The following is a 126,518-nucleotide window of genomic DNA, read 5'->3' as shown; positions in this document are numbered from 1 at the left end:
GTTGACGACGTTACGCGCGGTCATTTCAATACACCTCTGCCTAGACCTAATCAAGCATAATGTTATGTATGTATGTATGTATGTATATCTAAATTACGTAAATAAAGCTCCCGTTTTACAGTACAATAGCTGATTCGCGCAACTTCGCTTGCGTCACAATATAAGCCTTATATTGTGACGACGAAAAATTTTTCCCCGCTTTTGTAACATTTTTTACTGGTACTCTGCTCCTATTGGTCTTCGCGTGATGATATATAACCTATAGCCTTCCTCGATAAATGGGCTACCTAACACTGAAATAATTTTTCAAATCGGCTCAGTAATTCCTGAGATGAGCGCGTTCAAACAAAGAAACATACTCTTCAGCTTTATAATACTAGTATAGATATGTAAATTACGTAAATAAGGCTTCTATTTTACAGTACATTTCAGTACAGGGTACAATGTAATTAGTAGCGCGTCGGTACAAGTTTGTGAGTACCACGCGCCCGCAGCGATGCACTCTACGCCGTGATCCAATTACAATGCCCATATTGTTTCGTGTCAGAGCCTATTGTTGCACTAACGAAGATACCTGGCTTTGTTCTTTTTGAAACTCTGAAATAGGCAATTTGTCATTTTTAACAAACATACTCAAAATAGATCGACACAACTTCAAGAGACAGAATTCAGAATTTTTAAAAACAATTCCTGGTGGAATCAATGTCATTGTCAATTTTACGGCTCGTGAATTGATTATTATGAATCTATGCTTAGTAAGTAGTAACTTGGGGAAAAAATTGTGAATATACTTGTATAATGTAGAGGTAGATCTTGATAATAATCATATGATATTGTTTGGAAGGTACCAAATACCAAAGGATTATTCCTTACTAGCTGACCCGCGCAACTTCGCTTGCGTCACATAAGAGAGAATGGGTCATAATTTTTCCCATTTTTGAAACATTTTTTACTGCTTCTCTGCTCCTATTGGTCGTAGCGTGATGATATATAGCCTGTAGCCTTCCTCGATGAATGGGCTATCAAACACTGAAAGAATTTTTCAAATCGGACTAATTGTTCTTGAGATTAGCGTGTTCAAACAAACAAACTCTTCAGCTTTATAATATTAGTATTGATTAGTATTGATGTTGTGTACAGTCCGGGCGAAGTCGAGAAAATCGCTAGTACATAAAAAGAACACATAAAATTTGTGTACATTGTGTTTCATAAACGATGACAGTCGGAAATGTACCAGATGTAACACAATAAGTTCCACGAAACTATCAATAATATGTCCGTGAAACATAATATATGTTCAAGAGTTACGTAAATAATGGAAAATGACGGACATTACACGATTCAAATAGATTTTGTGGAATTGTTTTATTGTTTGTTTATGCAAATTTGTTGCTTATTACAAACAACTAATTATAGATGATTTGTCTATTTTTAGAATACAACTTCGATTATAAGAATTGATGTCGTGTCATTTACATCATACAAAACGTTACTACAAAGTACAACCAGATTCTACACTAAAAGAAGGGTTTCTTATACAAATACAACGCATAGTTGTAGCAGCATACAGTATACACATCAGTTTCCAACTACGAATCACGTCGAGGTTCGATCCCTGTGTCAGACAAAGTGCTACTTACGTGACTATTTCTAATTTATATTAGATAACGCAAGAGTCTCATATTTATTGATTATTCTTAATAGTAGTCCGGACTTCCGGAGTGTGGTAACGTGCTCGGTATTCTTTCTTTTTTAGTAAATGTAAGACAACTCCGCACTAAGAATTGCTCTTATGTCGCGGGGATTTTACAAACATACAAACATCAAACATAAAGTACAAAAGTAAAATATGGCAATAGGCTCGCCCTCAATAACATAAAACTAGATTTTTTAATGGCGAAAAGCGGGCGTATTTCATACAACTCGGCCTACATGGGTATGACAGACATAACGTTATGTGTATATGCAAGTAGGAACTGAAACAATCATCGCAGTCTAACTAAGAATAGCGTAATCGTATGTTTCACAAGAGAACTAATCATAAAGTATTTTTACACCGTACTACTTGACCGTCGTGATTATTGTGGCATAAACACTTTACTATTGTTCGAGGCACCACTGAGAGCGAGCACTTTACTTGCATTTGTTATACCTAGCCGCTGAAGTCAAATGTGTTTGATATACGGCTGCTCAAACTTTTAGAGATAGAGAGATAATTAAATTGAATTGTACACAATTACGCTTAAGTTATCTACTTCTAATATATATTATGAATAAGTAAGTTTACATATTTTTCACGTTAGTGTACAGGCTAGTTGCTGTCAGTAAGACCTGTTCCTCAAATAACGATATACTAGCAGTACAGCCGGCTATTAACGACAGTATAAACGTTTACGCTCTATAAAGACACAAGTTTGTGTTTTACAGGTTGAGACTTACTCATATTTAGTCAACTAGGACTGGGACTTGTAAAAAAATACCAAAACACTCATACTTTGTAATATTTTTGGTAATAATTTTGAAATTAAATTATAAACTGAAACGTTTTAAGAGACACTTGTTTGATTCCAACGAAAATACAAGATTGTTTTATAAATGACATTTAAAAAGTAATTAAGAATAAATTAATAACAATAAATTTATTTTATTATTATATATTTTTTTTTTTGCTCATTTTGTTTAAATAACTGCATATTCTCTTTCTTCCATGCTATGAATACCATATGGTAGTGGGGTCAAGATTTCTGGTCTTTCTCCTCCACTTCGCTCTATCCTGGACATGGTCTTCGGAAACCTCACACTCACTCATATCTTTCTGCACTATAGTTTCCCATCTAGTTTTGGGCCGTCCTCTGGATCTACGTCCGGGGAGGGAAAGTTGTAGTGCTTTGTTTTTTAAAGAACTACATATCGTATTTCTAAATATAGTAAATAATTATGATTTCGTAAATATCGATATTCGTATAAAGTAGCCACCTGGTCATAATAAATAGCTAGCAGAGTCCAGTGCAATATAACCTAAAAATAGCGGCTTCAAACGATCGTTTGCAACGTGTTTACAATCAAACATTTTGTTTATTTTGCTTCGCTACTGTACTCCTAAGGCTTTACGCAAACTAGTGGAGGCGCGGCGAAGATACTGATATTTTAACCCACTGGACTCAATGCCTAACCCCTCCCCCTCTTGCGGGAGGAGACCCTTGCCATGCAATGGGACAGATATGGGTTGAGAAAAAAAAGAAAAAACTGTCCCACTGCTGGGTAAGGGTCTCATAAAGGAGGGGGTAAGGACTTGTCTCCACCACGCTAGCCTAGTGCGGGTTGGAAACTTTGAGTGCCCTAAAAATATGTATTTAACAATTTTTAGGCATGCAAGGTTTTATTACGATGTTTTCCTTCACCGTTAGAGCAAGAGATAATTATTTCTAATACACTATTTCAATAATTACTTTTAAAAGTCATTGGTGTGTTGCCTTGGTTTAAACCGTCGACCAACTTATACCACTCGGCTATCACTACTACTTACAAGGCTTGCTTTGAATCGATTTATTAATAACATGATTTATTTATTATTCAGTAATTGAGTACATACATATATTCACACATATTCCGACAAAATTTTACGGTTTGCCTGTAGGCATCTCGAACTAAATATAATTAAAAACACATGTAATAAAAAGCTAACTACGTAATACTAAATAACAAAGAATTATAACTTATTATTAGTATCTTCGCCGCGCCTCCTCTAGTTTGCATCAGGCCTTATTTTATAGGTGAACTGGAAATACAAACATCAAGAGATAATGCACTTTGTATACTTTACAATACGGTTGGATTTTGTTTGAGTGAACAAAATTAAATGTTCATACAGTCTTTCGTAGCAATGACAGTCTGCAGCAAACTTGTTGTGTTTTAGAAGTGTTCACTACCTTTCCAAGTTTGTACCTAAGGATTGTTTTCAAACAAAATGGCAGTACAGAACAATTTTTCTAAGTGAAGTCTGTTTTAGAAACAAAATCTCTTTGGGATCGCAACGATGTCTATTGCGGGCTAAGTAATATCGCATTGGTATTAAATAATATTCATGGATTTATTTAAAAGGAGATTGGAATGATTTTAAAGTATTTATTATTTTACCAGCACTTGTTTGTGACTTCGTCTGAAATACGACGACGTACCGGCAATCTGTTTAGTAGCTTATCACATAATTTGTCATTAAAATGGTATTTTTGGTTATACACAATCACAAGAAAAATTTTCAGATAAAGTTAATAAAATCACGCAGGCCTAACCTAACAACTAAAATGAAATAATATATTTTTATATGCTGCTGCATGGGTTAGAAAGTTATTCTAGACACCCTTACAACTATACACTAAACTACCCTCCGGAATAGCTCTTTCTTATTTGTTAAAAATTGCATAAAAAGGTGACCGAAACAGACAGAGAGGCGGCGAGGGGACTTCATGTTAAAGTACAGTCAATATGGGTAACTTTAAATCATTTGGGTAACATATTGAACGTGGGAATTTGAACTAGTTTCGATTATTTTTTCATATGAAACCAACACAATTGATAAAGATTTATTTTAGTTTTGCAAACTTTTATCAAGTGTGTTGGTTTCATATGAAAAAATAATCGAAACTAGTTCAAATTCCCACGTTCAATGTTACCCAAATGATTCAAAGTTACCCAAATTGACCTTAGCAATATTTTTTCTTTTTCTGTTATTTAGAATTTGAACAAAATTAGACACTACAATTCCACCGGTCTCCGTTACTCAACACAACACAATACAAATGTAGTAAGGTAAAGCGCTTTAATTTCGTCGACTGTTTACGGTTAATAAAATTTCGATTAGGTACGATTCAGGAATTAATTCCAGTGGTCTGTGGTCACCGGTTTGTTGTGTAAATCGCGGACGATCGTAAATGTTGTTTTGCTGCCGATATTTGTACATTTTGATGTAATTTAATTGTGGTATGCATTTGAATGTTATTGAATATTTATATTGGAATTTGAATACGAAATTAGTGGAGTGCTTGTGTTGAAAATTTAGACAATGTTTGTACGTAGAGTAAGTTTTAAAACTGCTATTTCCTGATGACTATCTCTGTAATCTAGGTGGTAGTAGTACAATAAATACCAACCATTTCAATAGTTCAAACTAGTTAAAATACCTTCTCACAAGCCTGCGCTGAAACCGTCAGAGCTTGTTCTCTTCATAATCGAGTTACATCGGGTGCTAACGCAATTACTCTCCGAACTGTGCAGAGTAAATGGAATCTTTGTTGCACTAACTAGTTGCTCGCTGCAGTTTGAGACGAGTTGCAAACTTGGATCGAACATTTCGTGTAAATTTTCGTAAGTCAGAAGTGATAGCCGAATGGTTTAAATTGGTACTTCCAACGTAAGTGGTCGACGGTTCGAACCCGAGGCAACACACTAATGACTTTTCGAAGTTATGTGTGTATAAGAAATAAATTATCACTTACTCTAACGGTGAAGGAAAACATTGTGATGAAACCTTGCATGCATGAAATTTGTTTAAAAATAATATATATCGTCAGCTGTAATAGATCAACGATTTTGTCAATAATCTTGCATGTAAAGTATGACTTGAATGGAGGTATATTTAGAATAGCCTGAATCAAACCCAGGACACCGTCAGCAGACAGATACACTACCAACCGAGCTATAGAGTCATAAACAAACAAACATTCTAATCTAAGATCGGACAAAGACATATAGTTCTTTACTCATTATTTTATTATTACGTCGATAGAATACGCCATTAAGGTCGAACATAAACAAAACAGACATAAAATTGATTATCGATGTCTTAAGTAACGCTATTAGGGTCAATAACCTATAAAAATACAAATTCGTAGACTATATTTGTTAGAATATTTGTGCCCTACTTGTCACATTGAACCTATAAGTTTGGGTGAATAAATAAACAGTGTAGTGATGTGCTGACTACTGTTTAAATATTGGTATATTTAAATAGTCGCCTGTAGCGGTACTGATTTCTTACGTGCCCTCCGAAGCACGGAGACGCTTAGATCTAATACCACAATTCTGTCACCTATCTATGGAATGACCGCGCCAGGGTTTGCTTAACCCACAGATCGTGATTTTTATAAGGTAAGAAGCTTTTAATAAAGCCGCATAACAGTAACACATACACGTTTTAAATTAAGCTTTAAACTGTATATAAACAACAAGAAACCACATATTCGCAAGAGATTTTATTTGTCGCCTGAAATCTTTTTCCAATAATATTCCATACACAGGCACTACACGTTGCACTTTTGCTGAAATTGCACGAAAATCGTTCTGATCCGTGCAACTGCGGGAAATGCGAGCGAAGTCGAGTGGCGCGCAATATTCATGAGAGCCTTGTTACCGCTAGCGGGTACTAGCGACTCGACAAAATTGCAGCATTTTGTTTTATACGCTTTTATTGTATTTTCCGGTTGAAGAATAATATTTTAAGTTTGGTTTCTAGATTTGTATTTTTGGATTTAGTATCTTTTACTTTACTGCAAGTTTAGGGCAATGGCTAAAGTGTTCACCTCGCCGCAATAACCGTAGCGCCGCGTGTGGCGGGTTCAGATCCTACTCGGAACCAATCCTACTAATAATATTATAATAGCGAAATTTTGTGAGTATGTATGAATATGATACTCTTTCACACAAATAATACTGAACCGATTACCATTAAATTTTGGGATGTAGGTAGCTGAAGAACCAGAATAACACATAGGCTACTTTTTATCGGATCGGGATTTCCACGGGAAGGGATTCCACGTGGACGAAGTCACGGGCAGCCTCTAGTTTATTTATTTATGTATATATTTAGAAGTATTTAAGTATGTTTATTAGATTGGTTACCACAATACAAGCTCTGCTTAGTTTGAAATCAATGATATTTATTTATTATTTATTTATGTATAAATAAGGTATAGCCACATCACTACTTCGTCCTACAACGACCACAATATCTTCAAGTAGCAGACGGAGAGATAATAAAAGTGTTTACAGGAAAGAACTAGTTCCAATGACACTATTTATTGTAATAATAAACTATTGACGATCTCTGCTTGTTATTGAACTTAGATATAATGTTTCTAAAAGACCAATTAAACTAGAATAAGTAAGGTTGTATTGTTTTGTATGACCTTTGGTTTCAGGACTTTACACAATTAAACACATAATATATATTTAACACTAAGACACCCAATAATTTCGGTTTCAGTGTAACCTTACAACATTTTTTTTACTAAAAGTAGTCGAGTGCTCTTAACTGCGCGTCCTACGTAAGTGTCAAACTAAAAATAAAGCTAAGAAATTGTAATTTTGATTCAATAATTAATATTAATTCAGTCCTGTAACTATTAGTTATACCCAATATTGAATATAAAATTCTTGCAAAATACATGTACATTGAACATAGAAACACTGTCCCACATTGACTGCTATACATATCTACGTCAGCAGAGCGTATAGTGAATCACAATAAAGCGCCCTCTGCAGGCCGTTGCGGTCTGAGTGGTCTGTGATTTGCCCCGCACCGCGCAATTAGCCCGCACTCCCACACAAATGCTTTTTACATAAATACGCTACAAATGGCGTAATTAAAACTAGTGATTTTTATCACTATTATACATTCACTGTACATGGACACAATACTTGCTTAACTTAAGTATAATACTGATACTATTGTATGCAAGATCTGACAAAATGTACGAGTATATGGAGATGAACAAATTTGTAATCTATACTTCTATACTATACCAAATATTATAAAGCTTCAGCTTTATAATAGAGTTTGTTTGTTTGTTTGTTTAAACGCGCTAATCTCGGGAACTACTGGTCCGATTTGAAAAATTCTTTCAGTGTTAGATAGCCCATTTATCGAGGAAGGTTATAGGCTATATATCATCACGCTACGACCGGTAGGAGCAGAGTAACAGTAAAAAGTGTTACAAAAACGGGGAAAATTTGACCCATTCTCTTTTATGTGACGTAAGCGAAGTTGCGCGGGTCAGCTAATATATCAATATACCTAAAGCGAAAGAGTGTGTTTGTTAGAACGCGCTTATCTCAGGATCTACTAGTTCGAATTAACTGCCTCTATGGCGCGGTCGGTAGTGTATGCGATTGCCGCGCAGAAGGTCTCAGGTTCAAATTCTGGATCGGGTCAAAAAGTCTTTTCTGAGATTTTCTGTTTAAAAATTCTCAGAGATTGCCCGGAGTTAGGAAGTTGAGGTCTTAGACCTCCGTGCCTCGAAGAGCACGTGAAGCCGTCGGTCCTGCGCCTGACCTCTCTCTGGTCGTGTCGGTTTAGCCGTCCCGCCAGACTAAGAGAGTAAAGGAACAGAGAGTGTACCTGTGTATTGTGCACACACTTGGCCACTATAAACAAAGTCCTGCACAGTTGTCTGGTTTCAATGAAATCGGCCAGGACTACATTAGTTCGAATAAAAAGACATCTAGTGTTGAATAATCACTTTATACATACGCACATTTCCTATTCCTCACCGCAATAGCTATAGGATTCATATTTACTTCGCAGCCGAGTTTTAATCATCTTCTGGTAGTAGTGTGAGGGAAAACTTGGTGCTTTGTGTGTTGTTGGCACGAAAAGTAGCTGAACTTGCCGTAACATTAGCATAATCACCACGCTTCACTTCACCCGAGCAAAGTTTGTCTTAAAACGCAAATACTCGTAGTAATAAATACCTACATACTCTTTCTTATCTATACTAATACTATAAAAGCTGAAGAGTTTGTTTGTTTGTTTGAACGCGCTAATCTCAGGAAATAATGGACTGCCTCCGTGGCGCACTGGTTTAGGCCGCCATGCCGATACCACTGCAACGCGAGGTTGTGGGTTCGAATTCCACACGGAGCAATTATTTGTGCATTCCACTAATAATTGTTTCGGGTTTGGTTGTACTTTGTATCCGTTGTTTGTATGTTTGTCCCCGCGACACAAGAGCAATTCTTAGTGCGGGAGTTGTTTTATAAAAAAGATAAATTTTGTGAATTACTTGAACATTGCATACAAGGCACGTTTGGCGCAGTGGTTAACGTGGTCCCCTCGCCGCAATAACCGTAGCGCCACGTGTAGTGGGTTCGAATCCCACCCGGGACAAATATTTGTGTGATGAGCATGAGTAATCTGTTCTGAGCCTGTTTGTCAATTTATCTATATATTTAAGTATGTATTTAGAAGTATATAAGCATGTTTATCAGTTATTTGGCTACCATAGTACAAGCTCTACTTAGTTTGCAATTAAATGACTGTGTGTGAGTTGTCCAATACTAGTTATTTTATTATTATTAAGGTTGTCTGCTGTGTAGTTGGACTATAGAAAGAGTTTTAAATTTGTTTGTTCACCTGAATACATTTCTACTCAATATTGAAATGCATACAGTTTGGTTCAATGCAATTTGTTTTGTTTTGTACGCTATGGATAAACACATACGGGCTCGAGTGATCCAGCGTTTACTATGTAAAGCAGATGTACATATTTACACTAAAGGTTTAGGTACAATGTAAAAAGAAATATCCCTGTATGCAAAAATATTTTTTTTTATTATAATTGGAATATTATTATTTACATAAGAATATTCACAAATAACTGTTATAGATACAAAATCTGAAACAACAAATAGGAAAAAAGGGAAAGTGCCCTTTGCGTCGAAGTACTCCTCCGCATCGCCGTCCACCGGGAACGTTCCCAGAATGCTGGCAGCATTGCCACGTTGTATGGCGATGCTGATCCCAAAAAATATAATTATTTTTATATTTTAATATGCAAGTATTGAAAAAAAAATGTAAATAAGAATTTAAAATTATGATAAAAGTAGATAATATTTAAGTATCTTAAAAATGATCTAATTATTATAAGATGCTTAACCAGACAACTTAAAGACATACAGTCTACATTTTTTAAGTGTTCCCAAAGGAAACGATATTACTGGGACTCTGCTGCTTATCCATCTATCATCAGTCTGTAATCTGTATAGTATACCGTGATAGTTAGAGAGTTGTTTTGTAATATTAGAGCGAAGCCGTTGCCATAAAAATAAACGTGTGTTTTATGTTAAAACATGAAATTATATCAAACATATTATATCACAAGAAATAATGTCATCAAAGCCTTTCATTGTATTAATAAAATACACCCTGATTTAAATGTTAACATTTTGACGTTAAATCGAGCGTTTGATAACTTTCATAGTAAATATTCTAGGATATTTTAACTGCAATTTGTCTGAGCGATAGTGCTTACAACTGCGGAACTCGAGGTCTCGGGGTCGATTTCCAGGTCTAGCAAAATATATTAGTTTTTTTTTAAGTTTTCTTAATAGCAGCTCAGAGGTCAGTAACCTGTATATGCTATAAGGCTAATAATAGCTTGCCCTCTCTTACATTATACCACCGAAACAAATGGTGAAACGTGTGTGTTTTTCATACACCTCTGTCTTCAACTTTGGAATTAACAGGCGTGATAATATAAGCATTTAAACCTATATCCTTCCACGAGATTATCTATTAATAAAATTTTATCCAAATCGATTCAGCCGTTTCTAGATCATAGAAGGACTAACTAGTAAGTTGGTGCAATGCAGAACATATCTAACGAGAGAGACCTAGCCAAGGTTTTATTTTTATTGCCTACATATAGGCGTGGGACGTACATTATATAATAATGTCTGCTAAACATGATTGTGCTGTTTCAAACCATTAGGCTTTAGTTCTGATAGATAGCGGATAGCCCATCTAATATATAAAGTTCTCGCGTCACAGTTTTCGTTACCGTACTCCTTCGAAACGGATTGACCGATTCTCATGGAATTTTGTGAGCATATTGAGTAGGTCTGAGAATCGGCTAACATCTAATTTTTCATACACCTAAGTGACACAATTTTTTTTTATATGGCAAAGCAACGTTTGCCGGGTCAGCTAGTAATAGTATAAAAACAGTCATACAAAAAAAAATTGTTTAGGCTTTGATTCATTAGCTTGCTGTACACATATTCGGTTCGGCATTAGTCGGCCTTGCCGAACGGCAAAAGCAAATATGTGTAGTATCTTTGAATGTCGCTTTATGCGCGGTGGCTTGCCCGACGGCCCTGCCGCCGCCACTGTGCGTAGGAGCCTGTAAGTGGGAGCGAGAGGTGAGATAAAAATGCCGTATGACGTAATTAGCCTGTGTTTAAAAATAATTATTATTATCATTTGCTTTAGCGTTAAAAGAAAACATCGTGAAGAAACCTTGCATGCCTGATAATTCGGTAAACAGTTTTTGAAGGAATGTAAAAAATATATAATGGGATTTAAAACCTGATTTTGTTGTCATTCAGGGAGAGATTTGGCCAAGATGATAACGATTTGATTAAAAAAAAATATATAATTCTTTTTTGAAAGACATTTGCCGCACTATTTGCTCCGTGAGGGAATTGAACCCACGTCCTCCCGACGCAATGCAATCAAAATTAAAAGAAATATCTAATATATAACATTCTCGCTTCACAGTTCTCGTTGCCATACTCCTCCGAAACGGCTTGACCGATTTTCATGAAATTTTGTGAGCATATTGAGTAGGTCTGAGAATCGGTCAACATCTATTTTTCATACCCCTAAGTGACACTTTTTTTTTACTTAATGTGGCAAAACAACATTTGCCGGGTCAGCTAGTATAAATTATGATATACTTGACTTGTATAAAAAACCTCGCATGTACACATTTTCATATCCGTTTTTCTACATAACTTCATAAAACTTATGTTATTTGATATAAAGTAATTTGTCACGCTTCGACAGGGCACTGTTGATAAATAATATTTGATTCTAATCTGTTATTTGACCTCTAGTATCTACGCACTTACGTAATACATTTCCTAGATACCGATTACTAAAAAATATACTTTTATAACTAACTAATTAATACCCGCAGAGCCGTGATAGCCGAGTGGTAGTTGCTACCTCCCACGCAAGTGGTCGCAGGTTCGAACCCGAGGCAACACACAATGACTTTTCGAAGTTATTTCAAGGAAACCCGTTCAGGTCTATAAGAAAACAACATGTTTCAAGTCTGGTGGGACGTAAATATAAATATGCTTTATAACTGGGAAGGCAGTGAGGCACTTAGTCAGATTGGCTGGAGGCAAGCGTTCTTGCCACTTTGTCATAATCAACGTATTTTTCTTACACTTGGGAAGTTACGAGTATATTGGTATACAGCAAAATGTTCGCTCATTTTTGAGGCGCCCATAGCCAGTTGCGCTCACCGGTCGGTAAACGATCGGTTTGGTTAAGCAAACCTTAGCGCGGTCGTTCCATAGATGGGTGACCGCGTAGTGATATTTGAGCTGAGTGTCTCCAGCACATAAAAAGTCGGTCCCGGTTGTTGTCAATTAAGATAACAGTCGTTAGCCACGTCAAAGGCCATTGAGTGGCTTGAACAACTTAAACACTAGGTTGACCACTAACCATACGATAAGAAGTAAGAAGAAAAAAAGGTTATTCATATAAAAATTAAAAGACCATTAAAATCGAACCGCAAGCTCATAATCAGCAGTTTTATACAATGCCAGTACCATAAACCATATTCATAGAATTTCTTACAAGAAATAGTTTATAAAAAAAAAATACATAACAAATACAACCTTCCACAAGAATGTTTCCGATTCCCTTCTTTGTGTAAAACTTTCCTACATTATATAGTGCAGCGAAGCAAAGAGATCGTACTCGGCTTACCGTCCTATTTAGATCTATTGTGATGCAAAATAAACCGATTGCTTATACCAAGGCTCTACGCCGAAGGACTCGTAGCTTACGTAGCTATGTCTACGGCGTAGGCGGTCTACGAGATTTGAACAAAGATTTGTGTAAATAAATGCTGCTTATTTTGCTATTTTTGGATTATGTTAGTACGTTTTATGATTTAAAGAGTTAATATACCTACTTGAATCTGTAGATAGTGTATTAAAAAATACGTACGCAGTTTTTAATTTCGTCCAAGGCGTTTTAAAGCCTTTATCAATGCTTAACAACTGTTATCTTAATTGACTAGCCGGGACCCAGAATTTAACGAGCTTTCCGAAACATGGAGGAACTCGGAATGTATAATATGGTCACCCATCCACAGAAAGACCTTGGCAAGTGAAGCTTAGCCTCAGAGATCGATCCGCTCGGCTGTTGTTACTAAGTCCCGAGCATCCCGAGTTAAAAAATTCCTGATGTTATAACATGCCTGATGTTATAAATAAATAGATACGAAGGCCATTTTACATTCTGTTCTAGAAAATTCTCTCACGGAAGCGATTTTACATCTCAAAAGATACGTAATATAAAGAAGCCTTGAAGTACAAGTTATAATAAATATGTGAATCACGTATCGCTCGTATCCCTACTAATATAATTGTGTCTGTCTGTATGTCTGTCTGCTTCTTGTCCATGCCTAAACCACTGAACGGATTTGGATAAAACTTTGTACAAAGTCTGTTTGACAACAAAGGTTTTTATTCCTATAATCCTATGGGAGCAAAAAGCCATGTAACTAAAGTCCACGCGGGCAGAGTCGCGGGCGGGAACTAGTAAATATATATTTTTTTACTTTTAAAGTGCGGACATTTTAAACGCAAAATGCATTACGGAAATGTCCCCAAAATTTATAGGAGAAGAATTCAAGAATTGTGGAATAAGTATATTTTTCTTACACGTGAAAAAGTAATTTCCCTGTTACTCGTCGAAACGGCTGCATCGATTAGAATATTTTACAGGCTGATAGAATATCTGCTAGTAAAATATGTAGAATGTTGAATTAAAATATTAAATATAAGTAATGAATATAGGTAGTCTACTATAATTTGTTGACGTTTTCAAACTACTCAAAATGAAATAAATTAAAATTATTGGAGGCGAGTAGTATTCAAGTTGATATTTCATTCAGTATTCTTTAATCTTACTATGTTATTTTAAACATCTAACACCATAATAGGTACAACCTTTTCCAGAGTTCCCAGAGGCAAATCAAATACTAATAAACCATGCCACAATGAAATGACTACTTAATTCAATAAAGAGCCCTAATATCCATTTTAGTATCATCATGATCGCTCCATTTCGTCAAACGTCTCATTTCAGTACGTGTACCTCGGACATACCACAAGAATGCACACAACACTATACGAGGGACATTTCGTGTTTTATGATGCCACGATTCTGCGAAATATTTCAATAGCCGTCTCAACGATAAATATAAAACAACCCACCAAATTAAGTAACACACAGTTTTATGCGAACATTTAAAAGGCATATAACTTCTAAAACGGGTAGGTTGCTCACAGAATCATGTAGAGTTTTCCACAACACGACAAAATTGAGAAGACAGTTTTTTTATAGTGAATTTTCGAGGATAAAAGCTCTCGTATTCAGTCGGGTTGTGTCGTCCGGAGCAGCCCCGCCCACCGTAGCAACCCCTGAATTCATTCATTCCTCATTTGGGGCTCGCCCGCGTCGGGTGTCCGTTACGGTCGAAAGTCGCGAGTTTACGTCAAATATAAACAAATTGTTGTTCACAATTTCAACAAATACACTCGGAATAAAGGTGAGTCGTTTTACTATTATAGATAATAATCTTTTTAATATTATAATGTGTGAATGATTCGTCAACGTGGTTTTATTGTCGTGAAGCGCGTGTCTGTGAAAACAGGTTGGATGTCTTTCAGTGCCTTTTGAATTTAATTTGGAATTTTCCAAGGTGTTCTCTTAGTCCTTGATAGATTTGGAAGGATGTTTAAATATGTAGTGTATTTACGAAGGTTTTTATTTAACATTGTTTGTTTTTGTCCTGGTTTCAAACAACGTTAATATGGTGACAAATGAAAGGTTGAAGAATGAGAGATCGTTAGAAGCAATCATTTTCACTGGAATGTCAGACAGTTGACTAATGATTTCGCCATTCAATATTTTATTTTCTGTTGGGATGGAATTTATTTCTAATTGCTTTGATGTTCGTTTCATAAATACGAGAGGAAATATAATGATTTGTAATATAAAATAAAATTGAGCACTAGAACAATATAAAATGCTTTTGAATAATTTAAATCTCGAAATAATTGTTAAATTAATACCTTTAAAAAATTATTTACTCCAAATTATTACGTGTGGTAACACAAATAAATTTTTAATTCAATATATTTATGACACTAAAATTGAAAACCTAATATAATTATATCGTTTAGATACATATTAATATTGTACAAAAACTTAGCTATTATTGGACATTTCTAAACAAAGATAAATGCGTATTTGTAATAGTAACAGACGGTCACGTTGAGCCGTCGAGTTAATGAGAAACAAAACATGAAAGACTCTACCGAAATACAGAGAGAATATTGTATATTTTTTCACGAAAATAGTTTCATATCTTGCATACATAGCTGACTCACGCAACTTCGCTTGCGTCACATAGAAGAGAATGGATCAAAATTTTCCCCGTTTTTTAAACATTTTTTAGAGGTACTCTGCACCTATTGTAGCGCGATGATATATAGCCTATAGCCTTCCTCGATAAATGGGCTATCTAACACTAAAATATTTTTTCAAATCGGTCAAGTCGTTTCGGAGGAGTACGGTAACTAACATTGTGACATGGGAATTTTATATATAAGATTAATACTGAATAAAATATTATGATACACTAGCTGACCCGCGCAACTTCGTTTGCGTCACATAAGAGAGAATGGGTCAAAATTTTCCCCGTTTTTGTTACATTTTTTACTGGTACTCTGCTCCTATTGGTTGTAGCGTGATGATATGTAGCCTATAACCTTCCTTGATAAATGGGCTATCTAACAATGAAATAATTTTTCGAATCGGACCAGTAGTTCCTGAGATTAGCGCGTTCAAACAAACAAACAATCAAACAAACAAACTCTTCAGCTTTATAATATTAGTATAGATTGCTATTACATGTCTATTTACATTATTTAAAGCAGTGGTATAAACTGGCACCTCCCACGCAAGTGGTCGACGGTTCGAACTCGAGACAAGTTATCTGTCAATTATAACTTACTCTTACAGTGATGGAAAAATATCGTGATGAAACCTTGCATACCTAAAAAGTTCTATAGCATATTCATTTCTTGAGGGCGTACAAAGTCTCCAGCACTTGATGATGATGGATGATGGACTCAAGACCTAACTTCTCCCTTAACCCGAGACACGAGCGCAGCAGTGGGACGGACATTTAAAAAAATTACTGTACAAATTAAATGTTATAAAACGTTGTCGTATAATATGTTATGTTATACCACCTCCCAGGACGTGACGGTTTAGCTATGGCAAGCACCGGACTATGAGAGTAAAGTAAAAGCGAGTGTACCTGTATACTGAAAACTAAAACAATTATTATAAAGCTTCCCAGCTTTATAATAATTGTTTTTTCTCTTTATAATAAGAGTTTGTTTGTTTGTTTGAACTTGCTAATCTCAGGAACTACTGGTCCGAATTTTGTGAGCCTATTGAGTAGGCTCGTATGTTATTTAATGCACACACCATTCGGTTTTGGCAGTCACATTACCCCGCAGCCGAAAAAAAACTTGATGATCAAACCTTTTCATAGCCTTCATAAAAAAGTCTATGTTAAAAACCTTTATTAAACTGAAAATATGTCTGAAACATAATAGATTTTATTTGAGAATAACTTCATGAAACGCCGTAAATATCTTGGAGTAATAAAAAGGTTTTATTCATAGAACGGGCGAAAATAACCTGAACTTTAGCGAGACCTTTGTGAAATAGCTCACGTTGGAACTTGACTTAGGCGAATTTTATAAAAGCAATAAGTACCTATATGTATATTGGCTTAGCCTTTGTTCCAAACTACGTTGGAGTCGGCTTCCAGTCTCACCGGATGCAGCTGGATACCATTGCTTTACATGGAGCGACTGCCTATCTGACCTCCACAACCCAATACCTGGGTTATAACACGATACCCTTCGGTAAGACTGGTTGTCAGACTTTTAAGCTTCTCACTACTGTTAACGACTTTCAAAGATCTTCGAAAATGACAGCCGGGGCCCATAATTTTACGTACCCTCCGAAACACGAAGGAAGTCGATATGAGTAAGATGGTCACCCATCCACAGAACAACCTCGGCAAACGTGGCTTAACATCAGAGATCGATCCGCGTGCCTGTCGTTAACTAAGCCACGAGCTTCTCTCTATTAATATACTAATCTAGTACAAAGAATATACCAATAGTTTAGTTCAGTTTCCTCGATATTGTTTGTCTGCTTTATGTAACTTTGTACCGGTACCGTGCATGGAATACATTTGGCGCGGTGAAGCAACGTCGTCGAGGTCATATTGTAGAAGGCTGGCCGTTTTATTTGAATAAATTATGTCACAGTTGTCAAGAAGGTAGTAATAGTCGATTGATGGGCGTTAGTATAAATATTAGGTCGGGGAAAAAGTCTTTTCGCATTATAGTATGTATGAACTGGTAATAAAATCTCTTTGACTTCAAGAATCACAAATGAGTACACGGTTCATTAGCTTTCTTCCAGTGCGCTCGTGAGGTACCCATAAATATCGAGCTTTTTTGTGTAGAGAAAAGATTTTATTACAAGTTCATACATACTATAATGCGAAAAGACTTTTTCCCCGACCTAATATGTTTTGTATTAATTTTAACCTTGACTTACGATTCAGTTTCCGAAAAAATCTTTGAATTAAATGTCCGTCTAGGCGACTACTACTCGCCTATCGTTGTGGCAATATTTTTTAAAATTTGGTATAGCATTTAAGCAAGACTAGCTATAGTCCGACATCTTATCACAGTGCACGATACATCTAAAATGTAGTTTAGAAGTTAGTTTACCACCCACGTTTCGCCATTAACCTTAAAATTTGAACAAGTATAACAATTGAAATCGTATAGCAAGCTATTATTGCTGATATTTTACTTTATTCATTCTTAAACGACCTTACGTTTGAAACTCGACCTTACCTTGACGTTTTGAAAGTTTTAAAAATAAACTTGCTTCTAATTTACCACTTATAAAAAAGCACAGTAATCCTAATGATATGTACAATAACTTTTTTAATACATTTTGCACTGAATTTGACTCGGTGTTTACTTCCAGAACGGTTACGGTCCAAGATAGCGCTACCTTTAGTGAATGGGCTACTATAGGCATATATAAGAGTAGGAGAAAACTTTTCGAGCTGTATGAGGAAAGGAATCACAATAGAAGTGAACATTTTCAAGAATATGTAAAAAATTACGCAAAATTATTTAGACAGGTCTGTAAATTAGCTAAGTCTCGTTACTTGAGTTCAAAGATTAAAAATAGTAATGACAAAATTAAAATGACTTGGAGAGTAATAAATGGTGAGACTGGAAATGTAAAGGGCCATGATCGTGAGTTTAGCTTGAATGTTGGTGGCAACACCATCTCAACGGATTCCGATGTGGCCACAGCTTTTGAGGAGTTTTTCACTGACATTCCAGTCTCGACTACCGAATCTTTGAACTCGTCACCTACTGTTGCTGAATCAATTCTGAAAGAAAATGTTAATATCTGTAATGCAATTTTTAGGTTTGACTATGTCTCGCATGTAGACATTATAAAAGCTTTTAATACTATAAATGTGAAAAATACTGTAGACATTTGGGGTAATTCAGTAGTTATTACAAAAACTATTATTGACTTAGTTGCACCCCAATTAGCTGTAATATTTAACGAATGTGTAAGTGGTGGTGTGTTTCCTGATCGAATGAAAGATAGTAAAGTAATACCACTCTTCAAATCAGGCAGTACATCTGACCCCACTAACTTTAGACCTATTTCTGTACTGCCAACATTCAGTAAAATTTTTGAAAAATTAATATTAGATCAGTTACTTAGTTTTTTTAGTAAAAATAAATTATTACATAGCAAACAATTTGGTTTTACGAGGGGTCGCTCCACTATCGATGCTGGTGTTGAGCTTGTAAACCATATTTTTGATGCCTGGGAGGACTCACACGATGCTCTTGGCATCTTCTGTGATTTATCCAAGGCGTTTGACTGCGTCCCGCATGAAACATTAATCAGGAAGCTACATCACTACGGTGTACAAAATGCGGCTCTGAATCTTCTTATCTCCTATTTGAATAATAGGATTCAGAAAGTCGACGTAAACGGTGTACGATCTGCTGGGTCGGTGGTTAAAATGGGTGTGCCACAAGGTTCAATACTTGGCCCTTTTTTATTTTTAATCTACATTAATGACCTACCTCATCTTGTTAAAAATAGTCACGAGATAGTATTATTCGCTGATGATACATCACTTTTATTTAAACTTAAACGACATCAAACTAATCTTGACGATGTGAATAATGCTATCTCTAAAGTGGTACATTGGTTTGATGTCAACAATCTGCTATTAAACGAGCAAAAAACTAAATGCATAAAATTTGTAACACCTAATGTCAAACCAGTGAAAACTTTGATAAAGATTAAGAAAGATGAGCTGGACCTTGTGGACACAGCCAAATTTCTAGGCATTACAATAGATTCGAAGTTACAGTGGGGTCCACATATATCACAATTGTCGAATAGACTTAGTTCTGCAGCCTTTGCGGTCAGAAAAATTCGCCAACTCACTGACATTGAAACAGCTAGGTTAGTCTACTTCAGTTACTTCCATAGTGTCATGTCTTATGGAATTTTGCTCTGGGGTAATGCTGCCGACATCCAAACCATCTTTGTGCTGCAGAAGAGGGCTATTCGTGCAATTTATAACTTAGGCAGTAGACATTCACTAAGGGAAAAATTTAAGGAGATAAATATATTGACGGTGGCAGGTCAATATATATATGAAAACCTAATTTATGTACACAAAAATATAACACATTTCAAGAAAAAGAGCGATATACATAGCATTAATACACGAAACAAAAATAAACTTGTTATTCCAGCCACTAGGCTCCAAAAAATAAACAAATCCTTCAGAGGTCAATGTGTGCGATTCTACAATAAAATCCCTAGTGAAATCAAAAATTTAAGCTTCAATAAATTTAAATTAGTTATTAAACGCAACTTATGTCTAAAAGGCTATTATACTGTTAAAGATTATTTGGACGATAATAAAGCTTGGGACTGTGCTGCTTCTACCAAGTCTGTTTCAAATAATGTACTAATGTTTTAATGTACAATGTTTTACTGTGTCCTACCAATAAGTTTCCTTTTGAAGATTATTACAATTTTTATTAGCTTAAATTTTAAATTAGATTTATTTACAGCTTTTTTTTGAGTGTACACAGTAAATCATCAAATCATCTTGTATCAAGCAAATTGACATTTTAAAAGAGCAAGCCGTGAGTTTCTTGCCGTTTCTTCTCACGAGCAACCAGCTTTTCCGAAACGGACAAAAGAAATACAAATACGTGACTATTTCAAATACTTTGTAAAAAGTTTACGAAATAAAGGATATTTTGAATTTGAATTTGAATTTGACCTGAATATGCCAGCAAATGAGGCTAAAAAGAGGAGAGAAAAAAAAAAGTGTTTCAAAGTAATTCTTGCGTCAATATTCTTCGCAATAAATAAGAAAGTAGCAAATAATACCATAATCCGTGGGCTCTGTCGTCTTGGGCCCGAGTTTGTTTAACTAATGACTTCTTTTGTGGGGAGTTTGTACGTATTCAGTAGGTACTGTACGCCCCCAGCGACGGCAGTGAACGAAGGGACATATTTAGTGTCTGTTTTGATGAAAAATCGTGTGTGAATGATGCGTACGCGATCTTTTGATGCCTTTAGTGCTTTGGAGGGCACGTAAAAAGTTAGTTCCGGTTGTTTGTAAAAGATAACAGTCGTTTTGCCATGTCAACGGCCTTCGGGCGGCTTGAACAACTTTGACACTAGGTTGACCGGTTAGTGGTCAATCTAGTGTCAAAGTGTTTCAAGCCGTCCGAAGGCTTTTGACATGATGAATTAATTAATAAAGCTTTAAAATAAGATATCACTGCATACGCTTGCTGTGTCAATACATCGAACTATACAAACATTTACAGCAAGGACTCGCATGAATGAAATTAACCTTTGAAAATAATGTCACGGTGTACGCTAGTTTCGCGGCTGGTGGATATATGTATACAAATTCAGAATAAGGTTAAATGTATTTATTAATTATTATATTACTAGCTTACCAGCGCAACTTCGCTTGCGTCACAGGAGCGAGAATGGGTCATAATTTTCCCCCTTTTTGAAACATTTTTCGTTGCTACTCCGTTCCTTATGTTTGTAGCGTAATGTTATGTTATCTTTAGCCTTCCTCAATAAACAGGCTATCCAACAGTTAAATAGATTTTCTAGATAAAGAAACAGCAAATATACAAAAATAGCTGCAAGAATTCCATCTGATATTATCCCAAAATCTTCAAATTAGTACCAGCTCTTGCTTTTACAACGTTAAGTAAGATTTAATATCTCTAGTTGGTATACTTACAGGTTTCGTGGAAGTTAATACCTCATAATATATTAATGGTAACACTGAATAATGTCTAATTTGTCGGCTAGAGGGTACTCGAGCTCATTGCGTATTAATACCAGTAATGGATGTTAATATAATCACGTCATTTTGCGTGGGAAGTGTAAACTGCGGCAGTGACTGAATGACATTTAATTGAATACGACTAATAATTATAATTTCCTTATAGCCGATATCCGGCTACGGTCGCTAATTTTATGGAAGCCGACCTATATGCATGACTTTGTTTATAGTGTCCAAGTATGAGCGCAATACACTACATTTCACATTCTTTCACTCTCATAGCCCCGTGGGAAGCTTACGGACACGACCAGAGAAAGAGTTCGGGCGCAGGACCAACTTTTACGTGCTCTCCGAGGAACGGAGCTCTACGACCTCAAATTCCTAGTACAACTATTCAGTCAGGTCACGTATTGACAACTGTTTGAAAGCCACTATGCGGTACGATGTTTTCTCCCGTAGATTGTAGTGATACGTTACGTCAAAGCAGCAATATACTGAATAATTGTTTTTTCTTATAACGGGAATCATTTTTCGTAACATAGTAGGTACGTAAACGACAACTTCGTTAATAATTCCGTAATCCATAACACGAAGAAAATAAGATTATCTTAACACAATCTAAAGTAAACATACTTTTCAATAATATTTCGGAAGCAAACAAAAACATTAAGGTTTTATCACATTATTTGTTGAGAAAGGCCCTTCGTAGTCAAGGCTACACAAATCTTTGATACTCAACGAATTTAGATTTTAACCTACTCCCCCATACTCATTAAATAAATAAATATTATTGGACAACTCACACGCGGTCATTTGATTCCAAACTAAGTAGAGCTTGTACTATGGTAACCAAATAACTGATAAACATACTTATATACTTCTAAATACATACTTATATAGATACATTAACATCCAGGCTCAGAACAAATACTCGTGCTCATCACACAAAGATTTGTCCCGGGTGGGATTCGAACCCACCACACGCGGCTCCACGGTTGTTGCGGCGAGGTGACCGCTTAAACCACTGCGCCAAACGTGCAGTTAAGATAACGCCTAACGTGCATTCATTGAGGTTAGTACACGAATGGCATCTTTGATTCGTTCTGCGACTTGTAAGTTAATTCTCTACCACTTTCTACTGTCGACAACCGCCTAGCTATCGAGAAACTTTGTATAATCTGACTAGCTAACTCGCGAAGCTTCGTCCCCGTTTGAGTATGATTTTTTGCTGGTACTCAGCTCCTATTGGTCGTAGCGTGATGATATATAGCCTATAGCCTTCCTCGATAAATGGGCTATCTAACACTGATATAATTTTTCAAATCGGATAAGTAGTTCCTGCGATTAGCGCGTTCAAACAAACAAACTCTTCAGCTTTATTATATTAGTATAGATATAAATATATTAATATAGAATATAGATAAGCGCCTCTAACGGACGTCGTAGGAACTATTTTGGCAGTATATTTTAAATGTCAAACTTTCAATACCTACTCGACAGTACCGATTGTAGAGAATCGTGATTAGTATAGCGGTAGTCGCTTGGAGACTGCCACCGCAGTGGTTTAGGTCGCCACGCCGATACCACTGCGTCGGGAGATCATGGGTTCGATTCCCACACGGAACAATTATTTGTGCGATCCACAAATAATTGTTTCGGGTCTGGTTGTACCTTGTGTCCGTTGTTTGTATGTTTGTAAAAGTCCCCGCGACACAAGAGCTATTATTAGTGCGGGAGTTGTCTTTTTAAAAAAAGACTAACATCATTGAGTATATAGGTTTACGTAGCCTTGTGTACGAAGGGCCAATGGCCTTGAATTATACTCCTAGCCTTCTCGGCGTCCTTTAAATTAAATATCACAATAAGATTAACTAAATGGAACCTTTTGAAGGTCGTACGCTATCAAAAGAGGTAAATATTTGGTGTATAAGTGGTGACGTGGAGGCACGCGAGTTCAACATGCGATGTCATGGGCAAACGTAGAAATTGAGAGCTTAGCGACTGACGTGACGGTACTTCAGTGTACGCCAGGGTTTAGTGTATCACGTATCTCAGCTGGCAACCATTTGAAAGCCGCTACCAACCATTACTACCTGCTTGGCAACCATTTGCTGTCCATTGGTCCCCCCTTAGATTATAGTGTCAGTGGTCACAAACCACGCGGACGAAGTTGCGCGCAAAAGCTAGTTAATATATAAACTGTGTCTGTGCTATAAATTTTCACCGGCACGATTTGGCCTAAAATGTCTACATTTTAATACAGCATGTTAACAACCTAAATTCTTTATTATAAGCTCTATTTAATGAGTAGTTCTGACTTTTTGCGTGTCCATAATTATATACTTAGCTCATTTAGTATATGAGTTTAGCACGAAAATTAGTAAGTCACTAAAGAAATCGGAGTTACCAAATAAAAATGAAATTTATTACTTAGTTAATACGCAGTAAATGGGAAAGAGCTAATGTCTAAAAATGTTCACTTCCAGTAGCTCGATTCTCTGCCACTATCGACTACCGTAAACCGGCTAGCTATGGAGTTGTTTTGTATGAAAATCTGATCAGCGCCTCTAACGCACGTCGTAGGAACTATTTTGGCAGTACATTTTAAATGCCAACCTTTCGATACTCGATAGTACCGACTTTAGAGAAGCGCGCTACAGTACTTGACTTCCAGTCAAATCAGCAACTCTTTACGAAATGTCAAAAACACATTTTAGTATAGAAATACGGTGTAGTGACGTCACAGACTCGTGTTTTCGTTGGCATCAAATGAGTACCCAATAAAATGTTTCGAACTGTAAAAATTATAATTTTGAAAAAAATAAATTGGCCTGATCATTTAAACTTTTACGAGTATAAGTTTTGTCATTTCTCGTTAACCCAATACTCCCATATTGTTGTGTATCTGTGCGAAATTTCGTTAGCGTGTAAAATTTAGGGTGAAAACAATCTGTAGTTTAAAATTATTCTGAATGGGAGCTTTAATTTATCCACTACTTTCAATGACTTTTTTTTCTATGTTTACGCGAATGCTGAAACATATAGTATACGGATAGTATAAAATAAAACAAATTTATGAACAGTTATGAAATTGTAATTCTAGTTCTAGAACACACATAAAATCAAATTAAGTAGTGACGTAAAAGAAAAATTGGAAAACTATTTAATTAAAGAAACGTTTAATTTAAAGTTACCGCAGTACGTCGAATAAGTGGAAAGTTATAAATAATTATGAAAGGGACTGTCACACGCACTCGCGCGTAATTATAAAACTTTGTAGCGCTAAAGTGTGGCTCAATCTGTAGAATATTCCAGTTGCGTGAGGGCGCGTTCCCACAATGTCGTAACGACGACACTGGACGACTGTCGTCTCTAGCTGTTCCCAGTACAACGATTGTTTGTCGTCAAATTTTTTTATTTTTAGTGACTGTCGTATCTAGCCGTCCCCACTGTCACGATAATCTGTCGTCACTGCAAAAAGTGTAGTAGACGACAGTAAGTCGTGTCGTTCTATATGTGAACACCTACATTTAAACATATAAGCCACGACACTTTAAACTACACGATTATCTATCGTCACGACATAGTGGGAACGCGCCCTCACGCTGCGTGTTGCTACGTATCACCTTTAGTATAACGCTCATCATCAGCCTAGCATTTCTTCCAACTATATTGGAGACGGCTTTCGGTCTCACCGGATGCAGCTGACGAGTATTTCACATGGAGCGACTGCCGGACCTCCACAACCCAGTTACCTGGGTTTTAACTCGATACCCTTCCCTCTTCGCAAACGGACTTAAGTTTGTACAATTTGAGTCTTTTGTGGCGCGGTGGGCTCTGTATCCAACTGATGATCGATATCCAACGAGGTCTGAGGTTCAACTCCCGAGCCGGGCAAAGTATTTTAGGTTTTTTCTAATTTATGGTAATATTTCTCAATAGTAGTCCGGTATTCCATAACATGGACGGTAAAATAGGCCTGTCCTTTATTACATCGGACTAACATTTAAATCGTGAAACGAGATGTATTTCATGTACTTTTGCTCACGCCTTCGGGTATAAGAGGCGTGATTTTATATATGTACTAGCTGACCCGGCAAACGTTGTTTTGCCATGTATATTAAAAAATATATATTGTCACTTAGGGGTATGAAAAATAGATCTCAGACCTACTCAATATGCTCACAAAATTTCATGAGAATCGGTCAAGCCGTTTCGGAGGAGTATGGCAACGAAAACTGTGACGCGAGAATTATATATTTTTTTTTTTGTGAATCTAAACCATTCTCAGATCCCCTTGAACACTAACAAAAATTTCATCAAAATCGGTCCAGTCGTTTAAGAGAAGTTCAGTGACACACTTACAGAAGAATTATATATATAAAGATGTACGTTTGTTCAATTTTTCGTAGACATCCTGAAAGACAACTATATTTATAAAACGTATTGATCGTATAATGGTCAGCCGTGAGTAAAGGTATTTACGTCACATCATAGTTCGAATATACTTCACAAATTATACCTACATAACAATAATTATCACGACTTTTACCCATGGGGATAGGCAGAGACCTTACTCCACTAACTCCAGTCCCTTCAAACTTATTTGCTTCCTACGCCCCCAAATCTTTCAAAAAGATTCTAGTTTGGTTCTTATATGACAAGTAATTAAAAGTAACTAGGTAAGCAGCGCAGCTCCACTCACGCCATTTTTTGTTTATTTTTCGCCTATATAATCGTGGCTTAGTTTACAACAGCCACACTGATCGATCTCTGAGGTTAAGTTACGCTTGCCGAGGTTGTTTGGTGGATGGGTGACCATCTTATACATATCGAGTTCCTCCGTGTTTCGGAAGGCACGTTAAATTGTGGGTCCCGGCTGTCATTTTCGAAGATCTTTGACAGTCGTTAACAGTAGTCAGAAGCTTGAAAGTCTGACAACCAGTCTTACCGAAGGGTATCGTGTTATCCCATGTAACTGGGTTGTGGAGGTCAGATAGGCAGTCGCTCCATGTAAAACACTGGTACTCAGCTGCATTCGGTGAGACTGGATGCCGACTCCAACATAGTTTGGAACAAAGGCTAAGCGAATATATATATTTCGCCTATATAAACCTTTTATCGTGTTTTAAATACAATTTTATAAAATCTATAAGTCAAATTGGTTGAGCCTCTTTTCAGTTTTGCGCTTGGCAACACATTTAGCGATTATTTTTTTTTGTGTAAAAAATAAAAGTGTCCTATGCCTCTCTCCTAGTTCTAAGCTACCTATCCACTTATTTAATATAAAACTCAAACTACTACTAAATAATAAATAATAATAATGTCCTCCTAGCCGATTACTGGCTATAGCTGTCAATTTCATTAAAACTGGCCTTCTGTGCAGGACTTTGTTTATAGTGTCCAGGTGTGTGCACAATACACAGGTACACTTTCTATTCCTTCACTCTCATAACCCAGTGGGACGGATAATTGACACGACCAGTGAGGGGTCAGGCGCAGGGCTGATGGCTTTACGTGCTCTGCGAGGCACGGAGGTCTATGTCCTCACCTTTCTGACTCCGGGCAATCCCTGAAAAAATCTTGACAGAAAATTCCAGGAAATACTTTTTGGCCCGACCGAGGATTCAAACCCTGCCTCTTGCGCGGCATTAAGCAGCTCTGTATTCAAAGTTTAAAATAAATAAATAAAATATAAAACTCAAAGGTAACTGTCTGACTGACTGACGTAGTGATCTATCAACGCACAACTCAAACCACTGGACGGATTGGGCAAAAATTTGACATGCAGGTAAATGTTATGACGTAGACACCTGCTAAGAAAGTATTTTGATACAAAGGGATAAAATAATGGATGAAAGTATAAACGCGCATTTAATATCCAGCAAGTGACACCGACATTGAAACTAGTTTTATTAGAATTTCTATATTTATTGTTGGTGCATTTACAATCGATCTACTTAACATTATTGCCTTCGCAACAAAACAAAATACCAGCACTGTATAAGTTGAACACGGGTGAACAGATCGATAGCTGCAATAAATAAATTATTTCCATGCCACGTGGAGCTATTTCTTTAATATAAATGCTATTTTGGGCGCCTCGGCCTTTGTGTATTGTCTATGTGTAGCTTATTATGGTGACGTTATATGATGTACAGAGGAACTCTAACAACAGCCGTGCGAATCGATCTGTGATTTTCATTTGTGATTCTTGAAGCAGAAGAGATTTGATTACAAGTTCATACATACTATAATGCGAAAAGACTTTTTCCCCTACCTAATATTATGCATGTAGACTAACCAAACGATTACACGTTTATATGAATAATAACTTTTGCCCGCGACTTCGTCCGCGTGATTTGTGACTTTAGACCAAATTTTCATTAAAAATTTCATCCCCTATTTTACAATAGGGGTAGAATTGATAAAAATCCTTTCTTAGCTGCCTACGTCATAACATCTTCCTGCAAGCCAAATTTCAGCCGTCCCGTCCAGTGGTTTGATAGATCACTATATCAATCAGTCAATTAATCACCTTGAGTTTTATATCTATACTAATATTATAAAGCTGAAGTTTGTTTGTTTGAACACGCTCATCTCAGGAACTACTGTTCCGATTTGAAAAATTTCAGTGTTAGATAGCCCATTTATCGAGGAAGTCTATAAGCTATATATCATCACGCTACGACCAACAGGAGCAGAGTACCAGTAAAAAATGTTTCAAAAACTGGGGGAAATATGACCCATTCTCTCTTATGTGGCGCAAGTGAAGTTGCGTGGGTCAGCTAGTATTATATAGATATGATTTAAAACTCCGCCTGCTTATAATTTACTTACAAAGACTGTCGAGCGATAACTATGTACTTATGGATATAAAAGTCATGATTGCTGGCTTTTCTGTTTAAACAAGATTATTGTTCGTGTCTTTAAGTGATTCCGACGAATACATTCAATGAGTAGTTGCCGAAGCAAATAGTTAGATAATAATTCACTGAGAACATAACCTGCTGACAAAATATAGTTTAGTGCCTATTATTTTATTGAAAACTTTAATCGCGCAGCTTCGATAATGATTTTTCTTTGCATTTTGTTTGTTTGTTTTCCCCATAAAAACCTTTCTCGTAGTTAAAATAGTGGACTCGCGCTGTCACAATTTTTTGCTAATTTTTGTTTTTTTTACATAAATACCTGCCTGTGTCTTCAAGACAATTTTACAAAAACAATAAAAGGAATAGTTTGAGCCGTCCTTGAGTTTTGCGCTTAGCCTGCAAACCACGGACACAAAGAACAACCAGACCCAAAACTATTAAATATTTGTCCCGTGTGGGAATAGAGCCCATGACCTTTCGCACTGGTATTGGCGTGGTGACCACCTTAATCACTGCGCCACGGAGAACGTAAAACTAGGTATTATATTAGGTCGGGGAAAAAGTCTTTTCGCATTATAGTATGTATTAACTTGTAATAAAATCTTTTCTCTACACAAAGCTCGATATTTTGGTACCTCACGAGATCACTGAAAGAAACCTAATGAACCGTGTACTCATTTGTGATTCTTGAAGCCAAAGAGATTTTATTACAAGTTCATACATACTACAATGCGAAAAGACTTTTCCCCCGACTTAATAGTTATTGTTTTCAGTATAAAAACGTTATATAAGCGCGACAGCATAATAATATATGAGACACATGTTTCAACGCGTCAATAAACGATATTGACGAAATAATTGCCTTCATTCATACCCCGTGGAACTTTTAACACATAATAGCATTGTTATAGCTCACTATTTACGAGGAGACTACCAAATGTCGTCAATGTTTTAGTGACTTGTTTAAAAATGCCGTATTTTTAAGTTACTTGTCTTTAGAAATTGATGCCTCTCATGCGAGTGGTCGCAAGTTCGAACCCGAGGCAACACACCAAAGACTTTTCTAGTGTGTATCCTACTAATATTATAAATGCGAAAGTTTGTGAGTATGTATGGATGTGTGCTATTCTTTCACGCAAATACTACTGAATCGATTACGAGGTACGTAGGTGATTTTACAAATTCCGCGCAAAGATTTATGGTGGTTAAGTCCGTTCAATAGGTCGTAAGAAACATAATGACATATATATTGAATAGACATATTATAAGTATCCCACAAAGAATTCCTTGCGGAGTCTAAAGAAGTATCCAAGTAGCCCTTAACACCACACCTACGTAAATAATATCTCGCCGTTTATACCCTAAAGTTTAGGTTTCTGAAATACGAACATGAGTCGTCATTTACATCCGAGACCGACAATTTACGTGACCTCCGAAGCTCGGAGACATCCAGTTCAAATACCACTATGCGGTCACCCACCTATGGGAGCACCACGCCAAGGTTTGCTTAACTCACAGATCGTTTGAAAAATGGTAGAACACAGTAAAAGACAAACACAATAGAATATATATTTATTAATCAGTATCAATACACATTCCGTTAAATCGAACTAAGCCACCGGCACAGCCATCTCCGACGAATGCTGACTTCAGCAGTAACAGATTCTGCCAATATTTGTCTTTAACTATAGTGCGCTCTGGTTCTGCCAAATTCGGCAAGCTGGTTTCTTCTTCAATCTCCTTTTTCATCCCGTTGACCTCTCCTTGAGCATCTGGCAAGACGATTTTAGTCGCCTTTGTCAAGCTGAGTTGTTCGTCAATTTGGTCTTTTATTCCCTTAAAGTTCTTTACTTTAGCCGAATTAATCAAACTGGATTCGGCTTCAATCGGCGTCTCAACCCTAGCCGCACCACTTTTGTCAATTACATTTTGGCCAATACCAGCCTTTTCAACAACGCATTCACTACTTATACATAAACTAGATAATATTAATAAAAAGTATTTCATTGCAACGTCTTCGTTGCAACCCGTTTGGTAAATGACTGCCAGTTAACTGTTAATTGATTTCATTTGAGTAATGTGTTTTAAATGTCGACAATAACTAGTTGATGTGTTTGTTACTTAAATTATTGACAATAATTTTCTTAGAAGATAAGACAGATAAAATACAATGTAATTAACAATAATAGGTCCGGATTTTAGATTATAATATGTACATTTTTAATTACTCGAATGAAATTTGATACACAGATAGACAGTTTGACAGACAGTATATTATTATAACCCAAGTACACACTTACCCTCTTAATTTTTATTCATAAAAATAAATGAAGTTATGAAAGGCTTATAAAGTGTTTTGTTTCTTTCACTCCTTAGCGAAATGAAAGAGAGAAAACATATTTTAGTAGTTGTTTAACTAAACTAGGTTTATAGTGTGTTTACGAATAAGAGGGATAGGATACTTTTTACGCAGACGAAGTCGCGGGCGGAAACTAGTTTTATATAATCGTTAACATTTTAAGGCAAAGTACAATTCACCATTGACTTTGTATTCACTTAAAACACTAGTGTCCCAAATAGTTTTATCTTTGAAGGCAGTTGAAATGCGGGTTGAGAAATTATCTTCATAAAAATATGTAATTAGTGTTTCATTACCCAACGACCGTTAATTAGCACACACGTCACTGTGCGTGGTGTCTGTAACACAGAGGCTTGAGGACCAGCTCTTGGTATTATGTATGGTATGTATCGTGCCGTACTACTATATGATATTATTTTGGTTGTAAACTTCATGTTTTTGGATACGCTAGTATCTATTTCGTATGCAAATAGTTGAAGAATGGACAAAATCGATATAAAAAATATAGGACTTAAATATTTCATTTCGACTTAAATGCACGTGTTATCACAATAATAGTTGAGATAAATAACTGCGGTCCGACTAAATGCTTTCTATTATATATGCATGTGAAAACTAGTTGTAAATGTCAACACAAAAAAATAACCGGCTTCCTACGAGTCGAACTCAAAGGGTACCGTACAAAAAGAATAAATTTGTTAGGTGGAAACCCCCATCCTACTATCCTAATAATCCTACTAATATTATAAATGCGAAGTTTGTGAGAATGTATGTATGCATGTTTGTTACTCTTTCACGTAAATACTACTGAATCGATTACGATAAAATTTGGTATATATGTAGGTAGCTGACGACCCAGAATAATACATAGGGTACTCTTTAACGACTTCTTCTTTTTGCGACTTTGTATGCGTGGAAACCCTTCCCGTGTAAATCCCGATTCCTTGGAAACTCCGGGATAAAAGTCCTATAGGTATGTTATTTTGGGTCTTCGGCCACCTACATACATAGCAAATTTCATCGTAATCAGTTTAGTAGTATTTGCGTGAGAGAGTAATAAACATCTACAGCCTCCCTCGATAAATGGACTACCTAACACTGAAAGAATTTTTCAAATCGAACCAGTAGATCCTGAGATTAGCGCGTTCAAACAAACAAACAAACTCTTCAGCTTTATAATATTAGTATAGATAATCTTATTTGCATAAGTTATATTATCGTTTGTTACCCAGCAAGTGGCCTTTGCAAATAATAATAAAACAAAATCAATATTAAAAACATCATAGAGATTTAAAATTATTATCACTTGTTTCAACGGTGAAGGACGAAATCGAGACGAAACTTTGCACGGCTAAAAATTGTTTTACTCATTTCTTGATTTCCGAGCCCTTAGTCAGCGTGGCGGAAAGGCCTAACCCATCTCTCTATTCGGGAGGAGACCCTTGCTCAACAGTGGGACAGTAATGGGTTAAATTTATTCATTTATTTACAGAGTAACGTATACATAAAAATCACAAACATACAATTAAAAAAGATCAAATCTTATATAAAACTAGCGGACCCGACAGACGTTGTCCTGTCTACACGTCAAAAAAACATTGTCCAGCTGACAAAATTGTGAATCTAAACCATTCTCAGATCCCCTTGAACACACACAAAAAATGTCATCAAAATCGGTCCAGTCGTTTAAGAGAAGTTCAGTGACATACACACTTACAGAAGAATTATATATATAAAGATACCCAATTATAGAGTTACCAAAATTTATAGACAGAAATTTAATTTAAATAACCTAATATAATACATAAAATAATAACATTAAATTAATACTATAGAAAATATAAATAACATAACATAATTAAATTGCATACTAGAAAAATTGAGGAGATTAGTTAACAACGCGGATCAATCGAGCGTCGCTTGTTGAGGTTGTTCTGTGGATGGGTTAAATGAAAGGTTTAAGGCTAGAAATATATTTATTAATCTATACCGATACAAATACCGTTGAATTTGACGAAGCCAGTGTAACAGGCATCTGCCACTATGGCAGCAAAGGGTTCACGAGGCTCTGGAGTAGGTTTTGTTGAAGGTAGTCCAATGTTCATATCAGATTCACTGGCAGGTACTAAATTTGGTAAGACGAATTCGGCCAGTCCTGCTTTACCCATTCTTAACCGTTCTCGTATAATATCTAATATTTTGTCACTTGATTGACTTATCACAATATTTGAAATTAAAATAAAATGAATGAAGAATAAATATTTCATTTTGTTTTATAGACGTCGCGCGTCGCGTCGGTACGAACTGATTTGTTTTACAAGAATGCTGTTTAAATGAGGTTTTAATTGTGATTTAATTTTACTGAACTTGATCTGTGGCCTTAATTTTGTAGACATTACCTTACACACCTTAAAATTTCGCGTTTATAATAAACTAGAGGCCGCCCGCGACTTCGTCCGCGCTGAAACACTTCCTGTGTAAATCCCGATCCCTCGGGAACTCCGGGATAAAAAGCTGTATACCAAATTCCGTCGTAATCGGTTTAGTAGTATTCACGGAAAGAGTAACAAACATCTATATGTACATACATGCATTCTCACAAACTTTCGCATTTGTAACATTAGTAAGAAAGTAGGACTAGTTTCGCCAGCGACATTGTCCGGTTGAAAAAATCCAGTGGAACATCTATACTTATATTATAAAGCTGAAGTGTTTGTTTGTTTAAATGCGCTAATGTCAGGAGCCACTGGCCCGATTTGAAAAATTATTTCAGTGTTAGATAGTCCATTAGTCGAGAAAGTCTATAGGCTATATATCATCACGCTACCTCAATAGAAGCAAAGTACCGATAAAAAATGTTACAAAAACGGGGAAAATTTTGACCCATTCTCTCTTATATGATGCATGCAAAATTGCGCGAGTCAGTTAGTTATATATAATTTGTTAATACGGATTAAAAACGGGTTATTATAGATTAGATGAATCGTGAATGTCATGGCTTACTAAGTTGTCGTACAAAATGTTACATTTAAGGAAATGTGTCGCGTGTCTTAATCTCTACGAGGAAAGCAACGCAATCGTGACCGTGCAAGTCTTTTGTGTTCGTAGTGGCACTTAAAGCCCAGTGGCGTCTTATAACTGCTTGAGATTTTATAGACCAGTCGAGTGGAGGCACGCCACAGTTTCAATGTATCGACTAATGTATCTTAATGTGTTAAAAAACTTTGTTTAGTAGTTTAAACTATGTTGGTTTCTCGGTAACAATACTCTTATTATACACTAGTTTTTGCCCGCGACTTCGTCCGCAATGTTTGTAACTTAGGACAGAATTTTCTTACAAACTTTTATCCTCTATTTTATCCCTTTGGGGATACGTGCTCTCCGAGGCACGAAGGTCTATGACTTCAACTTCCTGACTCCCGGCAATCTCTGACAATTTCTTAACAGAAAATCTCAGAAAATACATTTTGGCCCGTCCCAGGATTCAAAGCATCAAAGTTTCGGATTACTAATTCAGAATATACTAGTTTCACGGCTGATTTTCCAAAACGGTAAAAGAAAAGTTAACGATGTACAACATTTTGAATTTAAAGTGTTTCAATTCCTAAGCCTTCAGATCATTCCTATTTACCTAAATTGCATTGATAGCCGTCCCTGTTTACCAATCAATGCCGTAGGTCTCAATGGTGGTAATCTAAAGTGAAATCAGCTATCTGAATGGGTGGGACCTGTGAATGTCGATTTTGCTTCGTATTGGCATTGGAGTGTCTCTTTGACGTGAAGCCTTTGATAGAAAAACAATAGGCGCTGAAGATTACGTCTTACCTGTAGCGCGATTCTCTGCAGTCAGTACTATCTACACTGTCGGTACTAAAGGCGCTCATATCCAGTTGTGCCCACCGGTAAACGATCTGTGGGTTAAGCAACCGTTGGTGCGGTCATTTTATAGATGGGTGACCGCAAAGTGGTATTTGAACTGAGCGTCTCCGTGCTTCGGAGGGCACGTAAAAAGTCTATCTCGGTTGTTGTTAATTAAGATAACAGTCGTTAAGCCATGTCAAAGCCTTTCGGTCGGCTTGAACAACTTTGACACTAGGTTGACCACTAACCATACGATAGATAGATAGTCGGTAAGATTGATATTTTAAAAGTTCTATAGAATCGTTCCTAAGGTATGACTGATAAGATTTTCAATTTGTCGATAGTCGATAGTGGTAGAGGTTCTTAATTTTTTTTCGATACTTGGCTTTACAATATACTTCGAGAGTTAAAGTTCCAATTTAATAACTAACTTTTACCTTAATTTACTAGACTACGAGAACCCACAATATTCATTAAGCCGTATAATAATAGAACATAACATATCTCGTTATAAAATAATTTCAAAGTTTCGCTACACATTGTAACTACATCAGGTAAAGCGAGAAATATAAGGTCTCCAATTAAAAGTTTGATCGCCTATGTATTCGATAATACCTCGAAATTGAACGTTAGAAGCGAAAGTATCGTTTGATATCACGACCCGTGGCTTGGGATTAACTACGCTGGCCTTTGATACCACTCAAATGGTTTTCTGAAAAGATTTCCCGGTTAATTGCTCTTTGCTTAAGGCTTACTAACTATTAGGAGTGAGAATCTTTTCGTTTTTGGTTTATACTACTGGTTATACATATACACTAATATTATACAGCTGAAGAGTTTGTTTGTTTGAACGCGCTAATCTCAGGAACTCCTGATCCGATTTGAAAAATTATTTTTATGTTAGATAGCCCATTTATCAAAAATGTTACAAAAACTGGCAAAATTTTGACTCATTCACTCTTATGTGACGCAAGCGGACTTGCGCGGGTCAGCTAGTACATAATATCACGCCTGTTATACCCGAGGGTGTAGGCTGATGTATGATATACTGTATACAACCACGTTTGACCAATGACAATTATACTCCATATCATAATGATAACGACTGTCAAATATTTCCGAAAATTACAGTCGAGGAGCAACTTACCTTGCCTTCCGAAACAAGGAGTAATCAGCATACATGTAGAAAATGGTCACCAACTGCTGACCAACCTCAGCAATCGTGACTTAACCTTATAGAAGTAGAAATGTTCCTCAACTCCGAAAAACCGTGGGAAGATAAGCAGTATATTTACCTCGTTGTGTTTTTTTATTCGTAGCCCTTTTCTTGCTGTTTCATATGTTCTATAAATAGTAGGACTGGAATCTATCAGTGAGACCTACGTTTAAGATCAAACAACATGTCACGGAGCAGACGGAAGCCGTCTATCTGTCTGTATAAATAAATATGTTTATGTACGTGTATTACTGTACACCTTTTGATCAGTATCTCGCAAATGACAGCTGATGAAAGCACTCTGAAAAGGATTTACTACATTTTAAATGATGCATGGCGCTAATGTTTTTTAAATCTATACTAATATTATAAAGCTGAAGAGTTTGTTTGTTTGAACGCGCTAATCTCAGGAACGGGTGCAAACTGAAAAATTATTTTACCTTTGGATAGCCTATTTATTGAGAAAGGCTATAGGCTATATATCATCACGCTACGACTAATAGGAGCAGAGTACCAGTGAAAAATGTTACAAAAACGGGGAAAATTTCCGCGTTAAGAATTGCTCTTGTGTAGCGGGGACTTCTACAAACATACAAACAACGGACACAACCAGACCCGAAACAATTATTTGTGGATCGTACAAATAATTGCTCCGTGTGGGAATCGAACCCACGACACTGCGCCAGGGAGGCAGTTGCGCGAGTGAGCAGTTACACCATGGATTTTTCAAAATTATGTGTGTGTTAGGAATAATAATCACATGCTGAATAAGGAAAACATCGTGTTAAAAGTTAAAATGTAGCATGCATAAAAAAAATTAAACGCATTTCTTGAAAATGTAATAATTAAATAACAATAACATATATGTAGAATAATATTTTAAGCTCTTCATATAAATAAAGTATTTGACGGAACATTTTCTGCCAAAAATAAAATTGGAAAAGCTTTGATCGCCGTGCCCGATCGAGTGTAATATTTGAACTTTGTGTAAAAACCAATACGAATTTCAGAAACCTCGTCAATATTATTAAAAGGTTACTTTGAAAATCGTTCGCTTGGAAATAATGGAAACCTTTTGATTTGTATTTTTATTTGTAATAATAAATAGATAGATACATTGTTACATATAGAAGTAGGATTTGAAGTAAAATTATGAAGTGAGTGAGGCTAGCTAGTAGTTACACACATATTCGTTTCGGCATTATTCGGCTAAGCCGGACGGCATAGCCGAACATGTGTAGAGATGAATGTACCTAATATATGTCACTAGCTGACCCGCGCAACTTCGCTTGCGTCACATAAGAGAGAACGGGTCAAAATTTTCCCTGTTTTTGTAAAATTGTTTACTGGTACTCTGTTCCTATTGGTACATAGCCTTCCTCGGTAAATAGGCTATCTAACACTGAAATAATTTTTCAAATCGGACCAGTGGTTCATGAGATTAGCGCGTTCAAACAAACAAACTGTTCAGCTTTATAATATTGGTATAGATATATGTAGATTTAACTAGGCAAGTCTGTCTGAAGGCTTGTTGCTACGTTACAGAAAGCAATTAGCAAAGCTTTGTATAATTAAGATGTAGGGCGGAACATGTTTGTGTAGATTTAATTATAATTATCTGAGGGTTTCGCTTGAAAACGCAACTTCGATAAAATATTGAAAATGTTCGCTTCTGATCTTTCTCTATTCGATTTTGACACGAAATGCACAGTATCAGATATGTAGGCTTTATACTCTAGTCGTATAGTTTGACCGACTTTATAAAAATGATAGAATTGTGATAAGAAATAAACGAAATACTCGTTACTTTTAACTAATTTTCGTTCATAACTTTTAAACTCTCGCGTTGCATGTTTAATGTATAATAGAATAAGGGAATTAACGCGAACACGCATTTTACCTTAAAATGCCTAACGTTTCGGCGCAGGTTGCACTCGCCGTGGTCGCAGGCTGACTCCTAATATTCGTTTTCGTGGATTATAGTAAGTTTTATTCACTTAGTAAGGGAAAATTTCATATACCTACACACACATAAATTACATTTATTTATAAGTCAATTTTCTTAAAACTCGCAAATAAGTGCATGGCATCCCTCAAGCCCGAAGTTTTGCCTAAAATCTTATAAAATTCAATTTGACTGTCAAGATCTTTAGTCCGATTGCGGATAAAAACGGCGCAGAGTAATCCGGGTTATTCCGGTGATCCCGGGTATACCGGTTATCCCGGTTATCCGGCCACTTGAAACTCCCGAGGGATTTCTACAGCGTTGTTGATTATGACTTTGTAAGATTTTTGTCGCTTTAGCAAGATTCTTTGACGTCCCGAGATAAATTCTGGAGGCTCTTTTTAAGCTTTCGTACCCGAAGGGTGAGGAAAAACTTGGGAAAAATTCTTGGCGCGGTCACTCCATAGATGGGTGACCGCATAGTAGTATTCGAACTGGGCGTTTCTGTGCTTCGGAGGGCACGTTAAAAGTCGGTTCCGGTTGTTATCTACTACGATAACAGTCGTTAAGCCACGTCAAAAGCCTTCGGGCGGCTTGAACAACTTTGACACTATGTTGACCACTAACCATACGATAAGAAGAAGAAGGAGAAACAGTGAGGAGCTCGTGGCTTAATTAACAACAGCCGCGCGGATCGATCTCTGAGGTTAAGCTACGCTTGCCGAGGTTGTTCTGTGGATGGGTGACCATCATATACATATCGAGTTTACGGAAGGCATTACTAGCTTTCTATACAAAAGTTTCGCGGCTTTATCACTATATATTAACCAAAGCAGTCTTACAGCCGATAATAATAATGAAACAATACACACCCCACATCTGACATGACATGTATAAAGCTTGTGCATCTCGCTCTAACAATAGATAGAGAATAGTGTTAGAGTGAGACAGACACATTGAAGCTCAACTTACACTCCCGATTGATTTACCATTGTTTCAATGAGCTCTATACAGTTATACAGGTAGTAAGTAATAGGGTTGCCAACATTAAATTTACGAAATAGAGTATATCTGTTTTTTTTTTCACAACCTCTGTGACGCGGTCAGCAGTGTCTGCTCCGCAAAAGGTCTCAGGTTCGAATCTCGGGACAATTTTTTTTTTCCTGAAAATGCAGTTATTTTTTTTTCAGAGATTGCCCGGTGCTAGGAAATGGAAGTCAAAGACTGCTGTACCTTTGAGAGCACGTAAAGCCGTCGGTCCTACGCCTGACCTCTCACTGGTTGTGTCGGTTATCCGTCCCACCGGGCTATGAAAGTGAAGGAATAGAGCCCAGGAGTCGAAACCGAGAACTCTTGCCCGGCAGTCGGATACACTACCGACCACGCCACAGAGCTTTATATTATTAGGTCGGGGAAAAAATCTTTTCGCATTATAGTATGTATGAACTTGTAATAAAATCTCTTTGGCTTCAAGAATCACAAATGAGTACACGGTTCATTAGGTTTCTTTCAGTGAGCTCGTGTGGTACCCAAATATCGAGCTTTTTTGTGTAGAGAAAATATTTTATTACAAGTTCGTACATACTATAATGCGAAAAGACTTTTTCCCCGACCTAATATTAGTACAGTTCTAACAAGTATTTTACACACAACGAAATAGACACTCACTGCAAAATCATATCATAGAATTTCGTCAAAGTTTCGCAAAACACATAAAAAACCTTATGTCGTATACATAAAGTCCATTTTATTTTGTACCAAGACGTGTTTACTTTGGGCCAAGAGAAGACTTAAGTGCCAAGGGAAAATGCAAATAAAAACATGAGATTTATACCGCAATAAAGGTTATTTTTGTTTGCTCGGTGAGGTGTTTATTTGTTTATGTACTGGTAGAATATTACATGAGAACAAATATGTGTATTTGTGTGGAGTTGAATAGGACTTATAAATCAGCTAAGCTATTTTTCCAACTATGTTGGAGTCGGCTTCCAGTCTCACCAGATGCAGTAGAATACAAGTTTTTAACATGGAGCGACGGCCTATCGGACCTCCATAACATAGTTACCTAGGTTATAACACGATACCCTTCGGTAAGACTGGTTGTCAAACTTTCAAGCTTCTGGCTTCGGACGGGCCGGTTTCGAAAATGAATTTGGCCGCCATAGCCGGTTATCAGTGTAAAGAACATTATTTACCCCCGATTTCTGAAGTACATTTAGCGGTAGTTTATCTAATCAATAGCAATTGAATAGATAAACTACCGCTAAATCTACCTCAGAAACCGGGGGTACTTAAATGATTTTTGGCCCACATTTTACACGTATAAAATTCGATATTGTTTTTTTTATAATCGAATCGACTTTAAAAAAAACATTACCTGCCTCTGACATGTTTGTCTAAACACCCAGTTTCGCCATAAAAATAAAGGTAATAAGTTACCTAAGATACATCCACAGATAAAAATACGTCTAGAAACAAACAAATAAATTCGTTTTCTCACTTACATTAGCTTTATCTCAACGAATGTATGTCTGTCTCTGTCACATCGTGTTAGAATGAAAGAGACGGGTATACAGGCACTATTCCTATTAGATGTCTAGACTCCAGGATTATTTGGGAAGGCAGTTTCAGTGCGATCGTAAAATTAAGTTAAGATTATCTTTTATACCGTTTAAGCCTGGGATTTTACTGTTACGGCTAGATTACGTAGAGGAGATAAACGGAAAATAGTTTTGTATTAAAACTATCTACTGTTAAACGAAATTATAAGAGCTATGGGCCTACCATGGTGCGTATTTTCCCCGTTTTTTAAACATTTATACTGGTGCTCTGCTCCTATTGGTCGTAGCGTGATGTTATATAGCCTAAAGCCTTCCTCGATAAATGGTCTATTCAACATAATTTTTTTTTTTCAATTCGAACCAGTAGTTCTTGAGCGTTCGTTCATTAGTGCGTTCAAACAAACAAACTCTTCAGCTTTATAATATTAGTATAGATAATCACTTAAAGAGTAGCTCATTTGACTAATAGTCGAATTCCAAACCCCCACATTAGTCTAACAAACAATAATTGAATTAATAGTCGTGTAATTGGCCCTTTTCAACCAGCTTCGTCAAATTCTTAGAAGTGTATTAATATGTTATTAAGTGATTCAAATTGTAGCAAACAGCGTGATTGCATTTTGATTTATGTTGCGAGCGCGTGTTACCGATCACTAAATAATTAATTATTTTATCGTGAACTAGGGGCGCGATTTTGTCAGAAAGATTTCTGTTGGTACATATTTCCCTATGTATATCCTAGTAATATTATAAATGCGAAAGTTTGTGAGTATGTATGTGTGGATGTTTGTTACTCTTTCACGCAAATACTACCGAATCGATTACGATGAAATTTGATTTGTCGGTAGCTGTAGACCCAGAATAACACATAGGCTACTTTTTATCCCGAAGTTTCTAAGGAATCGGGATTTACACGGGAAGGGTTTCCACGCGGTCGAAGTCGCGGGCAGCCTCTAGTTTACAATAATACTAAACCCAGTACTTGTAACTGGCGGTCCTGTATGACAAGATGTATGGATGCGAATGCAGCATGGAAAGTTTTAAAGCATCGTACCAATTGGTATTATTCTGTCAATATAAATTTTCTAATATAGATTATGGAACCCTTCGTGCACGAGTCCGACTCATATTGACCGGTCTATTTATTTTTATTTAATTTTATATTGTAAATAGGACGGTATTTACTTTAGAGTTCAGTATTGTTGGTGGCACAAAAATCAATCAGGCTCGAGACGGGCCGCCGGGCGCGTGCTAATCGAACGTCAGTCAGATTGTCACGCTCGACACACGTCACTACATAGCACAATATGGCCGTATAGCCCGTGTGACTAGCAGAAGACTTTCACTTTTTTCACTATTAAAGCGTCACCGCCCATAGCCCGTTGCGCTCACCGGTCGGTAAACGATTGAACCATTGGCGCGGTGGGTGACCGCATAGTGGTATTTGAACTGGGCGTCTCCGTGCTTCGGAGGGCAAGTAAAAAGTCGGTCCCGGTTGTTATCTACTACGATAACAATCGTTAAGCCACGTCAAAGGCCTTCGGGCGGCTTGAACAACTTTGACACTAGGTTGACCACTAACCATACGAGAAAGAAAGAAGACCGGTCGGTAAACGATCTGTGGGTTATAATAATGACAATGTCCTCCTAGTCGATATCCGGTCACGGCGGTCAGTTTCATTGAAACTGGCCATTTGTGCAGGACTTGTTTATAGTCCCGGTCTGTGCACAATGCACAGTACACTCTCTATTCCATCACTCTCATATCCCAGTGGGACAGATTACCGACACGACCAGTGAGGGATCAGGCGATCTTTAAGCAATCCTTAGCGCGGTCATTCCATAGATAGGTGACCGCATAATGGTGTTTGAGCTGGGCGTTTAATGGGTATGCCTGCCCTTCTGGCGGTAGAGACCCACATAACCCTGCACTTCACCCAGACTACAGGTCTATGTTTAAAGCATTAGCCACGTTAAAACGAGGCTGATTAATTAGACTTAAGTAGTAGTAATTTATGTTTCGCTAACTGTATTTCCTATACCACAGTATGCTTTTGAAATGCCTCTTATGATTTCAATACTAATATTATGTAAGTAGATGCTCCCATCATGCTTCCAATACTATTTATATCTTGTTTATTAGTACCTTAATATATTGATTTAATTTATGTTATGACCAAAGTGTGTTCGGTAGAGTTGGTAGCAGCTCCTTACATTATCAATTATTTATACCAAACATAAATCTCGTTAAAAACATTTTTCGATTAAAAAGAGTGGCCAGGAGTTTCTTGCCAGCTCTTCTTAGGCCCTACCTTCCGAACTGGCGGTAAATTCACTCTCTGTATCATGACTATCATAGGTGTCAGCATTTGACACCTATGATATTTTAGATTATATTAGACTAGCTGACCCGCGCAACTTCGCTTGCGTCACCTAAGAGAATGGGTCAAAATTTTCCCCGTTTTTGTAACATTTTTCGTTGCTACTCCGCTCCTAATGACCGTAGCGTGACGTTATATAGCCTATAGCCTTCCTCGATAAATGGGCTATCTAACACTGAAAGAATTTTTCAAATCGGACTAGTAGTTCCTGAGATTAGCGCGTTCAAACAAACAAACAAACAAACTCTTCAGCTTTATTATATTAGTATAGATTTAACATCCCCGTTATACCGCAGCGAATTCCCACGGTTACATAAACCGTCGCGTGCTGCCATCACAGTATTGATAGATATACTATTGATGTCATTTAATATTCTGTTTGGACATACTCTTTTTACAGGTTAAATCGTTAGTTGCTTTGACAACTAAAGTTTGACTACAAGTTACTTATGCTGCGGTATTTTACACATATATAAAACATAGTATCTTATACCTGAATAATATTTCAGAATAGTTTATTCAGTAGGAGCTAGATGAACCTATCGCGTTATGCTGGGCACGTTACCAAAATCCGGGCTACTATTTAAAACGAATCTTATATAAATGACTAGCTGACCCCGCAGCTTCGCCTGCGTCACATAAGATAAATTCAAAATTTCTCTCGTTTTTGTAACATTTTTCGTTGCTACTCCGCTCCTAATGGTTGTAGTGTGATGAGATATAGCCTATAGCCTTTCTCGATAATGGGCTATCTAACACTGAATAGAATAAGAATTTTTCAGATCGGACTAGTAGTTCCTGAGATTTGCGCGTTCAAACAAACAAACAAACAAACAAACTCTTCAGCTTTAAAATATTAGTATAGATTAGAATAGATAAGAGCTCAATAATACTTTACCCGACCTGGAAATCGAATCAGATTCAAAAAATCACGAAGAACAGAGTCTAAATTACTGACCTGTTAGTTTTTTCTTCAAATCGTAAATATTTGACTGAAACCTTCCGAAACTAACGGATAATCGAAATAATTTCATATCCGAATCCTAAATCGATACATTGTTATCAATTATATCTAAATCCGAAATTTTATATCCATAACGTCCTCGTAACATATTTGGTCGGGGAAAAAGTCTTTTCGCATTATAGCATGTATGAATTTGTAATAAATTCTCTTTGGCTTCAAGAATCACAAATGAGTACACGGTTCACCGTGTACTGGTTCTTTAGGTTTCTTTCAGTGAGCTCGTGAGGTGACCAAATAAGTATCGAGCTTTTTTCGTGTAGAGAAAAGATTTTATTACAAGTTCATACATACTAAAATGCGAAAAGACTTTTTCCCCGACCTAATACGTCTATGTTTATGTATAACTTCAAACAAACCTCATTTATCTGAGGCAGTTATCTACTAGATAAATCACTGAAAGCTGTCGCCGCAAATTATAACTAATGTACGTATTTTCACATTTATTTTGATATAGCAAAGAATGAGCGCGTGTCGGACTTTTTGTACGTTATACAATAAAATCCCAGGCTTGTCTGTTTGTTTGTGTAACTTAAAAACCTTTAAAAAGAAACTTAACAATAAATGCACAAACCTTATCACTTAGGGATATGAGAGATTGATAGTAGCAAATTCTCAGACCTACTTAATATGCATATATAATTTGGTTAAAATCGGTAAAGCCGTTTCTGAGGAGTATGGTAAATAACACAGTGACACGATTTTTTTTTAAATTAAGTAACCGGACGGATCCATAGGTAGAGACATCGCTGACCACATAAAGAGTTTGTTATATGATAATTGTTTGAACGCATAATACATAAAAATGTTTGTTAAATAATTTTTGTGTGTGTTCAAGGGGATCTAGGATTTAGATCTTAAAAAAAAAGTTTAAAATTTTCAAATTAAAGACGTGTAGACAGGACAACGTCTGTTCGGTCCGCTAGTGTATCTAAATATATAAAAATGAATTGCTGTTCGTTAGTCTCGCTAAAACTAAGGAACGGCTGGACCGATTTGGCTAATTACCTGAAGAGAAAAGACCTATTTCGCTAGATCCAGAGAAGGTGCTAAAGGTGAATAAATTTGTAAACGCGTGGTATTAAGTAAAAACAAGAAAGCCGTAGTATTTACCTAATTTTCAATGTCTTAATTTTATCATCAGCTCATTAAACTCTGTCAGTGATATTACTTAATAACAACAACTTAATAAAGACAAACTTAGCGTGATTTAAAACAAGTAAACCGATAAAGTCTGACCGGGCCATAAATATCTCTGGACTGAAACAGTTTTGTACTCGTGACACGAAACGGCCCAAGTTCCCGGGGATTTGAGCCATCAAAACAGAACACTTATAAATTAGGATTTATTGCTTACATAAAGGGATAGAATATAAAGTTTTTACGCAAACATTTTTAATATAGTCCTTCGAAATACTGTTATATAGTATAACTAGCTGACCCGGCAAGCGCTGCTTTGCCATATATTACACTAAAATGGCTATTAAAAATAGATTGGTGATAGAAGGGGAAAAATATAGGGTCGTACGTTATTTTTAACGTGATATAATATATAAAATAAAAATAAATTTTAAAAATAGACAACCCATATCCCTAAGGGGAATAAATAATTAATGTTTGTCGATTCTCAGACATACTCAATATACTCACAAAATTTCATGAGATTCGGTCAAGCCGTTTCGGAGGAGTACGGGAATGAACATTGTGGCGTGAGAATTTTATTTACTACTCTATATATAGCTACATTTTTATTTATTACTCGTTTTTTCCCTCTCTCATTGCTTTTTTCATTTACCGGTCGGTAATCAATCTGTAGGTAAAGAAACCGTAACACGGACGTATTTCAGCAAAGCTAAATAAAATGTATTAATTTTATAATTCAAGCTAACAGCTTAGAACCTCAGCACATAAAGAGCAAACTAAAATGATATAAAAGCGAGTGTTGAGCGAAAATTCATTGAAATAAAGTTGAAATGTAATTTTATAACAATGGCTGTGGAAACTATTCAGTTTAACAATTTTATGTATGAATAAAGAAACGTTGCGCGGGATTGTTATTAAATGTGCCGCCATTTAACTTTTTGTACTTAAATTTACTAACTTTTCAGTGAATTGAAAGTGAATTTAAACACCTATGGCACAGTAAATGTGGAAAATTACGTCCTCTAAAAAACGCAACCCGAATTGTTTCGTTTCAATGGACTGCTATTACAACTGCGTGTTTGATGTTATCTCGAGAATACAGAAGGAACATGATTTAAGTACATAATTAATAAATAATAAATATTTAATACAAGAGATACTGATAAACACAATTAAAATACAAGTAAATATTCGTCAATGTTACAAACTTATCCGCTTATTGTGTTAATATATTTAATTATTCATACGCAAGCCTAAAAGCTTTGCGTATTCAATAATTAGCAAAGTAATCAAAAGTTTTATTGTTCTACATGGTAGAGAATGTATAATAGCGGGTAAGGAAAGTAATTTTATGACGAGGGCCAAAATCATAAAATAATATCGGCAGAATTCACAAGTTGACGTAACGACTCCAACACCTGTTCGGAATGTTGCCAGCCCGCAAATTTTTACCATAAATACAGTCTTGTGACGTTTTATAATCCAATTAACTATACTTTTCCTTCTAAGCCTGGCATACAAGTTAGGTCTTTTATTTTTATTATCTATGAATAAGTTTTCACTTTGAAATTACTTTATTAAGAAAAAAATAAATCGTTACCTCCTGATACCGAGTCATTTAACAGGCATATTATGATTTTTATATAAACGAACATTATAAACCATGACCTTAATGTTAGTTTATTTTTTTTAATAACATAATGTCATTTGACTCAATATACTAGGAGATATCGAAATGTTCACGTTGTATCCTTGTGTAATAATGGTTTTTTCTTTTTGTTACAGATGAAATGAGAAATCGTAATAAATAAATACAAATAAAAATAGCACTAAAATAACTAATATACGTACATAAATGATTTATTATAACACTGACAATAAGCCAGGCCAAATCAATTAGTTATTTAAAAAAAAAACATATTTACTTTTAAAAACATATTTTAAAAAATTCGAATTCGCTCTAGTGAAGTGGCGTGTATTTATCGATAATACTGATATTATATTGAATCGATACCTAGGTATTTTTTGTGAAAATGAGTATCGATTCTAATTCGTCTGCCAAACGGCTAAACTTAGAGAGAGCCACAAACTTTATGAGGCAATTTCGGGATCCAGACTCGAGGGAGCTGAAGAAACTGTCCGCAAACCAGTTCATGGAAGTGTGGAGCCATTACGATAGAGACGGTAAGTGTTTTTATATTCCCTCTTGTATAAAATAGGATATCTTATTTGTTTTTTCACGGTACATAAACTTTGTATGAACTATTTACGAAATTCAAGGACGTGGATCCGTAAAATATTCGTTAGGATATTATTCAACGTATATTTATACCTATCGCTAAGTTGAAAAATATTATCAAGTAGATACTCGTACTGTATACTTACGAAGACTTATATAAGCAGTTTTGACTAAAATCACGTATATAATTTTACATTGCCGTAGTTGATAAAACGATTAAAAAGTTTCGCAAACAAACACTTGGGAACGTAGAGAGATGTATAAAACTGAATTATCTAATAGTGTGAAGTTTTCCGCTAACTCGTTGCAAACATGTCGGAACACACAAACTATTCTTAGTAAACTCCGGACGGAATCTAGTTACGTAATTGGTGAGAGGCGAGGAGTGCCGGGGACAAACTTATTCCTGTCTTATTAAATATTCAGTGATCGGTAACAAAGTTCTGTGCAACATGGAAACGCACTCACCAACCAGAATAACTTAAATGTTGTTGGAACTTATCGATACTTTATCGTTTTATGTTTGTTTGCACAACACTATAAGATTTTAAATTTAGATCTGTTTTTTACTGACTTATTTAAAAAAATTAGAAAACAAAATATTTTTTACAAATTTTTAATTAAATTCAAAATACAGGAGGTATGCTTTTTATCATACTTAATGTGAACAAAGACTTTCTTTTTGAAAATATAACATAAATGACATCTCCATCAAATTATAATATTATCGCGAGCGAGATCGCCTGATATTATTGAATAGATTAGTTCGCATTGTAAAATAGAATTATCTTCAGATATTGTTTTATCCGAACACTCGATTGTTCGTTAACAGCAGTTTCAAAGCAATAACCAAGTTGAGCCGACACCGAAGTTCTTGTCAAAATGATTTTGTTTTCAACACAACTTTTGTTCAAGCGCTCAGACTTGAACAACAAAACGATTATTAAATAATAAACACTGACGCTACATTCCTTAATTTAATTGATCATTTTTCTGTAAATAGTTTTCTCCAATAATAAATAACTTTAAAAAGGCTTAACCTCATTAGAGGAGACCCTTGCCCATAAGTGGGACGGTAATCGGCTGAATTCTTATTTACCGATTTAAAAAAAGGAGGAGGTTCTCAATTCGACTACATGTTTTTTTTCTGTTTGTTACCTCATAACTTTTAATAATAAATATTGTCCGGCTATGGTGGCTAGTTTCATTAAAATCAGCCAACGACAACGACCTCAACTTAGAAACTTCGGGCCATTATTATATTGTTTTCCTGGCCGATATTGTACAGCCGCCAGTTTCACTGAAACTAGCCAACAGTACAGGACTCTGTTTATAGTGTCCAAGTGTGTGCACGATACACAGGTACACTCTCTAACCCTAAAATAGACGTTTAAACAAATTCGGCTAAGTGCGAGATAAAATTCTCGCGAGAACGGTTCCGCACCAAAAAGATACAAAAAAACCCGTTTATTGAATGGGGAAGTAATTTTATTTTATTTTTTTGTATGTATGCTCTAGCGGCAACGGAAATACATAATTTGTGAAACTTTTAGCTTCCTAACTATTAAGGTTTATGAGATACAGCCTAGTGACAGACGGACGGACAAACAGACAGACGTACAAACTGCAGAGGCTTAGTAATAGGGTTCTGTTTTTACCCTTTCGTAACGGAACCATAAAAATGGCGAAACGAAAATTCCCCTATTTTTCAAATTAAAAATGCTTTATATATTTTCTTGAGACACACTCGTCATGTTCAAGCGTAGGTAGAGGGCGCCACTTAGTTATCACGATGACGCTTCAATGTGTGACTGCAAGAGCCTCTTTCCTTGTCTTGTTTTACGTTCTCTCGCATGCGTTATTTCAAGAAAACATGTCTTCTCGCTTATATTTTCTATTTTGATATTTTTTTCTGCCTCTATAACGTCGTCGGTAGTGTATATGACTAATGTAGCCTAATTCTCTACAGCCGGTACCTACTGCCAGGTATCGAGACTTTGACATTTAATGTTGTACCAAAATAGTTTCTACGGAGCCCGCTAGAGGCGCTGATCGCATTTTCGTGCAAAATTTCTCGATCACTAGCTGGTTGTCGATAGTTCATAGTAGTAGAGTATCGAGCTGCTGATCTTGAGCCTCTTGAGGTCTTGGGCTCGATTCCCAGATCGGCAAAGTATTATCGATCTTTATTCGCATTAGATGATTCTCAATAGTAAAAAGCTTGGTTCCGTGCTCATTATAATATCAAGCCTGTTATGGAAAAACATCGTAAGCGACATGCGAGAAATTTTTCAGAAGAGACGTTTTATTGATTCATGTTTTATAATTTACACATTGATGCTTGAGTTTTGGATATATTCCGTTATTAAAAACACACCACTCACTACATATTATTATGATATGAAAAGTATTAAAATAATGTGTGTTTTGTGTATTGTATTGTATATAATAAAGTAATAACTCTTACTTTTGTCGTTTACGATTTTTTTTGCACGGATTATAATATTGCCAGCTATGTAAATTTGGATCTAGTTGCCTTTGCATTAAGTTATAAATCATTTGAGACATATAATTTTTTTTATAACAGACTCGATATAATGATAATAGGTTCGGCCCCAATTACTCTTCTCGTTTTATTCTTCAGGTACGGACCCTAAAAATAAAGTCCTCAACAAAGGCTTTGAGGTACAAACGTCTTAAGCCTTCAAGAGGGATTGTCAGAGGTTTCGAGAGTGGCTAAAGATGAGTTCTTGCCGTAACTCAAGTACCATTGCGAGTCAAGAATGCCATTATTTCATATCGGTGTTCAGAATGGATCTACAAATACACAAATCGTGTAGAGGGTGGGCGGGAATTAGCTCGTGGCTTAGTTAACAACAGCGACATCGATCTCTGAAGTTAAGCAACGCTTGCCGAGGTTACTATGTGGATGGGTGACCATATTACACATTTCGAGTTCTTAATTCAGTGTTTCGAAAAGCATGTTAAATTGTTGATCCGGGCTTTTTTTAAAGATTTTTCCTCTGTTATTGGATACACTACCATTTACATAGGTACCAAATTCAGGGCTATTTTTGAGAATTATTTTAGTATAAATCATTATGTATCATGTATATAATCATGCCTCATTTTACTTATTTATTTATTGTATGTTTGGCGGTCAGCCTATAACGTAACTCAAACCGCTCAAAGGTCTTTGACATGGCGTAACGACTGTTATCCAATTGCAACAAGCGGTACCGAATCTCTCTCGGACTCGAAATCTAAAGCTATCTATAAGATCGTAATAGAAACTGATCTTTGGTAGTTCCTTTATTACCTCCTTCCTTAATAGAGGGCATCAATCACGAACGACAGATATAACAAAAAGTCTTCAATCTTCATTAAAACCAAAGATAAATACAAGCCATTACAACTTTTCTATCAAAAATCATTCACGAGGAAAGTTAAATAGGCATTTTAAGTAAAATACCGGCCAAGTGCGAGATGGACTCGCGCAAAGGATTCCGTAGCATGGAAAAGGCAAAACATCACGTCTATTGTAAAGGAGCAAAATATATATTGTTTTAATATTTGTTGTGAAATCTTCATCTGTTTAACTATCTATTTATTATTTATTAGGTCGGGGAAAAAATCTTTTCGCATTATAGTATGTATGAACTTGTAACAAAATCTTTTCTTTACACAAAAAAGCTCGATATTTGGATACCTCACGAGCTCACTGAAAGAATCCTAATGAACCATGTACTCATTTGTGATTATTGAAGACAAAGAGATGTTATTACAAGTTCATACATACTATAATGCGAAAAGACTTTTTCCCCGACCTAATTAAACTTTATATACAGAGCTGTATATAGGCGGACTTAATGCCAAATCTATCACAGTTCATGAGATACAGCCTGGTAACAAACCTACAGCGAAGTCTTAATAATAGGGTCATGTTTTTACCTTTTGTCTACGGAACCTTAAATAGAGGTCGTTCAAATCGAGGCCCAAAATGTTGAGTGAAGTCGGGTCTTAGATAAACGGATGCAAATTTAGAATAATGAGGGGAATTTGGCCGAGTCAATTTCCTTCAGGCTAGATGGCGAGGGCCACTAAATAAACGATCACGATCTTTCGAGAAGCCATTTGTTATGGTTCGGAAGATTTAAAAGTAATTATTGTAATAGAAAATGTTCTTGTATTTGTTAGTTTTTTTTAATTTTACTTTCTCTCTGGCACTGGTTCGAGCCTGAGGCAACACCAATGACTTTTCAAAGTTTGGAGGCGCCTATAGCCAGTTGTGCTCACCGGTTGGCAAACGATCTGTAGGTTAAGCAAACCTTGGCGCGGTCCTTCTATAGATGGGTGACCGCATAATGGTATTTGAACAGGGCGTCTCCGTGCTTCGTAAGGCAGTCCCAGCTGTTGTCACTTAAAATAACAGTCGTTAAGCGACGTCAAAGGTATTCGGGCGGCTTGAACAACTTTGAAAGTAGATTAACCACTTACCATACGATACGACGAAAAAGAAAGTTATATTTGTAATAGAAATAATTATCACTAGATGTAACGGTGAGTGAAAAACTCTTGAGATTATACTACGTCTGGTGGACTCAAGGATTAACCCCTCCTTCGCTCGGGAGGAGGATCATAGCCAGCAGTGCGACAACAAAGTTTAAAAAAGGAAAAAGAACGCTCGTAATTAATAAAAAACGCGCTCCGCTCCGCTCAATCACCCGCTAACTTCGTAGTCGGACTGTAAGCGTGAAATCTCATCAAACACTCTCGTTTAATCTCGGATAATCTCGCGCGGTGATGGAATCAAACACGCTTCCTTCTAACTCACAGCTTTTTGCCACGTTTTACAAGATTTTAATGGGAACAGATTATGGAGAAAATAGCCGCCTTTACACACACTCTATCGCACGTTCTTAGGAGCATACAGGATTACGCGCGGGAAAGCAGCGCGGTCTTCGCTCTCGATTTTCTTCTTGGGCTTGACGGATGAGCGCGGCGCGTGGTCTTTCCTTTCTCCTTACATGCGCGCTCTTACACGCGCGATTTTTGTTACATACGCGATAGAGTGTGTGTGTAAAGGCGGTTATTGGCTATTCAGTGAATTATTATATTATATTTATTATCATTTTAATCAAGAATTACATACATACATAAAATCACGCCTTCCTCGAAATCATCACAAGCATAACAATAGTAACGATAGACATAGAATTGCATATTCTCAAGGAATGGAGGAGAGGTTAGAGAAGAGAGTTAGTTAGAGGTTCTTTGCCAAGAATAAAACGTCCATACATCCTTACAAACCCTCGCATTAATAGTATAGTATAATTTTATTGCCCGAGGGATAAGAATAGACGTATTATTGGAAACTTTGTGATTTTATCAATAGTTCGACGCCTACGTTGAATAAACGAATACGGGATCCAATATACGATCGTCCCGTTTCTACAACTTTCTAAACAGTTATTTGTTTTTGACGTAAATCCAGGGTCATTGCGTCCCACTTCGTGAGTATTTTCACGAATAAATCCTTTTAAATTCAAATAAAATTAAAATATTAAAATATTTATTCCAAAAATACTTGTTATTCGGTAGACTGTAGTTATAGAACTGTAGCTCGATTCTCTACTACTATCGACTACCGACAACCGGCTTGTCATCGAGAAATTTTGTATGAAAATGTGATCAGCGCCTCTGACGGACGTCGTAGGTACAATTTTGGCAGTACATTCTAAATGTAAAACTTTGGATACTCGACAGTACCGACTGTTAAGAATCGCGCTACTGTAGCACGCTTCGAGTATCGAGAGTTTGACATTTAAAATGTACTGCAAAAACAGTTTCTACGACGCCCGCTAGAGGCGCTTTACCGATAGTCATACAATTTGTTTCGATATCTAGCGGACCCAATATTGCTGATTTGATTTAGGATTTTTTCTGCTGGTGATTTTTGGTAGAAAACCTAAACGTAAAACTGTATGTCATCATCGCTTAGCCTTTCTTCCAAACTATGTTGAGGTCAGCTTCCAGTCTCACGGGATGGAGCTGAATACCAGTGTTTTACATGGAGCGACTGCCTATCTGACCTCCACAACCCAGTTTAGTGGGTTATAAAACGATACTTATCGGTAAGCCTGGTTGTCAGACTTTCAAGCTTCTCACTACTACTGCCAAAGATCTTGGAAATTGACAACCGAAACCCACAATTTAACGTGCCTCTCGAAATACGGCTGAAGTCGATATGTATGGGATGGTCACCTATCCACAAAACAACCTCGGCAAGCGTAGCTTAACCTCAGAGATCGATCCGTGCGCTGTTGTTAACTAAGCCACGAGCTCCTCTAGTGTTCTATGTTAATATTTTATTTTGATCCCAGGTAATGGCTACATCGAGGGTACGGAGCTAGACGGGTTCCTCAAAGAGTTCGTGTCCAGCGCCAACTTCACTGATATTAGTCCAGACGTAAGTACACATAGTTTTATATCATACTGGCATGTTAAGATAATTTTATTAACTACCTAATTCATTTATAAAACTGTGTATATAAAGACTTGGGTAAAACATTTTAATAAAAGAGAAATCTATACTAATTAGGAACGATTGCAGATATATCTGACATTTCGGCGCAGGTTACACAGGCCGCACACGGCTGACTCAGGTATACCAAGGCAAAATGATCATGCAAACAAATAAAAAACTGTAAAATCTATACTATCTCAAAACATTAGCGGGCAGATCACCTATTAATTACATAGCAGTTAATTTATTGGGCAATTCGACACACATCATACAGGCCATAATTGCACGTTGATGAAATATTATCCAACAATATAATTATATGCATTTTGTCGCAATTAATTTATAAACAGCGATGAAATTATTTCACTCCCCTGTAGTATGGAAACGACTGCTTATAATGTAGTCTCAATACCGATTCCCGGGTTGGGCAATGTGCTTTAAATATGTCTTTTCTTATTTATTAGTCCAAATACTCCCAATTGTAGCTTGAAGTTTGTTAACGTGCTCGTTATATGGCAAAAATGTGCCCCCCAATTTCACACCTCACATAGGAATATTATATATAGTGTGTTTGTCAGAGGGGGATAAAAACGAATGCACAAAAAAAACTAATAAATACAATCAAAATAAACGTGTATTATTGCACTTTCACACACTCATTACCAACTTTAACATAACCTGCAAGACAACCGACTACGATCGCAACGAAAGGTTGATTTCCACCGCCGATAGGTGGCACTGTATACAATTCATATTGAGATATTTTTTCCCCAACCAAGTCTTGGTTCGCTGCTTCGTTCGTATTTACAATTTTAGGATACTCAGGCGGGGTATTTTGATTTTGTAGAGTATTTTCGTTAAGAGGTACGTACTGTAGATCAGATTGTAATATTGGATCAGCTACCTGTGGTCTTGGTTCCAGCTCTGGTCGGCTAAAGAAAATTAACTGACTGTTCACAGAGATGCAGCTTAGTAGAATTATTACTGCCTTCATTTCTACTAGGGTTTGAATACCTGGGTAAAACAAATGGGAACATTATTTTAGTTAAAACATTTCCAGACTATGATATGCAATTCTAAACGTATTGCAAGGTACAAATCGCGGCTTTATTAATTAGGCTGTTTTTTTAATATATTTTCATTAGAGCACAATCTGAAGGCTTCATGGAAGCGAAATATATAAACTATATAATGTATCATTAACACGGGCGCCATCTATTAGCAAATAAAATAAATTTATTAAACCAGTTACCCGTGTTAAAATGTAATTTGAACAATTGTTCAAATACAAGAGAGATTTCAGGAAAAATAATATAGTATGCTTTCTTGCTCAGTGTGGTTGACTCAAGGCCTAACCCCTCCCTCAATTCAGGAGAAGGCCCTTGCCCAGCCGTGGGGTAGAAATGGTTAAAAAAATACTTTCTTACCTTATTATCCAGTTGACCAACTTCCTAATGACAAATTAATAAACTTCACGTGGAATTTATATCCTCTAGTCATTGTTTTAACAAGCCTTTTAGTTACGGCTATAATTATACAAGTACATTGTAATTAATTAATTATGTAGAAGCAGTGATAGGCGAGTAGTCATTTGCATCTCCCACGCAAGTGGTCGACCGTTCGAACCCGAGCGGCCGAGGCAACGCACCAGCCTCACGAGGCAATATCTCGGTTCCGCTCATTTCGATCTGAAAGAAAAGAGACCTAGATATTGCCTCGCGCGGCTACTCGCTCAGTCAGAACCCGGCTAATGACTTTTCCATGTTATGCGTGTATTAGAAAAGTTATCACTTGCTCTAAAAGTGAAGGAAAACATCTTGATTAGGTAAACCTTGCGTGCCTCCAGTTCTTTAAAAATTTTCTTGAGGGTATAAAGTCTCCAATCCGCACTTGGCCAGCGTGGTGGACTCAAGGCCTAACCCCTCCCTTGTTCGGGAGAAAACCCTTGCCCAGCAGTGAAACATTCATGGGATAAAAAAAGGTTTTCTCAAACATGATAACTAATACAATTCGATTTATAATAATTATAATGGGAGCATACATTGCTGCCAGATATTTTGTTTCAGGAAGTTTGAAATAATCAAGATTTGTGATGAGTCTTTTACTCAAATGGCTGAATCCTAGATAAAACGTCACTCTAATGTTATTTGTTTACTTTAATTTTTTTACAAGAATCCCAAAAATGCTTCATAAGTTCAAATAATGCTTTACAATGAATTGCATGCGTACAGAGGATTATGAAAACCTAATGCATAATAATTATGTATACCACAATATCTGTGACATTTTCGCAATAAAGAAATTTTAATTAAAAAAACCGTTTCAAAAACATAATTTTATTCGTGAACTCGCACACAATACTTGCCAACTCTCACATGACCTGTAGGACATTTATCACCAACAAAGACAGACAAAGGTTTGAATTGATCACTGTCAAAAGGTGGCGCTGTACTCAATTCGTAATCAGACAATTTCTCAACAACCAAGTCTGTTTGAGTCGGTGCTCCGTTGATGTTTACAATGTTAGGGTACTCTGTAGGGACATTTTGATTTTGCAGTACATTTTCTTTAATAGGTATGTATACAAGATCAGGTTGCGGTACTGGTTCAGCTACGACCTGTGGTTTTGATCTCACAAATTGACCTTGTGGTACAAAGTGAAATATTGGTCTTTTCCCGTTGAAGACCAGTTGACTGTTGATACAGACGCAGCTTAGTAGAAGTATCAATGTCTTCATATTTACAGCTTTTGAAACCTGTAAATAACGGATACAAATTAGAACCAAGCCTGGGTTCGTGATTGTCTGATTACTATTTATTTATCTAAGTTACTAGGCAGCATAACCCTGCAATATCAATAGAATTCGAATCAGAATCCTCGTACTTACACCCCGTTTATACGTCCAAAACAATAATCGGCTTCCTGATTTTTTTATTAGTCACAACTGTACAAAGAGTACAAGAGTTGTGAGAGCGAAAGGTCTAAGCATTTGCCGCCCACACTAGTGGTCGAGGGTTCGAATCCAGGCAATACCCAATCTTTTCCAAATTATATGCATTTGAAATTGTCATCACTTGATCTAACTGTGACACAAAAGATCTTGAGAAGCCTTGAGTATCCATAAGTTTGCAAAGTCCCCAACCCAAGTTTGACATTTAAAATGTACTGCCAAAATAGCTTATACGACGCCCGCTACAGGCGCTGATCACATTTTCGTGCAAACTTTTTTTCGATAACTAGCTACGGTTAACTGTCGATAACTAACTACATAGTATCGACTAATAAACAATTTATATTTAGTAAATGTATAATTTTATTTACTTACCTCTTTTTACTTTCTCCTGTGTTCTGTAGTAATGTGATTGTCACATGAAATTTTATACTAAGTCGCAGTAATTAATTAATAACTAGTCTTTAGCTACAGTCACGGTAGTCATTAGTGCTTATTAATTACAAAGGATTTAAGGCGTAATTGTTTAGGAACGTGTATTTTGAAAACTATTAAAATACAATAATAATATGTAATTTGGATTCGTCGATCTGCGTACTTAATTGAAATCGCAATATTAAAATGTAGCGGATCGCTACATACAGCGACCATCTACTGGGACCAGCGCACAACCAACAATCACGCGCAGTGTGACTGACGTCACAAGTCCTGAATCGCGCTATCGAAGTTTGCACTGCAATTCACTATGTATACAAGTTCCCGACTATAACACTCGGGCAGCCTAGGCCCACCAGGCATGATCAACTCGCCTGGTCGGAGGATCCTCCCTTTGGTAGGAGGAACATGATCATCTCGTTCCTCGTTCCTCCACAAAAGTATTGTTTTTTAAAATCCTGGTGGGAATGGAGGCTCGGCAACAATAAAGGGACGAAGCATGTACAACTGCCACTAGGTAACCATTACCTAGTGGCAGTTGTTAAAAATCCGGACCATTTTTAAATCAAATACAACTAATTTCACTAAAAATATTGATTAAGTTATCCTGTTTTTAACCAAAACCAAATAAATGTCAAACATATAAAAAATAGAAACTTAGTGAATGTTAGCAATAGTTTTTCTCAATAATTTTCCTTGTAAACAAAACTAAGAAGTTAGTACCTAAATAAGTAACTTTTTAATCCGGACGAAGCCGGGGCGGGTCGTTAGTAATAATATTACTAAAGTTTGACTACGTCATAACATGGTAGTAAATGGTTAATTTAATCTTTCTAATAAATGCACACGGTACTTATCATTTAATTAATCAAAACATCATTAGTGTGACAGAAAACTTTTGGTTGTATATAATAATTAATATATTTCTAATTAAATGGTCTTCGCGTCGTGGTCTTTCCTTTCCCTTACACGCGCGCTCTTTTACGCACGATTGTGGCTAATCTTCGGCTACATCGCGACAGCCGGTTTCGTTTAAACCAGCCAACCATGCAGAACCTTATTAATAGTGTCCAAGTGTATGTAATAACACAGGAACGTGATATTTCAGGAATTTCTTTTTTAGAAAAGCTCAAATACCAACAGCTTTTTGGCCCGACCCGAGATTCGGGCCAAAAAGTTGTAGAAAAAAACAACTACAGTTTGTCAAATAATACAACCAATTTTCAACTCAAACTTTATTCATTCAATAACAAAATCAAAATGGAAACAAAACAATTTAAAATTAAATAAGATTCAATACAATACTTTCAACAGGTCTCTGAAGCCCAACATAGTGTTGCTTTCCATAGTCACTATAAGTTACGTATGTTCGTGTACGTTCATAACTTGTTGCAACGTTTGTTGTTGTTGCGACCGGTAAGCGGTCAGTGGGTTAAGCAACCTTGTCACGGACTTTCAGAGATGGGTGACCACTTAATGGTACTTGAGCTGAGCAAAAATTTTGAATGCAACCTTTGAATTGGGGTCATATTTCATTTCTTGGTGCTAATAAAGTGACATTTTGACCCAAGTCGGTATTAAAAAAAAATATTACACTATAATTACAGCCGCTTTTCCGTCGATCTTCAATATACATAAATACATATTAGCCGCCTTTACACACACACTCTATCGCACGTTCTTAGGATGCAGAGCGGTCTTCGCTCGCCATATATTTCGAGGGCTTAACAAATGAGCGCAGCGCGTGGTCTTTCCTTTACCCTTACACGCGCGCTCTTTCACGTGCGATAGTTGTTTCATGCGCGATAGAGTATGTGTGTAAAGGGGGCTATTAAAAATCAAGCACGACAATTTTTACATTCTTATAAGTCTTAACGGCCGTATATATCTACCATGTAATAATACCCATAGCCTCTAGCCGTAGCGAGGCGGACAGTGACGTTGTTACTGCCTACCCCTCCTGAGATGATGTAGGCGTGAGCGTACTGTGTGTAGCCAACCTCGGACGCTTGGACTGCTGTGATCCTCGTCGACCTGGACCCTCGGTAGATAATGTCTTGGGACTGGACCGCATTCGGGTACGGCGCCTTGTAGAAATAGTTTCTGTAAAATAAATGTTTATTAAATTAAAAGTCTAGGGGAGAGGCCTTTGGTCAGCAGTGGGACACAGAAACGGGTTAGATAAAAAAAATATTAACATTAGTTTAAATTGGCACCTCCCATGCAAGTAGTTGCAAGTTCAAACCCGAGACAACACACCAACGACTTTTCGATGTTATGTGTGCATTAGAAATAATGATCGCTTGCTCTAACGGTGAAAGAAAACATCGTGATGGAACCTTGCATGCCTATAGATTTGTTTAATTTTTTTATTGAAGGCATGCAAAATCTCCAACCCACACTAGGCCTTACCCCTAACCAGTTGAGTAGGACTTAGTTTATAGTGACCAAGTGTGTGCAGAATACACAGGTACTTACTCTATTTCTTTACTCTCATAATCTGGTGAGATGGATAATTGACACGACCAGTGAGAGGTCAGGCGCAGGACCGACGGTTTTACGTACTCTCCAAGTATAGTATGTATAATTGTATAAATACCTGTATAGCAGACGATCTCCAGAAGCAACATATCCGACTTGAAGGTTGGACCTCCCGACGGCTCCCTGCTGGATGACTGCCCCGCTGGCGACCGCGGCCACCACGGCTAACACCGCGAACAATACTAGATTCTTCATCTAAAACAATATAAAGAAAGAATACAATCATTTGAACATAGCACCACCTCCTTTTTGATGTCGGTTAAAAGTTATTGCTGCCTGAGCGAGCTGAGCGGTTATGTACAGGACTGCTGATCTTGAATCTCGAGTTCGATTTCCAGGTGGGGCAACAAGTATTTATTCTAATTTATATTGGAATATTCTCAAAAGCAGCTCGGAGAATAAAAGGTACCCGGTATGGGGCAATACGCTCGATTGATCGAAAATATTGATGTGGAAATAGTGGAATTGCTTATATAAATAAACTTCAAAGTAATTTTAAAGTTACTGCATATTGTTTGTTGATCAATAGCATAATTAAACTTATATCTTTATACAGAAAACTGCGATGGAAAATATGCCAGAGTAAACGTTCAATCTTATGTCTGACGCTCACTGTTTAATAAAGTATGACATATACAAATATTGTCAAGTGCTCTAGTTGAGAGACATAAACAGGTTGATGATATCACTGTTGTATCAGACGGTAAATATCGAATGAGGTGAAAAACCTGCAATAGTACCACAAGTTGAGCTTTAGAATGCACGATTTACGCCTGTTATACCTGAGGTGTAGGTACAGATGTATAAAATACACCAACATTTCGCCATTAACAATGTTTACCTGGGTTTGTAACCAAACTTCAAATTACAAAGAAAAAAGCAAATATAAACTTGCGAAGACCAAAAGCAATTTGCCCGACGGGAAATCGAACTCGAGACCTTATGATCAGCAGTCAGACACTACCGGACGTGTCACAGAACTAGTCTAACAAAATCAAAAACGGTCAATGAGGTAAAAAACCTCTAACTGCTAGGACAACTCATTATTACTCTAGAAGAATCGTGACTACTTTCAATTGCTGTCATTATCAGAGCTCTTCAAACTAATCTGTTCCTACTTGAGATATAATACCTTTCGATGACTGCAGTTCTATTTTCACACACTCTTCAGAGTGGTATTCATGAATCACATAATAATAATAATAATGTCCTCCTAGCCGATATACGGCTACGGCGGTCAGTTTCATTGAAACTGGCCATCTGTGCAGGACTTTGTTTATAGTGTCCAAGTGTGTGCACAATACACAGGTACATTCTCTATTCCATCACTCTCATAGTCTGGTGGGACGGCTAACCGACACGACCAGTGAGAGGTCAAGCGCAGGACCGACGGCTTTACGTGAATCACATATACTTATACGTAATATCACGCTCGATATACCCGAAAGTGAAGACATCCTATATGAAAATACATATTGTGTAGTAGAAGTTATCCCATGAATTCCGCCTTCTCTGTATATCCATTTATTACTGACTTGATGTTGCAAAAAGGTCAGTACCGCAATTCTTATAGCCGGTGCAATAGCGTCAAGTAACGTCAGTTTGACATATAAAATGTTGTGAATATTTAGTTCCCATAGCACATGCTGAAGGCTAACAAAAATGTAATGTTGTATGAAAACTCTATTAGCCCTTCTAGCCGTATGATGCCGTGGAAAATATATTTTCAGTGTATAAACAAACGATAATCGCGGTATGGTGCGTAAGAGCCTTAACCAACAAGCGCAATTAATGTAACTGTGGCAAAACATAAAGTTTTGAATTCAAAAGCAACACTTTTATATTTTGGCATTTATAATGGTCAATTAAATTATTGATGTTTCTCAATATTTGTATAACACCTTCATATACCAATAATTTTTGTGATACGTATATGAACATCACAAAAATATACCAAAAGCACCCATATTTAAATCCTCATTTGAACCTAGGAACACTTTCTTTCTTTTCCCGCACCTTACACTATTATACTCAATATCCTATTAATAATTCATCATCAGCCTTTCTTCCAACTATGTTAAAGTAGGCTTCCAGTCTCACCAGATACAGCTATATACCAGTATTTTACATGGAGCAACTGCCTATCGGACCTCCACAACCTAGTTACTGGGTAACACGATACCCCTCGGAAAGACTGGTTGTCAGACTTATAAACTTCTGACTAACTTGTAAAGACTGTCAAAGATCTTTGAAAATGGCTCATATCAATAATTAGCTGACCAGCGCAACTTCGCTTGCGTCACATAAGAGAGAATGGGTCGTATTTTTCCCCGTTTTTGTAACATTTTTTACTGCTGCTCTGCTCCTATTGGTTGTAGCGTGATGTCATATAGCCTATAGCCTTCCTTAATAGATGAGCTATCCAACAGTAAATATTTTTTCAATTCGCACCAGTAGTTCCTGAGATTAGCGCATTCAAACAAACAAACTCTACAATTTTATAACATTAGTATAGATTATGAATGAATAAATCTCCATATAACTTACCTTCAGTTTCCTTCCAGTGACACGACAGTTTCCCGACCACTGAACACAAACATCTGAACTAAGATTATATATTGAACACGAGATAAGATAATGTTATCTATGAGTCATTGTGGTGCGTCGTGAGCGATGACACTACACTCTCGACTGTTTCATAGAAACCTATTGTGTGCAATGTCTCTCTTATGATAATTTATCAATAGTTTTGTTTGTCTAACATACTCGAGGAAAACATCATTGTTTTGCATTACGCAGTTAGTGTGTGACTGTAGTCTACTCTTTTTTAACGAAAAGGAATATTTAATAGAAAGTTGTATGCGTTTTCGCTTTTGTTTTTCGTGTTGTAAGCAGTTCCTAAAGTCCCGCACTTGGCCAGCGTGGTGGACTCAATACCCAACCCCTTTTTCGTTACGGGAGGGGACCCTTGCCCAGTAGTGGAGCAGTATTGGGATAAAAAAAATCTGTACAAAAGAAAAATATAAATATAATTAAAATAAGGCATCATAAAATATCTCCGCATCGCCGTCCTCGGGTAACGTGCCCAGGCAAGCCACTATGCTGTCCATTGTTTTCTCCCTTAGATTATAGTGATGAATACTTTACGTCAAAGCAGCAATGTACTGAATACTGACCATAGATTTGACGCATACTAGCTGTCCACTGAGATACGTGATAAGCCCGCAGAAGGCTTCAGCATTGCCACGTTGAATAGCAATGCTTATTCTCTGTCCTAAGAAAAGGCCAGCCCTCTGGCCACGTGTCGCGCTGATAATTTAAAATATTAAATACCTACCTACTAGACAAGATTTAATAAGCTTAAACTGGTAATGATGAAATTAATCTTTTAATTATAATTAGTATATAAATTAATTTACATAAATACTGATAATATAATCTAATAAAATAGATAATTGTATAGATAGTAAATATGACTAAATATATTATATGTGTATTTATATCTTGTTGTTGTAGTCTGCCGGAAACTGATTGTCACAATGAGTATAATTATTTGTTAAAAGAGTCACTGATGTTCTAAGCTCTGTATTTAATATACCTTCGCCCTTTTGTAAAATACTTCGTTTACACAGGAATTAACGCGAACACGCATTTTACCTTGAAATACCTAACGTTTCCGCGCAGGTTGCACTCGCCGTGGTAGGCTGACTGGAGCAGCGATGATATGACTTCGATTATATGAGTTATATATTCACTAACACAAAACATAGGAACATTAAAATACGTGTGAATATCTATCTAACACTTGCAAGTAACAGTTTAACTGATTTTAATGCAATTTAGTATGAAAATAATTGAAACTTGGGAGCAATAGACTATTCACGTCACCAACTAAAAGATGGCACTTTCTAAACGAGCGGAGCGGCCTGGAACCGCAAGTTAAAAATCACTAATAGTCCGTAAGCCAGTGACAGATTTTCGCGACCAATTTCCTCTCAGTCGATAATTCGTAAAATGCCTCAGAGAGTCGCATTATGACGCGTTGTAAACGTCAGCTGCGGCTCCGAGGGTGGGTTGAGCACTGGCAGCCGCCCAAAAACGTAAAAAAAAAAAATTTTTTTAGTCATTTCCTCCCGATTAAAAACTTGATCAAATTAAAGTTAAACCAATATTTCGAAGAAATAAAATCGTCAGCTGGTTATACAGTGGTGGATTATACGTCAGCTGGTCACGCAAAGATGTAAAAAAAAAAAAAAAGTTTAGTGATTTCCTCTCAAACGAAAATTTATCAGATGATAGTTTATGTATTGTTTTTAATAAATAAATTAGTCAGCTGGCTGTATGTAGGTGGAATGTTTGTCAGCTGATGACCTTAAGGTGTAACGTAGGAGCAAAGTAAATGTATCAGCTGACGTGTTTTCCCCCAACATACTGCCAGCTGATTGTTTTTATTACTTACAGGATCATGTCAACAATTAGTACAACAATTTTTTTTCGGGAGGAAATGACGTACTTAAAGTTATTCAACATTATAGTCCGTAAGCCAGGCGCTAATTTTCGTCAGTTATTTCCTCTCAGTCGATAATTCGTAAAATGCCAGAGAGTCGCATTATGACGCGTTGTAAACGTCAGCTGCGGCTCCGAGTGTGGATTGAGCAGTGGCAGCCGCCCACGCACGTAATAAAAAAAATATTTTTAGTCATTTCTTCCCGATTAAAAACTTGATCAAATTAAAGTTAAACCAATATTTCGAAGAAATAAAATCGTCAGCTGGTTATACAGTGGTGGATTATACGTCAGCTGGTCACACAAAGGTGAATAAAAAAAAAGTTTCGTGATTTCCTCTCAAAAGAAAATTTATCAGATGATAGTTTATGTATTGTTTTTAATAAATAAATAAGTCAGCTGGCTGTATGTAGGTGGAATGTTTGTCAGCTGATGACCTTAAGGTGTAACGTAGGAGCAAATTAAATGTATCAGCTGACGTGTTTTCCCCCAACATACTGCCAGCTGATTGTTTTTATTACTTACAGGATCATGTCAACAATTAGTACAACTATTTTTTTTCGGGAGGAAATGACGTACTTAAAGTTATTCACCATTATATTTAATGTGCAAACTAAAATGTAAGATTTTCTGGCAATGTTTCGATTAAATATTTTTTGTTATGGGAACTACGATTTTTAAGAATAGAAATAAATAAATACTTTGCTGAGCTAATCAATTAATTTATAATTTTTCAATATTTAAATTAAAAATGCTTAAGATTTAATACAAAAAGTTATTTAATTATGTTTGGAAATTTAATCATTTTCATTTTCGCTTCTGCTCATCTCACTTTCCTCTCTTTTATTTACTAGCACGTATAATACTTCAAAACCCAGAACTATACCTAGCCTTAGGTGGGGATAGATATGCCCGAACTGGTACAACTAGAATACTATACGAGTTACCACCGTAAGGGGCGATGGAGGGATATTTGGGGACAGACAATAAATCTAAAAGACACGAGAGAAGTGTGGCCACATTGTGGGATATTTTTACCTCACTTTTTGACACACTCTCATCTAAGTACACTTAAAACGGCAAAGTGGAGGGAAAAATATCCCACGATCTGGCCACACTGCATGCGAGTAACATGGGCTAAAGCGAGAACGAAAAATATGAATTACCGAAATAAAATTTTATTTTATGATCTGACGATCTTAGAAATTTTTTTTGTTAATGCTTATTTGTTTGATTGTGTTATTTACTTAAAGTTTCCGTTTATGCCATGAGTAAGACTAAGATAAGTATCACTTACTTACGTGAGAGAGAAAATAAAAACAATATCAGATACAATATACTATACACGTCTAAACGCAGCTTAATAACTTAATATTCAATCGAAACATTGCCAGAAAATCTTTCATTTTAGTTTGCACATTAAATATAATATTGAATATCTTTATGTACGTCATTTCCTCTCGAAAATAAATAGTTTTACTAATTGTTGACATGATCCTGTAAGTAATAAAAACAATCAGCTGGCAGTATGTTGGGGGAAAACACGTCAGCTGATACATTTACTTTGCTCCTACGTTACACCTTAAGGTCATCAGCTGACAAACATTCCACCTACATACAGCCAGCTTACTAATTTATTTATTAAAAACAATACATAAACTATCATCTGATAAATTTTCTTTTGAGAGGAAATCACGAAACTTTTTTTTTATTCACCTTTGTGTGACCAGCTGACGTATAATCCACCACTGTATAACCAGCTGACGATTTTATTTCTTCGAAATATTGGTTTAACTTTAATTTGATCAAGTTTTTAATCGGGAAGAAATGACTAAAAACATTTTTTTTTATTACGTGCGTGGGCGGCTGCCACTGCTCAATCCACACTCGGAGCCGCAGCTGACGTTTACAACGCGTCATAATGCGACTCTCTGGCATTTTACGAATTATCAACTGAGAGGAAATAACTGACGAAAATTAGCGCCTGGCTTACGGACTATAATGTTGAATAACTTTAAGTACGTCATTTCCTCCCGAAAAAAAATTGTTGTACTAATTGTTGACATGATCCTGTAAGTAATAAAAACAATCAGCTGGCAGTATGTTGGGGGAAAACACGTCAGCTGATACATTTACTTTGCTCCTACGTTACACCTTAAGGTCATCAGCTGACAAACATTCCACCTACATACAGCCAGCTTACTAATTTATTTATTAAAAACAATACATAAACTATCATCTGAAAAATTTTCGTTTGAGAGGAAATCACTAAACTTTTTTTTTTTTACATCTTTGCGTGACCAGCTGACGTATAATCCACCACTGTATAACCAGCTGACGATTTTATTTCTTCGAAATATTGGTTTAACTTTAATTTGGTCAAGTTTTTAATCGGGAGGAAATGACTAAAAAAATTTTTTTTTTTTACGTGTTTGGGCGGCTGCCACTGCTCAACCCACCCTCGGAGCCGCAGCTGACGTTTACAACGCGTCATAATGCGACTCTCTGAGGCATTTTACGAATTATCGACTGAGAGGAAATGACTGACGAAAATTAGCGCCTGGCTTACGGACTATAATGCTTAAAATGAATTCCTATTTCCCTTGGTCGCGTCACGCCATCACGCGTAAACGACTGGACCGACTTAATTAATTCTTTCTTTGTAATATTTCTTGAAGTATGGGGATGGTTCTTACTGAACAAAAAATAAAGAAAAGAAAAGATTTTTTAATTATTTATTTATTTACTTACAAAAAATCGGCTGTTATTCGATACGAAGTTTGCAGGGTCAGTTAGTTATTTAAAACAACATCAGAATCCAGATTCATGATACATATTACTGGCCGTAAACCTCGACCCTGAAGTAGAAGCCGAAGCCCCTGGCGGCAACGAGTCTGATGGTTGCTGTGGTGTCTCCGATGCCGCCCTCCACGAGCGTGGCGATGGAGGTCGGGTTGTTGTCAACCTCAATGGCACGGATCGCCGTAATTCTGGCACTGCCGCGGTAGATCACGTCACGGCCCCACAGCGCTTGTGGCACCGGTGGCATGTTGTGCCAGTTCCTAAGAAAAACCATAGATTATTACATACATACAAAAAATCACTCTGACTGCCTCCGTAGCGCAGTGGTTAACCATTGTGTCGGAAGATCGTGAATTCGATTCCCACACGGGACAATTATTTGTGCGATCCACAAATAATCGTTTCGGGTCTGGTTGAACTTTGTATCCATTGTTGGTATGTTTGTAAAAGTCCCCGCGACGAAAATTATGACGTATGAAAAATAGATGTTGGCCGCTTTTCAGACCTACTCAATATGCTCACAAAATATCATGAGAATCGATCAAGCCGTTGCGGAGGAGTACGGTAGCTAACATTGTGACGTGGAAATTGTATATATAAGATTTAAAGAAAAGCAACATACCTGTAAAGAACTCTGTCGCCACTGCCGATGGTGCCGATGACGAGGTCTCCAGCGCGTCTGGTCTCAGCGTCAGTCGTCTGGACGCTGTCGACAGCTGCAGCGCTCACGTAGGCAGACAGCACCGCCAACACGGCTAATAATAGTGCGTTCTTCATCTGAAACAGCCAATAATATAAGTATATAATCTAATATGTAAAATTCTCGCGTCACAGTTTTCGTTGCCATACTCCTCCGAAACGGCTTGACCGATTTTGATGAAATTTTGTGAGCATATTGAGTAGGTCTCATGTCCCTAAGTGACCATTTTTTTTTATTTATATGGCAAAACAACGTTTGCTGGGTCAGCTAGTATAAGTATATAATATAGGCTAAGTAACAACACTGCACAGATAGATCTCTGGGGTTAAGCTCAGCTTGCCGAGGTTGTGTTTTGGATGGGTGACAATCTTACAAAATCGGGTTCGGGTGTTTTCGGAGAGAACGTTAAATCGTTAAATGTCGGTCCCGGTTGTAATTTTCTAAGATCTATGACAGTCGTTAACAGTAGTCAGGCTGGCAACCAGTCTTACCGAAGAGTATCGTGTTATAACCCGGGTAACTGGATTGTGGAGGTTGAAAACCGACTCCCACATAGTTGAAGGTAAGGTTGGGATAATTGGTATATAATGTAGATAACAATATTACTACAGGGGAATCCAGATCGGGAAATTAAAATTTAATGACTTATGAATAAAGATCAAAACTACTGTATTTACCTAAGTACATCATAACCTTTACTTTTTTGGGGTGATGTGCCGAAAGGATAAATAATATAATATTAAGTATACATATATTTATATATACTAGCTGACTCGGCAAACGTTGTTTTGCCATAAAAATTAAATAAAAAACATTGTCCAGCGGACAAAATGTGAATCTAAACCATTCTCAGATCCCCTTGAACACACACAAAAAATTTCATCAAAATCGGTCCAGTCGTTTCGGAGGAGTATGACAACGAAAAGTGTGACGCGAGAATTTTATATATTAGAAGATAAGTAAAGACCCTTCAAGTTCGCACTTTGATCGTTATTAAAAACTAATAATTAACTGAAATCACTTACCATTTTTTTGATATTCAAGCCGTGTCGTCTAGTATCTTGTAAAATGTATTATCCAAATTTCGCTTAATATTTATATTGAATGAGAGATAAGATAAAATTCGTAGGCCAATCAACGTCATCTATTAATTAGGTATATAATTATAATTATACTTGTACATCTGGATTAATGTTTAACGCTAATTTATTTCTTATCTGTGTTTGTCACTGGCAAAGTTCAAAATTGTTTCCGGGTTATTTTTTTTTTAAATGACAGCTCCCGCACTAAGAAATGCTCTTGTATCTTTGACAAACATACAAACAACGGACACAAAGTACAACCCGAAACAATTATATTATTTGTTGATCGCACAAATAATTGTTGCGTGTGGGAATCGAACCCACGACCTCCCGACGTAATGGTAGCGACGTGGCGACCTAAACCACTGCGCCACGGAGGTCACGGAGTAAATAATTTCGGAAAATGTTTACCATCCTAACCTTTATGCCCGAAACATGCAAAGTTCTATTGGTATTTAAGTATTTATTAATTTAAATATAAGAATATATCTAGGGTCGGCGGACTAAAGAATATAAGTCAAAAAGTCGAACTTTACAGGAACAATAAAAAACGTTTTTTATTCCGTCTTGGAATTTTCAAATTGTGCGAGGCTGATAAGGTACACCACTTAGTATGCTGGGAATTATTTCTCAGTGACTTAAGTGCTTTAGTCAGATGGCGTATTGAATTATTTGAAGTCGGGAGACCTAATAAAAAAAATATCGAATTTTTGACTTATGTTCTTTAGTCCGCCGATCCTACATATATCAATAGTAGCGCGGAGTTTGATAATGTGCTCAAAATTCTATGGTAATAGGCTCGCCACCTCTTACATGGGAATAAAGTGTAAACAAATGGGTGTAGTTCAAACACTCCTGACTAAGCCTTTAACAATAACAAGTGTGATATTACGTATCTATATTCAAATATTTTTGCATCTGTATTTTTTTTACTTAATCGTCATTTTGTATTTCCTCTTTTTGTGGTACAGATAAATAGAGGTTACTATGAATGCAAGGGCTACTTCAAATTGGAAGGAAATGGGCATGTTTAAGTTCAATAACATTATTTGCCTGACAATTTTATTTATAGCACAATTTTATTTATAATAGTACCAAGAACTGGAAAACTGAACTCATCACTTACTTTTTATGCGAACTATTTACTTATTTCTTTAATCAAATTAACCTCAAATTTTCCTGAAAAACCCCATTCTACGGTAGTCGTGAGCCTAATAAACAGTACAAATTTGTACTGTCTAAAAGTAAACTTTACCCGTAACACAATGACTAGTTCAATATTTGACATTTTAAGCGGCTTACTCGAGATAATATCAATTACGTATTTCTGCTAAGACTTTGGACTTATGCGCGCGAATATTTAAGTAAAACGTTATTTCCCAAAAAGAAGTCAATAACCCAGCCAACAAAGGAGCAATTGTTAAACTCGGTTGAGAATTAATTGAGAGTCATTATACATTGCTTTTTCTTAAGGTGCTAGTCTTGTTGTTCTTACGTCAGCACCAGCAATGTACTGCGTAATCTGATTGTCATTTGTAATACTCAATACGCAACTGGTTTGAAGTGAAACTACATTTTGTATTCATATTATTGTATGAATAAACAATCGTATCTAGTTTTGAAAGACATACATAAAAAACATCATGCCTTTTATACCCGAAGGTGTAGACGCGTTACTACGCTACTATTAAGGGTCATTCTAATCTTCTTCTTATCGTATGGTTAGTGGTCAACCTAGTGTCAAAGTTGTTCAAGCCGCCCATGACAGCCGCCTTTGACATGGCTTAACGACTGTTATCGTAGTATATAACAACCGGGACCGACTGTTAACGTGCCCTCCGAAGCACGGAGACAGTTTCAAATACTACTATGCGGTCACCCATCTATGGAGTAACCGCGCCAATGGTTGCTTAACCCACATATCGTTTACCGACCGGTGAGCGCAACCGGCTATGGGCCATTGGGCAATTGGGGTCATTCTAATAGAGTATTTTCTCAACCCGGGAATAGAACCCGAGGCCTTAATATGCATGCTGTACAGCCCAGACAGAGGCAGTCTACAATAAACAAAAAACGTTAATTGATAACAATACAATTAAAATTATGTACATCACGTTTCGATACTGAAAAGATAGTAAATTGTAGATTGCATCAATACCTATAAATACAAAAACGTAGTATGAATATTGTATATTGCACAACAAATACCAATGTTTATTAGAGACAAGCTGACACGCGCAGCTCCGCTCACGCTTTCTTGTTTTTATTTATTCGCATTTTCAATTTTATTCACCTTTTACACCTTCTCTGGACTTCCACAAATAATTCAAGACCAAAATTAACCATATCGGTCAAGCACGTTCACGAGTTTTAGCGGGACTAACGAACAGCAAATATTTTTTATTTATATAAGTTATTTACATTTTCTTGATGTCGAAAGAAAACTTTGTAAGAATACTAGCTTCTCGTCCGCGGCTTTGCTCGCGTGGAATTTCACCCCCTGCGAGAGGAAACTTCCAAAAATCCTCTCTTATTACTCCTCTACACTTCCTAAGAAATCTTCATATCAAATTTCAACTTTCTACTCTCAGTAGTTTCGACTGTGCTCAGTCCCTCAGTATTGGAAGCGTTTTTATATGTACATTGTACATATTATGTATTTTATGATTATTACAGTGTCGCCATTCTATACAGTCAGTAGTGACTCATTAGTACTGACTAATGTCATCTTCTTGATCGACGGGGATCAAGAAGATGACATTAAAAAAAAGCTAGAGAAAATATGTAGTTCTCACGGTGTCCAGAGGCACTGACCAGTTTTTCATACAAACTATCTCGATAGCTATCCGACTAGTCGATAGTGGTAGAAAACGCGCTACTGGTCTTAAAAACGCCATCAGTTTATACAAAACATGTTTCTTTCAATACTTTACACCCTTGACAACCCTACCTGTCTGCACCAATTACGTAAATCAGTTTGACCAAAGAACATATAACACTATGGAATGATCCAGCACTGAGGGTCTGGCAGACTGCCAGGGCTGTTAGGTAACAAACACCAGTGGATAAAGGTGGGTCTACGCTAAAGCAATCGACCACGAGTTGCGTACATATTCGTGTAAAACTGCCTTACGACCTTCACAAAATTTATTTATTTAAACTTCATGTAGCAGTGGTACATAGGCGAACTTAATGCATCTAGAAATTCTCTACCAGTCAACCATTTTTTTTTATTCTTTTAATAACCCTTTTCTGTCCCACTGCAGGGCAAGGGTCTCCTCCCAAACGAGGAGGGAGGGGTTAGGTTTTGGGGACTTTGCATGCCCTCAATAATTTTTTCAGGCATGCAAAGTTTCCTCACGATGTTTTCCTTCACCGTTAGAGCAAGTTATAATTATTCCTATAAGGCAACCATTGGGTTAAATAAATTGCTTTGTGGTAGTTGTTCTAAAAGTAATATTATATACATACGTTAATTGTAAAATAACGACATAATTCAACGTCGAACAACTAAGTAGAGTTGTTACTTTCAATGCTTTTATTGATGTTTACACTGAGACTATATAATATGCAAACAACATGACTAACTTAACAATTCATTCATTTATCGTATAGCTAGTACCCAGTCACGTGGTGTTAAAGTTGTTCAAGCAATATGGGACCGACTTGTTCCACCTCCGAATCACGGAGACGGTCAGCTTAAAACCTTATATACTGTGACCCAACTGTCCGTATATAAGAAACAGACCGCAATAAAAATAAACGTGTAGCACAAAAAAATAATGCTATTGTAATGAAATAGGCGTAATGGTGAACATTAGTTAGTTTTAATTTTATATTTACAAAAAAAAAATATAAAATATTTCTTACAAAGAAAACAAGCAATAACCACAACATATTAACTAAAAATCACGCTCTATCCACAGTCTGAAGGCAAAATGAAAAAAACTTACGAAAAAAAATGTTAATCTTCAATCGTGCCACATTTTTGAAAAACCTCTTTCAGCACCTACGGTTTCAGTGCCTAAGACTACAAGAAATAAAGAATAGTTTAAGTGCTAAAAGAAAAATACTTTTCTGGAGAACAATAAATCAAGCGTTTGAAGATCTGAGTGTCTGTATATTATTTATTTATTTATTTTAAACTTTGTATACAGAGCTGTATAAAGGCGGACTTAATGCCAGGAGCATTTTCTGCCAGTCTACCTAAGGGTGATGCAGAGATTGTTGTGAAGATGTTTAAAAGAGGAAGGAGAGTGAGATGAGAAAGGGTGTGCAAATAAATAATAATAGATGTAGACAATATGAGTGTAAATTAATAATTATATTAAGTATATCTATACTAATATTATAAAGCTGAAGAGTTTGTTTGTTTGAACGCGCTAATCTCAGGAACTTCTGGATCGATTTGAAAAATTCTTTCAATGTAAGATAGCATGTTTGGTATGGAGATATTATGATACCCGAGAAAGGACATAGGCTATATATCATCACGCTACGACCAATAGGACCAGAGTACCAGTAAAAAATGTTACAAAAACGGAGAAAAATTTCACCCTTTCTCTTATATGACGCAAGCGAAGTTGCGCGGGTCAGCTAGTACCTACATATTAACACAGACATTACCTATAAAGCCTTGCTTTCACTGTTCCTAGCGTTCAAAACCTTATACCCTCGTACCCCAGATTTCGACCAAGTAGTGGTATCCCCCTCCTCGAGCAGACGAGAACTGCAAGGTGACGGTATTGGAATTCAGTCCGCCGGCCGTGGTGCGGACCCTCGGAGCCATCCTTAATGCACCCTCGGACACTACAACAGCGGTGATTCTACAAGTACTGTTGGTGTACACGAAGCTCTGAGTATGTGCCACGGATGGTACAGCTGGCATGTTGAAGTACCTCCTGAAAATAACAAGTGTACAGGATGGGGCGTAAATAATGGATAATCCTTTACCAGCGGATGGGCGACCACCCGACTGGTCTAAAAATTTAAATTTAACTCTGGCATGAGTCGTCATAGTTTTTGAAATTTCGGCCAGTACGAGCGTAAATCGCTTTCTTAAAAAAACACACAACATGGCCGAAATTTGAAATTTAGCTGTGATCAACGCAAAGCTAAAACCACTAGAACGGGCTGAAATTTGGCATGCAGGTAGATGTTATGGCGAAGGCTAAGAAAGGATGTTGATTAATTTTAGATCACTATGTCAGTCAGTCAGTCATTTTTGAGTTAAATATATTATATTTACCTTAAGCACAGCATATTCCCAACATTTACAGACCCTAAGAACAGGTAACTGGGGAAACGTACTCCTATGGGTACGTCCTCAACTGCGGCATCTTCTTCATAGCCATACTCTTCATTGAGATCCTCGAACTGTGCTTCTTCTACCAGGCTCTCTTCGGGGTCAATGACCGCTGCACTAACATACAGTGCTATGACAGCGAATACTACAAATAATATTGAGTTCCTCATCTGAAAATAAAAATTAAATGTGTATATCAAAATGAATACTTAAGTGCACGTTTGGTGCAGTGGTGAACTGGTCACCTCGCCGCAATAACCGTGGTTTTGCGTGTGGTGGGTTCGAATAACACCCGCGACAAATATTTGTGTGAGGAGCACGAGCATCTGTATATAAATATGTATTTAGAAGTATATAAGTATGTTTATCAGTTACTTGGTTTAGTTACTTTGGTTAGTTAACGACAGCCGCGCGGATCGATCTCTGAAGTTAAGCCACGCTTGCCGAGGTTGTTCTGTGGATGGGTGACCATCTTACACATATCGAGTTCCTCCATGTTTCGGAAGGAACGTTAAATTGTGGGTCCCGGCTGTCATTTTCAAAGATCTTTGACAGTCGTTAACAGTAGTCAGTAGCTTGAAAGTCTGACAACCAGTCTTATTGAAGGGTATCGTGTTAAATCCCAGGTAACTGGGTTGTGGAGGTCAGATAGGCAGTCGCTTCATGTAAAACACTGGTATTCAGCTGTATCCGGTGAGACTGGAAGCCGACTCCAACATAGTTTGGAAAAAGGCTAAGCTGATATACATATTATATTATCAATTACTTGGTTACCATAGTGCAAGCTCTGCTTATTGGCAGAGTACGATTGGCGTGGTCATTCTATGGATTGGTAACCGTGTAATGGTATTTGAACCGAGCGTCTTCGTGCTTTGGAGGGCACATAAAAAGTCGGTCCCATATCAATTATTATGTCACGGGCCTTTCGGGCGGCTTGAACTACTTTGACACTAGATTGACCACTAACCATGCGATAAAATTAAAAAATTGTAGTGAAAATTAGAAATACCTTTTTGTATAATACTGTTTCAATCGACACACAATATTTCAAGCACTGCGTACTAAGGTCTCGACTAAGTTTATATATCAAACACAATCTGTGTCACTAATAGGATTAAGTTATTATCACTTACATATTGATTAATTATGTTTTTTTTTCCTGTATCAATTATTTTTATCAATATTTTGGTTTAAAGGATTTTGTCTCAATGCAAGCGATTTGAAGGGCTCGTTAAGGCCGTCCGCACACTAAGTCATTTGTCGCGGCCACCAAACGTATTTTTAACCCTTTGACCGCCACGGTCGGCTATACTCAACAAAAGCGTCGTGAGCACTTTCTGATTTGTCGAGTATAGCCGACCGTGGCGGTCAAAGGGTTTAATATTTTATATAGTATACTAGCGGCTCGATTCAGTTTCGCCCCGTTTAAACAGTTATTTTACAACAACTTGAATAACCCTATCTGTTAAAAAAAACCGCATCAAAATCCGTGGCGTAGTTTTAAAGATCTGAGCATACATACGTACAGACATAGGTACAGACGCGGGAAGCGACTTTGCTTTTGACCAGAGAATTAAAGAAGAATTTGATGAAATATACTACTGCATTTAGCAAACCTTGTCAAACCTTTATATATTAGGTCGGGGAAAAAGACTTTTCGCATTATGGTATGTATGAACTTGTAATAAAATATTTTCTCTACACAAAAAAGCTCTATATTTGGGTACCTCACGAGCTCACTGAAAGAAACCTAATGCACCGTGAACTTATTTGTGATTCTTGAAGCCAACGAGATTTTATTACAAGTTCATACATACTATAATGCGAAAAGACTTTTTCCCCGACCTTATATGTCATGCTGATTAGAAACAACAATACAATAAGAAATCTGACGTATTTTGTAAAGTATTAATTAGATATGAAAAAGTCCCTTTTTCATTACTATCTGACGGCCTTGACCATGTTTTGTTCATATACATAACGATCTATGTACTTGCACCAGTGTAGTTTATTTCATATTAATTACTAGCTTTTCCACGCGACTTCGTCCGCAGAGTTTTCATACAAACTTTCTTTTTTCTTTTCTTATCTCCTATTTTATCCCTTTGGGGGTAAAATTGATCAAAGTCCTTTCTTAGCGGATGCCTAAATCCTAACATCTACCTGCATGCCAAATTTCAGCTCGATCCGTCCAGTGGTTTGGGCTGTGCGTTGATAGATCAGATACTTTATCAGACCGACAGTCACCTTTGGGTCATATATTAGGTCGGGAAAAAGTCTTTTCACATTATAGTATGTATGAACTTGTAATAAAATCTTTTCTCTACACAAAGAAGCTCAATATTTGGGTACCTCACGAGCTCACTGAAAGAAACCTAATGAACCGTGTACTCATTTGTGATTTTTGAAGCCAAAGAGATTTTATTACAAGTTCATACATACTACAATGCGAAAAGACTTTTTCTACGACCTAATATGTATATTTTGATTTGCGATTAATCTACATTCTAGACGGTTGTATATACGGCTGCTGATCATAGGTATAGGTAGCCGGTTCGACTCCCGGGTGGAACAGAGTGTTACTGCTTAATAGCTTCTCTCATTAATATTAGAATATTCAATAGTTAATTGGAATTTGGTAACGTGACCTATATATGATAATCAGCTCGCCTCCTATTACATAAAACTAAGTTTATAAATAGTGAATCTCGGGTGTACATCATACACAGTCTGCTTATACCTTAGTGTATGAAAGTCGTGATGATATATTATGTATTTATGTAGTTTGTGTTTGTTTTTATTTTAAACTAGCTGATCCACGCCACTTCGCTTACGTCACATAAGAGAGAATGGGTCATAACTTTCTCCGTATTTGTAACATTTTTCGTTTCCTCTCCGCTCTTAATAGTTGCAGCGTGATGTTATAATTAGCCTTAAGCCTTCCTCGATAAATGGTCATTTCAACACAAATTTATTTTTTCATTTCAAACCCGTAGTTCCTGAGATTAGCACGTTCAAACTAACAAACAAACTCTTCAGCTTTATAATATTAGCATAGATTTGCATTTTCCGACAATCATCTATGTCAAAATTGGCCTTAATTATATTGATTCAATCAATTAATTTGATTAGAATAACAGACTATTCTTTGTGTAGCATACCTAACAACATATGTATAACGAAAAGATAATTAATAGGATATTTGTTTTCGTAGACTTAAGCTATACTAAGCTTATGATAACCTTTCAGACGGTCCAAGTCTAATCTTCAAAAATTAAATCGATCAGCCTAGCCTCTTGTTCCAACTATGTTAGAGTCGGCTTCCAGTCTCACCGGATGCAGCTGAATACCAGTATTTTACATGAAACGACCTCCATAACCTAGTTACCTGTGTTATACGTGCACGATACCCCTCGGTAAGACTGGTTGTCAGACATTCAAGCTTCTGACCACTCGTAACGACTGTCAAAGATTTTGAAATAGACAGCCGGGACCTACAATTCAACGTGCCTTACACAGAAGAATCCGATAATCCATCCACAGAACAATCTTAGCAAGCGTAGTTAACCCATTGATGTCTCACTGCTGGGCAAGGGTCTCCTCCCGTGCGACGGGGCTGCGGTTGCGTGCTTTAAGCGATCCCGCAGCCTCGACATTATGCAGAGGAGGCAACACCTTGGTGGTTTAGTGGGTAGGCCTAGCCCTTCTGGTTCGGAGAGCCCCACATACCCCAGCGCTCCCCCGGGCGTTGGGGATGCAATTTCATGCATTAACAAAGTAAAAAAAAAAAGGTCTCCTCCCTGGCCAAGTGCGGGTTGGGGACTTTGCATGCCCTCAACAAATGTATTAAACAATTTTTTTTCAGGCATGCAAGTTTTCCTCACGATGTTTTCCTTCACCGTTGGAGCATGTGATAATTATTTCTAAACACACATAACTTCGAAAAGTCATTGGTGAGTTGCCTCGGGTTCGAACCTGCGACCACTTGAGTGGGAGGTGTCTACTTATACCACTCGGCTGTCAATGCTTATATCAATCAAAAATCAATGTTTAAATCATTATATTATTTTTTTTAACTCCACTATCCGTGGGTTAATCAACTCTTGGCGCGGTTATTAGTGGTTTTAGAACTGGGCGTCTCCGTGCTTCAGAAGACGCATAAAATTTCGGACCTGGTTGTTGTCCTCCAGGTAGTTGTTATACCACATCAATTAAATCTTAAAGGTCCAAAAATAATAAACAGTTTTATAGATACTTTATTTTATTTTATTATTACAAAAACATAATACTTATCGAATAAAGGGAAAAGCATTAAAACAACAAAACTATTATCTATTATCATATATTCCTAACTTTTTATGAACTGTCTTTACAAGGAAAGAAACTAAGCGCTCCGCTTTACGTAATAGTTATACCAATTTTATATTTCTTATTCTTCTTTGTACCCCACAGTACAATAAGGCGCGGTACCAGCCCCATTAAGAACCTATGAGATATAACAATATACTTATTCACAAGACATAAAACCTTTAAATAACAAAAATAAAATAACACAAACACTACACTCTATAACCCCAAACTTGTACAAGGAAAAAGAAACCCTTGCCAGTTTCAGACGTGAGCCTGAAACTTACTGAGTTTCTGTTGACTCCTCCAGCGATGATTTTCACGTAGGCTCCCTTGCTGAAAGACTTTTCAGTCGCTTGTATAGCTGTTATCACTATGTTAGGCTCGGTAAAGGTGAACTCAAGCCTATGGGTTATGAAGCTCATGGGTGCCATGTAGAAGTCTCTCCTGTGAAAAGAATCGTTCCTTGAATGTTGCCATGTAAAAAAATTCTTAAATTTAATATAAAAAAAAGTAGGGCTTGCTACACGCATATTCGGTTCGGCACGTTCTGTCAAGACTAACTAGACTCACTTATGCCCGGTTTCTGAGGTACATTTAACGGTAGTTTATATATTCAATAGCGTTAAAGCTCATATAAGTAGACTGTTTAAATAGATGGAATACCGCTAAATATGCTTCAGAAACCAGGCATTACTCTTCTTGTGACTATCGGGTTCATCTACACATATTCGGTTTTGCAACCCGGTTACGACGATTAATGCCGAACCGAATGTGCATGTATTAAGCGTAAAAGGAACAGTTTTTCCCCTATTTTAATATTTATGAAAAATGGTACAAAGGTATAAAAAGTATTTGAAAATTTATCTAAATGTTATAATTTTACCTGAAGAGCAGAAAGTTGCCCTGTTCGATCCACCCTACATTCACGTTATGGTTGCCATCAACCCAGTAGTCTTCCTTCAGCACTTCGGTGTCTTCCTGAGGGTCCACGGCGGCTCCAGTGACGGAACACAGCAGACTTGCCAACATAAAAAAAATTTGACCCCTCATCTAAAATAATATTAACAAAATTATTTTTTGCCATGCATAGTCCCCAACCCGCACTTCGCCAGCGCGGTGGACTCAAGACCTAACCCCTCCCTCGTTCGGGAGGAGATCATTGCCCAGCAGAGAGACAGTAATGGGTTAAATTGTCCGACAACTTAGTAGAAAGCACTGGCATGCACGAATGATCTTGATTTAGTGAGTTATTCGGTTTTGTACGAAATAAAGAAGCTGTATCAAACTGGCCAACGCCAGCTGCATAACCCTGCGAGTCATTGATGTTCTAAATTCTGTATACCTCCACCATCCAAGGCTCTCTACCAATCTTCATGGGGCTATAAAAATCTCCAGCTTCTTAAAAAATAGAAGCTTTAGCTACCACTCTGAAAGGTTGTAAACTCATATTTATTTGATGACTCCATTTATAACCAATTACTCGATTTGATTGATTACTTCGTTGCTATATGAACCAATCACGGCATTTTAGAAAATACAGCTTTAAAACAAACTTTTAACCAAAAATACCTTATATTTTTTATTTAACATAGCTTCAAGTAAATGAGGAATATTTTAAACTAGTTTATTGTAAACACTTACTTTTTAATTAAAATATAATAATACTGTTTAAATGTAAGGCTACACGGCCCGTCTTAATGCACTAAGTACGTCAACTTTAGCACAGTAAATATATAAGCCTATGTGAATGTTATCATATAAATATTATTATCATTAATTTCTCTGATTTGTTATGTTTTTTACATTTGTTTATCTATCAATTTGTGTAAGGAATAGGTCTCGATGTTAGCGGATTAATTTCGCTTCATGAAACGTGTGTGACATATGTATATATCAGCTTAGCCTTTTTTCCAAACTATGTTGGAGTTGGCTCCCAGTATCACCGGATGCAGCTGAATACCAGTGTTTTACATGGAGCGACTGCCTATCTGACCTCCACAACCCAGTTACCTGGAATTTAACACGATACCCTTCGGTAAGACTGGTTGTCAGACTTTCAAGCTTCTGACTACTGTTAACGACTGTTAAAGATCTTCGAAATTGACAGCCGGGACCTACAATTTAACGTGCCTTCCGAAACACGGAGGAACTCGATATGTATAAGACCATCACTCAGAGATCGATCCGCGCGGCTGTTGTTAACTAAGCCACGAGCTCCTCCTATATGATACTATAATATATCTCCTGAAGCTGCGCTATATATTACTTTAATAATCCTACAACAAACTTACATACGACAAAAAAGTCGACAATGCATAAACAGCCTTATTGAGCCACGTGCTCACTAGCGTGCACTTCCAACGAGGGATTAAAAGATAATGAAAAATTGCAGCATATACCTAGATATTAAGCCCTTTAAGCTTTATATGGCTTATCTAAAGTAACTTGTATTTTTTAAATTAATACGTTGACATACATACCTATATACCGATATAATATAACGCCTGGTACATAACAAGATGTAGGCAGAGGTGTAGATGGTAAAAACAATATCTTATATATAAAATTCTCGCGTCAAAGTTTTCGTTACCGTACTCCTCCGAAACGGCTTGACCGATTCTCATGAAATTTTGTGAGCATATTGAGTAGGACTGAGAATCGGCCAACATCTATTTTTTCAACCGTAGCGCCGCGTATGGTGGGTTCGAATCCCACCCGGGACAAATCTTTGTGTTATGAGCACGAGTATTTGTTCTGAGTCTAGATGTCAATTTATCTATATAAGTATGTATTTAGAAGAATATAAGTATGTTTATCAGTTATTTGGTTACCATAGTACTAGCTCTGCTTAGTTTGGAATCAAATGACCGTGTGTGAGTTTTCCAATGAAATTTTTTTTTTTTACTTTGTCCCACCTGGGAATCGAATCCGAGAACTCATGTTCAAAGGTAGTGTGTCACAAAGACAGCTAAAAAACGGATGTATTTAATTACGTATTGATTATGTTCTCAATGAAGATTATAAATACGATACAGTAAACTAAGTGCATTTGTTGATGAATTCACCGAAGGAATAATAATGAATATAGGTTAATGTGTAATATACAGTGATAGCCGAGTGGTATAAGTTGCTAGCCCCCACACCAGTGGTTGCAGGTTCGAACCTGTGGCAACTCACCAATGACTTTTCGAAGTTATGTGTGTATTAGAAATAATTATCACTTGTTCGGTAAAAGAAAATATCGTGAAGCAACCTTGCATGCCTGAGAGTTCTTAGAACAGTTCTTGAAGGTATGCAAAGTCCCCAAACCGCAATTGGCCAGCGTGGTGGACTCAAGGCCTAGTCCCTCCCTCATTACGGGAGGACATAAATGGGTTAAATTTAAACTTGGTGTACAAACAACATAACACCTAAACTGTAAAGTAATTCTATACCAAAAATAGTATTTAAATGAGGCGCTCATAGCCAGTTGTGCTCACCGGTCGGACAACGATCTGTGGGTTAAGCAACCGTTGGCGCGGTCATTCCATAGATGGGTGACCGCATAGTGGTATTTGAACTGAGCGTCTCCGTGCTTCGAAGGGCACGTAAAAAGTCGGTCCCGGTTGTTGTCAATTAAGATAACAGTCGTTAAGCCATGTCAAAGGCCTTTCGGGCGGCTTGAACAACTTTGACACCAGGTTGACCACTAACCATACGATAGAATAGAATGGAATAGTATTTAAATACTAATCGGCGTAACCGCTGATAACTCTTTATCATGTCCGGTTACGTAAAGTTGACCAAAAACTTAAAATAGCTAGAATAATCCCGCGCCGGGGATCTGGCCGAGTGCCAATGTTGTTAGGTAACAAACGTCGAAGGCTATAACATGTCGCGTTGTTACTTTCAATGCCTTTATTGATGTTTTATTACTATGTTTTGAATGCCAAACTAGTTTACAGTTTGGTTATTTTTACGTAAATACACCATTATTTTTATTGAAATTTGCCGCTCTTTGAGCAGTATGGCCTTATTCGCATGAGCGTTTAAAATGCGCTATCGTTGCGTTAGGGTACGGTCATCATTATTATGTGTGCCCTGTAACATTTTCAAAATCAATTTTGTCGATGGAAATAGTGACATGCGTATAAAATTCTAAAAATTAATTGATCACTCAAAAAATCTCACAATACGTAGAATGATCATAGAATTGAGAGGATTACATGTATCCTTAAAAAATTGAAACGTTTTATGACATGAGTATTTTATTAAATAATTATCAAAAATGAAAATGAAATATTCAACAGCCTTACACAAAAATCGGAACATCGTTTATACAAGTTAGAATAATACAAGTCGTTTGAGAAAATCAGATCCTTCTTAACGGCCATAAATGCGAAGTGCGAAGTAGTAACCGTAGCCTCTGGCGGACGAGAGACGGATAGTGACGGTGTTGCGGTTCAGACCGCCAGCGGTGACGCGAGCCGTGGCCCACTGCGTGTACCCCACCTCGTTCACTTGGATAGCCGTGATCCTGGTGGCCGAAGAGTTGCTGCGGTACGTGATGTCCTGAGACTGGATCGCGTTCGCCATTGGCGCCTTGGAGAAGTAGTTGCTGGAAATATACGTGCTTTTATTAGTGATTAAGAAAAAAAATGCTACAGAACAATGTCACTCAGGAAATTGATTCGTTTTTGCAGGATGAATCCCGCATTTAGACAAGCCAAAATATGTATTTGATTTAATTGGATGCTATACTGTTTGGTAATCACCAACATCTTCGAAATTTAATATTTTTGAAATATTCTTTTGAAATGTATCGAAGAAAATCCATAGACACCGATTATCAATTGGCCATAGTTAAACGGAAAGGATCCAACCCACACTATTAAAACACTCCTTGAAGTTAAAATTTTAATATCAAGAAAACAATCCAAGTAAAATTCAAACCCACCATGAAGTTATAGTCCTGAGTTAGTCCCCAAAGTTAAAGTGGAGAATCAATGACGGAATACGATCTGAACTTTAAAGTTAAATATCTCGAAACTACGTCTGTGTGGGTTGGATCGTTTCCGTTTAACTATGGACAATTAATATTTAGAGATTTGCTTTAATTTAGATTTTTACGCGCCTGAAAATTTTACAATCATTCACTCCAATATGAATAACCTTGGCAATACTTTAATGGGGTTTTACCCGTTTTACTTTCCTTCTATTTATTAAAAGTCTTTAAAACGGGAGTGTAAGTTTCTATAACAAACATAATTACCTGTAAAGCAGTCTGTCTCCGGGGTAAACGCCTCCGATATTCAAGTTGCGAGTCTCAGCTGTGCGGCCATCGTCCACGGAGTCTACCACCACCACGGGCTCGAACTCCTTCTTCGGCTGCACCTCTGAGGCGCTCACCACAGCCAGGATGGCGAACAGACCGAATAGCACTTGTTTCATCATCTGTAATCATTGACATTTATGTAAAAGAACTCATTCAGTAGTTCGCCAATAGATGGCGTTGTTTGTTTACATTTTTCTATAAAGTTAAATAATTTAAAAAGTAATATAAAGAAACAGTGACTTAATTGAAAGTTAAAAGACATTTTAGATATTGTCATTTTGCATAGGTACGATTAAACAAATTTACAATTTGGATCTGATAATAAATAAGTGTCATATAATTTATCTACTAGATAAATTGTAAAACAACAGTCAAATTTCCACTATAAACTAACCATTACTTATTCAAAAGTATATGCAACGGTTACCTTATCCGTGACTAAATATTCCATCAAAAAAACACTTACCTTTATATTTGTTTGTAGTTGTGTTTAAGTCAAAAACCTTTGTTGTCCTAGGCTGCTTCTTCACAATGAACGTCGTTATTTCAGTGAACTATATATATTGAACATATTGTAGATTATCGACAGATTATAACTGACTCATTTTAGATACGCGAGGAAGATTTCTTGGATATATAGTAGATAACTGTTATCTATCTTTCGAGCTATAAAGCACTCATTGTACTGTTAGCTATGTTTTATATGATTCGCTTGTGTAACGCTTTTTTAAGATGTTATTCAGCGTGGTGGACTCAAGCCCTAACCCCCGCCTCGCTCGGGAGAAGACCCTTGCCCAGCAGTGGGGCAGTAGTGGGTTAAATAAAAAATGTAAAGTCAAAAACCAAACGGCACTAGCCTAGCATTGGAGAGCCTGAGGTTAAGAAAAACTTACTGCCAACAATTCATTAATGGTTATTGGTCAATCTAGTGTCAGAGTTGTTCAAGCCGCCCGACCTTGGAGGTGGGTAATGACTGTTATCTTGTCAACCAACAACAACTGGAACTACTTTTTGCCAAAACTTTTTACCAAACTGCCCTCTGAAGCTAGGAGACACACAGCTGGAACACCACTATGCAATAATATCTATAATTCTGCCGTAATGAGGTCCCATAACTGAATAGTCTACCGATTACAAAAGGCAGGAACTCCGAAATTTCCACATTTTTTTGTCTACTATAAAATATCGCTTTACGCTATAAGTGTGACACATTCAAGCAAAATTTAACTACATATATTCATTGTATTTTCCAATAGATAACAGTATAACTAATTATAATCTTTTAATATTCGCGTCTTTTTATCTGACATCTTGGAAATCCTAATACATTTTTCCACTTATATTGACAATGAGTAACATCTGATTTGTTTTGATAAGGTTTATTATTCATTTAATTATTTTATTATTTCCTGTTGATAGGAAATGCCAAACGCTTTTCTTTATGTGTCATTCGGTGTCATCGTAACTAATGATTTAAGGTGATTAGCCTTTTGACTTGATAATGAATATTTTTATGGTGTGAAATTTAAAATAATATATAAGTGAAAAATAGGTAAATATATATCTATACTAATATTATAAAGCTGAAGAGTTTGTTTGTTTATTTGAACGCGCTAATGTCAGGAACTACTGGCCCGATTTGAAAAGTTATTTCAGTGTTAGATAGCCCATTTATCGAGGAGGGCTATAGGCTATATATCATCACATTACGACCAATAGGAGCAGAGCAGCAGTAAAGAATGTTACAGAAACGGGGAAAATTTTTACCCATTCTCTGTTACGTGACGCAAGCGAAGTTGCGCGGGTCAGCTAGTTAAAGATAAGAGAAGCATCACCTTTCAAGAAACCAAAAAACTATCAAAATCGGTTTACCAAGCAAAAGGTAATAAAGTAACAAAAAACACGAATTGAGAACCTCCTTTTTTAAAGTCGGTTAAAAAGTATACCTAATTATAATAATAGTCTAGTTTCTTTTAAAATACTTACCTTGGAGTGATTATTATTGAAATAAACTATTACCTGCATGTATTTTATACCATAAAATCTGAGTACTGCGGGCTTATCACGTATCTCAGTTGACAGCTAGTATACGTCAAATCTATGGTCACTATTCAGTACATTGCTGCTTTGATGTAACGTACTAATCACTATAATCTAAGGGAGAAAACAATGGACAGCATAGTGGCTTTCAAATGGCTGTCAACTGAGATACGTGATAGCCTCCAGTTCTCATAATTTTGCAGCTGATTAATTAATTTAACCCGTAGGTACCTACATCACATATTTATTAAGCTTTTAATAGTCTTTTATAAACTGTACGGTAATAAGCTTTATATACTAGCTGACCCGCGCAACTTCGCTTGCGTCACATAAGAGAGAATGAATCAAAATTTTCCCCGTTTTTGTAACATTTTTTATTGGCACTCTGCTCCTTTTGGTCGTAGCGTGATTATATATAACCTATAGCCTTTCTCAATAAATGGGCTATCTAACACTGAAAGAATTTTTCAAATCGGACCAGTAGTTCCTGATATTATCGCGTTCAAACAAACAAACAAACAAACTCTTCAGCTTTATTATATTATAAGTATAAGTATATAAGTATATACATATAATATTAGTATAGATTTATATAAAAAAATAATTATACATACGTTTTAAGTCTTTGGGAATTAAAACATTATAGAAAATGCGATAATTGCGAAATTAAATAAAGTTGAATTCGTAAAGGTAGTTGTTTCGAAATGTATTATTATTATTGGTGACCGCGTAGTCTTTATGGCCAGTCCCTTTCCTTCCGGAAGGAAACCAACCTAGCTACCGTTATTGGCACAATAGTAGGTTAAATATCATTTTAAGCACCCTTATACCTGTCTAGAAACTTAATGTAAATAGTTTTAATATTTCGAGCATTCGTAGCGTAGGCAAAAGGTGCAATAAATATCATATTTTTTCCTGTTTATAATTATTGTAGTTCTATAAAAAGGGAGAGCCTATAGCCATTATTTTATATCGAGCCCGAGTATCTTACCATACTCAGGGCCACAATTGGGAAATATTCTAATAAAAATTTATAAATACTAGGAGCATTTTGACCGACCGGAAATCGAACCAGAGACCTCGTAGTCGGTCCCACTAAACCAGTGGTTCCCAACCAGTGGTCCAGAAGGCAAGATATGGTCCGCGAATGCTATTAAAATTTTAAATTTTCAGATTATTACATTTTATTTTTAATATACTTACATAGTGGTCCCTGTTAACAAGAATAATATAAAAGTGGTCCCGGAATAAGAAAAGGTTGGGAATCCCTGCACTAAACAGTCCAGACCACAGAGACTATGAGGTGTGAGATGGAAGTATTAAGAATATCCCAATATAAATTGGAGAAGACATAACATTTTCACTAACACTTGCCCCCAGGAATTATATCCCCCAGGCAAACACAGTAAACTAGACACAGGCAGTTAACGAAACCTAGTTTTTACCTAACACCAATAACTATAAAAGAAAAAAACAGGACTTTTTTTAAGGTGGTTGTTTAGCAGGTGAAAAAATACGACTTCAAAATATTTTTTGATATACCTATTTTTATTAGTACTGTTATTGGCGGAATTAGGCATAAAGTCTGAATCGCCACGAAGCTAAAGAAAAAAAAAGTAAAAATGTATCATAAGAAAACTCAGGGATTCAGATTCAGCCAGTTTTCCAATTTCATCCAATATAGAGCGAGAATCCTTCCAATATTCTTAATATATTTGTCAATGTACCATCTGGTGGCAAAGGTATATGATTTGTCAGCCATGCTGGCGTCATGCCGGCAAAGCGCGCCATTTTGTTTTATTGCACTGAAAACCGCGCGCTGCAGATTTTTTATTACATAATATGTTTATTGTTATGAGCTGTGAAAAATAATGGTTTTTGGTATAAGTTTGACGCTTTTATTGTTTGATTGCGTTAAGTGAAATGTATTTAGTTGAAAAGGCTCTGTTATATTAGCGTTTGGTTAGTGTAGGGTTATTTATTTTGCCTTGTATATTTTGGGTTCTCCTCTAGAATATACAAGCTGCTATTTCATCTGAGTGGAAAGATTTTAAATATGAAATGTGTCTTGGGTTAATTATACTCACGTAATTTCACGCCTGTTATAACCTACGGTGCAAGTAGAGGTGTATAAAATACACTCAAGGTTTGCCATTTACATTGTTAGTCCCATGTAGTAGAGGGCGAGCTTAATGCCATATACCGGGAATGTTACCAAACTCCGAGCTACTATTGAGAAATATTCTAATTTAGATTTGTAAAGACCAATAGCACTTTCCGACACGGGAATCGTATCCAAAGTCTCATTAAGCAGTTTTACACACTACCGTCCACACCCCAAAGGCTATGGGTAAATATAGTATTTTTATAACAATTTTCTTTTTAAAGTTATTTTTTCATACCCACTTAACATCACGCATTTTCCCATAGAGGTAGGATCCTTACAAACTTCCCTTGTCTCATTCACATAATCTACATTATTTTTATTATGGAATAAAAAATACCTATCCTTTTCATGATTCTGAGGCGTCAATGTAAGGACCTATACTTAGAATAGTACTATTATTATATCATAGATTGATAGAGAGATAATCGAGATAAGCTTATTGCTCATATTATAATCGCTATTCAGTAATAACAGTCACGAGTTCTTATTTTAAGAATTTCCAAAAAAAACTTGGGGAAATTGTAATTTATCGATTTTAAATCTTGAAAATTCATTATTTTAATTCCTTCCTTTTTGTGAACCAGTACCTGCATGAAGAGGTTTGTAGGGATCGTAGCAAGTTGCGTTCTTTGGTTTCTACCTCCCCCTATGGGAAAAGATGTGATTTTATGTGCGTACTATAATAATTACAGCTTGGGTGGTAGATTATTAGGTAAACTGTTTGTCAAATATTTTTATAATTATTAAGTCGGGGAAGAAGTATTTTCGCATCATAGTATGAATATGAACTTGTAATAAAATCTCTTTGGCTTCAAGAATCACAAATGAGTACACGGTTAATTAGGTTCCTTTGAGCTCGTGAGGTACCCAAATATCGAGTTTTTTTGTGTAGAAAAAATATTTTATTACAAGTTCATACTTACTATAATGCGAAAAGACTTTCTCTCCGACCTAATATTATAAACGTATTTGAATGTGTAAAAATAGTGACATCATCTTTCACTTGAAGATACATCAAAAAGAATAATCATTATCAGATTACTGGAAGATCATATTCGATATCGAGGTTCGACTCATTGAAACATTCTGAAAGTACATATTTCCGTACCTAATCTATTACAAAAAAAAACAGTGATAGCGTGTGGTCTAAGTTGCCACCTCCCACGCAAGTGGTTGCAGGTTCGAACCCGAGGCAACACACCAATGACTTTTCGAATTTATGTGTGTATTAAAAATACTCATCACGGTGAAGGAAAACATCGTGATGAAACCTTGCATGCTTAAAAATTTGTTTAATTAATACATTTATTGAAGGCACGCAAAGTCCCCAACCCGCATTTGGCCGCCGTGGTGGACTCAAGGCCTAACCCCTCCCCCTCGTTTAGGAGGAGACTCTTGCCCTGCAGTGGGACAGTAATGGGTTTAAAAAAATATATATTACAAAGAAATTAGGAATCTAACAACATTGGGCTTAAACGATGAAAACATTTTTTTTTAAACAATTAAATTTAATTAAAAACAAATGCTAAAAATTACACACATTATTCTCCTTTAGGACACTTGAAGGTCGATCCATCGTCTTCGCTGGAGTACCCCACCCACGCCACAGGCTCAGAGTTAAAAGTAGCGCCATGTCTTGTCAAAGTCCCAAGTTCGGCTTCAAAAAGTGTATCATTGATGATCTTTTCAGCATACAGTCTCTGCTCTGCGGTTAGTTTTTTCAGCTTCATGGCCCAACATTGTGCTAGAATCTCTTCCTCTTTGTCCAAACCATCTTTGGACTTTAAAGGATCAGTTATTATACTTATTTTTGGCCTTTTTAAACGGCGTATCAGTTTCGGGTGCGGGGGCTTTTTGTTCTGTAAATAAGAGAAAATATTAAGATATTGTTTGGTTAGGCAGTACTGTAGTAGGATGTATGGATGTGAATGAGGCAAGAGAAGTTTGTAAGCTATGTGTCAAATGGCGTTCTGGTCTCTGCCTACCTCAATGAGAAAATGGCGTGATTTTATGTGTTTGGTTAGGCAGTTCCAAATAGTTTAACATATTTCAGATAATATGTAATAAAATAAACTTTATTCTTTTAACTTTTTTACGGATTACGTTTAATTCCAAAGTCATGTGATTCTACTTAAGGTATTGATGTGATTCAGTCCACTCAGTCGATCGATTATCGACTGATTATTTAAATGACTCTACTTCCTCTTTGTTAAAGATAATGTCTTTGTTTTAATCAACACTTAATGACAGATAAGTCGATGTTAAAGATTAGTTACTATTAAAGCGGCAACACGATCAGATAACGTATCTACATAAAGATCTGGCGGTAGCGGCATTATTGTCCATCCATTAGTAATAATTATGACCACGATATTCATACCAAAATTATAAATGCGTCTGTCAGCCTGTCTTGCTTCACGGCTAAACCACTGACAAAATTTCAACGAAACTTATCATGGAAATATTAACCCCAAGACAAAATTGGATAAAGTTTTGCAAAAAAGAAAAATAAAGTAAATCTATTTTTTTTTCTGAGGCGGTTTCGAGCCGGTTAACCAGTTACTAATGATTAAACAAAAAAATTACAGACCACTCACAAAATTGAAAAATTAAGGCCTTAAAGAAGTATATTATTATTCAATTTTTGGCTTTTAAATACTAAAAGTAGGTAAACAGGCGAACCTTAATGCCTCAGGCTCTCATAACGTATTATTTTACTTACCGCAACTGAAGGCGCAGTTCTTTTCACTACAGCTTCTTGTCCAATGAGAAAAGTCATCTCATTGTAATACCACAAAATAGGCTCGGCTTCTCCCTCAACAGATTCAGCTTTCCTCTTTTCTATCTTATTTCTTTCTTTATTAAAATTCGTTCGCAAAATATTCAACTTTCGCTTCAATTCTTGCACCGTATAATTTGGCCTATAAACTTTTAATGCATTGCAAATATTATTTAATGCAACATGCCTTCTGTATTTATTTGTATAATCGTCTTTTGTTGTGTCCCAAAGCAAGGAATTTTCTCGATAAAGTTTCAGTAGTAGAATAACGAAATCGCGTTCCGAGTCGATAATGGCGGGCACATCACTATTCGCCTCCATTTTGTTTCAATCTTCAATCATTGTCAATTACACAAATATGATTAAATAACACAATACATTGCAAATAACTAAACACAATATTAATAATTAACAATATTTTTCGTAAAACATAAGTAATATTTCTTCAAAATGAACTCGTTTTGCGTTAATTCAATCCGACATTGACTGCAAAACTGACGGCCATTGATACGAGAGTGAGCGTGCGGTACGCGGAACGGCAACCTCGCGCGTGCGAGAAGGACAGTGCTATGTCACTACCATTAGTGCGACAAAGACAAATGCGTAGAATTGATTCGTGAATTGTTGTGCTGTGTTGTTCAATCAATCATTTGCTGTGTGTAGATAGATTATGTATAAAACTTGAAGCGCTTTTATTTTTAGATTTCAAGTATTCTTCATGAAGATTAGATAATATCCCATACTTACTATTTGTAAACAATTAATTTTTACTATAAACAATACTTACCTACATTATTATTTTGATGAATAAGATTCGAACCCGGTACCTTGCTTACTAACTGTTACAAAAGCAATCCTAACATTACACACCACTTTTACACCATTTAATAACCAGGACATCGAACCCCACTTTATCTCTCTTGAAACTTAATTGGCGATATAGTTTCCTCTTACTTCCTATGGGAAAAGGCAGGCCAATGATATGTGCCACCAAACTATTTATGACATGCATTAATAAATCTCTTGAACACAATATTTCAGTCCACTTATATTTTTTATTTACTTGAACACATAAATTATTTACGAGAGAGGAAACAGTTTTAGCTTACTATTTTATTTATTTACAATTTTTAACATAGGACAAACCTTTGTTTTAAACGTCTCAACTATTTATTATTTGCACAAGAATATTGACAAGTAAAAAAGATAATTTAACTAAATTATATTATCTAGTAATACAAAATAAAAATTAAAAAAGAATAATGACCATAGGACACAACAATACTTAATATAGGAAACAATTTAAAACACTAACCCTCTTATTCATAAACACACTATAAACCTGTCTTAGTTAAGAAACTACTATAATATAGTTTTCTCTTTTTCATTTCGCTAAGGAGTGAAAAAAAACAAAACTCTTTATAAGTCGTTCATAACTTCATATATTTTTATGTATATTTAAATAGCTATTAGATTTAAATAACCTAAAAATTATTTAAACCGCACAAAGCTCTCATCCCGGTGAATGTGCCTCCGTGGTGAAATGGCTCCACACAGCAGGAGCCGCATTGAAGGTAGCTCCATGTCTGGTCAGAGTTCCCAGCTCGGCTTCAAACAACGTATCGTTTATAATCTTCTCGGCAAACAGTCGCTGGTCTGGAGCCAGCTTCCTCAGCTTCATAGCCCAGCATTTTGCCTGGATATCCTCCTCATTGCCAGGTTCTTTAGAACTTAACGATTTAGTCGACACAATGCTGATCTTCTTACGTTTCAAGTTGCGCAGAATTTTTGTTTGATTTGACTCGTTGTTCTGAAAAATGTACAAACATTTTATAAAAAAAATATCAACAAAATATTTTAACGTAACTCCTACTAATGCCCGGTTTATGAGGTACATTTAACGGTAGTTTATCTATTCAATAGCGTTGTCTTATATTAGTTTAAACGCTGTTGAATAGATAAATTACAGCTGAATGTACCTTAGAAACTGTGGGTAAGTAATTTAACAGGCAAATAGGTAACGGTAAGGATTTTTGTTACATAAGCTTACAACAATAAAATAGATCTCCAACGTTTTGTAATTTTTAACTGTGAGAAGTTCAAATCTTATTTTAGCACGCGCTAAAATAACGTCGTATCTCTGAACATATTCAGTTCGACACTAGTAAAATTTAATGCTTATTCAGAAAATTTTAATAACGTCAATAACATTCATGTTACTAAGAATTAGCTATGTAAGTATTTATTAGTCCTTAGTTTGAATATTATAGAATGAAATTTATTTATCATTTCTTACCACAATACTCGTATTCCTTTTCGCGTGCACTTCTTGACCAATTAAAAACGCCATTTCATTGTAATACCATAAAATTGGTTCGGGCTCTTCTTCAGGCGACATAGTTTTTCTCGCTTCAATCTTATTTCTCTCCTTATTAAAGTTAGTTCGTAGAATATTAAGCTTTTTCTTCAACTCTTCTATAGTATAATTCGGTCTATATGACTTTAACGCGTCGCAAATTCGTTTCAAAGCGACAATTCTTCGAAATTTATTCGTATAATGTTCGTTACTCGCGTCCCAGAGCACGGGATTATCTCGATAAAGCGAAATAAGATGTAAAACGAATTCGCGTTCGGCTATTTCCAAACCCGATTGGATTTTCACATCACTATCGGAAGCCATCTTTTATTACGATTGTAGCGATCAACTTTGATATTGAATTCGGCTAGAAAACGCGCGAAACATTGCTTTAATATGTTTGTTATTGAAAATTAAATACAAATAGTTATTATTGAAGAGCGTTCGCGTTATTTCAATCCGAAATTGATTGCGAAACTGACGGCCATTGACGCTGCATGCGCGGCGGGATGGCAACGTCGGCCAGACAGAACGAGACAGAGCTATGCAGTCCTGTGTGCGTTGGAGCGAGAGAGAAAACGCCGATCAGTGAATAACGTTAGTAACGTGGTGACACGATTGTCAATTACGTTTCGCGCAGACGATGTTCAATCGATCTCAATTTCTCAATATTGTTGCTTTATGTTACGTGAAATTGAATGCGCGCTCAGATTTTCAGTAGGTAATTTGTATTTTGTTTTAGTTTGTTGTAGACAAACGTGAAAAGAAAGATTAACTAAATATATTTTGCTAAATCAGGCTGTAACGGATGTGGTCATGTTTTATTTATGAAAAGGTAAAGCGCATTAAAAGATAAATCTTAGGTTTAATGATGTCAAATCTCACAAATTAGTCATATTATCGAAACATATCAATTATGACTCACACAATTTATTATCCCGCTCATGAATCGAACTGATAACAACCGATGCAAAGACAGTGTTAAGCCAATCACCTTAACATTTTCGCTACACATTCATAAAGAAAATTGATCTGATATCATGAAATTTGTCAATATAACATTTTTTTAACTCGCTTCAGCCGCCATTTAAAATGTTATGGGACCTCGCACTCCCGATATTAAACTGTTAGTTTTTCATTCACAGCTTGTTCCAGCGTAAATAAAAAGTACAAAGAGATAAATATTTACTAGAGTTTTTTTAATTAAAATATCTGTGACTCGTTGGTATATTGTCAAGCATTAAGGCTGGATTTTTTGAAAAAACAGCGTAAGTTTTCGGTTTACGCAGTCTCATAATGTCATGATAAAAGCGCGAAAATGATTCACGGATCCATTTGCACCTGAAGACAGAATTGTTTTTTTTTTCAAGGCTTCGGCTTATTAGCCTACATAACATAAAAAAACTACGCAGATATTTAAATACCTATACAATTATAATAACAACGCATGCCAACCGTTAACATAAGGCTGTGAATTGTGAAATGAAATCCAATATCAGAAATTCAGAATACTATTGCAGATTTCCCGACCATTATGGCCAGAAATAATAAATTATAAATTCAAATCTCGTATCTATGTCCATCTGGCAAAAGCACAAAAGTTATTCAGCCAGACATCATCCCACAAATATGGCGGACTCATATTTCAAAACGTGAATTCCGAATTTAATTCGAAAACCAGAGAGAATACTCGCAACTTTCAAATTGCTTCCCATTGAAACGGGCGGGTAACAATGGCTGCCCGACGCGGAAACTTTGCGGAAACGAAACCTATATTTGTATAAGATCTAGAATTTAGATAGACTTTTTATTCTAGTATGTTGCGGTTGGTGTTATGGGAATATAGAGCTTATAAAAACTATATTATTAGCTTTTTTATCTGTAGACTTTAATATAGACTGCCATAAAAAAGCATACACAGATTATATCAGTGATATCTTGCAAAAAGATCAGGTGCGTGGTATTCGTAATCGGTGGTCCTGTATAATAAAATGTATGGATGTTAATGTTAATTAAGCTTGGGAAGTTTGCAAGGATCGTACCAAGTAACGTTCTCTAGTCTCTACCTACCCCTATGGGAAGAAGGCGTAATTCTATGTATATACGTATGTATTAGCTAGTAAATAGACTGTTTTCGCCACACAGTTCCACTCCTTTTTACGGGGATAACTTTAATGCCGTAGTTCGTAGCGCAGCGTGATAAATAGAATCAGAAATTTTATTTAACAAATCTTAAAAACGATTTGGGCACTGTGAAATACAGTACAATTATCTTTATTATTAATATAATATGTCGGAAGATAATAAAGACGGCTAAACTACATTTCGTTTCATTTGTGGCTAACCCCGTTAGCATATTGCAGTACTGAAACCGAACAAATTCCTGAACAATACAATTGTACGCAAATTAATATCGAAACTACGTAAATCGGCAGCCATTTCTGCGTACAATAATTTAGTTTTAGCTGCGGGATTGCTCACATAGAATTTAATAACCAGATAGGATATAAGGTCACAAGGAATATGACTCCTGATGACGCCTGGGTACTCTTGAATTAAAAGCAGTCACACTAAACACATTTTATAATCGAATCAACTATTCCAATTAAAAAAACGTTAAGATTTACATCATTTAAAGTTATCTTGCAGAAACCCAGTATAGTATAGAGCCATGATAGTCAAGTGGTTTAAGCTTGCACCTCATATGCAAGTTGTCGGCAGTTCAAACCCGACACAATAAAAACTTTTCGATATTTATTATACATGTATCTATACTAATATTATAAAGCTGAAGAGTTTGTTTGTTTGTTTGTTTGTTTGAACGCGCTAATCTCAGGAACTACTGGTCCGATTTGAAAAATTCTTTCAGTGTTAGTTAGCCCATTTATTGAGGAAGGCTATAGGCTATATAACATCACGCTACGGCCATTAGGAGCAGAGTAGTAACGAAAAATGTTACAAAAACGGGGAAATTTTTGATCCAGTCTCTCTTAAGTGACGCAAGCGAAGTTGCGCGGGTCAGCTAGTACTATATAATATTATAAAGCTGAAGAGTTTGTTTGTTTGTTTGTTTGAACGCGCTAATCTCAGGAACCACTGGCCTGATTTGAAAAATTCTTTCAGTGTTAGATAGCCCATTTATCGAGGAAGGCTTTAGGCTATATATCATCACGCTACGACCAATAGGAGCAGCGTACCAGTGAAAAATGTTACAAAAACGGGGTAAATTTATGTGACGCAAGCAAAGTTGCGCGGGTCAGCTAGTATTATATAATCGTTCTTAATTCCGAGATAAACTATGATAATATTCGCAAATTCCAAGAAAAAAAAACATGTCTATTTCTTTAATACTTTAAGAACGAAATAAATCTTATAATACTCTCTAAAATACTTATAATTCCTGTTTTAAAGTGCCTTTTAATAAAGTTATATTGTTCGTTGTTCGCAGGCGGTGTCAGATGAAATGCTAGTGGAACTGAAGGCTTGCTTCATGGAGGCCTATGATGACAACCAAGACGGCAAGATTGACATAAGAGAGGTAATTTATATGACACTTTTATTGTAAACCTCCTTGACTGCCTCCGTGGCGCAGTGGTTTAGGTCGCCACGCCGATACCACTGCAACGGGAGGTCGTGGGTTCGATTCCCACACGGAGCAATTATTTGTGCGATCCACAAATAATTGCTTCGGGTCTGGTTGTGCTTTGTGTCCGTTGTTTGTATGTTTGTAAAAGTCCCCGCGACACAAGAGCAATTCTTAGTGCGGGAGTTGTCTTTTAAAAAAAAAAAAAAAAAAAAAAAAAAAAAAAAAAAAAAAAAAAACCTTTTTGGACTCAGCGGTAGTATGTACCACTGCTAAACACGAGTTTTCAGGTTCGATTTCCGAGACGAGTCGGTCTAAGCGGTATTATTTTTTTGTAATTTATAATTAGAGCTTGGTTTTTAAAATACTGGAGTTTGTTAAAGTGCCCAATTAGCTCGATTTTCTAATACTATCGACTGCCGTCAACCGGCTAGCTATCGAGAAATTTTACACGGAAACCTGTTTAGCGCCTCTACCGGGCTCCGTAAGAACTATTTTGGTAGTACATTTTTAATGTCAAGCCCTCAAACATTGTTATTATAGTAAAAACATGGCTGTATTTTATACACATTTACCTACACATAAGGATATTACATATAACAGGCGTGATTTATGTATGTATTAATGTTAGTCAATTTTACTATTGTTTTTATTACTCAAAGTTATAATACCTTTTTACAGTAATGTTTTTTTCTACAGTTGGCACAGCTACTTCCGATGGAGGAAAACTTTCTGCTGCTCTTCCGATTCGATAACCCACTGGAGTCCAGCGTGGAATTTATGAAGGTTAGTCTACAAAAACAGAAATATTTACTTACTATAATAACATAAAGCTGATGAGCTTGTTTGTTTTAGACGCGCTAATCTCAGGTACAACTGGTTGGAATTGTAAATTATCTTGTGTTTAGAGGAAAGCAGTAACCTGATGATGAAATATATATGAAACTAGCTTACCCGGCAAACGTTGTTTTGCCATAAAAATTAAACAAAAAAACATTGTCCAGCGGACAAAATTGTGACTCTAAACCATTCTCAGATCCCCTTGAAGACACACAAAAAATTTCATCAATATCGGTCCAGTCGTTTAAGAGAAGTTCAGTGTCATACACACTTACAGAAGAATTATATAAATAAAGATATTGCTGTTATACAGCCAAAAGCTTGACATGCACGGTTTATCTAGATGATAATAAATACTTTTCTTATTTCTAACAGAAAAATAAATGTATCAAACAGGCCACCGTCAGCTGCATAACACAATAGGTCACTAAGGATCCAAATCTTGCAAGACTCTCTGATAAGTTGTTAGACTATCCATATAAACTTATTAATATATCTTATAACTGACCTAGAACTATGTAAGAACTCTTAATAAGGCTCAAGAAAGTTATTTCTAAATATATTTTATCCAGAAATAAGATGTTAGGAAGTTTAGTATTTATTAAGTGGGCTTAGGGGATTATTTCCTTTGATTTGCTGCTATTTATGACTATTTTAGTGTTATAAATCAAAGATGTATATGATAAGTTCCATTGGTTGTAATATAATACGATAATCATTATAATCGTGTCCAAAATTGTAGGTGGAAAAAACTTGTGGTTTTTTAAAAGAAGTAGTGGTTAATGGAAGTATTACAAAGAAGTTGAACATTTTAAAAGAAGTTGTGAGTATTTATATCGAATAATTTTCATTAGATTAACCACATCCACTGCTGTCCAAATCTCTCTTTCCGGAATGAGGTCCTTTGATAAAAATCGGAAAATCGGAAACTGTGCAGTGGATACAGTATTAAAACTAATTTAGTTTTCTATACTATCCGTTTTATTAGAAAAATAAATAAAATTCGTGAAAAATTCTACGAAGAATAATAGAAGAATAGTGAGCGTGCTAATAAAAAGTTGGTTTTATTTTACTAGTTTTGGCGCCGCCTGCACAATATCTTTGAGGTTTAAGGTCACGTCTAGAAAGTTATATGATTTTATTCGTTATAATCGAAAACAGAATCAATTTAACAACTAAAGTACTTAGTAAAGTTCAGATCACGATACTTCCATCTAAGTTCTTTTTATTTCATACAAAAAATATGACAGAAATTAATGAAATCTACACGCTATTTTGTGGGCCGGATTTTGTGTTGCACAATAAATTTAAGTTGATATTATACAAATGTACCTCTCGAATAAAATCAAAGAGAATATTATTATATTTGTTTCAGATATGGCGGGAATACGATACAGATGGCAGTGGATACATCGAGGCTGATGAACTGAAGGTAAACGGAACAGCACACATAATGATGATTACAGGATAAGATTAAGACGAGCTTGAATCTGACGATTGGTCTTATTCTTCCACCAAATATCTTGTAAAATAAGCCGGACCCCAGAAGTTTTGATTGACTTGGTTTGCTTAATACTGATAAATTCTTTTTTGGGGAGAAAAGTTGTAAGCAGCGGGTCTCTATCCATGAATCCGCTAATTGTGCTGAATACGGCACGATTTTCGAGAACATTATGATATAAGATAGTTATTTTATTATTATTTCTCTTACAGAATTTCCTCCGAGATCTTCTAAAAGAAGCGAAGAAGATAAACGACGTATCAGAAGATAAACTCATTGAATACACAGACACCATGGTAATCATAAGCATAATTTTCATACAATACATAAATTATATCCAACCTGTTGTACAAATTATAGTTGTAATATCAATTTGTTTAACAAAGAAAAAAAATTGGTACCCATTTACGCAAATTCGGAATTCTAGGTAGCGAGATGTTATGTCAAAAATTATTTATTTTGGAACAAAACAAAGTCAGTACTAGTAAATTCAGTGGAAGGTTTTACACAGGTTCGTCCCGTCCCACTAACCCCCGGTTTCTGAGGTACATTTAGCAGTAGTTTATCTATTCAACAGTGTCAAAACTCATATAAAAAAAGTTAAAAAAAAACTCTATTAAATTGATAAACTACCGTTAAATGTACTCAGAAACCGGGGGTAAATTAGCCAATATACTATCCGTCTTATCGGTTTTTCCAGTTTCTATATTTTCCCCGGTCCGATTTATTTACACGATTATCTTTTCACTGATTGTGAGGTAAACACATTAATAGCATTATAAATTTATCATTTCCTCAGAAAACATCAGGCCATACAGATTAAGTATTATGAATGATTAATTAATTTGTAAAATGATTGCGAGGTATCTATTTATAATGTTACTATCGCAATTCATACTTATAACTGATTTTAAAAGGTGAGTCATGCTAGGCAACAATATATGAAATGTTTATAGTAAAAAAATAATAAGCTACAATTTTTTTTATTAATCACATACAAGAATTATTAATTTCAACAGTTAATCTTTTCTTTTTCCCCCGATATAGGTCTTACATAATACTTCTCGTAATACTGGTTATAATTTCACGAAAAAAAACACAAGATGTCATTAATTAATTTAAAAAAGAAATGTAAAAAGTAAAACTTAATGGCATCAAATATTTTTTTCGGAGTTTTTGCCAGTAAATGATTTCAGACGCAAGAAAATTGAAATGAAACCTCATTGTTGGACTCATAACAATGTAAATATTACAGACACAGATTGAAATCGACAATGTTTATATAATTTCATCTTTACTTTTTGTTCTTTAATATGCAGCCAGGAGTTTGTATCACACAAACTCCTGGCTGCATATTAAAGAACAAATAATAAGTATATAAAATAAAATATTTTTGTTTACAGCTCCAAGTTTTTGACTCCAATAAAGACGGCAGATTACAACTTTCTGAAATGGCAAAGTAAGTATCAAGTCGAAAGTTCTAATCAGAATCGAAAAACATTTAGGCCGCAATATTATCTATGCACTAGGTATCTATCTCTAGAATTTTAATTATTTAATTTAGCAAATGGAGAGCGCTACGTATCGTTTTAAAAATAAACTTTAATATTACATTTGAGAGTATCAGGTATCGCAATCATATTTGATTAAAATTTAATCGTTATTCGGCGAATTTTGTGTCCGAGTTTTAAATAAATTTAATTAACCCCGCACGGCGCCGCTGTGGATTAAATTGGGAGATTCGTTATTGATCGTGTACGGTGAAAATGTTAAATAAGTTGACATCAACACACGTACTGCCTATTATTTGCGCACGTTTAAAATACGAGACAAATTGACCCGAAACATATGAAATATTAATCGAGTTACATTTTCAACCTTTAGAAGGCTACCTATGTGTAATAATTTCTTTTTTAAATCAAGATTGTTGTAACTAGAGACCTTACATTCAGTTTTAGATTAAAATAAAAAAAAATCGATCCTTATTTTTAGAAATATTTACGTACGGCTAATTTGTTCCCTGGTTCATTAAAGAATTGAGAGTAGTTACATACAGTGATTTTTATTAATTAGCTTTTTGTAATAGTTATCGTATTGTATTTTTAATTCAATAATACTAGGAACTTTTATTTTCTTAGCCGGAACCTATATACAAATAACAAAAATATAGCAATATTAGTTTTTAAAAACGTTTGCGTGTTTGCAGACTGCTGCCCGTCAAAGAGAACTTCCTTTGCAGACAAGTGTTCAAGGTGAGTGACACTTCATTTCCCGCCAACCGCCATATTTGCAACAACCTCCATGTTGTTTATGTCAAACTTGGGACTTATAGACTGTGTTAATAAACAAATAGAAAAAATATAGGATTTTTTTTTAAGATTTTCAAATGCTTGACGTCAATTTCCTAAACGATAAAAAAATATTTGAAATGAAATCAAGCTGATTGTATCTAACTATAATAAAATCGGAGTATTTGGTCAAATTAAAGCATAGGTATCTAATGTTCTCAAAAAAGTAGATTTTCATTCAGGACTTGTGGAAACCTTTTGACTAGACGTTTATTAACACAGTCTTAGAAATTTAACAAAATTATCTGTCTAAACATTGTCTAAAATACATATTAAAATCATAAATATATCTATGTATATGTAAATATTATTAATCATAAATACAGACATAATATCAATAACTATAAATAACTGTGCATTTTTCACATCTCTAGGTATTCGTCTTGTGGTAATATAACACATTTTGACTTTGCACATTCGTTCAACAGACCAACAGTGCAATTGTTCCTTCGATATGTTCTCGTATGGAGAAATATAGGTGTCGCAAACATCTAAACTGGGATTGTTACGGAATTTTGATCCGCATTAGCATACTTGCAGAATTTTCTTAAGAACTTAGTATCAGGGTGCGCAAAACTTAATGCTGGATTTTCTTTCTATTATCTAGATCAGTGGCTCCCAACCTGTGGTCCGTCAAGTCAATATATGGTCCGCGAGTGACTTTAAACTTTAAATTTTCAGGAATAATCTGACACTTTATTTTTAATATACTTACATTGTGGTCCCTGCTAACAAGAATAATATAAAAGTGGTCCCGGACTAAGAAAAGGTTGGGAACCCGTGATCTATAACTATGAAGTCGCTCGAAATCGAAGCGCAAGTCTCATAAAATTACAAAAAACTTGGGACTAGTTGGCTGTTGAACGAATGTGTAAGGTATTAGATATAAATTTCATGCTTATGCCGCACATTTTCACTTTTTTCATTCGTTTTCATAGACAAGGCTGCAGCCAGTGTTAATGCTTTATCAACTGCTTGCATGTTACGTCTCAGTCTTTTGAGTAAGTAAACTGGAAAGCTTTATATTCTACTGTCGCGTCTATGTATCAAGTACATAATAAATGTTCCATATACTTAAGTGAGCTTGTGAAACTTTGAGTAGTTTTTAATGCAGGGCCTTTTAATCCTGCACTTTTTAAACAAGTTTGGTGGGCGCTGTTGTGATAAGCTGTGATATACGGCCCATAAAAAAAATTTAAAATTATATTGCCTTCAGGGAATTACTTCTAAGGTTAATAATTTTTAACAGATTTAATGATTTCCAGTTTATTTACTACTGTGTCCATAGTCTGCATTAAACACAATTTTTCATAATAGACATTTTTTATTTAAAATATCTAATTTTGTGCGAATATTTATTATTATTATTACGCAAGATATATCACTACTTCCTTTCCTTTTTGTTCTGCTTCTATGAAACAAATGAATAACTGCAATAGATCCCGATTGGTTGAAATCACACATGGACATTATCATAGTGCATACTATACACGGACATACTGTTGTAAAATCATTATATGTATTTTGCAATATTACATACATTAAAACCATTATTTTATCAAATATTGGAAGACGCTTTTGCATTCAGAGAAATTTATGAGCCGATATACTAATAAGAATGAACATATCGAAATCAATAACTTACTATAAAAATACTTTTGGAGGAGAGATTAAAATCAGTCTTACATTGATAGGTGGGTCAAAATGTTGGCCATTATCTCCTCAATTTTTTTTTAACGGCACTGTTTGTCCAAAAACCTGTTTTCGAGATTTATTTTATGCAAAATTTTGTTTGTTTCCCAACTTTAATTGAAAAGCTATGTAAAAGCGCCTTTACCCTACATTATTGCAAAATTTAAAAACATCTTTACAAGTTACCCTGCTATCAAAACATTCACATTCAATCGTAATAACTACCAAATTGTGTCAAACAATATCCCACTCAATTTCAAAGAGTATACAGTCTAAATTACTACTGACAGTCTAATTTCTAGCACATTACCTATTATTTGTTTGCCTGTCTGTCTGTCTATCCTAACACTAACGCTTGTGTCTGCACTCCGCACTCATAGGAGGGCATCGAGGTGAGTCCTCACAGATTTTGCTTACGATTCTTTTTTGAGGGTAGTACGATATTTTATTTTAAAAGTCCGTTAAATTCAAATTTCAACTAATACTATACACTTACTGGCTTACTTATAAAAGTTTTGAAAGCTCTGATTAGTTAAACAGTGTTCTGTCGCTTTCAATCAATTTTGAAACTGAATATGAGTGAAAAAGACAAAACACTGTATTACTAATCAGGGCCCACACGACTTTTACTAGTGAGACAGGATAAAAATTAGGGGAATAAATTAGTCTACAATGTAAAGTTTATAGATTGCACAATATTTTCTAGAAATAGCATAGAGTTTAGATGACACTTTTTATAGCTTTAATAGAAAAAGTTCAAGTCTTGTACAATATAAGTTGCACAACTTTGTACATTCTAGAGTTTTTAGTTCGTTAAGTCTTAATTAAATGGCTTTGTTAAATAAAAACGTGTATGATGGTGGCTAATTAGTTAATTAAGTTGCAGATTTTCGATGTACTTTTGGTTGAATTAAAAATATTTATTTATATTAAACATTGTTAGCGCCCAACATGGGACTACCGTACAATGCGATAAACTAAAATGTAAAAATAATGTCTACAATAATTTAAACACATATTTGATTAATAAAACATAGTATTATAATAATTCTTATTTCAATAATATTTATATGACTTAAAAAAAATTGAAATGTCCTTACCTTAAGCAATTTTTATGTATTTTTAAAATTATTTCTGATATATTTTGAATCTTTTTCTTTATGTACTTGACTAAAATGCTTCAATTAAAACGGAGAAACTACCAGCTGCCACAAAATTAGAATATTAAAAATATACGATTTATGTATGCTTATAAATTATTTATGTTCACAGGGAGCTACGAAACTAACGAAGGATGATATAGAAAGAGTTTTCTCTCTATACGATAGGGTAAGATATTTATTATTATTTATTAGAGAATTTTGACACACATTTCTATCACCCATTTTAATCTACGTGCACTTGTGTAGCAAATGGAAAACTGTTTATTTTTCAATAAAAATCGTTTAATATGTTGTCAAAGTTTTCAATGAACACAACTTTTGACCTTTCCCAAGTAAAATCTATAACCCTGCCTATCTAAATCGACCCAACTGTCTTAGCATTGAAAATTACAAAAAAATCATAATTAATTTGTTAAACATAATAAAAATTGAAGGTGCCCTATTTTTTATATTTAAAACTATACACATATTTTAGAATGTAACTTAGTTACTTTCCGTCCTACAGTTTCTTGAATTTCATTAAACTGAGCCAGATTTGCGTCGTTTCAAAGGCCTTAAAATCCAAAGGTCATGCCAATATTTTCTCAGTCGACGGCGAAACTTAGAACTAAAACAATCTAAGTTTGTCTCATAACGACTGTTCACGTAACGATCTCATTGCAGGATAATAACGGCTCAATCGAGAACGAAGAACTTCGAGGGTTCCTCAAGGATTTATTAGAATTAGTTAAAAAGGTCTGTATTGATGGTTTCACTTTGTGGTAAGATAATTTTGAATGTATCTTTGAATATGTAAACTAATGGGGGCATAATGTAAGGTATACCTTTTTGTAGGTTTAGGCATTTCTACGAATTGGTTAGGTTACGGAACTTTGGGAATTAAACGGTATTTTGTGCTGCCATAAATTGTATGGGTTTCAAAGTCCTGAACCATTGTTTGTTTCATTTTCTAAACTGATTGTCATTCCTGTAACAAGTCTGCAATTGATAAATATATTAATTATACTTACTTAACATATATCTATACAGAAAAACCCTTTCAGCAATATAGCAAAAAAATGTTGTATTACACATAAATATTTTTACATTGCAGGACTACGACGCTCAAGATCTTCTAGAATTCGAAGAGACCATTCTACAAGGCGTCGAGTACAGCAGCGAAGGCAAAATAAGTAGGAAACAGCTCACCATGATCCTGCTAGCCCTCGCCAAGCATCACCAAGAGGAAGAACCGGTCACTCCATAAGAGTTTACGAAGTTAACCGCCACTCCGTCCCGTAATCCGAACGAATTTCTAGCGTCGCGATGTTTTGACACATTCACCGCCATTTTAGTCGTAGAGTACCTAGAGTTTTTGAATTTTGGCGCCAATTTGTAAGACGTGTATTGTATGGTAAAGGTTTTCAGAGGGGCCATTGGCCGGCCCTATTTACACACACACTCTATCGCGCATGATACAACAATCGCGCGTGTTGAAAAGGTGTGTAAGGGGAAAGGAAAGAGCGTGCGCCGCGCTCATCTGGCAAGCCCGCGAAGAAAATCGCGAGTAAAGAGCGCGCCGTCCTTTCCGTGCGTAATCCTGTATCCTGTATCCGCTCCTAAGAACGTGCAATAGAGTGTGTGTGTAAGTCGGCCATTCCCTACTATCGACTATTGACAACCGGCTAGCTATCGAGAAATTCTGTATGAAAATCTGATCAGCGCCCCTAACGGGAGGAGTAAGGTCTGATTGTTCAGTACATTTTAAATGCCAAATTCTCGATATTCGCAGAGAATCGCTCTACAGTATTCATCTTAATAAATGTGGCTTAAGTTTAAATTGATATTAAAATTATGTAGTGACAAAGACCCTGTTACGTTAATTTTCCAAGCCACTCCCGTTTTGGTTGATCATGTGTAGCGTCGCTAGAACATAAACCGATTTCGTTGTCATAGAAACCGTAATAAATGTGTGTTTCGGCCTAAACCAGCTAAGTACCTATCATACGCCAAACTTAGAGCTAAATGTAGTTTTTTGTATCATCTTTATTCACGTTAATAATAACTGAGGGTAGTAGGTAGAAATTATAAATTGCTCAATTACATTCTTAACTGATTCTGAATACAGTTTATAATTTTCATTTTGTTACAAAACACTATACCTTCCAATAGTGATCTTGTTTTGGCGATGAATGTGTTAAAAAGATAATAGGGCTGGGATAAATAGTTGTAATGTAGTTTAATAGTCGATATATCAATCTATGTTTTCAATAATCGATATGATGAAATCAAGTTTTCAGTCAAGCACAAAATAATATTACCTATCATCAGCAATTCTTGTAATAAAATATTGCGTAACTCATTTATTTTTGCAAATTATAAGGTGATTAAATATAATTATTTTTAGGTAGGAATAACATGTTTAAGTTAAGATAATTGTTTCACATTTTTATACGATTTTGCACATTTATTTTTGATAGGATGTAAAATCACAACTTTCGCGTAACACAGCTCGACTAAGCTATCCAATTCGACTATTTATCTTGACTCTTTGAAATTGCTACTTTTATTTCTTTCTCGTTTTAAATGGCTGTGCTCTGCATTAAAAAGTAATACGATTAACGTAAAATACAGTGCAAATATAATAACTAGATAATTATAAATATCATCTGCCAAATCGTATGCCAAATATTTTAAACCTAGCTATTTGATTGAAACTCTTGGTCTAAATGAAATGTAGTTAGTTCCTAGTTATGCAAAAAAAATCTGCGTCCCACCGAACACGAAAAACTCGTAGTTACATGAAGCAATGCTATAGGTACTCTTCATAAATTAAAATTAATTAATTAATCCTCCTTACAGTTTCCACTTACCCAATTATCAAATTACACGATCATAAAAAAAAACTTATCTGCTGCTCCAAGCGGAATGGAGTAACTAGAAAAAATTAAATGGTGACTTCGGCGATTTCAAAGTGTTTGAACACAATCCTACAAAATATTTTCTAAAACACGTGAGACACTTCAAATAATGAAAATATCATTTTCCATTTAATAAAATAAATGTTTTTTCTAACTCTACATAGAACTTTTATCCTACACTTTAATACATTTTTCTCCTAAAATTATGTAGTTGAAATCATTCCTACGCTTTTCTTTCATTTCTACCAAGAGATCTATTTTCCTATCACTTTAACCGTGTAGAGTTATTTTTGTAAATTCTAATACATACATATCATTCCAAATCATACAGTATCAATAGAGAACTATATTTTGAAAAAAATGTTGTTATTATAATATGAACGTTGTTTGATGTCGTTATACCGTAGGTAATACCTACCTATATGATTTTGGTCATCGTCTCTTTATTGAAAAAGTACCAGTCGGTGAGTTTTCTTCATAAATTGGTATCAATAACTAGACAATCGTCTTTAATCTTATTCACAAAATCGCACAAACTCGAATAACAAAGCTAAAAAGTAAAATATAAATTATTCCCGCGCTTTTCACTTTTCAATGACAGAAAATTCTACGTTTAACAACGTTCATAAAAAATATTTTGAATGACTCGCTTACCGTAGTATAAATCTTATTCCTAAACTCCAATAAAATATTTTAGTACAAATTTCTCTACTCATGAATGCTGTTTTTAGTAAATAATTAATTATAGATTATTATTTTTTCCTATTTTCAGTCAATAAAATCCTAAGCTGTTATGAAACGTTCTGAAATCAAAACATTTTAATCTATTTCTAATAAACGTATTTCTGGCCTAAAAAAATATTTGTTCAGCTAAAATAAAAATGTACCTAAAAGTGAGTGTCTTCGGTCTTTTTAGATTCTATACACCTCTCTCATATCGTACAAATTACTCACCTAGCCTATAAAACTAAACTTTCGTCCACTCTTTAGCGTGAAATTAACATGAAAACATTTCAACGTGCTAAAATCATTAGAATTAATCGGTGTAGCTTTAAAATGTCTCCTTAGATCTTTTTCTCTTAAATGTCTTCGCTTATAAAGTCTTTCTATAGATAGGCTACTAATAATAAATGGAAAATCCTAGATGCTGATATGCAAAATTTTAATCTAAAATGCCGAAAACGAGTTAAACAGAAAACAAAAGAATGATTATGTGTGGACAAGGAATATTTTTTATTTGATTTAAATTATGTTTCATGAAATAATACTCTTGAACGTTTATTTTTTTACAATCTATATTTTGACACGACACATATAAGTACCTATTTTTTTCATCACTCTATTTTTTTTTTCACGAGTCCCGTTTTCTCGTTCATGAATCGTGTTATACCGCCAAAAATAGACATAGTTCAAAATTGCATTATTTAAATATTTTTGTGTATTTATATCTAGGTGTAATAAATTGTAATATAATTTGATGTTGCGTAATGTTGTTTTGAAAATTGTTTATAATGATGTGATGTAAATTAGAGTTTTGTATAAAAAGCGACTGGAAAAATAAAAAAAAGCGTTTGCAATGACGACGGGTAAAAGTTATATGATAATTTAGAATTTATATTTTTTTATTTTTCTGGTCAGAGCTTAAATTGATGTTAAATATAAAAAATATAAAGTAGTTATTGTTGAAATACCCTGATTGTGTGTAGAGGCCTTTTGTGTATTTCTTTAAATGTGTACATAAGTACTGTACATTAAATTAATGATCTAAATCTGTGTTGTGATGGTATAACGTCTAGCTTTAACTATTTACCAATCTGTTTAATACATTATTATCATGCACAATGAAAATAGTTTTAAAAAAATAATCTAGTTCCAAATATGGATTTATGCATTTATTTTTTTTAATCGCCCCGATGTTGTTTATAGTCACTTCATTGTTTTATTTACAACAAATTAAAAATGTTGAAAACTGGATAAACGTAACAACCTGGGTACGTAGCTGTACGTCGCGTCGCTATGTTTATACTTCACAATAGTAATTCTGACTTCATATACATTCTTACAATAATTAAAGATTACCTACCTAAAAATGTCTATAAAATAAATTCATAATGGCAATCTCATAGATGTACTAAAACATCGATAACATAGTACCTATGTACCCAGATTGTTATAATCATCCCAAAAATGGTTCATTGTTTAATTTCAACCTTCTTTTAGTCAAACATAAAAATTGTTGTTTAATGTCTATAAATAATTTACACTTTCATGAAATAATTTAAAATGAAAACGACCTGTTCTGTTCTATTTGCAAATTGGCTATTAGGGTTTCGTAATCAACTAAAAAGTTCTAAAAATATCAAAGCCTGCTGATTTAAAAACTTTAAAACTTCTGCGTTACATGTTTACAGTAATAATAAAAAAATGCGGGATCGCACTTGAATATCCATTTTACCTGGAAATGCTTGACGTTTCGGCGCCGGATACATGGACTATGAACGCAAGCTGATCAATAATTTAATCAAAGTGAACCATTACCTAAACTAACTAACTACTACGGAACCCTAAATGCTTTAATTAATGTTTTCCGAAAATGGTTTAAGAGTTATATTATTATTATTATCCTATAATTTATTCCTTTGCCTGGCACTAAGTGTTAAATTTAAGGTTGGATACGATGATATTTGTTATAAAATGTTTATATTTGTAAAGCTACAGTTTTATTTCCCTTTCCCTTATTTAATAACCTAACTAGCTGACCCGTGCAACTTCGCTTGCGTCACATAAGAGAGAATGGGTCGAAATTTTCCCCGTTTTTTCACTGGTACCCTGCTCCTATTGGTCATAGCGTGATGATACGTAGCCTAAAGCCTTCCTCGATAAATGGACTATTTAATACTGAAAGAATTTTTCAAATCGGACCAGTAGTTTCTGAGATTAGCGCGTTCAAACAAACAAACAAACAAGCAAACTCTTCAGCTTTATAATATTAGTATAATATTAGTATAGATTGAACATGAATAAAGGTAGGTACAATATGAATAAAATTAAGTAGGCACTGCTTACTCCTATTATTAGCAATAGAGAGAGTACCTATCAGCCTGAAATCTGCATTCAAACTATATTTATTTACAGAAAAGTTAGTTGGCAGGTATATCGAATACCTAAAACGATCGAACTTAGCTAAGCACTCATAAAATGCTATCACGTCCAATTAAATAAAATATTTAACAGCAATATCAAATCCAGCGATATTTATTTTTTTCAAGACAACTCCCGCGCTAAGAATCACTCTTGTGTCGCGGGGACTTTTACAAACATATGAACAACGGACGCGAAGTACAACCAGTCCCGAAACAATTAAGTATTTGTACATCGCACAAATAATTGTCCCGCGTGAGAATCGGACCCACGACTTCCCGACGCAATGGTAGCTGCCCAACGAATATTATTTTTTCTTAAAACTCTAAGAACTAATAATTCATTCGACGGTTGAATCAAATTTTCTACCGACCTAAGTACGAAGAAATATTTTGAATATTATTATTATATAAAAAGTATTTTTTCGATTTTCTAACGTGACCAGAATAGACTAATTTATTGTATACTATATAGAAAAAATATTATGTAGAATTTACTACTATTTTAACGTGGTATATTGAATTAGAAATATATAGAGGTAAAGTAGCCCAACCAAAGTTTAGTTGTATTTAAAAAAATAAAAACTTTTTCTGATATAGCAACAATTTATAAATTGCGTTGCTATCTAAGAAATATTCCCTGATTTAGAGGTAGATACATAAAGACGGTATTTTATAAAAAAAATCGTTACACAAACAAAGCATAAGTTAAAGTAGGTAAATGCAAATCCATATTTCTGCTCCCAAATAACGTTGTTTTAAAATAAACTTTAAAAAATAGCCTGCCTAACTTGATGTGCATCTGAGATCTCTCATACACATTTTTTTATTGAGAATAAAGTATTAGTTCTAAATCAATCGCGAATATATTATTAAACACATTGTGAAGTATTTTAAGAATATAGGTACTTCATTAATACTTGGTCATAATTCAATTGGTGGTAATTAAGATATTTATACTGGCAACTCGAAATTTTCTTCAATGTCCGCCATAGCTCATTGAGTGGCATTGACCCGCATTGAGTAAAATTCTCCCCACAGTGGTTTAAGTGTAAGCGGCGTCGCGTGGTACCTATTGGATTTTAAAACTATCTGAGACACCATGGGAGTCAACGTTGAAACTATCTCTCCCGGAGATGGTAAGTGTAATATGTACACATTCTTTTCGAAACGACTTTTCCTTTATTTGGTCAGAGAAGAAGTATGATTTACGATGCACAAATGGATAATTCAGGATTCGGTTTCTATTTTTCTGTTTACTAAAACGATATCTGTGACTTAAAATTACTTATTTTCCTATATTATTTACTCTATAACTGCTAAAAACTGTAGAAATCTTATACTTTGACGTACGTAGCGGCGTCAGCCGGACCGACGCCTCGCCTATCGTTTTATCCGGCAAACGATTAGCGCCAAGAATGACTAATCTATTTTCCTTCAGTTTATAAATATTAATTTCCTGTTAACTATGAATGGCATTGATGAAACATGAGCTGATGCAAAAACGTAAATGCTATCAAATGATTGAATTATTTTCTGCATAATGTTAATAAGATGCATTGCGTAGTTTCTTTGCTATACCACGTGTAGGTATGTTTTATGATAAATATTAAATTCGAAATATTTTGTGGTTTGATTTGACCAACTCAATGTATGACAGAATGCAGGAATAAATTCTGGTTGACCACTACTCTAACCTCTCTGATATCGTGTTTGGTACTGGTAATCTGATAGTGTAGTAGACGCGAGGGAGTTTGTGGGTGACAAACATATACCTCTGCCTACTTGACATGTATATGATTAGGTATATGTTGTTCAGCTGTCAAAAGTTAAAGGTCACATTCAGGTACCTATAGTAATTAAAGTTAATGAGATAAACCTAGCTTAGAAGCACTTGTGTGATTAGCTATTGATAAACATAAGATTATGTAAAGATACAAATTGCAAAGAGTAAATAAACTCATACTAAAAATATGTATGTACATTCTTATGTTTGAGAAACATTTTTGTGCTACGTTGAATGAACTGGTTTGGGTAAAATTATTCAAGGAAAATGATTGGTTTAGAAAGACCAGTAGGATTTGTTACAAGTTAGTTATTTAATATAAATATTACTATGACTTTCCTCAGAGTCCACATACCCCAAGTCTGGCCAGACTGTGGTGGTGCACTACACAGGCACACTGACCAACGGCAAGAAGTTCGACTCCTCCCGCGACCGTGGCAAGCCTTTCAAGTTCAGGATTGGCAAGGGAGAGGTCATCAGGGGCTGGGATGAGGGTGTTGCTAAGGTACATCTAAAATAAATACTTTTATTTCTAAGTAATAGCATTGCATATTATATTTCTATTAAAATAAATAGAATAATGTCTATAATTTTATCTATTTTGTAGCTTTATACTATTTATAATAATACATTTTCAATTACAGATGTCTGTTGGTGAGCGTGCTAAGCTGACGTGCACCCCTGACTTCGCGTACGGCCAGCAGGGCCACCCTGGAGTCATCCCACCTAACTCCACTCTCATCTTCGATGTAGAGCTCCTTCGCCTCGAGTAAATGCCACACATTATGTCTATTTACATTACAAACTTGCAAAATGTTTCCAAACTTATGTCACGACACTGAAAGCTTCAAATTGCCATTTTATCTTTTATTGAATTTAACAAAGGTTGTTTGAAGTGAGGATTTGTCTTTTTTTAATAACATGCACAATATGTGTAAGTAATAAGTCGATTTTGTATTTTCTTAAATGTTTTCTCATTTTGACATAATAACATTTTGTCATTTAGATTTTTAGTCTTTTCACCAAACATTCATAAAGGTTGTCTGTCTATTTAAATATTTAAGATAAATGTCTTTCCACTAAGATATTATTGCCCCATTGGCTAAGGTGACCTGTAGCTCAGAAAACATTCCTGAAAGCATTTTCAAGTAATAGTTTTGTGCAAAATAGTATGTCTAGCAACATTTAGCAAGTTAATGTTTATGAAATCTATATGTTGGAAGATCTTGGTAGAGTAAGGCCAAACTATGTCTATTATGAGATGTGCATTTAAATATTATTGTAACAAAGCTACTACCCAAAACTGTATATAATTTATGCACAACATGAGGTGTGAACTATCTAGTTTCTGGATGTGTGTGGTAGGTTAAGGTGATTTCAACGATAGCTTACTTAACATTATACTGTATTGAGGTAAGCTGACAACGGACTCTAGACGGTGGAAGGAAACCTCCTTATAACTTATCTAAGCCAGGGTAGACATAAAAATATTTTATGCCCCAATTTCCACCTGTTCCAAGCTAACCTGAAAGGAGTATAAAATAAATAAACTTATTGTCGAACTTTATTGTTTTATTTCTGTAAAATGAATGCCCCTCTGAGTCTATACTCGCCTGACACACAGACTATGTGGTTCCAAGTTTCAATAAAACGATTCAAGCCCATGGAACCGGCGTAGTAAAAACACTAAGCGACCAAATTAACAACTGCGCCATTGAACTCTTTTAGGCTTTGATAACGGATTTGAAATCTAGCACTTCGAAGTGTAGATCATCAAACAGCCTTATTTATTTGCAGATGTAAGCAACATTGCTAACTTATTATACGAATAATAAAAGGCAGCCGTTTTTTCATAAAGTTTAATCACGTCTTGTATCTATGTGTATTTCTTATTTTAGATACATATTTTAAATTTAACTTAGTTACAAAAACTTAAAATATCACTCTTAGATTCAACTTAAATAATAATAATTTCCTTACAAATAAAGATGCACCAAGAACGCACATATTTTTACAAAACTTTAAACAAAATAGTATTTTTACTCTTCTGATGACGATTCACATTATACTTAATCTAAAATGTATTTGTTAGGCGAAACCAGACAAGAGTAAGAAATATATTCATAGATATGTACCAAAGGATTAGATTTCTTCATAAATGTGGCCATTCCGAAAAAAATACGAATCCATAATAAAAAGAACAAACATTTTTTTTACTAAGTAATCAAAAATTTTTGCAAGGCAACGATTTACTCCCGGTTTCTGAGGTACATTTAGCGTAATATTTCTATTCAAAAGCGCGGTTAAAACTCATATTAAAAACACGCTATTGAATAGATAAACTACCGCTAAAGGTACCTCAGAAACCGGGCATTAATCCAAAGTTTCGCATAACAAATTAGGTTATACATGTTCAATTACTTTGAGATTTTATAATATATAGATATAATTGCACGATTTACTGTTTAGGTATAAGATTTTAATAATAACCATTTTCACGATTCGGTTAAAATTTCTGTCCAATTTGAATTGGTAAGATACATTAATAAATCTTCACATGGTTATAGGTAAGTACAAAAATATGTTAGTGTTAATTTTTAATTTACAACCACGTATTATTGGCAAATTAGAACAAACTAGATATTTACAAAATGTCTGTAGGTACTCTACAGCATAATTTGTGATCGTCATGTTTAATCATATCATTGAAATATTGCAAAACAACATTTTAATAATGCCCTATAAGTATTTTACGTAAACAAGGAAATAATTTTGCTAACATTTGCATATAATCATCTAAAACAAAGACTTATCTTGTTGTTGAAACAAATGCGTGTTATATTTAATACAAAAATAATTACCAATTTGATAGCATTTTAACAGCATTATGTGGGTCACATTCCCTTTTAGATTTACAAGATTTGGTATACTTATCGTATATTGCAATAATTGCTTAGGTATTTTATTTAACATCACTCAATTTTAGCTGTTGTAATCTTCATATACAATTATAATTGTCATACTGGAGTAATTTTCATAATGGAACAAACTACAGTATATTTTATTGATAAGAGTCTTGCCTGTATAAAAACCATAACATTTATTGTTTTACAAAGTCGGATTTAGATATAATACAACAACTTAGTAGAGAGCCTTGTAAGGAACGTTCGCGGCTATTGGAGGTAAGCAAAATTCTAAATTTAGAGCATCAGCAACTCGAGTATTATGCATTTGATGCTACATTATTTTAAAAAAGTCACGGAGTTTTTTAAATAATTTGAATAAATCGATCGACAAGGCTTTCTACTAAGTCATAAGACTAAAGTAGTTTTTTAAACAATACTATTTAGAATGGGCAATACTTCAACCATTGAATCTGCTTGTTTCCATGATCTATATTAATTCATCAACAAAATCTTTTGTCGTTTGTATAGGCACTAACATACTTTATCAAACACCTGTCATGTAATACAAATAATTATCTGTTAAATTAGAAAACGGAATAGCATTTATGTAATAAATAATTAAGAGCTATTTTCTGTGATGCGACAAATCGCGTCTTAAAATAGCTGCAATGTGTGAACATTTTCCTGACTGAATGTACCCAACAGGTGTATAGAAAAAAGCTCTTAATGCATAGATTAACTCATTAATCTATGTCTGATTAGCACTACTGTAATACTATAATGTTAGCAGTCATACTGGCAACATCGAGAGGAACTTAAAAGTCTAAATTTAGCATCAATTAGCAATGGTTTATAAAAAGATAACTATCTCGGATAAAACTGCGAGTCCCCTGCGTCAGGATTGAAACGTACGGACCGTAAGGATCCGTCGCTTTGTATAAATTTCTGTAGGTACTATATAACTTAATACAAAGCAACAAATCCTTAAGATCGGTATGATGAGACTCCAAAAGGCAGTGGACCCGCAGCTTTATAAAAATCATAGGTAGACAAAAATGTTAATAAGTTTCATAAAATATGACCATTGACCACACATGACTACATAGGAATGGAGAAAATAAAGTAGTTGTTACCAATGAGATGTGTCGACTAGAGATGCAAATATCGGAATAAAATATTGATGTCTTCTAAAAACTGTTACGCGCGAGCTTAAGAGTCCTTTAAGTGGCTGATTTTCATAAGTTTCGTACAAACATCAATACATCTGATTTATTACTGATATTATAGTCATAACCTCTTATTCGTAAAACACACTAGAAACCTATTTTAGTTAAAAAGCTACTTAATATGTTTTCTCTTTTTCATTTCGCTAAGGAGTAAAAGAAACAAAACACTTTATAAGTCTTTTATAACTTCATATTTTTTTATGAATAAGAGGGTTACTCTATATTTCTTGGTTACAACTTCTATGTTTGTATCTCTAGTGTCAACATCGATTTTTGTGACTGCCAATATCACTGTTTTATTACAAGCTATGAATCAACAAACTGTTATATATAAAATAAATCACATACCTATGTAAATGTACTAACTGAATAGAATGCATAATATATTAAATTATTATCTTCTGTACTGAAAATATAAACACTTCACACAATATTGTGACCACTGACCAACACTCAACTTGATACACCAACACATTTCAAATGTTTTTAAATTTATCAAATCACAGTTTCCCACCATACAAGTTAATAAAAAAGTTCTTTATAAAATAATAGTCGCGTTCACTCAACTTTTAACGTAAGTCTATGAATTTGGTAATGGTTTGAGTGGTCCTAAACTTAATAAACCGTCCGCTCCTAACGCTTGTAAACTATTTGTTAAACCATTTTGTGCATTATGTACTGAGATTACTGGAATTCCGAAGCACCCACTCGCTTGTTCTCTATTTGCTAGTGGTATAAAACTATATATGCCTAAACTATTTAACCTCTTCAAGTTGTCTTCCTGCGACAAGTCCACAACAGGCAACCCTAATTCTCTGTTTGGGCCGGTCACATTGTGGAATACCCTCTTGTGGTGCTGTAATTGTAAAGATTTAGGATATGAAGCAGGACACTCGTCACATTTAAACACCGGCACTTTACTATGAGGATGGGCGGCCGAGACGTGCACCGCGAGTGAATGATGGTTCATAAACATTTTCTTACATATCTTACAAGACACCATGCCACTACCCACCTTCGCCTCGGGTATGGAGAAATTGCTCGTCTTTGACGTGTGCTTGATACTAACACCAGCACCTAAGTTAGGAATATGAGGTATCGGTCTCTCTGGAGTCGGCGATCTACTCTTCTGTTTTTGTTTAACGCTGATCCCTCGCGATGCCAAAACGTTGGCCATCGCGTTCGCCTCTTTGTTTACGGTCTTCTTAGTAATAGATATTTGGCTGCCGAGATTCAGTTTGTCTTTCGCTCCTTGCACACTGTGGATCATTGGTAAGCCATCTCTTTGTTTCTGCATCGCCATGACCTGGCAGTCTTCGTTGTCGTGTTTGCCAGGTAGCAGCATGTCCGGCCGACGCTTCTGACCCGGTGGACCCGCCATCCCTCCAGGCCTCTTCATCGGCATCCGCATCGGTTGTTTTTGTGCCCGTACCTGACCGTGAACTTGAATACCCGGTCTTATAGATGGTCTCGGTCCCCTTGGATTGGACATACGGGGTCTAGTGCCCGTTATATTAGCTCCTGGTGCCATTCTTATTTGATTCGGCGAAGGCATCTGTCCTCCAACGACTTGGCCGGGCATCGGTTGTGGTCCACCCATCTCAGGTCCACCGACATTTTGACCGGGAGGTAACATATGCCCGATTGTTTGACCGACTGGGAATGTCTGTACGTTTTGAATTTTGAGACCACTCGTAGACGGTGGCTTCATGGTTCCACCGGGACTAGCAGGTGTAGCGAATGGTGGCCCGGGTGGTCCCATTTGACCCATCTGTTGTCCCATTTGTGGATTCATGCCACCCGTTGGTGCTTGCCCATAGACAGCCTGCTGCATACTTTGAAGTGGGGAAGCTGCGGAGTACGGCGACGATGTTGGTGGAAACTGTCCCTGGGGCGGCATGGGTCCCCCCGGAAAGTTATTTTTAGGCATGCCCTGTTGAAACTGTCCAAAGCCATGTTGTCCTCCCATGTAACTTTGACCAGGGTACTGACCCGGCATTGTTTGTCCGGGAGCTCCGTACATGTTGTTACCTGCTTGTGAATAATCAGGCGGCATATTCTGTCCAGGTGGATATGAACCGTAGGACTGTGGAGGCATCATCATCCCCGTTCCAGCTCCAGGGTAGGCTTGAATGTTGATCATAACATTTTGCTGATGAGTAAATCCAGGTCCACCGCTAGACAGCTTTCCAACTTGATCAGCTAATTGCTTTACAGGCAATAATGATGATAAAATATTTGAAGTTGGATTGTATGGCATAAGCGAGGATGGTGTGGGTGCAATGGCTAGCATCTTCGTGTGTCCCGTCATCCTTCTATGATCATCAAGTAAAGAGACATCAGTAAACCTAGTATTGCATACATCACACGTGTGTTGAGGACCTAGCGTGTCCAATGATATGTATTCACTAGCGTCCGATATTGAAAGGCTTTCTTTTTTCGTCCCACTGGATGATAGTAAACTGTCAAAGATGTCGTCTGTGCTTTTTTCTAACATGTCTAAGGGTGGTTTGGAATCTGGTGCGTTCCAATTGAAGTTATGTTGTTTTTCAGTGGATGGAGCTGTCAACCGAGTAGACAGCATATTGGATGAACTGAAACTGGGCTGTGAGGTGGAGAACGTAGGCGTAGTAGGATAAGAGACTGGAGTGTTCTCAGTTTTAGGAACAACTGGTTTAACATCCGGGGCCGGAGTCGCAGAGACGACGCAACAGTCGTCATCTTCGTCATTTGAGTCGCCATTAATTTCTATGATAGTCATGACTTCGTCTTCCTGCTTGGCGATAGGGAGAAGAGGAATAGCGGCACTAGGTGTAGACGGGGCAGGTTGTGAAGTAGATGATGTTTCAGGCTCCGATTTCACTTTGGCCAAAATCGGTGTAGACGTAGCATCGCTAGGCGACGGTGACGTCCTTTCAGACTTTATGTGACTTGAAAATATAGGAACATTAGATGACTGCGCCTCGACGGCTTCTACTTCTTGCTTAACTACAACGTTACTACTTTCGTGCGACTCTCGTCTTTCCGGAGTTGTGCTAGGTTTGTTTGGAATTTCCTGTATTTTAAATCCCTCTCTTTCAGGTGGGTTTCCGACTTGTTGCGTTTCCTTAACGGGTATAGGAAGATTTGCACCTCTTTTTGGTGTCTGCTTTACAGCAGGTCTCCCTGAGGGCCTCAGTTGTGGCATTTCTTTTATCGTCATTTTTGTTGGGATTTGTTGAGCCGGTCCTTTAATCGGCTCCCTTTTTTGGACAATGGACATGCCTTGTAAATGTTTAAGCGCAGTAATCTTCGTCGCTGCCTTCGCAGAGTCGTCACTTTCAGATGTTTTACGGTTGTTGCTAGGACTCTGATCATTGTCTCCGTCAGAGTCGTTCTCGCCGCCGGATCCCTCGTGCTCACCAGATTTGTCTTGTTCATCGTCAAAGTCTTCATCTTTATCTTCATGATCACTACCTTCGTCCTCATCAGATGCATTAAAATCTTTAAGTCCGTTGACGACTTTGAAAGAGTTTGAGTTGTTCCCATCTGATTTTAGTTTTAGTTTGATACCTCCTAGTTTTCCTAACTTTTGCATAACATCATTAGTGTTCTGTTCCGGTTCAGGTTCTGTCTTTATTGGTGTAGTGCTTTTCTTGATCGTAAATCCTAGACCACTCAATTTATTTAAAGCTAAATCGGGATTTTTGTTATCCGTTTCTCCTGGTTTTTTGATAGATATGCCTGTTTTCTTGAGTATTTGTGATATATCGATCTTTTGAGGAGTTTTGGCGGGCGGTGGTGCAGGTGTTTCTTCCTCCTCGTCTGACCAGTTCTCATCTCCAGAAGGAGGGACATCTTCATCGTCGGACGGCAGCTTGTCCAGCACCACAGAGGGCAAGGACACGTGTTGTAACAAGTGGCTCTCTAGCTCCTCCCAGTTACGGAAGTCCTCGTCGCAAGTGTAGCAACGGTACTCCTGCTTAGGTTTCTTGATGAGCGCACCGGAAGACTGGAGCCTCGCTAAGATATTAGCGACATTACTGACTGCAGGCTTTTTATCTTCGTCTTCCTCTTCTTGATAGCTAGAGTCTACAGAATCCCCGGCTTCCTCATCTGTAAAAAACCAAATTGACAAATTAATACCCACATTTGCTCCGATAAATTGTAATTATATTATTTCCTTAAATTGTTTCTTACGATATCGGGATATGTTTAAACAACAGAAACGCTGTTAGTGTATTTTTATCACACTTAGGTAAAATTACAGTTAGTTAAATACATATAACCAAAATTCCTAAGGAGAGTTGTCGTTTAAGGCAGGTCGTAAAACCTCCAACCAAATCTCTCTACAGCAAATTTTTTAAAACTAAAACATGTTGTGTCGGTCAACGTGGGATAATGAGAATACAAAACAGATATATAACAACCATGTGTATAACCAAACCCTAGAAAGCCGAACCCTAAAAATCAATAACACGAGTGATAAATAAATCTCTACTTTATTACTAAGGGACAGGTCTTAAATTTGCATAAACGGAATTTTTAAAAGGGTTCGGAACTTTCAACAGGACTCAATTTTGCTGGTCTGGCCGGATTACGTAGTTCTATGCACTAATGGTATTGCGTATTACATTACCTACAACACGTAGGTACACTCTTGGTATAGTGTCATACCGGACTGATAAACTATGAAACTGACCTGCCTGACCTATAAGACCTACCTACATAAAACAATTTTCGCCGCAACTACTTTGTCTAATTATCTACTTATATAGGTACATATTATTATACGTATGTTATTAGGTCGGAGAAACAGTCTTTTCGCATTAAAGTATATATGAACTTGTAATAAAATCTTTTCTCTACACAAAGCTCGATATTTGGGTACCTCACGAATTCACTGAAAGAAACCTAATGAACCGTGTACTCATTTGTGCTTCTTGAAGCCTAAGAGATTTTATTAACGTCAATCTTGGCAACTTTGAATCATTTGAGTAACATTGACAGTGGGAATAATATAATTGATAAAAGTTTATTTTAGTTTTGCAAAATTTTATCAATTGCGTTGGTTTCATATGAAAAAATAATCGACACTAGTTCATATTACATACGAAAATTATTTTACATTTCTCACTTGTATACAGATTATACTGTATAAACTTAAATGATGAATTATATTTAATTTTTAATATTTTTTTTTCTTCATTCAATAATAAACAAAATTATTCATGTTAACAAAATTCATCACAGCAACAGCGCTGGTTGTATTTTAGCTAAGTTAATTACATGCAGAAACTATAATTGTTTAATGTGTAAAGACGATATTTATACTGTATCGGGGTACCGGAAACTATGGAGGCATATAATATATCGTTATCATGAAAAAGCTTTTATCATTTGCACTCCTCTACAACAACACACTTCGTTCCTGTTACTATTGAAAAGGATTTGCCGCGCGAGAGCAAATTAAAAGTAAAAAATATACATACAAATAGCTACTCAAGTACTCAAAATACAGACGACAGACATGATCGATTGAAGTGTAGGCAAGAATCAATAGAAATATCTGGATATTAAAGTGGAGACAATCTATACTCTAAAAATAATGATTTTAAGAAACAAAAATATTTTATATCCAGTCCAGAAATTTATATGGCACACGTGTATAGTGTGTATACTGGCCTTTGGGCCGTCATTTCCTACCCCAGTCATACCCCTCCTCTCCCACCTCCCATATAATTCCTTAATAGCCGCTCACAACGCCCTGGAGGGGTTTATTTCCTAGGCAGAAAATGGCAGGAAACTGCAAAATATTATGTAGAACCTTTTAGCTGTAGAGCAAAGCTTGCAATGCCTGTGTTTGCGACGAAGAAAAATAAAATTAGGTTTTTACTGCCATCTATAGATCATTGTAATATTTCTAACATTATTATAACTTTTTAACATTAGTGTTGCATTAATTTTATCTATCACAACTCGGCAATTAGTCCAATTATAATATTATTAAGGTAGACTACTTGACTTTGCGTAATTTTCTAAAAATTGAGACTGCAGTTTAAATTGTATTTTTTTGAAGATGTCATAAAGAATCGGTGTTAACGTGTATTCTGTATCTCGTATCTCCCAAAAAAAATCTCTACAATTAAATTCGGCCTTGAATCTCAGTCCCTCTCAAAACTGTCTCACAAGTCACAATCGACTCGAGAGGAAAGGCTGGGGCTGCGCACTAAGTTTGATATCTAATACGAAATGTAGCTCAATTTTTTATTTACACTACTGTCCAATTTGAATGGCCTATAGCAAAGTTCAGGTCTAAATGTCAAGATTCAAGAACAACAAAATGCCAGAACATGACGTATCGTTTACAAAATGAGGCTTATCAAGAAATCCATGCTATGGCTTTAAGATTAGGCACGCCTGTTTTAGATCAGTAATAATTATTACACATATAATCAGACCGACATTTAGTCCAGTCAGGGGGTAAATCACAACGCGCTCGGCGTCACATATTAAAACTACTCAGCTTAATACCTACAAACTTAATATGCCAATCGGCTTTGTCTTTTGTAAATGTTGCTTTGCTCGGCACCAGTCGAAAGAAGCCGAACAACGGGTCGGCTTTGATGTTCTAATAACAGCAGAGTCAAAAAAACGTATAAAAAAATATACGTTCGTTATTGAGTGATTGAGAGACAACGTACAGAAACTTCATGACATAATTTGTCATACTGTGTAAATTCCTTGTAAATTACAGATGAGTATTATGAAAGAATTTTCTGAAATTTCTACGAATGGGGAATAACAGATTTGTACCAAAATTTATATCAGGGCAGCATTCATGCAGCCTAAGCAGCGGACAGCTAGTCTCTAAGTTAGAAACGAAAACCAATTAAAAACTTTAATACATATAAATTTACAATCTCACATTAATCAAGAGCGTAGAAAAGTTAATTTATTGTGTACATACTACTCGCAGCTCGCTTACCTAATTGTTTGAAACAATATAAAATATGTTCCCACACGAAACTTAGAATTACTTCGGATCTAGTTGTAGGCACCGTTTGTTTAGATGTTTCTAAAAGTACACGTGACGTATTTTTTTTGTGAGGGAGTTCTATAAATCCATAATAATATTATAAAGCTGAAGAGTTTGTTTGTTTGATTGTTTGTTTGTTTGTTTGTTTGTTTGAACGCGCTAATCTCAGGAACTACTGGTCCGATTTGAAAAATTATTTCAGTGTTAGATAGCCCATTTATTGAGGAAGGTTATAGGCTATATATCATCACGCTACTACCAATAGGAGCAGAGTACCAGTAAAAAATGTTTCAGAAACGGGGAAAATTTTGACCCATTCTCTCTTATGTGATGCAAGCGAAGTTGCGCGGGTCAGCTAGTAAATCCATAAAGCAATAATTTTATCTGTCCATCAAACAGTTGCTTGAAATTGATTACCCAGTGCGACCTTCGACTTGAAGTTATTTAAGCATTTTCTTATAACACAAGTGATACAAGCGCTCGCTTCTAACACAAGTGATACAAGCGCTCGCTTCTGACACAAGTGATACAAGCGCTCGCTTCTGACACAAGTGATACAAGCGCTCGCTTCTAACACAAGTGATACAAGCGAGCGCTTGTATCACAAGAAATACAAGCGCTCGCTTCTTACACAAGTGATACAAGCGCAGGCTTTTTACTTAAGTAATTTATGTACCCAATAACATTAAGGGCTTAAACTTTCTGGGTAATAAAAAGAATATTGCTTGTTTAAAAATAAGAGAAACACATAATGATGTAAAAATAGTTCTTGAAGGTAGGTATATTATGTTGTCAACCTGCTCTTTGCTAGCAAGGTGGATATAAATCTAGTCTATCATTAAGAGAGGAGACTTTTACCCAGCAGAAGGCCATTACTATAGTTAATTTTATATCATTACAATAAAAAAATATAATCATGCATACACAGACTACATTCTGGATACCTAGTCATTACTTTTACTACCACACAAAGCCATGCATTTGAAAAACTTAGGTATGCTAGCTGTGCTTGTGTGCTGTGCTTTAGCTATGCTGCATAGCTAAATGGCTACAAACAATAAAAAAAATGGCTTTAATACTGATAGGTACTTCCCCAGAGCAGTTTGAATCTAGTCAACAAACACGTGTTGGAAATAATATTTTATAGTGATAAGTAGAACTTTATGTTTATATTATTCCAAGTAGTACATTCTTAGAACAGATAAGACTGTATAAATCAAATGGTTTTAATTATGTATCCACACATTAAGTTTTTATAGTGATGTGGATCAGCAGCTATATTTTTCTCTATCTGTATAAATTCAGGCAGTAGGCTATAATTAATTTATTTATTATAATTAAAGCGATCAGATTTAGTTCTAGGAACAGTTTCACAGTTCATCTTTATGTTTATAATGAGCAATCTCATGTTTATCATCTATACTAATATGACTAAACTTTATTAGTTGTAGGTTGGTTTTTGTAAAAAATTCTAACTTTTTTTATGCTTATGTGGGAAATTGAATGTGGTATTAATTAGTTGTGCCTAATGCCATTCATGGAACATGTTTTTGTTGTTAAGGATATGTTTGTAAGAAAATCTGGTAATCTACAGACCCTTCAGAACATTTCTGATGTAATCAAATACTCAAAGGCCCTAACGGAAACAGACTTGGACACATTCCTATATGCAAGGCAGATGCTATGAACAACCGAGAAGACTGGAAATCTAAAGCAGACTGCTCTTACTAGCTGCGGGACACAAATCAGGGAAAGTAAAAAAAATAATGCCTAACAATAAGCACTGTTTTCTCAGCCCCTATTTCAAAGCACTATAAGGTACTAAGTACAATAATAAACCTATTTTTCATTCAATAAAACTTAACTTTAAGTACTGAACACACATCACCTTATAAACTAACCTGATTCACCATGGGTAGGCGATGATGGAATTACAGGTGCATGCTTTGTTGCCATTATACCTGTGAACAAGTCATAATCATCCTTTTAGATGAAAATCTACAACCAATTTATTTACAGCATCCATTGTGGATTCTTATCACATTTTTATAAAGACATGGCTGTCATTGGCTGTGGAAAGCATCATTCAGCCTAGGTTATAAAGTCTGTTGTAAGTCATTTGCAAAAGCAGATTTATTGACATCAAATTTTAATGTAAGTTAATGAATTTGTTATTGTTTGTTTTAGTGCTTATTGCATTGTAATGTTATTAACTTATTCACAGATAGGTAGTACCAATTTAACTTGTTAGTAAACATAAACAATAGACTACAATTTCGATGTTAGAATTGTTTGACAAATCAACTCAATTAATTGCAAAAATAAGCATTGTTAGATTTAAAGAAAGGATAAAACAAGTTTAAACCAAAAGAATTACTTAATCCAACGCGTAGTCTATGTAATTAAATAAATTTTGTGCAAATCACCGGCCAATACTATTTCAATACGTAAGTGAAACTTTTAGTTTCTATACACAACACCAAACAATCCAAGTAAGATATGACTCCATGCCGCAAAATAATAACTCAATCTTTATACTCACATTCAATTTAAAATGCTCCAAACTGAATTTAAATTCTTACACGAATAACTCCGTGTTATGGTTCATGTTTACTGAAGAATCCAAATTCGACACAATCCACACTACCAGTCTAATTTAGCACTTATTATCTTCTCCATTTCGTATTCAAAACAAAGACACATTGAATCTTACACCGGCTTAACCTTTAGTGTATGTTAACCTTGAGAAAGCAATCGGAAACACTAGGAAAATGCAAATAATTTATTTTCCGCGAACTTCTGTCACTTCGCTTCTACGACAAGAAAATACAAAATGGCCGGCTAAATAAACGAGCGCTGTCAAAAACTAAATGCTATCGATAATTCGATTGTTCTCAAACACAATCTACCTTTGCCTTTGACGTCTCGCTGTCAGTCATAAAGCCAAAATGAATATCACCAATTGCCTAATAACTAATTAAATATACGAATACACTTGTTCTATGTACTTTATGTGCTGAAATAAGCGAGCTAAAGTAGCCGGCCTACCTATTACGATCGAAACGCACGCTCATTTTACCGACCGACCGCGGCAGACCGAAATTCTATTCCTTTCACTCACAGGCAGACACGGATAGTCGCTGTTGCCAGTGCCAGTATGGCGGACTGCCAGTATTGGTCCGCTGGCAAATTCCTAGCGGTTGTCGGCGTCAGTCGATCCCATCTCTTTCTGACAATAGAAATTGTGGCCAAAGTCGATATAACTGTCTCTGTCGCACGACCTGTGGGCAATGTGAGCGTCGCTATTTCGACATAAGCCTGTGCATTTTATACATACAGATACAGACGAACATAGTGGTATATTATCGGGTATGGGTCGCCCCCATTCGGTACG

At 35.9% G+C, this 126,518-nt stretch overlaps 9 protein-coding genes and 2 long non-coding RNA genes across 12 annotated transcripts; 2 read left to right on the top strand and 9 right to left on the bottom strand.

Annotated features, from left to right (window-relative positions):
* The first annotated feature begins 14,514 nt into the window (after positions 1–14,514).
* Cbp53E (Calbindin 53E) lies at positions 14,515–109,753 on the top strand. Of its 2 annotated transcripts, XM_076129437.1 has the most exons (13): positions 14,515–14,630; positions 46,714–47,112; positions 53,551–53,636; positions 96,470–96,559; positions 97,304–97,390; positions 98,820–98,876; positions 99,158–99,241; positions 100,349–100,404; positions 101,152–101,197; positions 103,366–103,377; positions 104,258–104,314; positions 104,812–104,883; positions 105,242–109,753. In XM_076129437.1, the coding sequence occupies exons 2-13, from the start codon at positions 46,962–46,964 to the stop codon at positions 105,392–105,394; spliced, it is 951 nt and encodes a 316-aa protein (XP_075985552.1). In that variant the 5' UTR covers positions 14,515–14,630; positions 46,714–46,961; the 3' UTR covers positions 105,395–109,753. The 2 variants fall into 2 exon arrangements, with proteins under 2 accessions (XP_075985552.1, XP_075985553.1); XM_076129438.1 differs by lacking the exon at positions 103,366–103,377.
* LOC142982884 (uncharacterized) lies at positions 54,310–55,224 on the bottom strand. Its single transcript, XR_012960030.1, has 2 exons — positions 55,121–55,224; positions 54,310–54,707 (listed from the first exon to the last, which is right to left on the bottom strand). It is a non-coding gene; the product is annotated as an uncharacterized LOC142982884 (long non-coding RNA).
* Positions 56,014–57,146, bottom strand: LOC142982839 (uncharacterized). Its single transcript, XR_012960026.1, has 2 exons — positions 57,020–57,146; positions 56,014–56,449 (listed from the first exon to the last, which is right to left on the bottom strand). It is a non-coding gene; the product is annotated as an uncharacterized LOC142982839 (long non-coding RNA).
* Positions 58,300–68,774, bottom strand: LOC142982776 (uncharacterized). The gene is made up of 6 exons (XM_076129460.1): positions 68,654–68,774; positions 67,551–67,705; positions 66,966–67,188; positions 62,168–62,206; positions 59,679–59,815; positions 58,300–59,182 (listed from the first exon to the last, which is right to left on the bottom strand). Exons 1-6 carry the CDS (start codon positions 68,654–68,656, stop codon positions 58,951–58,953), a joined length of 789 nt encoding a protein of 262 aa, XP_075985575.1. The 5' UTR covers positions 68,657–68,774; the 3' UTR covers positions 58,300–58,950.
* LOC142982898 (uncharacterized) lies at positions 73,016–75,075 on the bottom strand. The gene is made up of 3 exons (XM_076129624.1): positions 75,025–75,075; positions 73,959–74,185; positions 73,016–73,611 (listed from the first exon to the last, which is right to left on the bottom strand). The coding sequence occupies exons 2-3, from the start codon at positions 74,183–74,185 to the stop codon at positions 73,377–73,379; spliced, it is 462 nt and encodes a 153-aa protein (XP_075985739.1). The 5' UTR covers positions 75,025–75,075; the 3' UTR covers positions 73,016–73,376.
* On the bottom strand, positions 78,458–79,740 carry LOC142982775 (uncharacterized). The gene is made up of 3 exons (XM_076129458.1): positions 79,708–79,740; positions 79,249–79,415; positions 78,458–78,809 (listed from the first exon to the last, which is right to left on the bottom strand). Exons 1-3 carry the CDS (start codon positions 79,738–79,740, stop codon positions 78,575–78,577), a joined length of 435 nt encoding a protein of 144 aa, XP_075985573.1. The 3' UTR covers positions 78,458–78,574.
* Positions 82,595–84,283, bottom strand: LOC142982887 (putative salivary secreted peptide). The gene is made up of 3 exons (XM_076129608.1): positions 84,146–84,283; positions 83,617–83,798; positions 82,595–82,962 (listed from the first exon to the last, which is right to left on the bottom strand). The coding sequence occupies exons 2-3, from the start codon at positions 83,796–83,798 to the stop codon at positions 82,728–82,730; spliced, it is 417 nt and encodes a 138-aa protein (XP_075985723.1). The 5' UTR covers positions 84,146–84,283; the 3' UTR covers positions 82,595–82,727.
* LOC142982728 (uncharacterized) lies at positions 89,399–91,171 on the bottom strand. The gene is made up of 2 exons (XM_076129401.1): positions 90,609–91,171; positions 89,399–89,745 (listed from the first exon to the last, which is right to left on the bottom strand). The coding sequence occupies exons 1-2, from the start codon at positions 90,984–90,986 to the stop codon at positions 89,428–89,430; spliced, it is 696 nt and encodes a 231-aa protein (XP_075985516.1). The 5' UTR covers positions 90,987–91,171; the 3' UTR covers positions 89,399–89,427.
* LOC142982861 (uncharacterized) lies at positions 92,097–93,481 on the bottom strand. Its single transcript, XM_076129561.1, has 2 exons — positions 92,962–93,481; positions 92,097–92,475 (listed from the first exon to the last, which is right to left on the bottom strand). Exons 1-2 carry the CDS (start codon positions 93,343–93,345, stop codon positions 92,179–92,181), a joined length of 681 nt encoding a protein of 226 aa, XP_075985676.1. The 5' UTR covers positions 93,346–93,481; the 3' UTR covers positions 92,097–92,178.
* A 1,411-nt stretch (positions 109,754–111,164) lies between the features above and the next one.
* On the top strand, positions 111,165–113,536 carry Fkbp12 (peptidyl-prolyl cis-trans isomerase Fkbp12). The gene is made up of 3 exons (XM_076129581.1): positions 111,165–111,327; positions 112,319–112,479; positions 112,619–113,536. Exons 1-3 carry the CDS (start codon positions 111,291–111,293, stop codon positions 112,745–112,747), a joined length of 327 nt encoding a protein of 108 aa, XP_075985696.1. The 5' UTR covers positions 111,165–111,290; the 3' UTR covers positions 112,748–113,536.
* Positions 113,389–126,295, bottom strand: LOC142982872 (uncharacterized). Its single transcript, XM_076129579.1, has 3 exons — positions 125,667–126,295; positions 125,026–125,085; positions 113,389–120,201 (listed from the first exon to the last, which is right to left on the bottom strand). The coding sequence occupies exons 2-3, from the start codon at positions 125,078–125,080 to the stop codon at positions 116,687–116,689; spliced, it is 3,570 nt and encodes a 1,189-aa protein (XP_075985694.1). The 5' UTR covers positions 125,081–125,085; positions 125,667–126,295; the 3' UTR covers positions 113,389–116,686.
* Between the last annotated feature and the right edge of the window lie 223 nt (positions 126,296–126,518).

Source organism: Anticarsia gemmatalis, chromosome 22 (genome assembly GCF_050436995.1).
Source record: "Anticarsia gemmatalis isolate Benzon Research Colony breed Stoneville strain chromosome 22, ilAntGemm2 primary, whole genome shotgun sequence".
NCBI classification, from domain to species: domain Eukaryota; kingdom Metazoa; phylum Arthropoda; class Insecta; order Lepidoptera; family Erebidae; genus Anticarsia; species Anticarsia gemmatalis.
Note: the sequence above shows the minus strand (reverse complement) of the source record. Positions and strands in the feature narration are given on the sequence as shown.

Coding starts and splice junctions, on each gene's coding strand:
- Fkbp12 (XM_076129581.1), top strand. CDS start 111,291: ATGGGAGTCAACGTTGAAACTATCTCTCCCGGAGATG. Junction 111,328..112,318: donor AACTATCTCTCCCGGAGATG/GTAAGTGTAATA, acceptor GACTTTCCTCAG/AGTCCACATACCCCAAGTCT. Junction 112,480..112,618: donor GGGATGAGGGTGTTGCTAAG/GTACATCTAAAA, acceptor TTTCAATTACAG/ATGTCTGTTGGTGAGCGTGC.
- LOC142982872 (XM_076129579.1), bottom strand. CDS start 125,080: ATGGCAACAAAGCATGCACCTGTAATTCCATCATCGCCTACCCATGGT. Junction 120,202..125,025: donor GCCTACCCATGGTGAATCAG/GTTAGTTTATAA, acceptor GGTTTTTTACAG/ATGAGGAAGCCGGGGATTCT.
- LOC142982898 (XM_076129624.1), bottom strand. CDS start 74,185: ATGAGGAACTCAATATTATTTGTAGTATTCGCTGTCATAGCACTGTAT. Junction 73,612..73,958: donor GGGAATATGCTGTGCTTAAG/GTAAATATAATA, acceptor TGTTATTTTCAG/GAGGTACTTCAACATGCCAG.
- LOC142982887 (XM_076129608.1), bottom strand. CDS start 83,798: ATGATGAAACAAGTGCTATTCGGTCTGTTCGCCATCCTGGCTGTGGTG. Junction 82,963..83,616: donor GGAGACAGACTGCTTTACAG/GTAATTATGTTT, acceptor GTATATTTCCAG/CAACTACTTCTCCAAGGCGC.
- Cbp53E (XM_076129437.1), top strand. CDS start 46,962: ATGAGTATCGATTCTAATTCGTCTGCCAAACGGCTAAACTTAGAGAGA. Junction 47,113..53,550: donor GAGCCATTACGATAGAGACG/GTAAGTGTTTTT, acceptor TTTTGATCCCAG/GTAATGGCTACATCGAGGGT. Junction 96,560..97,303: donor GCAAGATTGACATAAGAGAG/GTAATTTATATG, acceptor TTTTTTCTACAG/TTGGCACAGCTACTTCCGAT.
- LOC142982775 (XM_076129458.1), bottom strand. CDS start 79,740: ATGAAGATTGGTAGAGAGCCTTGGATGGTGGAG. Junction 79,416..79,707: donor GAGAGCCTTGGATGGTGGAG/GTATACAGAATT, acceptor ATATTATTTTAG/ATGAGGGGTCAAATTTTTTT. Junction 78,810..79,248: donor GGCAACTTTCTGCTCTTCAG/GTAAAATTATAA, acceptor TTCTTTTCACAG/GAGAGACTTCTACATGGCAC.
- LOC142982728 (XM_076129401.1), bottom strand. CDS start 90,986: ATGGAGGCGAATAGTGATGTGCCCGCCATTATCGACTCGGAACGCGAT. Junction 89,746..90,608: donor GAACTGCGCCTTCAGTTGCG/GTAAGTAAAATA, acceptor TCTTATTTACAG/AACAAAAAGCCCCCGCACCC.
- LOC142982861 (XM_076129561.1), bottom strand. CDS start 93,345: ATGGCTTCCGATAGTGATGTGAAAATCCAATCGGGTTTGGAAATAGCC. Junction 92,476..92,961: donor AAAGGAATACGAGTATTGTG/GTAAGAAATGAT, acceptor TACATTTTTCAG/AACAACGAGTCAAATCAAAC.
- LOC142982776 (XM_076129460.1), bottom strand. Junction 62,207..66,965: donor GGGTCGAGGTTTACGGCCAG/TAATATGTATCA, acceptor GTTTGTGTTCAG/TGGTCGGGAAACTGTCGTGT. Junction 59,816..62,167: donor TCACTGGAAGGAAACTGAAG/GTAAGTTATATG, acceptor ATATTGTTTTAG/ATGAAGAATCTAGTATTGTT.